The sequence below is a fragment of the Lithobates pipiens genome, unplaced genomic scaffold, assembly GCF_037356315.1.
Source record: "Lithobates pipiens isolate NorthernLeopardFrog02 unplaced genomic scaffold, aLitPip1_a1.2 Scaffold_10, whole genome shotgun sequence".
Taxonomy (NCBI): domain Eukaryota; kingdom Metazoa; phylum Chordata; class Amphibia; order Anura; family Ranidae; genus Lithobates; species Lithobates pipiens.
This window is the reverse complement of record NW_027507686.1, coordinates 70,277,867-70,395,247: the sequence shown is the minus strand read 5'-3', so window position 1 is coordinate 70,395,247 and position 117,381 is coordinate 70,277,867. Positions and strand designations below refer to the sequence as shown.

The 117,381-nt window shown below is 43.7% G+C and overlaps 1 protein-coding gene across 2 annotated transcripts; it reads left to right on the top strand.

Annotated features, from left to right (window-relative positions):
* Positions 1-59,958: 59,958 nt before the first annotated feature.
* Positions 59,959-95,775, top strand: STX5 (syntaxin 5). Of its 2 annotated transcripts, none has more exons than XM_077455834.1 (11): positions 59,959-60,107; positions 80,919-81,130; positions 86,467-86,537; positions 87,641-87,696; positions 88,691-88,761; positions 88,952-89,068; positions 91,177-91,233; positions 91,621-91,702; positions 92,586-92,686; positions 92,774-92,895; positions 94,670-95,775. In XM_077455834.1, exons 2-11 carry the CDS (start codon positions 80,933-80,935, stop codon positions 94,827-94,829), a joined length of 1,035 nt encoding a protein of 344 aa, XP_077311960.1. In that variant the 5' UTR covers positions 59,959-60,107; positions 80,919-80,932; the 3' UTR covers positions 94,830-95,775. The 2 variants fall into 2 exon arrangements, with proteins under 2 accessions (XP_077311960.1, XP_077311959.1); XM_077455833.1 differs by having other exon boundaries at positions 59,992-60,175.
* The last annotated feature ends 21,606 nt before the right edge of the window (positions 95,776-117,381 follow it).

The window sequence follows — 117,381 nt, the reverse complement described above, 5'->3', positions numbered from 1 at the left end:
GGGATGGGAGTGAATCGGATCTCTCCTTGTTTATGAGTGAGCTTAACGCCAACACCAGGGGTATACACCTCACTTATGAAGCCAGTCTTACTAAAATAAATTTTTTAGACCTTACTATCACTATTAAAGGAGAACGTTTTATTACATCAACTTTCTTTAAAACCACCGATAGGAACTCCTTTATACCTACTACTAGTTGCCATCATCCATCTTGGCTCAAATCAGTACCTAGAAGTCAGCTCTTAAGATTGAGACGTAACTGTACAGAACAGGATGTTTTTATACAACAGGCCCGCGTTCTCACTCAGAGGTTCATTGATAAAGGTTATCCACCTGAACCCTTGACACGTCTGATAGATGAGATTAGTCAAGTAGAAAGATCCGATTTACTAAAGGAACGAGAAGGAGACCGTCAAAACAATTTTCGTTACCCCTTCATCACCAATTATTCCTGCCAACACACTAGGATCAAACATATACTTAAAAAACATTGGCATGTACTTAGGAACGACTCGGTATTGGGAACCATTTTGCCTGACAGACCCCAAGTAGTTTATAGAGGCGTAACATCTTTGAGGGATAGGGTGGCCCCTAATGTTTTGGACCCACCCATGAATCGTCCGCATTTTTTCTCGAACCTTACTGGGTACTATCAATGCAGGAAGTGCACGGCATGTAGCTTAAATGGCTGTCGGTCTAGGAGAAGTACTACCTTTAGATCTACAGTCACATCTAGGTCTTATACCATAGAACCCTTTATTACCTGCTGTTCAGAGGCAGTGGTCTACATGCTGGAGTGCCCTTGTGGCCTCCAGTATGTAGGGCGGACCAAACGTGCTTTACATGTACGTTTGAACGAGCATATTGGGAATATTCGTAGAGGATATACCCAGCATTCGGTCTCCAAACACTACCTGCTGGCACACAATAGAGACCCTACCAACACAATATTTATGGGAATTGACAAGTTCAACCCCCATTGGAGGGGAACCCATTTGGTAAGAAGCATTTCCAAGCTCGAAATGATGTGGATACACAGATTAAAAAGTTATGTTCCTCATGGTCTTAATATTGAAGTAGACGTAAATGCGTTTATTGACAATTCTTGAATAGTATATGATTGGTTGGAATAATTTACATAGCTTAAGCTTCCTGTGGTAGTTGTTGCTTTTTCAACTGTAAACTTGGTGTGAGTTCCATGAGTCCCCAATGAGGTTTTTTGCCCTTATCATTTTTTGACATGCCATATCAGTGGTTTTACTACCATAAAAAGTTTCCAATTTCCACTGGTATATAATTCTTTCAATTAAGAACGTATTAGTATCTGGACATACGAGACAGTATATATCTTTACTACAGAAGCTGTCTTGTTTATCCGTTTGGATTGTTTGTGTTTAATATTGTTTTATTATTTTATTGGATACCTTTTGATAAATATATTTTTCAATTGGTATTTGAAAGAAATTTTTTTTAATTTCTTTTTATGTACTTCTATAACAATTTTGTATTTTTAATTTATGGTTCCTAAAAGAATCGGGAGGGTTATTATTATGGGTTTGCCTCTGCGTAATGGTAGGGCAAAAATCTTTACCCCTTTTTTTCTTATGTAAAATGGTGGACTGGGGGTTAATATGGGCATTCCAGTCCTCTTTCCCTCACCCAACATGGTGGATTGAGAGGACAGCATGGAGCTCAGACCGAGGCTGTCCGTTTAAGAATTTGTATATAGGCGGTGCGTCAGAACGCCGTCCCGCATCCCGTGAACACGTCCGTTCGTGACGAAACGCGCGTAGGGAGATAGGCGTTCTGACGTCTCCGCGTTCTACGCCCAACCAGGAAGTGCGGGCGGCACACGAGTCCGGCCGGCTCGTTTTTATATGATCGTTTTTTCTTTACGCATGTGAGTGTAAATCTTTTAAACTTTACTTTATTAAACCAAGTGGTTTTACGCTATGCGAGTGTCTTTGATTTTTTATATGATCCACGATACCTTCGTTCCCGGACTGGAGGCTTCGTATTGGAGATAGAGACAGCGTGGTGTCAGCAATCTACGACACCTTCGTTTCTTGATTGGAGGCTTCATATTGGAGATGGAGATGGTGGGATGCCTGTGACGGTTCACCCAGAAACCTCTGTGCTGTTGCCTTACTGATCTCACTAACACTGGGATCTAAAGCTCTGGTAAGCAGCCCCTCTTCTCACTGGTGGAGGATTGTTTTGAAAATTTTTTTGTTTTTATATACACGCATTTGTGGATATTTTTGCACCTTTATGTCAAGTTTGAAGAACCAATATTAATCTTGGGACTATATAAAAATATTTTTTTCATCACATATGAACTTTTTATGGTTTTTTGAATATTATTTTAGTTAATACTATTCGTTTAAATCTAGCACACATTATAACCCTTTTTTTGTGTCAATCTACATTAATTATTGTGGGGGTTTTCTTTGTAATATTCACATTAATGTCATTTTAGGTCTAGTATACATTTTATTCACTTTATGACGATACGTTAGTATTCATGTATACTATTCACTAATCACATTTTTCTGTCAATTTAATATTGTTTTTACGTTTATTGGTATAGGTTGATTAGGTTTTTTGGTGTTTGACTATTTTCTAGTTTCATTGTTTTTAGCGCAGCTCATTTTGTTCACCTATTTAGTTTGATATCGGAGTATTACGATTAGGGTTGCTGCTTATAGGTTGCTTTCTTTTGTTGCTTGAGTAGCGCGGTTTACCTTTTGTACCGTGTTTGTGATTCTTATACATTTACTGCAGCTACTCTATTTATGGATATTTTTGATTTTCGTGCCTCCAGAGTGGTAAACACAGAAGGGGTTTTTGAACCCTTTGCTGAAGGCGATGGGGATTTGGGTGGTCTCTTTACAAGGCTAAAAAACCTTATAGTATCTGAGATCCACACTCAATGGGACATTGCGTTTCTGGAAACATATATAAAATTACAGATGGTCCCACGCAGTTTAAGGTGGGAGGTTTGCCCCCAGAAAGGTGAAGTAGATCTGGATGGATGGTATAAATATTTTAATGAAGCTGGCGTTGCCTTTCTACGGTTCCTGGTGGAGAGGAAAAATTTGAAACTTAACCGTTTAGATATTGAGATCAAAAACTTAAAAGATAAAATATCGCCCTTCAAAAATAATGAGGAATATTTAGATAGATCCAAAGGTCTTCTCAAACTGTTGGAGAAAGAGGATAGGGAACAAAAACTAAAAAAGAAAAAGAAATATAACCGAGATATCTTGGACTATCAATCTCTGACTGTTTTTGAATGGCAAAAGAGATTATTGATAGAACAAATCGATGTCTCCGGTCCAGCTATGGATACTACCCCGGTGGTTATGTCCCAGGGTGGGATACCACCCCAAAATATACAAAACCAGACAGTACCATCTGCAAATTCTGTAAATTCCCGTTTCCGCTCCCCTGGTGAGGGAAAGAGAAACTACAGTCAAACGAGAGGTGGAAAGCGAGGACCCCCTCAGGGGCATGACAATAGAGGAAGGGGACGGGGTGGGCAACGTCAGAATGCCCCCCCTCTCCCCCACATATATGCCCAAGCCCCCTCTCCCTATTATGGTCAGGCTGCCCCCCCTCCAAACTGGGGACAGGAGAGACCGTTTGTACCTCCCCCTGGATGGATGGGAAACTTTGCTTCAAAACAGGGTTATTTTCCATCCCCTACTTATAGTCAATTACCCCTCCCTTCTCAATATCCAAAATCTAACCCATCAACTGCTTATAATAACAGTCAAGTGGTACATTATGATGTGGACTATCAATCTCAATTTAATATTCCTACACAAAACAGCTTTTTGCCTTTACAAGATTCGGGGTTTCCACCTATGGAGGGTATGACTAATCTGAGGCCTAACAATATGGGTCCCTATAATGACATTCAGGGAAGCTCTGGTAATGGCAACTTGGGTATGAACCCAAGCCACAGCAATTGGGGTTTTCCCAGGCCAAACCAAGGCATCAAAAGAGTGGTCGAGCTAAGAGAGGAACTAGAGGGGGGAGGCGTACTCAGCCCAAAAAGACCAAGAACATAACTGGTGCAGGTATTTTTAACCTTAGCTCGGCCACTCTTAGTAATTGTGAACTGAGTGTCCTGGATAAGGGCCTCAAGTTTGCCCCAGCCAAAAACATGAACAAGTTTCAAACATACATGGATATTCATAGGTATGTTAGAAAACTCAATATTCAAAGATATGTAGCTTCAAATCCTACCAACTTTCTTAGAAATACCTCTGGCGACTATTGTCACTCGGGGCTTTCTAATCCATCACTTTTCAACCCACCTGGGCATTTGTGTCCCTCTTTAAAAGTCTTTCGCGATCTGGCCCTCAAAGACCTTGAAGAATTGCGTATAAAAAAAGTTAGAAATAAAGAGGTGATTGATGCTGGCATTGAATCCCTTTGCAACAATAAAAATGTGGTCATCCGCCCAGCGGACAAAGGGGGGGGCATAGTCATCCTTAATAAGGATGACTATATAGGCGAGATGAATCGGATTTTGGGAGATAGGGCTACTTACATCTCCCTACCCTCTAATCCAAATGTACAATACAAAAGAACTTTGGAGTCCCTTGTTGCCGAGGGATTCGATCAGGGAATCTTAAATAAGAAAGAAAAGGCCTTTCTTGTCCCAAAAACTCCTAGAATCCCTGTAATCTACTACCTACCTAAGGTCCATAAGAGTCTAACCTGCCCCCCGGGACGACCCATTATTAGTGGGATCGATTCCATCACTTCCCGGGTGGGCAGGTATATAGATTTCTTTTTACAACCTCTAGTGCGTCGAATGCCATCATTTATTAAAGACACTAGGCATATAATTAACCTTCTCGAGGGATACCATCCTAAACCAGGGACTCTGCTGGTGACTGCAGATGTTGCGTCACTTTATACAAGCATACCCCAAAATATGGGCCTAGAGGCCGTTTCAGATTCCCTAGAAAGGTTTTCTGACCTCCCCTCAGAACAAATAATCTTTATTATGAAACTTTTAGACTATGCGGCTACGCATAACTTTTTTTGGTTTGGAGGGGATTTTTTTCGCCAGATTAAAGGGGTCGCAATGGGGGCCAAATATGCCCCTAGTTTGGCGAATTTGTTTATGGGGAAATGGGAGGAGGATGTCGTCTATGCCCGTGTCAGGCCACAGCTGACCTTTTGGGCCAGGTACATAGACGACATCCTCCTCCTATGGGATGGGAGTGAATCGGATCTCTCCTTGTTTATGAGTGAGCTTAACGCCAACACCAGGGGTATACACCTCACTTATGAAGCCAGTCTTACTAAAATAAATTTTTTAGACCTTACTATCACTATTAAAGGAGAACGTTTTATTACATCAACTTTCTTTAAAACCACCGATAGGAACTCCTTTATACCTACTACTAGTTGCCATCATCCATCTTGGCTCAAATCAGTACCTAGAAGTCAGCTCTTAAGATTGAGACGTAACTGTACAGAACAGGATGTTTTTATACAACAGGCCCGCGTTCTCACTCAGAGGTTCATTGATAAAGGTTATCCACCTGAACCCTTGACACGTCTGATAGATGAGATTAGTCAAGTAGAAAGATCCGATTTACTAAAGGAACGAGAAGGAGACCGTCAAAACAATTTTCGTTACCCCTTCATCACCAATTATTCCTGCCAACACACTAGGATCAAACATATACTTAAAAAACATTGGCATGTACTTAGGAACGACTCGGTATTGGGAACCATTTTGCCTGACAGACCCCAAGTAGTTTATAGAGGCGTAACATCTTTGAGGGATAGGGTGGCCCCTAATGTTTTGGACCCACCCATGAATCGTCCGCATTTTTTCTCGAACCTTACTGGGTACTATCAATGCAGGAAGTGCACGGCATGTAGCTTAAATGGCTGTCGGTCTAGGAGAAGTACTACCTTTAGATCTACGGTCACATCTAGGTCTTATACCATAGAACCCTTTATTACCTGCTGTTCAGAGGCAGTGGTCTACATGCTGAAGTGCCCTTGTGGCCTCCAGTATGTAGGGCGGACCAAACGTGCTTTACATGTACGTTTGAACGAGCATATTGGGAATATTCGTAGAGGATATACCCAGCATTCGGTCTCCAAACACTACCTGCTGGCACACAATAGAGACCCTACCAACACAATATTTATGGGAATTGACAAGTTCAACCCCCATTGGAGGGGAACCCATTTGGTAAGAAGCATTTCCAAGCTCGAAATGATGTGGATACACAGATTAAAAAGTTATGTTCCTCATGGTCTTAATATTGAAGTAGACGTAAATGCGTTTATTGACAATTCTTGAATAGTATATGATTGGTTGGAATAATTTACATAGCTTAAGCTTCCTGTGGTAGTTGTTGCTTTTTCAACTGTAAACTTGGTGTGAGTTCCATGAGTCCCCAATGAGGTTTTTTGCCCTTATCATTTTTTGACATGCCATATCAGTGGTTTTACTACCATAAAAAGTTTCCAATTTCCACTGGTATATAATTCTTTCAATTAAGAACGTATTAGTATCTGGACATACGAGACAGTATATATCTTTACTACAGAAGCTGTCTTGTTTATCCGTTTGGATTGTTTGTGTTTAATATTGTTTTATTATTTTATTGGATACCTTTTGATAAATATATTTTTCAATTGGTATTTGAAAGAAATTTTTTTTAATTTCTTTTTATGTACTTCTATAACAATTTTGTATTTTTAATTTATGGTTCCTAAAAGAATCGGGAGGGTTATTATTATGGGTTTGCCTCTGCGTAATGGTAGGGCAAAAATCTTTACCCCTTTTTTTCTTATGTAAAATGGTGGACTGGGGGTTAATATGGGCATTCCAGTCCTCTTTCCCTCACCCAACATGGTGGATTGAGAGGACAGCATGGAGCTCAGACCGAGGCTGTCCGTTTAAGAATTTGTATATAGGCGGTGCGTCAGAACGCCGTCCCGCATCCCGTGAACACGTCCGTTCGTGACGAAACGCGCGTAGGGAGATAGGCGTTCTGACGTCTCCGCGTTCTACGCCCAACCAGGAAGTGCGGGCGGCACACGAGTCCGGCCGGCTCGTTTTTATATGATCGTTTTTTCTTTACGCATGTGAGTGTAAATCTTTTAAACTTTACTTTATTAAACCAAGTGGTTTTACGCTATGCGAGTGTCTTTGATTTTTTATATGATCCACGATACCTTCGTTCCCGGACTGGAGGCTTCGTATTGGAGATAGAGACAGCGTGGTGTCAGCAATCTACGACACCTTCGTTTCTTGATTGGAGGCTTCATATTGGAGATGGAGATGGTGGGATGCCTGTGACGGTTCACCCAGAAACCTCTGTGCTGTTGCCTTACTGATCTCACTAACACTGGGATCTAAAGCTCTGGTAAGCAGCCCCTCTTCTCACTGGTGGAGGATTGTTTTGAAAAATTTTTTGTTTTTATATACACGCATTTGTGGATATTTTTGCACCTTTATGTCAAGTTTGAAGAACCAATATTAATCTTGGGACTATATAAAAATATTTTTTTCATCACATATGAACTTTTTATGGTTTTTTGAATATTATTTTAGTTAATACTATTCGTTTAAATCTAGCACACATTATAACCCTTTTTTTGTGTCAATCTACATTAATTATTGTGGGGGTTTTCTTTGTAATATTCACATTAATGTCATTTTAGGTCTAGTATACATTTTATTCACTTTATGACGATACGTTAGTATTCATGTATACTATTCACTAATCACATTTTTCTGTCAATTTAATATTGTTTTTACGTTTATTGGTATAGGTTGATTAGGTTTTTTGGTGTTTGACTATTTTCTAGTTTCATTGTTTTTAGCGCAGCTCATTTTGTTCACCTATTTAGTCACCAACAAGCGGTTAGTTTCTTGTTGTTCTGTGCGTGCTTGTAACAGCTGTTTAATTAGTTCCTCCAATCTCTTAACAGTTTACTGGTACTAGTGAATTCAAAAATAATTTCTTTCTCATACATCACGGGACACAGAGACTCAGTAATTGCTGATGGGTTATAGGGTATCACTAGGTGATTGGACACTGGCACACCCTAGACAGGAAGTTCAATCCCCCATATAACCCCTCCCCCTACTGGAGGTCACAAGTAAACATGTGCTATGCTGAGCTCCGCTGGAATATCCTTACTGGGGCCAGCTATGCAACCGGATCCATTCAAAGTGTCTTTTCCGGACCATTTTTGTGGTACCGCTACCTTTTGTTGCTTTGCACTATGGGTAGAAGAGGTACAAGTACCCCTTCAGGCTCTGAGGGCTCCCCTCTGCAGCACCTCCCCCCCCTGCAGGACCCGGGGAGGCTGGCCAGGGAGAGCCATCATGGTCAGGGGCTGCAGCTGCTTCTGGCACTTCAGCCCCTGTATACATTACACAGCTTTTTTTCCAACCATAAATGGTTTAGAGGAAAGATTACTGGCCTTAATCGCATCTTCACTCAGTGGAAGAAAACGCACTATGCCCCTCTCTATCACCCAGGACCCTCAGAGTGAGGAACTCTGAGATGAAGGAGAGGAATCCGAGGCCGAGCAGAGGGTACCCCACAAGGACCTAATGGCTTGGATAGATACAAGTGGTTCTCAACTTCCTAGCTGTGAAGCAGAGACACCCCTAAAGGCTATAGTCGATACTATACTTGATCTTAGCCAAAAAGCTGAGAAGTCTTCATTCCGGGGGTAGAGAACTGGCAGGCGGACTACTTGAGCCGCCAGCAGTTAGTCCCAGGGGAATGGTCTCTTCACCCAGACGTCTTTTTGGCCATATGCCAGAGATGGGGGGTTCCAGATGTAGATCTCTTTGCGTCCAGGTTCAACAAGATCGACTACTTTGTGTCAAGAATGAGGGATCCTCCTGCCTGCGGGACAGATGCGTTGGTAACTCCGTGGCATCAATTCTCTCTGATTTATGCACTTCCGTCCAGACCTGCTATCCCAGGGATCAGTATTCCATCCTACCTTACAAACGCTAACTTTAGCGGTTTGGCTATTAAAACCCACATTCTGAAGAATCGTGGGCTTTCGGGCCCTGTGATATCTCTATGATTTATCACAGAGAGTCTGGAAAGCATATGTCTCCTGGTGTGAATCCAGGGGTTGGCACCCCAGAAAATATGTCATAACCAGAATCCTCGAATTTCTGCAAAATGGGTTAGAGATGAAACTGGCCTTGAGTACCATCAAAGACCAAATCTCGGCCTTATCAGTTCTGTTTCAACGTCCACTTGCTTCGCATTCTTTGGTCTGAAGCTTTATACAAGGGGTAACGCGCCTTTATCCTCCAGTTAGGGCGCCTCTGAACCCCTGGGATTTGAATTTGGTTCTGTCAGCTTTACAGAAGTAGCCTTTTGAACCGATACATCAAATTCCCTTAGTTCTGCTGACAAGGAAATTCATTTTCCTGACGCCTTAATGGCAGCACACACTGGGTTGTGACTCCGCCCCCACAACCTGACAGGATTGGATTAGCTATAAATTTGAAGGGGAGACCCCCCCCGCTGCATTCTCTTTTTTATCCTCACCTGACAGGTTGGACGGATGCATTTTCTCCTGTTACAGATGAATAAGCCTCTTACCGCCTCGCCCCAGCAGGTTCAAGCCTCTCCTGTTTGGAAGTCCCTCCTGCACAGTCTCTAAAGGAGCTTCTATGGAGGGAGTCCCCCGCTCTCGTGGTCTCAAGGGGCATCTAATTTGCATGTAACAAGCTTTAAAGAAGCTTTTATTTTGCAGTGGACTTCCCTTCCTTGCTTTCCCACTTTACTTTCCTATATTTATGCAGTAAATTTTCCTTGTGTCAAAATAAGTACCTTTTTTCTCTCCTCTATCAGCGGAGGGAACAGGGATTGCTGGTACCTGTTATCCCTCATGACTGCCGTTCTTTCCGCCGCTCTGCACATGTGCAGAGCTAAGATTTTCTCCCCTATGCTTTTAGTCGAGTTTCCCTCTTCCAAGATGGCGCGGGGATACTCGAGACACTTCCGCGCATGCGCGGAGCGTCGTTTAGCGGCGATATGGCGCCATTTTTTAAGAACACAGTATCTCTGTGTAAATTCAAGAATATGGTGTATTGCTGGCCACAGCTGGAGAGGACTGCTCTGCATCCCTGATTTGAGTATTCCACCCAAGGTAAGTCCCTGTGGGGTTTCTTTTTATATATTCTCCTGCTTTTTCTTTTTTTATTATTAATATTTAATGAATTAAAATATAATTAAAATAATTATAAAATAATAATAAATATATATTTATATGTCCATATATATGGTGTATTGCTGGCAATTAAAGAGGAAGTAAACCCTGATGGGTTTACTTCCTCTTTTTTTCCCTGCAAAGGTAAAGCATAATGGACTACTATGCATCGCATAGTAGCTCATTATGTGTCACTTACCTGACACAGGAGCCAGCGAAGTCGCCGCTGATCCCTGTAGTCCGCCGCATCCATCTTGCTGGTGGCGTCTCGCAGCTCCGACCAATGACAGCGGCGAAGCCGCGATGACGTCACTCCCGCGCATGCGCACGGGAGTCGCGTCTCGCAGCTCCGCCGCTGCCATACGGCGAAGCCGCGATGACGTCACTCCCGCGCATGCGCACGGGAGTCGACAAATTAGGCAAATCCATTCTTGGATTTGCCGCATTTAGTGCGCCTGCGCGCCGCTGTCTACGGCGCATGCGCCGTAGACAGCGGTGCCCATTTTCGGGCAAATATCTCCTAAACCATATAGGTTTAGGGGATATTGCTTGGACCTACAGGTAAGCCTTAATCTAGGCTTACCTGTAGGTCAAAGTGGTTTGAAGGGGTTTACTTCCTCTTTAAATGTTAGAAATTTTTAGTAGGAGGCATAGCAATCGCTTCCTACTTATTCATTCCTTTTTACATTTCTAGACTGTCCTGTATTTTTTTCCTCATGGAGTCCACTGCCCACGCAGACCACCATCAGCAAGTTAGGTAAGAGGTTATGCCGGTAAGGTAAGTATTGAAGGGGAGATGAAAAAAGAGTGTCAGATGCTTAGTGCTGCCTTTTTCTCTTTCGGCAGCCCGGCTGAATCAAGAACCGCAAGTTCTAGACATGGGAGAAGATCTAGCCATACATCGAGTAGAAAATCTCGCAGAAGCCACTCAAGATCCCCTTCACGTCATCGAAGGCATAGCCATTCACGACATAGCCACTCACACCATAGCCAGTCAGGACGCAGGAGGTCTCCTTCCTCGCACCATCAAAGCTACCATGCCCGCCCTGCAGCAAACGCTTGCTGGGTATGCGGTGCTCCGGCTTTGCCAGATAAGCTTGCATGTCGTTCCTGTTTCACTGAGGCCACTAGAGAGAAGGAAGCAGATGCAAGAATGGCTACGGACCTCATTAGAGAGTCTGTACGAGAATCATTACTGGAGTCAGCAACACCAGCTTTGGATAGAGCAGCATCTTCTGCGGAACCTCATCTCACCCAAGCATCGGAGTCTTCCTCTGAGGGTGAGGGTCAGGAAATGTCAGCGGGCTTCGACTTTTCTCTTGTGGAACCCTTTGCAAAATCTGTCAAAGAGGCAATTGGCTGGCAGGAGGACGCAAAAAATCCCCCAAAGGTGCGGAAATATTTTCCAAATTTGAAAAGGGAAACATTTCCTTTCATTGAGGAACTCGAGGATCTCATCAAGGATGAATGGGAGAGATCAGATAAAAGGGCTAGCCTTTCCAATAGACTGGCAAAAATGTATCCCTTAAAGGAAACAAAAGTGAAATCCTTAATAAATCCTTAATAAATGCTCCCATCGTTGACTCTTCATTAATGCGTCTTGCCCGTCACGTGACATTACCGATCAAGGATGCGGTCTCTTTCCGGGATGTTCTTGAGCGAAAGATGGATTTAGAATTGAAAAAAGCCTATTCCACAGCTGGGGGAGCCTGTAGGCCAGGGATTACCACAGCGGCAGTGACCAGAGCCATCTCGGGATGGACATCCAGAGTAGAGAAGGACCTTCAGGATGGCGTCGAGATGGGGAAAATAATATCTTCTCTGCAGGACATTTCGTGGCAGAAGCCTCGGTAGATATTATAAGATCTTCTGCCAGATCAATGCTGGCTTCAGTAATGGCAAGAAGAGCTCTGTGGCTAAAACCATGGATAGCAGACGCAGCTTCCAAAACTAATTGGTGCAGGATTCCGTATGATGGTTCAAACCTGTTCGGTGCCAAATTAGATTCGGCCATCTCCAAGGTGTCAGGAGGGAAATCAGGTCTGATTCCTTCCGATAGAAGACCCAGAGCACAGAGAGGTCCAGCCTTCAAACGTAATCTGCCAGACAAATACCGGGAATCCAGATCCTACCGTCCGGGTAGGGAATTTAGAAGGGACTGGAAGAACATAAAACCTTCCTTTTTTTTCCAAGGCTACCCCGACTGGGGATCAGCAAAAGTCATTTAAAAAATTTGCACGCCCACCTAGCTCAGGTGGGCACCAGGCTAAGAAGCTTCTTCAAAATTTGGGTGAACCACATAAAGGACTTATGGACATTATCCACAATCAGATTCGGTCACAGATGAAAATTCAAAAACAGTTTTCCACCAAATCACTTCCGGACAACCAGACTTCTGTCTTCGCCATCCAAAAGGACTCTATTAGTAAAATACATAACAGAGCTGAAACAGAAGGGAGCAATTCTAGAGGTCCCTTCACACCAAGGAAGGAAGGGGTTCTATTCCCCTCTGTTTTTGGTGAAAAAGAAGACAAGTGACTTGCGACCCCGTCTTGGACCTCAAGAGACTCAACAGAGGCATCAAAGTGGAATCCTTCAAAATGGTCCGTTCTCCTAGCAATAAATCTAGACGATTAGATGCTTTCTATAGATTTGTCGGACGCTTATCTTCATGTGCCAGTTCACCCGGTTTTTCAAACGTTTCTGCGATTCGCCATAAAACAGCATCATTTCCAGTTGCGGTGTCTTCCGTTCGGCATCTCCTCGGCTCCCAGGACATTTACCAAAGTTCTGTTGCCACTAGTGGCTTTTCTCAGGGAGAAAGGTTTACGAGTTCACCATTACCTGGAAAGATATCCTGCTGTTAGCAGAGGATCAGGAATCTCTGATTCTCCACCGGGAGATTCTCCTTGCGACACTTCAGAAGTTTGAGTGGATAATCAACTGGAGGAAGAGCAGTTTACAACCTACACAGAAAATGGTCTTTCTGGGGGCAGATCTAGACACCAGGTTGAACAGGATACAGCTTCCGCAGGAGAAGGTCAAGCTTCTAATACGGAAAATGCAGAGACTGTTGTCAACAAATCAGTTGCCAGCCAGAGCCTGCCTAAGTGTGCTGGGGTCCATGTCAGTAACCATACCTATGGTACAGTGGTCGCAGTGGCACATGAGAACTCTCCAGAACTAATTTCTCAGGCAGTGGGATGGAGTATCGATGCATCAGATCATCTTTATCTCCAGATCGGTGAAGCAGTCGATATGGTGGTGGACACACCGCAGCAATCTCGGGAGATACAGACCAATAGTCCCTCCGGATCCAGAAATAGTCACTTCAGATGCCTGCCAGACGGGTTGGGGAGCCCATTTTCAGGATCAGGCAGCCCGGGGCAGTGGCATTTTCAGGCGTTAGGCCTTGTCTCGAACATTCTGGAGCTCAGAGCCGCTTTCCACGCCTTGAGAGCTTTTGCACCACTCCTGAGAGGCAAGAATGTGGTTATCCGCATGGACAACAAAGTGGCAGTGTCCTATATTCAGAAGCAAGGAGGTACCAGGAGTGTCACTTTGATGGAGGAGGTTCGGCCCATTTTAGAGTGGGCCCAGATTCATCTTTCGAGTTTAAAAGCGGTGTATGTTCCAGCAATGCAAAACATATTAGCTGACTACCTAAGTCGAGAAACTTTATCCAACAATGAGTGGTCCCTGAACCCTCTAACCTTCTCTCTTCTGATGGAAGCCTGGGGGATGCTAGAGATAGACCTACAGCCACTTCAGCAAATACCAAATGCCTCAGGTTCCTATCAAGGGGATCGTTCCCATCGGCAGAGGGGGTGGATTGTCTGAGTCACCCATGGAACTTCAGGCTGGGATATATTTTTCCTCCAACCCTGTTAATTGCAAGGTTTCTGTCCAGACTCCGGAGATCCTCAGCGACGGTAATCGCAATTATTCCACTATGGCCATGGAGGCCGTGGTTCACGACACTTCTACAACTCAGCCTACAACCTCCTATTCCTCTTCGGGTAACTCCGGATCTTTTGTCCCAAGGTCAGTTCCTGCATCCAGCACCAGAGAAGTTGCACCTGATGGCCTGGAGATTGAGAGGGCTAGGCTAAGAGCCCAGGGTTGCTCTCAAGAGGTTATATTAACTCTGATGCAAGCCAGGAAAGTTACGACTAATACCATTTATTCTAGAGTTTGGGAAAGATTCTGCTCCATGGCTCAACAGAAGGGATGGAATAGCATTTCTCAGGAGCCTGCTCATATTCTGGAATTTCTCCAATCAGGGGTCAACAAGGGCCTGAGTCTTAAGTACCCTCAAAGTTCAAGTGTCTGCCCTGTCAGCCAAAACGGATATGAAGTGGGCTTTCCATCCTTTAGTAATCCAGTTCTTGAGGGCCTATCTGAAGATCAAACCTCCCAGTCTTTCCATCGTGGGATTTATCAGTAGTTCTCCACGCTCTATCTTCCCCTCCGTTTAATCCATTTGAAACAATCTCTCTATGGGACTTGACTTTGAAGCTAACTTTCCTTATTGCAATTACATCAGCAAAAAGGGTATCAGAAATCCAAGCATTGATGATCTCGGAACCTCATTTAGTTCTCTTTCCCGACAGAGTGGTTCTAAGACCCTCGGAGCAGTTTATACCCAAAGTGGCCACTTCATTCCACTACAACCAGGACATCATTCTTCCCTCCTTCTCTAACAATCAGGGAGATCCACACCCTCTAGATGTGAGGTCAACCATCATTAATTATCTATCTGCTACTACCTCGTTTAGAAGGACAGATTCTCTCTTAGTCATCCCTCACGGATCCAAACGCAGGCAAGCAGCTTCCTCGCGTACCATCGCATTCTGGCTGGTCAGAATCATTAAGAAAGCTTATTCCTCCCAGCGCCTGGCAATTTCTGAGGGCATCAGGGCTCATTCAACAAGGGCAGTGGCTACCTCCTGGGCAGTGTATTGCAGAGTGTCTCCAGAGACAATATGCAGAGCAGCGTCTTGGTCCTCCAGGCATACCTTTATTTCCCATTACAAGGTGGACTCAGCTCACTTGTCCATGACTGACTTCGGGAGATCCATCATTAGAGAAAATTCTTCCTCATTATAAGGAATTAAAGTTTATTTTTACTTGCACCCACCCAACTGGCGCGTTATTTCCCAGTGTGTGCTGCCATGAAGGCTTCTGGAAAACGGAAAATTGCATACTCACCTTCCGTAATTTTCCTTTCTTGACACATCTTCATGGCAGCACACAGTTCCCTCCCTGTCTCTTTGTGATGATATATACAGAGAATGCAGCGGGGGGGGGGGGTCTCCCCTTCAAATTTATAGCTAATCCAATCCTGTCAGGTTGTGGGGGCGGAGTCACAACCCAGTGTGTGCTGCCATGTAGATGCGTCAGGAAAGGAAAATTACGGAAGGTGAGTATACAATTTTCAGTTTTTCTGGTGGCCATTTCTTCTGCCAGAATTATCGGCCCTCTCTTGTAAAGAACCGTATCTGATAATGCACAAGGATAGAGTGGTGTTACGCTCTCATCCTAGTTTTCTACCGAAGGTGGTCTCAGGTTTTCATCTAAACCAAGATATTGTTCTGCCTTTCTTTTTTCCAAATCCCTGCTCTATAGAAGAGAAGTCACTACATTCTTTGGATGTAGTGAGAGCAGTCAAAGCCTATCTGGATGCGACTGCTCAGGTTGGCAAAACTGATGTTTTGTTCATATTGCCAGAGGGTCCTAAGAGAGGACAGGCAGCGTCGAAATCTACCATTGCTAAATGGATTCGACAAATAATTGTTCAAGCTTATGGTTTGAAACAAAGGATTCTGCCTTTTTCAAATCAAGGTGCACTCCACTAGGGCTATTAGTGCTTCGTGGGCAGTGCATCACCAGGCCTCCATGGCTCAAATCTGCAAGTCCGCAACCTGGTCATCAGTTCATACATTCACCAATTTTTATCAGGTGGATGTGAGAAGGCATGAGGATATCACCTTTGGGCGTAGTGTGCTGCAGGCAGCGGTACAGGGTATTTAGGTCTGATTACACCCTATGTTGTGTGGTTCCCCTCCCCTCAGCATTGCTCTGGAACATCCCATCAGTAATTACTGAGTCTGTGTCCCACGATGTACGAGAAAGAAAATAGGATTTTTATAACAGCTTACCTGTAAAATCCTTTTCTTTTGAGGTACATTATGGGACACAGATGTCCCTCCCCTCTTCTAATACACTTATATTGCTTTGCTATAAAACTGAGGTACCTCCAGTAGGGGGAGGGGTTATATGGGGGATTGAACTTCCTGTCTAGGGTGTGCCAGTCTCCAATCACCTAGTGATACCCTATAACCCATCAGTAATTACTGAGTCTCTGTTTCCCGTGATGTACCTCAAAAGAAAAGGATTTTACAGGTAAGCTGTTGTAAAAATCCTATTTTTCTTAGCATACTGTCGCTTTAAGAGCTCTGGCTCTTTTTATTTTTTCAAAAATGTCGCTGCAAGAGGTACAATCTCTGGGTCTTGTCCCCACATTCTCCACCAATGTGTAGGGGATCAGACTCAATGCAGGGACAAACTTGCGGTTTCTTTAGGAAAACATTGTGTTTAATCCACAGGATTTTCCCAAACAGAAGAAAAGAGCATCTTGCCATCAATCAAACAAAAATAAACTTGTGCTCTTCCGAGCCTTACTGTGTCCCTAGTCTGACCAGTCCTTGGTTTTTAGTAAGTGTCCTTAGAAACGCAAATACTTGTATCCAAAGTCAGGGATAAGCAGCCATGCTTGTCATTGCCTCCTCACATAGAGAACACACACTCTATCACTGAGAGCTAGGACCAGCTGCCTTAATCAAGACCTGAAAACATTGAACTGCGGTCCACAGATTTGGGAGTCTGTCCCACCCAGAGCTCTAGCAGACTCCCAATAAAACTAGCCCCAGAATGGACTTTACCAATACAGGATAAAGAACAATCCTTCTTTACCCTGAAGTCTTTGCTGGTATTACCTTAGATTGCAAATCTAAGAATCAGTGGAGGAACATATATCTCATCGATCACTCTTCCTGTCATTTTACGGGACCCCGCTACAATATATATTTTCAATTTATTTTTTTACCAAAAAAGTGGAATTAACCTTGAAGTCTGGACTAGCCATTAAAAGCACTGCTTGCATTGTCTTCCCAACCATGATGGTAAAAAATACTGTATAATAGTTTTTCATACACAACTATGCAAGCTGTTTGGTTTTGCGGTTTCTGAAAATAGATCTATAATTAAGATTCACATTTAAAATGCAGCAGTAGGTTGTTGTTTTTTTACTTATGGCAAGCAAGAAGCATTCTTGCCAATGATGACTTAATGACTTATTGCCTTATGAGAATTTTTAATTATAGGCCCAATACCAGGAAACTCAAAACCAAATAAAGTGTTTCCTTACACAAATAAAGTAGCATTCTTAGTTGTTTATTGAAGATCTATTATATGGCATCTCTAGGAGAGTCATAGTACTCTAAAGATTCCTGGAAAAAGCATAATCTCTTTATTGTCAGTACATTCATCTGCAAACCATTTTGAGCCTCCTGCCTCTTTGTCAGATAATATAGTAATTAAAGCAGCGTTAAACACCCAAAAGCAAATATTTAATATATTGCAGCCTATTCATTTCTAGGTATGATGGATGTACTTTTTTAGGCTTTCTGTCCTTCAATTTCATCTGGTGATCCAGTTGCTTTTCACCAGAACAAGCTCTAATGCAAGTGTATCAGTTAGTGCTGAGACAAACCACTGACCGGGGTGCTTACAATGATCAGTTTTTATTAATTTATGTAAAAGCTTTATCCAATAAAAATAAAAAAAAGCTGTTGCTGTATCTATATTTGTTAGTGTATCTAAATCTGCTGGTGCATCTAACACCCCCCCCCCCCCACTAACAATGCTGCTGTTCAAAGGTTCCCCTCTGCTCATTCATCCAGAGTTGGGTTTAATATCACTTTAAGCTGAACAAACCACTCTATTAGAGCCTCTTCACACTGGGGTGTGGTCCGTGTTAGCTGTAAAGTTTTAGCTGCGCTTTACTGCTGTCATAGTGGCACTTTTCGGCCTTCCACGGGCAGAGGAAAGGGTTAAAACCACCCGCAAATTGCCACTGCCGAAGCACTTTGCAGGCACTTCAGCAGCACTGCCCATTGAGTTCAATGGCAGGAGCAGTGTATACACCGCTCCCGCACCACCCCAAAGATGCTGATTGCAGAACTTTTTTTCGGTCCTGCAAGCACTTCGTCCCAGTGTGAAAGCACTCAGGGAGGCTTGAGAGGTGCTTTTCAGGCACTTTACAAGTGTTATTTTAGAGCTAAAACATGTGTAAAGCGTCTTCAGGGGGTCTTAAAGTGGAAGTAAAGGCAAAACTTAACTAACTGTAAACCTACTCAGACCCACATTCTAAGCCTAATCAATCTAGCCACTGTGAAGAAAATATTGCTATACTTACCTATTTTGCAGCGGCTCCGGTTTGGTATCCAGGGGTTCTTCCTCTGTGCGCACAGCCGACAATGGCTAGGAAGTGACCTCACTTATAGACTTACTATGGGGCTTCTGTTGTCAGCTGCATCTCCTAAACACTGAAGTTGCCACTGACAGCTCAGCCTGGGGCTGCGGCAAGTTAGGTAAGTATAGTGATCTTTTCTTTACAGGACTAGATAGATTAGGCTTAGAATGTGGGTGGGAGTAGGTTTAGAATTAGTTAGGTTTTGCCTTTACTTTGCACTTTAAATGCATTTACAAGATGGAAGTCACCGAAACTGGATAGCACAGTCTCTTGCCAATACACATACTGTACATCAATGGATTCTAGTAACTGAGAAAATGCAACAAAATACAAAATGAAAAACATATAAAAAGCAGAAACACCTAGCCTGTGTACAAATTCTCTGAATCAAAAAATTATATTAAATCTGTATCTCTACATTAGTCACAAATAAAAAGTCACGTCATGTAACAAAAGATGTAAATCATACTCCCTATTTAACCCATCAAGATGCAGTGACTTAATCTTTTTATCCACCACAATTCCTGTTATTTCAATGTGAGAATGCAGTTGCCTCCTCTCTTTGAACTGGGTAATCATCCAAAATCATGAAAATAAGATCTGTCTCAGAAAAATGCCTTGAGAGAGGTAATACTGGATTCCTTTATGGTGTATGTTAATGAAGCGGAGATAGACAGCGATGGTGACTACCATGACTTGTCTCCACTGTGCAGCAGGTTAAATAAGCTGTGTTGAGGAGTGGAGATGCATGCTTCATATCCCAGCTCAGTGAGAACCTGCCAAGGATTTCTATACAAACAGCCAGTTTAATAAGGTGGCACCTCACTGACCATTTGTGTAATTTATCTTGTTGCCTGCTTCTACACTTCAAACGTGGCGACAGCAGAGAGAGGCGAGGTAAATGACTGCGATGTTTGGGGAGAAACCAGGACGATTATGTACAAAGCTTCTGTTTTCACAGCTCACTGCACTGACATCAGCTGGGTCGAATGTCAAGCACTTGATGCATTTTCCTTTCCATCATTCAGTATTGACTGCCTACAGTGGTTTTGGTCATATTTGACCATCTGTCCCTCATGGCAATGTTTTTGAGTACCTTAGGCCTTGCCTTGTACTCTGAGCTTATTTGCCTTACCATTACATGGTCACTGTGTCAGAAGCCAATTCATGGTGTGACTCTATGAAGTCTGGCTGTTCTTTGTTTTTGCTTTATGGATTTATAGGATGAGCTCCTAAATCCAACATCCAATGTGGATGGGGACTTGAGGAACACATGCAGGACTTGGAGCAAGGTAGCCTTTTCTTTGTGTATATACACTAATGCTGTGTACACACGATCAAACTATCCGCCCGTGTGTGGGCTCCGGCTGACTTTTTTTTACCCAAAAGTCCGGCGGACTTAGAAAGTAGTTTTGACTCAAAAACTGTCCACCGGATTCGCAGTCCGGCGGACAATATGGCCGTGTGTGTGCTAGTACTTTTGAAATGAACGGACTTTCCCGCACGGAGAAAAGTCAGTTCATTTTGAGCGCGGCTCCAGCTAGCAAAGGAAGTCAATGTTGCCACCATTGGCGGCTAGATTGACACATCGCTGGTCCGTCACCTGGTATGGACTTAAAGGGGAGCCCTACGCCGAAAAAACGGCGTGGGGGCCCCCCAGGTCCTTATCAGACCCTTATCCGAGCACGCTACCCGGCCGGTTAGGAAAGGGGGTGGGGACGAGTGAGCGCCCCCCCGATCCGTACCAGGCTGCGTGCCCTCAACATGGGGGGGTGCTTTGGGGAAGGGGGGCCCTGTCTTCTGTCGCTGCTGTCTTCGCCTCCTTCTGTTCTTCTCTTCTTGAGACGTTGACTCGACGTGTTCTCTGGCCGCAATGACAGGGACGCGGCGTGCGGCGACTTATATAGGGACATCGCCGGGTGATGTCCCCGCCCATTATGATGTCACAGTCCCAGAGGATACTGGGACTGTGACATCATAATGGTTGGGGAAATCACCCGGTGACCCTGCCCATTGTCCCTGTCATTACGGCCGACAATCAGAGACGAGTCAACATCTCAAGAAGAGAAAAACAGAAGGCGGCAAAGACAGCGGCGACAGAAGACCGGGCCACCGCCAGTAAAAGAGCTGGAAGAAGGAGCGGAGGCCCTGCAAGAAGAAGCGAAGAGGGGGACAAGACCCCCGAAGAGGGAGACTAGACCCCCGAAGTCGGAAGAAGACCCCTGGGCAGCTGCGACGAAGAACAAAGCCGGGCTCCTCCGCTAGTAAAAGAGCTAGCAGAAGATAGCGCAAGAGTCCGGTGAGAAGACCCCTGGAGCTGTGCAATAAATTATTTTTAACCCTTGTGTGTTGTGTTTTATTTACATTTTTTTCACAGGTGAATTGGTAGGGGTACATTGTACCCCATACTCCTTCACATAGGGCAGGGGGCCGGTATCCAGGGGCCCCCTTACTAAAGGGGGCTCCCGGATTCCAATAAGCCCCCCGCCCGCAGACCCTGACAACCAACGGCCAGGGTTGTTGGGAAGAGGCCCTTGTCCTCATCAACATGGGGACAAGGTGCTTTGGGGTGGGGGGGCCGCGCGGCCCCCCTTCCCCAAAGCACCCCCCCATGTTGAGGACACGCGGCCTGGTACGGCTCAGGAGGGGGGGGCGCTCGTTCGTCCACACCCCTTTCCTGACCGGCCGGGTTGCGTGCTTGGATAAGGGTCTTATATGGACCTTGGGGGGACCCCCACGCCGTTTTTTCGGCGTAGGGCTTCCCCTTTAAGTCCATACCAGGTGACAGGGCCAGCGACATGTCAATCTTGCTTCAGAAGGTGGCGACATTGACTTCCTTCGCTAGTCCCGGTTACCAGGAGCCACGTTCAAAATTATACCATATTGACAGCGCTAAAACAACAAAACAATCATTCTTAAGAGGGTAGAAGCCCCATGGTTTACAACAAAAACCACAGTAATGTCCTTAAAAAGTCCCACACATCTGAGGATGGGATTTTAGTTGAAACACCAAAATGATGGAAAACAGAAAGAAAAGTCCATCTCCAAGAAAAGACCACCAGTGCAGAAAGAGCTTGTTAGCCGGTGACACCCCTTATGGTAAAGCACTCACCAGAACCCAATGGGTTAACAGGCACCTCTTTATAAATAGTCTTTCACTGGTATTCCTCTGTACCCAATTCCTGTGTCCTCATAGATTTTTCGGATTTAATACTTCACTCCCAGCAGCAAGTTCACATATAGAAAACAGCAAAAAGAGGTTCCATAGTGCAAACTGCTTTATTCTTTAAAAAATTTGTGCGCATATACACCATACGTACATAATCAATAAAAATTCATTCACAGAGATGTAACCACTAGAACAACCGGATTTGTCTCACCGCGGCTCCGGGCGTCTTAGATCGAATGCAGGCTCGGCTTCCACGGCGGGTCCCGGGCAATCGTACAAATCGACCGCTCTGTAGTTACGAATAGCTGCTTGGTCACGCCCAGTTTGAAATGTTCTGTACGCCAACCAATGAATAAATTTAATGTCTATATTGAAGTACAGAAATACGTACGGAAGATCAATATTAAGAAATATATGCTTTCTAATAGCAGTATGATAACGAATAATAGGGATAATGGAATAATTGGCGTGAACAGCAATCTCCGGAATAAGTCATTATTTAATCCACCACTACCTTCCAACCACCAAGTGGAGGTGTTTAAACAATCAGTCCTTAGGGATTTAGATGCCCTTCCACTAAAGAAAAATCCTTGTCCTATATATATTAAAGAAGGGATTAAAGCCCTAGAGGAAAGAAAGGATATTATTGTCCGACCAGCAGATAAAGGGGGAGGTGTGGTACTGTTGGATAAGCAGTATTACCACACTCAGCTATGCGATATGTTGTCAGATCAAACAACATATACTCTACTAGATAGAGACCCTACGAAATCGTATCGTGAGGATTTGGGCAATTTGGTGGATTTTGGATATTATATGCGGGTCCTAACAAAAAAGGAACGGTTATTTTTGGTACCTAGTTATAATAGAATTCCCAATATTTACACGTTACCTAAGATCCATAAGAGTCAGACGGAACCCCCGGCTAGGCCAATCGTTAACGGAATAAAATCAGTGACTGCTAGGATTGGTCAATATTTAGACCATTTCTTGCAGATGAGTGTGGTCACTACACGTGCCTATTTAAAGGACACCACAAGCTTTTTAGGTTTGTTGCGTGGTGTGGAGTTTCCTGGAGACGCTGAAATCTTTTTAGTAACAGCAGATGTGTCGTCTCTCTATACGATTATACAGCACGAGGATGCCCTGTTGGCTCTCAATTGGGCATTCTCTCAGAGGGACGACCTGCCTTACATACAACAAAAGTTTTTGCGAATGGCTCTGGAATTTTGCCTGTCGCACAACTACTTTTGGTATGATGGTAAATTTTATAACCAAAAGAAAGGGGTAGCGATGGGTTCAAAATTTGCGCCGAGTTTGGCGAATTTATTTATGAGCCATTGGGAGGATATACGGATTTTTGCGAACCGGAGAAGGGAATTACTTTTCTATCATAGGTATATAGATGATATGTTTTTCATCTGGCAAGGCACGGAGGAATCTCTGAAGGACTTTTCTGATGGTTTGAACAACAATAATAACAATATAAAATTAGACTTCAGTTGGAATAAAAAGTCAATCCACTTTCTGGATGTAACTGTAATGAGAGAAATGACTAATTTGTCCACAAAAGTGTTTTTTAAGCCAACGGACAGAAATAGTTTTATTCCTATTCATAGTGGACATCATCCGCTTTGGCTACGTGGGATACCGAAAGGTCAGTTTCTTCGTGTTAGAAGAAATTGTACCTTTGATGATGATTATTTGACACAGGCATCTTTAGTCAGGGATAAATTTGTGGAAAAGGGTTACTCCTTTGACATGCTGGATCAGGAATTGCAACAGGTGCTACGTGTACCCCAGGAGCAATGTTTACAACGGAAAGAAAGGATAATGTGTAGTACTCATGAATGGGGTTTCATTAGCACCCTCCATGGCCAATACAAGGAGGTAGAGGGGATTATCCGAAAACACTGGGACATCCTCAAATTAGATAGGACGCTCAAGGGAGTAATTCCTGAGAACCCTAGATTTATTTACAGACGTAATTTCTCTTTTGGGGATAAAATTGTCAAAAAGGTTTTGGATCCACCCTCCAGGCCTCTTATGTTCTGGGATCGAGCTGGCTTTTTTGCCTGTCGAAGGTGCAAAGCCTGTAAATCTGTTCACAATCACATTCGGGGGATTGATCAATTCACCTCCACTGGTAATGGACAAAATTTTAAGATCGATCAATTTATCACATGTGTGACCACACATGTAGTATATGTACTTCAGTGCCCGTGTGGGCTGATGTATGTAGGACGAACAAAAAGGAAATTATGTACTAGGGTGGCAGAACATATTTACAATATTTCCATTGGCTATAAGGACCATAGTGTTTCCCTACATTTCAGACTTAAACACGACAGGGACCCAACAGGTCTTAAGTTTTGGGGTGTAGATAGGGTCTTTCCGAATTGGAAGGGCAGTAATTTAGTCCGGGAAATATCTAAACGTGAGACCGAGTGGCTGTTCCGTATGAACACTTTGAGTCCCTACGGTTTAAATATAGAGGTGGATGTTAACTGTTTCATTAGTGACTACTAAGTTTTTATTGCAGTACACTGGGGAAATATTGAGGAGGATTTGAGCTTAATATATTTTAGAACAGTTTCTGCATAACATATTTAGCCTTGTTTTATTAATATATTTTTTTATGTGAACACAGCATACATGTATACAAAAAAGAGTATAGGTCGGTTCTATTCTATTCTATTTTTTGGGACACCTACTTTTGCAGTCGAGTAGACCAAGAGGTCTGCATTTTCTAGCTTTGCTGTTACTCAACATTCGGGTTTTATTTTATCTTATCATTTTTTATTAATCTATCAGACAAGACTATTGATTAAGATAGTGTGGAGAATTATTTAATATTTTATTGAATGTAATGCATTTTGCTCTGCATACATATTGGTGGTATATATAGATTTGAGATATATGTGCCTTTTATCTCAATGCATTTTTCTAAGATGGATACCTGCAATATTGACAATATTTATTATTTTGGTATGATAATGGGTATTTTAGGTAATAATGATGTAAATTTATTATTATATTATTATTTTAGTATGATAATGGTGATTTCCTGGAATAATGAGATAACCTGCTCACTTAATGTATGCTGTTCGGTGATTTAATGAATTAATACTGTTCTCATGAGAAACGAAGGTTTGTGTGAACAAATTTTACCCACAGGGACGTACTCGTGAGAAACGAAAGTTTTTTTGCGAACAGTGTACATTTAGGCATGTTGTCATGGCGATGGCTTGCACGACGTGGCCTTTTCATTTCCGCATTGGGTGGGAGTGAGTGTGTCTAGGGGGCTGGACGTGGGAATGCCCATGAGCCACCTCTCCGCCCCTATTCATATTTAATCGGATTAGCTGCACTGCTTGGCCACGCCCACAGATGAAAAAATGGGCGTGACCAAGCAGCTATTCGTAACTACAGAGCGGTCGATTTGTACGATTGCCCGGGACCCGCCGTGGAAGCCGAGCCTGCATTCGATCTAAGACGCCCGGAGCCGCGGTGAGACAAATCCGGTTGTTCTAGTGGTTACATCTCTGTGAATGAATTTTTATTGATTATGTACGTATGGTGTATATGCGCACAAATTTTTTAAAGAATAAAGCAGTTTGCACTATGGAACCTCTTTTTGCTGTTTTCTATATGTGAACTTGCTGCTGGGAGTGAAGTATTAAATCCGAAAAATCTATGAGGACACAGGAATTGGGTACAGAGGAATACCAGTGAAAGACTATTTATAAAGAGGTGCCTGTTAACCCATTGGGTTCTGGTGAGTGCTTTACCATAAGGGGTGTCACCGGCTAACAAGCTCTTTCTGCACTGGTGGTCTTTTCTTGGAGATGGACTTTTCTTTCTGTTTTCCATCATTTTGGTGTTTCAACTAAAATCCCATCCTCAGATGTGTGGGACTTTTTAAGGACATTACTGTGGTTTTTGTTGTAAACCATGGGGCTTCTACCCTCTTAAGAATGATTGTTTTGTTGTTTTAGCGCTGTCAATATGGTATATATTGGACAATAGACTCACGAGGGCTATATACTATATAATTTTTATGATTTATCTTTTGTATGATAGCAGCTTGCAAATTATATCATCTTTTGTTTCTGTGTGCGCTGGGATCGGTGGGGAATATTCTTAGCAATTTTTGTTTAGATTGTTTGCCAGTGATATCAGTACACGTTCAAAATTAACGGACTTTCCTCCGTGTGTGGACAAGTCCGTTCATTTCAAAAGTACGGCGGATAGTCCAGCGGACTATGTCCGCTGGAAAAGTCCCGTTTGTGGGCAGGTCTGCTCATTCGGAAATTTGGTGGACTTTCCTGCGGTTTGTTAGCCAGACTAAGTCCACCGGATTGTCTGATTGTGTGTATGCAGCATAAGATAATTAATCTGGTGAAAGAAGGAGGATGCATATTAATTGTCTGAACTAATAAGAGACTAGCTTATTGGTGAAATGTATGGTTGTATGAACACACATATCGGGATTGTTTGGATATAAATATGGAGTAGGTGTGATCTTTAGAGCTGTATAATTTATAGATAGATTTTATATATACACGTAGAAGAAATGTATTCCTTAGAAGTCTTGCTTTTGGTTAGTCCATTTAGTATGGATACATTGCCAATGTGGGAGTCAGATATGCCACATTGGTCCTGTGCTGCATGTCTAAAGCCGCGTACACACGTGGCGGACTGTCTGGCCAACTTAGTCCGTCAGACAATCCGACGGACAGTCCGTCATACTTTCGAATGAACGGACTTGCCCACACACGGCACTTTTTGAGCGGACTAATACGGCGGACTAAGTCCGCCATACTATCCGCCCTACTTTTGAAATGAACGGACTCGCCCACACACGCGGAGGAAAGTCCGCTCATTTCGAGCGCGTCTCCAGGTAGGCGGGGCCCGCGAAGGAGACGTCGCTGACCCCGCCGCCTGGTATGGACTTAAAGGGGAACCCCAACGCCGAAAAAAATCGGCGTGGGGGTCCCCCCCAAGTCCACAACAGACCCTTGTCCGAGCACGCTACCCGGCCGGCCAGGAAAGGGGGGCGAGCGAGCGCCCCCCTCCTGAGCCGTACCAGGCCGCGTGCCCTCAACATGGGGGGGTGCCTTGGGGAAGGGGGGGGCCGCGCAGCCCCCCCACCCCAAAGCACCTTGTCCCCATGTTGATGAGGACAAGGGCCTCTTCCCGACAACCCTGGCCGTTGGTTGTCGGGGTCTGCGGGCGGGGGGCTTATCGGAATCCGGGAGTCCCCTTTAATAAGGGGGCCCCCGGATACCGGCCCCCCACCCTATGTGAATCAGTATGGGGTACAATGTACCCCTACCCATTCACCTGTGGAAAAAAGTAAAAAAAAACACAACACAGGGTTAAAATATTTTATTGCACAGCTCCGGGGGTCTTCCGTCTTCGGGGGTCTTCTCGCCGGACTCCTCCGCTATCTTCTTGTAGCTCTTTTGCTAGCGGAGGAGTCCCACTTTCTTCCTCTCCGCCGGCCTCTTCTCCTGACTTCGGGGGTCTTGTCCCCCTCTTCGGTTCTTCTGCCACCGCGCCTTCTTATAGCTCTTTTACAGGCGGTGGCCCGGTCTTCTGTCGCCGCCGCCTTCCGTTCTTCTTCTTCTCCTTCTCCAGGAGATGTTGCCTCGACGCTCTCTCCGGCCGGAATGCCAGGGACGCGCTCCGCTGCCACTTATATAGGGACAATGGGGCGGTGTCACATGGCTTTATGTCACATGGTGACCCCGCCCCCTTACGATGTCATAGTCCCCATGTGACATCAACCCATGTGACCAACCCATGTGACATAAAGCCATGTGACACCGCCCCATTGTCCCTATATAAGTGGCAGCGGAGCGCGTCCCTGGCATTCCGGCCGGAGAGAGCGTCGAGGCAACATCTCCTGGAGAAGAAGAAGAAGAAGAACAGAAGACCCCCGAAGACGGAAGACCCCCGGAGCTGTGCAATAAAATATTTTAACCCTGTGTTGTGTTTTTTTTGTACTTTTTTTCACAGGTGAATGGGTAGGGGTACATTGTACCCCATACTCATTCACATAGGGTGGGGGGCCGGTATCCGGGGGCCCCCTTATTAAAGGGGGCTCCCGGATTCCGATAAGCCCCCCGCCCGCAGACCCCGACAACCAACGGCCAGGGTTGTTGGGAAGAGGCCCTTGTCCTCATCAACATGGGGACAAGGTGCTTTGGGGTGGGGGGGGCGCGCGGCCCCCCCTTCCCCAAGGCACCCCCCCATGTTGAGGGCACATGGCCTGGTATGGCTCAGGAGGGGGGCGCTCGCTCGCCCCCCTTTCCTGGCCGGCCGGGTAGCGTGCTCGGACAAGGGTCTGTTGTGGACTTGGGGGGAACCCCCACGCCGATTTTTTTCGGCGTTGGGGTTCCCCTTTAAGTCCATACCAGGCGGCGGGGCCAGCGACGTCTCCATCGCGGGCCCCGCCTACCTGGATACCCGCTCGAAATGAGCGGACTTTTCTCCAGGCGGGAAAAGTCCGCTCATTTCAAAAGTACGGCGGACTGGCATACACACGGGCGGATTGTCCGCCGAAATGCGAGTCCAGCGGACAGTATTTCCAACATTCCGAAATACTTAGTCCGCCAGACTGCACGCTGAAAAAGTCAGCTGAAGCCCACAAACGAGCGGACTGTCCGCTGAAATGTGTTTCGGCGGACTAAGTAGGCCAGACAGTCCGCCCGTGTGTACGCGGCTTAAGCTGTAAATATTGGTAAAACTAACAAGAATTCCAACTGCAGCTGTTGGAATGTTTTAAAATGTTTGGCAATGTAGAGCTGAGAAACGGTATTAACACCAGCATTCCCCCACAGACAAAAACTTTGAAGTTTTAGCTCTGGTAGTAATTTTCCCATATGAGGAGGAGTCTTGCTGGGCTTTCAATGTAAAGAGCATGTTTAGATGTCTCCCAAACCTTCCCTATATATTGTACAGTGGTGTATTGTGAATGGATTTTAGTATAAAGGGAAGAATTCAGGGATATTGTAAGATTTCTAGGAATATCCTTGGAAGTCTTTTTGACATAGAGCTGGTTTAATTCATGCTAAGAATGTTGTAAACCTTTATTCCTGAGTGGAAGCCCCCTATATATTATATATGGATTGTTACTGCCAATTTCCTCTGAAAATGCTTGTTCCCTAAATGTTATAGTGACCTCTGGCTTTGACACTTTGAGTCACTGCCCTACATCAAGTATCTACAACCTGCAAGTGACTGTAAAGTCAGAGGTCCTTTTTAGCATTTTCAGAAGGAAGTTAGCAATGGCAGACTCCATGTCTCTCTCAGTAAAGCTTTGCTTTAAGTAACTAGCAGATTCTGAACTTCTGAGTTTGTGCTACTTTCTCTGGAATCACCAGGGGTCAATTCCTTGGAAAAAGTGTGGGAACTCACCCAAGATCCCCCCCCCCAAAAAAGAGAAAAATAAAAAGTGTATATATATATATATATATATATATATATATATATATATATACATACATACTCCATTTTTAACAAATAAAGTGCAGCATTTATTGTAAAGTGACAGTTTACGAGGACACCTTTTTAACCTGTATACTATACTAGCAAAAAAATCTCCACAATGTGTGATAATGATTCAATGCAGACTCACTGTGACCATCATTGCAGCCTCACTGTACCCATGAATGCAGACTCACTGTGCCCATTAATAATGCAGACTCACTGTGCCCATCATTGCAGCCTCACTGTGCGTTCCCATCAATGCGATCTCACTGTGCATTCCTATCAATGCAGGCTCACTGTGCGTTCCCATCAATGCAGACTCACTGTGCCCATCAATGCAGACTCACTGTGCCCGACATAGCAGACTTACTGTGCCCATGAATGCATCCTCACTGAGCCCATCATTGCAGCCTCACAAAAAAGCATGAACTACGTGTATCATCACAGGGTGATACTGTGGATACACAAGTAGCAGTGTGCCAACATCCCAATATAGTTTGGAAAGAATTAGAGTAGAAACATGGACTTTATAGGCACATGTGTATATTAGGTAAAAAGCTTTTAATAGGATAAAGTTAAAACCATTGTATACAAACACATTTAAGAAAAACATATAATTGAGTGACCTCAAGGACTCTCATACCACCTCTAATAAATATAAATATATATACATATATATAGCATGGTAGCATATTCACAGAAAAGATGTATGCATCATTTTACTCTAGCAAATAAATATTTGCATAGTTAAAAAGTTCTCACAAAATAATAACAAAATATAAAGATTCATAAATGAACACAGACGAAAAGGATTGCCCCATAGTTTCAAAGAAAAAATCTATAAAACAGAAAAAGGAACAGGGCAAAATGATAGCATACATATATGAACGCATATAACACCCAGAAAAGGTATACCCAGCAGCAGGCACATACTGGAGTCAAGCCTGCGGGTGTCATACACATGGCCATTGGTTTAACCACTTGGGTACCGCGCTATTGCCGAATGACGGCATTAGCGCGGACCTAGATTGCCGGGACTACGTCTATTGACGTCGTCCCGGTTACGAGCGGCCTGCGCGCCCCCTGAGGGGCGCGCGCGGCGCGCTCTGTGATCGGCGAGTCCGTGAGACTCGCCTGATCACCGATCCGTGTAAGGGGTCGATCCCGACCCCTTATCACGTGATCAGCTGTCAGCCAATGACAGCTGATCATGTGATAAAACGGAGCCGGTAATCGGCTAGTATTCCTCCTCGCGCTGACAGCGCGAGGAGAAAAAAAAAAAGCCGATCGCCGGTGGCCGTGTTCGGGACATCAGTCCCGATCACGGCCAGCAATTCAAGCGGACACCTGCCCCCTGCCAGTGCCCACCTGCCACCCGCAGTGCCATCCTGAAATAAAGTAAGTGCCCCCCTGTCAGTGCCACCCAGCAGTGCCCATAGTGCCCACAGTGCCACCCAGCAGTGCCCACAGTGCCACCCACAGTGCCACCCAGCAGTGCCACCCACAGTGCCACCCAAAATCTGCCTCAAATGTGCTGCACCCCAGTGCCGCCCATCAGTGCCCAGCAGTGCCGCCCATAAGTGCCCAGCAGTGCCGCCCATCAGTGCCCAGCAGTGCCACCTATCAGAGCCACCTATCAGTGCCACCTATCAGTGCCCATCAGTCCCATCTATCTGTGGTACCTATCAGTGCCCATCCGTGCCACCCATCCGTGCCACTTATCCGTGCCACCCATCCGTGCCATCTTATCTGTGCCCATCTTTGCCCATCAGTGCCGCCTTATCTGTGCCCATCGGTGCCGCCTTATCTGTGCCTATTAGTGCCGCCTTAACTATGCCTATCAGTGCCCACCAGTGCAGCCCATCAGTGCCCACCAATGCAGCCCATCAGTGCCCACCAATGCAGCCCATCAGTGCCCACCAATGCAGCCTATCAGTGCCGCCTAATCAGCGCACTTCAATGAAGGAGAAAAATGACCCGTTTGCAAAATTTTATAACAAACTATTAAAACATGATTTTTTTTTTTTTTTTTTTTTGCATCTTTTTTTGTTTGTTTAGCAAAAAATAAAACTCCGAGCTGTAACTAAATACCACCAAAAGAAAGCTCTATTTGTGGGAAAAAAATGATAAAAATTTCATTTGGGTACAGTGTTGTATGACCGCGTAATTGTCACTCAAAGTGCATCAGCGCTGAAAGCTGAAAATTGGTCTGGGACTGAGGGGGGTTTAAGTGCCCAGTAAGCAAGTGGTTAAAAATGTTCAAAACAAATGACATAAACAGATATTAAAGGATGGCTTACCATAGGCTAAGTGCAGGCGTGTAATCAAAACCAGTTATGGCTAATAAATGTCACCACCAGAGGGAGGTGATAGACACACAACAGTAGATTCCTATCTACACCGGCAGAATGAGTGAACTGACATATATATATATATATATGTGTATGTATTAAAGATGGATGGTATGAGAGTCCTTGGGGTCACTCAGTTATATGTTTTTTATTGTGTTTGTAAAAATGGTTTTAACTTTATCCTATTAAGAGCTTTATTTTTTTTTACCTAATATACATGTGTGCCTATAAAGTCCATGTTTCTACTTTAATTCTTTCCAAATCATTGCAGCCTCACCGTGCCCATCATTGCAGCCTCACTTTGTCCATCATTGCAGCCTCACTGTGCCCATCATTGCAGACTCACTGTGCCCATTAATGCAGCCTCACTGTGCCCTTCATTGCAGCCTCACTGTGCCCATCAATACAGCCTCACGGTGTCCATCATTTCAGCCTCACTGTGCCCATCATTGCAACCTCACTGTGCCCATCAATGCAGCCTAACTGTGCCCATAATTGCAGCCTTATTGTGCCCATAATTGCAGCCTTATTGTGCCCATCAATGCAGCCTCACTCTGCCCATCAATGCAGCCTCACCATCCCCATCATTGCCGCCTCACTGTGCCTATCATTGCCGCCTCACTGTGCCCATCAATGCAGACTCACTGTGCCTATCATTGCAGACTCACTGTACCCATCAATGAATTCTCATTGTGCCCATCAATGCTGCCTCACTATGCCCATCATTACAGCCTCACTGTGCCCATTAATGCATCCTCACTGTGCCCATCATTGCAGCCTCACTACGCCTATCAATGCAGCCTCACTGTGCCCATCAATGCAGCCTCATTGTGCCCATCAATGCAGCTTCTCCGTGTCCATCATTGCAGCCTCACCATGCTCATCAATGTAGGCTCACCGTGCCCATCATTGCAGCCTCACTATGCCTATAATTGCAGCCTCACCGTGCCCATCAATGCAGGCTTACCGTGCCCATCATTGCAGCCTCACCGTGTCCATCATTGCACCCTCGCCATGCCCCCTGTTCAACAGATCCCCAGCTCATTAGTACCCCTGTCCAGCAGATCCCCAGCTTACTAGTACCCTCGTTCAGAAGTTCCCTTGCTCTGTAGTACTCCTATTTCTGCTGATGCCCTACTCTGTAGTATCTCCAGCATTGCTGATCCACTTCTCAGTAGTAACCTCCAGCTCTGCTGATCTCCTACTCAGTTGTAAGCCCCAGCTCTTCTGATCCTTCTCTCTATCTGGTCCCCACTTACCTCCCGCTATATTGCTCCCATTCTGCGCACATGTGACATTGCTAGTTTCTCCTACTCAGGTCCCCCACCTCTGCTGATCCCCTGCTATTTAGTCCTCTCTCTCCATTCCCTGCTCAACTTCCACTATAGCTTTCCCATGTTACACACAATGTGTGCTGTCTGCTCCACTCCAGACCTTGTTCATCTTCCTGTTGCTCTTCGCTGCACACCAGATGTGGCGTCTCCACCAGACACTTCCAGAATATATACACATGAACTGGAAATGACTACTGGCAATGTCTTTCCGGTTAGCTTGTTGATTTCCCAGTGCATCCTGGGATATCTCATATCTGCAATACCTCCAAAACAAAGCAAAGCTTAAGTGGAATAAAAGCCTCTCAAAAGCTGCAGGTGCTGCTAGTGAACTTTGTCATAGGTGTCTATGGAGGCTTTGGAGACACTTTGAAGCACCAAGAAAGTGACAGGGGGTATTTGAAGCAAAGCAGAGGCAATGTGTAAACCAGACTGTAAGCTAGCCATTTTATTTAGTGACAGGAGCTTTGATTGGCATGCAAAGCACTTTGAAATAATGTGTCCAATGCCACATTTTTAAGCAAGTATAAACAAGCCCTTAGGGTACAAATTCATGCCCAGTACAGCTACACTGCTAGAATACCCTTGTGACCTAATCATAATCTTCTCTAATGCTCAAGACTAGTAGTAGTCACGCCTTGTTGCCTTCCTACCCATCCCTTTCTGTTAGCTTTAATTGCACTAAATTCCTCTATTAAACCCTTGCTTAGATGGCTGCACATTGTGCATACACGACAAGTTATTTATGGTTATTTAGGGTTACCTTCTCATCCCTTTTATACCTGGCACCTATGAATTACACAGGTTCTGTAGATGACTATAACCGATAAGACACTAAGGGCCGGTTCACACAGCGGGCGAGGCGACACGACTCGCCTCGCTCCCGCAAGTCGCCCCCGTTCTGTACAATGGAACCGTTCTGAGAGGAGCGACTCGAGTCGCTCCGACTCAGAAAAAAGGTTCCTGTACTACTTCTGGGCGACTTCGGGGGCGACTTGCATTGACTTCTATACAGAAGTCCTCTGCAAGTCGCCGCTGAGGTCCCCGCAGGTCGCGGCGAGGCAAGTCGGAGACGCCTCGCCGCGCCTGCAGTGTGAACCGGCCCTTAAGGTACTGATTTTAAGTATCCCCAAACATTGATCATATTTTTTTCAGATTTTAGAGTGACTCAGTGGCATAATATTGTCACACTCTAGGGCATGTCAGCTACATGATAACCCCATTATTAAGGATTCATGATTTAATTGTGTAACCTTACCCCCAATTTTTACATACACAAATATTACACATGCTCCTAAACTATTTTTTTTCTTTGTTTTTACTGTTCACCAGGTGGGCACACTTGCAAGCCTTCTGATAAAGCAGTGACAAAGTACAAAGTGTAGTAACCTATAGGAAATGTGCAAAGAGTAGATACTAAAAACAGGAATGCATTATCCTTGACTATTATAGCTTACTATGTTGTTTTGGTCTATTGAAAAAGTGTTGAAATGTTCTATAGAATTAAGCATCATCTATTATCACTTGACTTTGTATAATATCTGTGGATTATGCTCAGCACCAGTGAGTGGTGTGTGTTGAACACTGGGTGGTGTGTAGGGACAGGTGGCATGTAATTAAATGCATGCTGAGCAAGCAACTCTTCTTAATCTGGTTTATTGTTAGATCACTCTGATAATAACCATTGTATGTGTACATTTATTTATAGAGCTGGATTCTTGCCTGACCAAAGATTTCTGTTAAACTAGAGCCTTCAAGATGACTTAGTAATAATTATATAAGTGTGCTTGCTCTTTGAATGTACAAAAAAAGCAAACAAAAGAAAAAAAAATTTTGTCTGTTTTTTTTTTTCTTCTCCTGCATATTTCTAGTTTAGCATCAATCTGTTTCTGAATATGCCCTTGTAACCCCACCCCGATCACAGCAGAACACCATACCTGGGAAATCTTTATCCCCATCCCTGGCTTATACATGGAAAGTTTCTGAGCATCCCATCCCTGACTTAGCAACACACCGTATCCAAAAAGGTTTGGTGCATCCTATCCATGGCTCAGCAACACACTGTACATGGAAAGTGTCTGAGCACCCTATCCCTGACTCAGCAACACATTGTACCTAAAAAGTTTTGGTGCATCCTATCCATGGCTCAGCAACACACTGTACATGGAGAGTGTCTGTGCACCCCTATCCCTGAATCAGGCACACACCATACCTAAAATGTTTTAGTGCCTCCTATCCATAGCTCAGCAACACACTGTACCTAAAAAAGTATCACTGGAACATTTCTATGTATCCCTAGTGGCTCAGCAGCACTTTACACCTGTACGTTAATCCCTGGCTCAGAAGCATATTGTACCTGTAAAATCTCTATGTACCCTCATCCCTGGATCAGACGCACATTGTACACATAAAATCTCTATGTGCCCCTGTCCCTGGCTCAGCAGCACACTGTACCTGTAAAATCTCTATGTACCCCCATCCCTGGCCCAGCAACACACCACAACAGTAAAATCTCTATGTATCCCCATCCCTAGCTCCGCAGCACATTACATCTGTGAAATCTCCATGGTAACTTCTTATATAATTGTAGTGCTACCTCCAGAGGAGCTGCTGAACTATTTTTATGATTTCTCTGCACGCCTAAAGATGACATACCTCGCTCACACAGCACTTACCAACACACCTTGAGGTATTTCAAAGAATTTATTAAGCTAAGCATAGTCTAAAAGAAGAGAAGATTCCTCTTTATACTTGTCCTTGAGTCGATGGCCATTGCTCTTAGGGCAGACCCTAACATTAATGGCATACCTTATGCAGGAGAATGCTACAAGTTGAACATGTTTGCAAACAATGCCCTCCTGACCCTTACCAACCCTATTGTCTCCTTGCCCAACCTTCAGGCCCTATTGGCCTGCTTTGCCGCTATCTCCAGAATCCAGTTTAGCCCACTCAAAACCGCTGCCCTAAACATCACTCTCCTGTAATCCCTGGCCTCACATCTCTAATCCTTCTTCCAGTATTGCTGGGCTAGCTCCTCCTTGGACTATTTAGGTATCAAATTGACTCAATTTTACACTTTCCTTTTCTCCGCCAACTTCTATCCCTTTTTGCACACTATCACTGCTCTTATGGCATCATGACAATTTCCCACCTTATCTTGGATTGGCTGCATACAGGCAATCAAGAGGACCATCCTTCCGAAGATTTTATATTTCTTTTGGTTCCTGCCTTTACGCGTTTCTGCATTCTACTTATGACTCCTCCAGAACAGACTCCTCCTTCATTTGGGGATACAAGCGTCCCAAGGTTTCCTGCTCCACTCTGTATGCTCATAGACTGCGAGGCGGGCTGGGTGTTCCAAATATTACAAAATATTACCATGCAGCCCAAATTTCACAACTTATCATGCTCCATGCAGTGTCTGACATCTCTCTATGAGTTCGCTTAGAAGTGCCTAACTGTGCACCGGTCCCAATCTGTGCCTTGCTCTGGCTACTCCCCAGACTGTGTCCCCCTTCTGTTAGCCCCCTCATGGCGCATAGCCTGAAACTTTGTGACTCAATACGATACTCCAGCAAGCTCATGTCTCCGTTCCTTCCACTACTCCCTCTCTTGAATAACCTCATGTTCCCACCAGGCCTTGAACAGCCACGTGTATTTTCATGGTGGCCTGTCCATGGGTACTCACGGGTTCATCATTTTCTTAGTTCCCACACTTTCCCCACATGGTCCTCGATTCAAGAGACCAACAAAGCTCCTTCAGTCATCTATCTTTAACTGGTACTGGTACTCCCGTACTCCTGGTATCATATACCAGGCTCTACATTATACACAGGGCTCTGTACATCATATACCAGGCTCTATGTTATACACAGGGCTCTGCACATCATATACCAGGCTCTACATTATACACAGGGCTCTGTACATCAAATACCAGGCTCTACATGATACACCGGGCTCTAATGGCACATCAATCTGTCTCACAGCCAAGCCACACTCATCGTTCACCAGAGAAAAAAAAACAGGAAACACAAAAAAAAGGTGCTCAGGAAACAGCAATAGGCAGAGGTCACCACAGACAATGAAGTACATATATACCACACATTGCCTCTACTTATTGCAAACTTAGAATACATACAGTTGTGTTTTAAAATGTGAATACGCAAAAAAAAGACTGCATCAGCGATTTGCCGGCGGTATGGCGGCACTGATCCATTGTTTTAAATGGGCAGGAGCGGTGGAGGAGCGGTGTATTCACCACTCCTCCACCTCTGCAAAGAAGCTGCTGGCAGGACTTTTTGTGACACCCTGCCAGCGCAGCGCTCCAGTGTGAAAGCACTCAAGCTTTCCCACTGGATTTGCAGCGGAGGCTTTTTTCAGGCGCTATGCAGGCGCTGTTTTCTGAAAAATGCCTCCAGTGCGAAAGGGGTCTTAGGGGTGCATTTATAGAAGGAAAAATAAATGCAGAGATATTCATCCTTTGAAATTGCATGTGCACTTTATTCTGTGTGAAAAGGAGGCAAAAACAAACGTTACTGAACTATTTTCCCTCCAGGTTGAATGCAAATATTCTTACCGAACAGAGTGAATCTGGAAAATACTGCATGATGGCCACAAGGTGGAGTTGAGGATCATAGTAAATTTTGTTTTTTTTCCCCTATGATCATAGTGGCCATAATCTGATATTCTTCAGATTCACTATTCTGTGTGTAGCGCCGGCTCCTAAAGAGCACGCGCTATATATTTTGAAAGTTAATGTTACACCTGAACTGCAGTTTGGATATAATTGTTCCAAATTTGGACCTCAGCATCAGTCTGACTGGACTATAGGGTGTTCGGCCTGGCCATAGGGGGCACTGTGTCTTCTGGCAGGCATGGAACCACAGTCTGGTTGGGTGCTTTTAAGGTTACTTTCTCTTGGAGCCCGCCCAGTGGGAGTGTCACACGTGGTTCGGGGTTCTGGTCCAGAAGTATGTTCTGACTCTATGGTCCTGGTCCTCCTGACCAGCCCCCAGGAAGGCTATGGTCTGGGGTGTGGATCCACCTGACTTTATGTCTTGGGGCTGGCTAGCCCGAGGCAAGGAAACTAAAGAAAGGATTCCGAGGTGGCCCGGTGCCGTCTCCGGTCGTGGAGAGGCCCAGCAACTTTGTAGCTATCCAGGGGAGGACTCTTCAGAAGAAGACCATGTACGGGTTGGCTTCTTAGCAAGAGCCTGGTGAGGTTGAGGGACCTAAGTGAATCCAATCTCGTGGTTATCGCCGAACCAGCTGAAAGATACTGGTACCACACGAATGTTCTACAAATTCTAGTTTCCTACATGTTCTACAATGTCTGTGGTAGAGACTTACTCCCACATGTTTTACAACAACGTCTGTGGCAGAGACTTGTTCCTGAGTTAACCAATTCCCACCCGGCCAATGCACATATACGGCCGGGTGGGAGCCGTCTTCTTCTGATAGGACGTTCAGGAACATCCTTCAGAAGGAGCGGGATCGCGCGCGCGCGTGCCCGCTCAGCGGCGCAATCCCGATGTGCTTGTGTCACCCGGACATGGCGCATCTCAGATCGGCAGGAGGGCTCTGTGATTGGCCCTCCTGATCACATGACGGCCGTGTCCAATCACGGCCGTCATGTGATGTAAACAAACAGCCGGTTGCTAGGCAATTGGCTCCTCCTCTCCTCACACAGAAGTCATAGCTGAGGAGAGGAGAGCAGATCGCTGCAGCCGGCTGATGATCAGTGAGTATGAGCTGTTTTTTACAGCTTTTTACTCACTGATCATCAGTCTAGTGTACACACAACACACCACACAGTATAAACACAATGTCCCCACACATGTCCCCAAAACACACATGTCCCCAAAACATACATGTCCCCAAATAATAAAAACACATGTCCCTTATAATAAAAACATGTCCCCCACATATGTCCCACTAAAATCACATGTCCCAATGATTATCTGCACACATATGTACGTGATCACCTGCACACATATGTACATGATCATTTGCGTACATATGTCCGTGATCACACAAACCAATTATTATACACTTAACGGAATTTTTATTACCAAAAACATGTAGCAGAATACATTTTGGCTTCAATTTATGACAAAATTTGATTTTATTGGATTTCTTTTAAAATAGAAAAAAGAAAAAATTTTTTTTCCAAATTTCCGCTTTTTTTGCGCTTATATCGCACAAAATAAAAAACGGAGTCGTGAATAAATAACACCAAAATAAAGCTCTATTTGTGCGAACAAAATGATAAAAATGTCATTTGGGTACAGTGTAGCATGACCGCGCAATTGTCGCTGAAAGCGCTAGAGCGATGAAAGCTAAAAATTGGGCTGGGAAGGAAGGGGGCGAAAGTGCCCAGTATTGAAGTGGTTAAGCACCAGCCCATCCCCGATCTGTGGGATTTTCCTCTCCATCGACCCCCCCCGATAGATGTGACCGGCTGTGTCCAATCACAGCCGGTCACATGTACTATGCCATTACAGTGCTAGGGCGCGTGCAGAGCGCCGATCAGGGATGTGGCTTGTCACCCTGACACAGCCCAACCCCGATCGCAGTAAAGAGCCAATGACATTGGCTCTTTACCACGTGACCGGCTGTGTCCAATCACAGCCGGTCACAGAATGTAAACAAACCGCGGTAACGAGATGTTACCAGGTTCTCCTCCTCACACACTGATCGTGTGTGAGGAGGAGATTGCCGTAACATCTCGTTACCGCTCAGTGTACACCAACACACACTGATTACCTCCCCAATAAAGAGGACCTGTCACCACCCATCAAAGTACCTGTCACCACCCATCAAAGTACCTGTCACCACCCATCACAGCCCATCTGAGTACCTGTCCCAGCCCATCTGAGTACCCGAGTACCTGAGTATCTGTCAGCCCATCTGTGTACCCTAGTACCTGTCCCAGCCCATCTGAGTACCCGAGTACCTGTCCAAGCCCATCTGAGTACCCGAGTACCTGTCAGCCCATCTGAGTACCCGAGTACCTGAGTACCTGTCAGCCCATCTGAGTACCCCAGTACCTGAGTACCTGTCAGCCCATCTGAGTACCCGAGTACCTGTCAGCCCATCTGAGTACCCGAGTACCTGTCAGCCCATCTGAGTACCCGAGTACCTGAGTACCTGTCAGCCCATCTGAGTACCCGAGTACCTGTCAGCCCATCTGTGTACCTGAGTACCCGAGTACCTGTCACAGCCCATCTGAGTACCCGAGTACCTGTCACAGCCCATCTGAGTACCCGAGTACCTGTCACAGCCCATCTGAGTACCCAAGTACCTGTCACAGCCCATCTGAGTACCCGAGTACCTGTCACAGTCCATCAGAGTACCTGAGCACCTATCAGCCCATCTGAGTACCCGAGTACCTGTCTGAAGTAACTGATCAATTCAATCTATTATTATTATTATCAGTTATGTATTCCTTTGTCTAGTCCCTATAGTTCAGCTAAGCCTCAAATACGCCAAGCACATGCTATCGTTAATATCACATAACTACCACCCTTGGCTATGAAATCAATACACGGTCTAAGATCAATCAAATCTCATTTATTTCCCAAGGAAATAAGAAAGCTTACATAAGGTATCAATAAAGGTTACAAGAATACATAGCATACAATCAGAATACAATATAAGCAATACTTATCAGACCTTCGCAGCTAAGCCTCATGATGGAAGTGAGAGACCGAGCTCAGGTTGCAACCCTTTTTGTTAAACATACCTCAGCCATACCACACACTACTGCCAGTCCCATTTGGTTTGGACCAATCAGTGTTCACATGACAGCCCTCCTAATATTACTGACTACCCTGCCATACTTGGCTTCTGTGGCCAGTATTGCAGTTGATGTGCCCTGGGCCGTCTTCGTCATCAATCTCTTTGAAGCTTTGTGTACACCAGGTGGGCTGAAGATAACTCCTTTGCTATGCAGATTCTGCCACATTCCTCTACACATTCTAAACATGTGGGACTGTAAACATCAATATGGCTGAGTTCAGTTGTACCAACAGATGTGTAGAACTTTAGATATATAACGTTACTTCTTGTTCACTTCCAACACTGTCCCAGCCCATCTGAGTACCCAAGTATCTGTCACAGCCCGTCTGAGTACCTGTCACAGCCCATCTGAGTACCTGTAACAGTTCATCTGAGTACCCGAGTACCTGTCACAGTTCATCTGAGTACCCGAGTACCTGTCACAGTTCATCTGAGTACCCGAATGCCTGTCACTAGCCCGTCGGAGTACCCAAGTACCTGTCACCAGCCCATCGGACTACCCGAGTACCTGTCACCAGCCCATCGGAGTACCCAAGTACCTGTCACCAGCCCGTCGGAGTACCCGAGTACCTGTCACCAACCCGTCGGAGTACCCGAGTACCTGTCACCAGCCCGTCGGAGTACCCGAGTACCTATCACCAGCCCGTCGGAGTACCCAAGTACCTGTCACCAGCCCGTCGGAGTACCCGAGTACCTGTCACCAGCCCGTCGGAGTAAGAGTACCTGTCACCAGCCCGTCAGAGTATCCGAGTACCTATTTGCAGCCCATGCCTCATAGAATACACATTGGGGTGTTTGCTTTCCAAAATGTGGGTAATTTCATTGTCCTGGTGCTCCAGGACCTTCAAAAGTGTGATAGGTAGGAACGAAATGAGATGTGTAATTTATGCTCCTAGAACGCCTGAAGGTACCACTTCCATGTTGGACCTCTGTATATGGCCAGGCTGTGTAAAAGTGTCACACATGTGGTATCGCAATACTCAGGAGTAGCAGAATGTGTTTTGGGGTGTAATTTTTGCTATATACATGCTATGAGTTAGAAATATCTTATAAATGGACAAATTTGTGTAAAAAAAAAAAACGATTTTAATTTTCTTTTCACGTTTTCTGAAGACTTGTGTAAAAAAATTAACTGCTCAAAAGATTCATAATGCTTCATAGAATATACTTTGGGGTGTTTGTTTTCCAAAATGGGGTCATTTTGTGGGTAATTCCATTGTCCTGGTGCTCCAGGGCCTTCACAAATGTAATAGGTCGTTAGGAAATTAGAGGTGTCATTTATGCTCCTAGAACACCTGACGGCGCTCCCTGCATGTTGGGCCTTTGTATGTGGACACGCTGTGTAAAAGTGACACACACATGTGGTATCGCCATACTCAGGATGAGTAGCAGAATGCATTTTGGGGTGTAATTTTTTCTATGTACATGCTTTGAGTTAGAAATATCTTATAAACTGACCACTTTGTGTAAAAAAAAATATGTTTTCATTTTCTTTCCACGTTTTCCGAAGACTTGTGGAAAAAAATTACCTGTTCAAAAGACTCATTATGCCTCATAGAATATACGTTGGGGTGTTTGCTTTCCAAAATGGGGTAATTTTGTGGGTAATTCTACTGTCCTGGTGCTCCAGGGCCTTCACAAATGTAATAGGTGGTTAGGAAATTAGAGGTGCCATTTATGCTCCTAGAACCCCTTACTGTGCTCCCTGCATTTTGGACTTCTCTGTGTGGCCAGCCTGTGTAAAAGTCCCACACATGTGGTATCGCCATACTCGGGAAGAGTTGCAGAATGTATTTTGGGGTGTAATTGGAAGTATGCATATGCTGTGTATGAGAAATAACTTGTTATTATGACAATTTTGTAAAAAAAAAAATAAAAATAAAAAAACATTCTTCTTTTCCCAAGAATTGTGGGAAAAAATTACAACTTCAAAAAACTCACCATGCCTCTTACTAAATACCTTTGACTGTCTACTTTTCAAAAAGGGGTCATTTGGGGGGTATTTGTACTTCCCTGACATTTTAGAGCCTCAAGAAATGAGATAGGCTGTCAGTGCATCAGGTGTGATCAGATGTGATCAATTTTCAATGATTTGCACCATAGCTTGTAGACTCTATAACTTTAAGGCCGGGTTCACACCGCTGCGATGCGGGAACGCCGCGAATCCGCGGCGTTTTCCCGCATCGCATTACTCCCGCCGGCAGTTCACACTGCCCTATGCAGACTGCTGGGAGTGTCAATGTTATGTTAATGACACCCCCAGATCCGTCCGCATATCGCAGTGCGATCTGCCGACTCGCACAGGAATCGGATCGCATGGTGTGAACCCCCATGCGATCCGATTCTGTTGCGGACCAAAAAAAGGGTCCCGTGCGAGTTTGCTGCGGGAGCGATGCGAATTCAGCCATACTATCTGTATGGCTGAACTCGCATCGCTACGGAGATCGGATGTGATTTGCGGTGCGAATCACATCCGGATCTCCCCCCGCAGCAGTGTGAACCCAGCCTCAAAGAGACTAAATAATATCCACTAATTTGGTTTATTTTTACCAGAGAAATTTTGCTCTTTTTTCACTTATGCTGCAAAAAATAAAAAACCCTGTGGTGATTAAATACCACCAAAAGAAAGTACAGTGTTGCATGACTGAGTAACTGGCATTCAAAGTGTGAGAGCGCTGAAAGCTAAAAATTGGTCTGGTAAGGAAGCTGTATAAATGCCCTGTATTGAAGTGGTTAAAAATCCCCATAGGAGGCTCTTTAAAATATTTTACTGGTTACATATTTTGGGTTACAGAGGAGGTCTAGGGCTAGAATTATTGCTCTCACTTAAACGTTTGCGGTGATACCTCGCATGTGTGGTTTTAACACCATTTTCATATGTAGGCGGGGCTTACGTATGCGTTCGCTTCTGCATGCGAGCACACGGGGACAGGGGTGCTTTAATTTTTTATTGTTGATTTTACTTTTCATTTTTTAGTTTGGTATTTAAAAAAATAATAATAATTTGATCACTTTTATTCCTATTACATGGAATGTAAACATCCCTTGTAATAGGAATATGGCATGATCAGTCCTCTTTGCAGTGAGATATGGGGTCAATAAGACCCCACATCTCACCTCTAGGCTGGGAAACCTGAAATAAAAAATAAAAACAAAATTATCTCGGCATCCCAGCAGGGGCGGCACCATTTTTTTTTTTAATGCAGAGGCTGGGCATGACATACATAGAGACTCCAGCGACCATCTGGTCCACCGGAAATCTCTATGGTCGCCATCCAGGGCCAGCGGATCCTGTCCCCGACTCACCAATGGAAGCGGTGAGTCGGTAGAAGCACCAGAGGGAGGGTGGCGTCCCCTCTCGCTACCCGTAAGAACGATCAAGCAGTGGAACAGCCACTATGATTGTTCTTATGGTGTAGGGAATCGCCAGCTGAAAAAGCCAATATTTGAATGATGCCTGTAGCTGCAGGAATTATTCAGATATACCCGCAAAAAATCAAGGACATCATATGACGTACCTTGGGTGGGAAAAGGTTAATGTGGATCCACCTACTAAGTAGTCTATCTTGAAGTGGTACAACAATTTCATTGAAAAGGGAAGCATCTGTGATCGGTCTCCGAGCAAGTTGTTGATCTCATCAGATAAGCCTTTTTGCATAGCCCCAAGAAGTCAATGCACAGAGCTATCTGAGAGTTGCATGTCCTGCAATGCACAGTAAGTAAGATTTTACACGAACGCTTGCGGTTTCACTCTTACAAGCTGAAATTGGTCCATAAGTTACACATAGAAGACAATGAAACGTGACTTGAAATTTGCATGAATCTCCAGACGTCGATAGAAAATTATGATCACCCGCTGTCAAAGATCATCTTCAGTGATGAGGCAACCTTCCACCCTTGAAAATTTCAACAGGCACAACTGATACCACATGAAAGATGATGATTTGGCGCAAATGTAGCCACCAATGTGTAAGAATATTCAAATAAAGTTACATTCTATATCTGTTGGAAATCAAGGAGTGTGTTTGTGCTCACCCTGTATAAAGACAGTCCTAACTTGTTATAACAGTCTTAGCCCCTGTACACGCGGTCGGAGATTTCGACAACCAAATCCGTCGGATTTTGTCCGTCGGATTTTGTCCATCGGATCTTGTCCGAAACTGTTGCATACACACGGTTGGACTAAGTTGTCGAAAAATCCGATCATTCAGAACATGATGACGTAATTTCGTTACGATGGGACTACGTTCAGGCTAGTAGCCAATAGCTTTGATGTAGGAATTTGATCTGAGCATGCTTGGCACTTGGTCCGATCAAAATTCTCTACACATGATCGGAGTATGTCCGATCGAACCAGTTGGTCGGGAAATATTTCCAACATGTTGGAAAATTGGGTCCGATGGAATTAGTCCGATGCATACCACACACAGTCGGATTATCTGACAACACGGTCCGATAGGACACATTCCGACGGATTCTCCGACTGTGTGTACAAGGGCTTAGTTTTATCCCACTGTCCAGTGGTTTATTAGAAAAAAGTTGACCGGCAAAGTTGGGGCCCTTGAACGCACAAACATTGCAAGCAGATAACATATGAACAATGTTAGTCTCTTACCAGACACCCCCCCCCCCCCCCTTCTCCTCATCTGGATCTCGAGACACATCCTCTGGCTCAGTTCAAGTCCTCAGACAGGAAAAGAGTTACTGTGATTTCCCTTTTTCAATCCTGCTGAGAAAGTCAATTGTTTTCCTTTTTTTTTTTACAAACCGTGGGAGTGCTCTCTTTAGTACAGTCTGGTTACACCCTCCCATAGAGAAATGTTTCCATTCTCAGAAGTGAGGTCCTGTGCGGTGAGCAGTCTCTTTGCTTCTCTCAGATCCCACCTATTTGTGGTCAGCTATGGCAAATGTCTGTTTAGTCAGCAGCTCAGTCTTCTTCCAATACTCCTGTTACCCCTTTTGACTGCCCCCTCCTTTGACCTCAGCGACCTCCAGACACACTCCCTATGCTTTCTTTCATCAGCCAATCCCCTACCTCCAAGATCGATCCAGACCCAGTCAAGATGGCTCCGCTCTGCACTAGAGACACTCCATTGATTTAACAGTTTTCAAAAAAGATTTGCTTGTGCTCTCAACCTGTCAAACCATCAAATGGCTGGAGTCACAATTAAACACATGCACAACACCATGGCAGTTGTAGATAAAATAGAAGCTAAGGTAGTAGCTTCCTTGGCTGAAAAAAGGTTCTGCTTTAACTCTAAACTGGTAATCTGTAAAGGTAGTGTAGTTTGTTTCCATCTCACAGACGTGCATAATTTTAATTTCCAATGTTTTTATTAAAGTTTTCGTAATAAGAAAAGGGTACAGAAATACAGCAGGTCATCAACTGGTAACAATTTTAAATAAGTGCAGAGAGATACAGGGGCAATAACAATACCTGAGTTCGATTTAGGGAGCTGTGGCTGAAGTCCATCAAAACATAAGCTAACAGATATGGAAGGTCTATCATTGCCATTGTTGCACCATTTACAGCCCTTGACCAAAAGTATGGAATCTCTTTCACCACTCTTGAAAAATGTTTATTCAATTGTTTAATTGCGTAGAAAAAAAATAGTTACAGACATCCCTCATAACTATTTTCATTTAACATTCCAACCCTCTGGCTTTAAGAAACAGTTAAAAAAGAAAGAAAATTGTAGTCAGTTGCAACTGTTTTTGCAGATCAAGCAGAAAAATATGGAATCGCTCAATTCTGAGAAAAATATTATGGAACTTGCACTTTAGTACTTTGCAGTTACTAAAACAAACATCTACATCGGATTAGATCCTGAAAAACTATGTAATCATCACCAAACATTCTTTCAATTGATGGAATAAGAAAAGTGTCCAAAATCTCAATATAAACTGGGGCATTTATTGAAGATTACAAGAGTTTTTTCCAGGGGTTGTAGTACCAATTAGGACTCCAGAGAGAAGTTCAAATATAGTACAGAACCCTAAGCAGCCATTTGTTAACTGAGAAGATCCCCCAAATATTCAGGAAGACAAAGAAAAGAGAGGAAAAGGGGGAGAAAAGAAAGATAGTAGTAGCAAGCACGCCCACTGATCCTGGTAGATGTGTTTTCTAGGTTAGCAAGTTGCATCCATCACAAATTTGATCCAAGGGTCAGATGTTTTTTCAAACAAAAGCATCTTATTTTGTAATAGTGCCAAAAGACGTTCATTGATCATGATCCAAGACACCTTAAGCCTTTAGCAATTCAAACTGGATTGTAGGGGATTTCCACAACCTATCTATGGCAATTCTTACAGCTACAAAGACAAATGCTATCAGGTTGACTTGACACTGGTAAGAGAGTAAATAAAAGTATAGGTGTGAATCCAAAATCTTTTGACTTTTGGACATTTCCACCATAGGTGAAAAGCTATATCCTCCTCACCACAACCTCTGAGGCGTGTACAACCACTTCAATCCGGATGATTTTATCCTCTGTACAACCGGGCCATTTTTTGCTATTCAGCACTGCACTACTTTAACTGGTAATTGCGCGGTCATGCAATGCTGTACTGAAACACAATTTATATGATTTTTTTCACACAAATAGAGCTCTCTTTCGGTGGTATTTGATCACCATTGGGTTTTTTTTTGTGATATAAATGAAAAAAGACTGACACTTTTTATTTATGCTATAAACCATATCCAATACAAAAAAAAATAAAAAATTCTTCATAAATTTTGTCCAAAATGTATTCTGCTACATGTTTTTGATAAAAAAAAATCCCAATAAATGTATATTGATTGGTTTGCATGCAAGTTATAGCTACAAACTGTGATATATATACTTGAATTTTTTTTTTTTATATACTACTAATTAGCGGTGATCGACTTATAATGGGACTGTGATAGTGTGGCGCTGGGGGGAACTAACTGCCACTGACATCACCGGTGACATTAAAGTGTTACTAAACCCAGGACCCTGCATTCACTATATCTGGTCGTCCACAGTACACAGAACATGGAAATGCAATAGTTTTATTAAATATAAACTGCTAAATACCCTTTCTCATCAGCAGTATATAACAGTCTTGTGGTTATCAGTGTCCAGTAGAGTACTGATTAAAGCTTATAGGAGGAGTTTTCATTCTCTTCTAACTGTGCTATGAGCTGCAGGACTCCTGACCCTCTGTTTGGACAGTGCTGATTGGCCCTGTGCTGATCACATGTACTCTCCCAAGAAAACAAAAACTCTCTAGCAATATACACCAAACTGAGCATGTGCAGCATGCCACCAAGGCTCTGTACTATCAGAAGATGGATTGGGGACAGTGGAAGAAGGAGAGGCTCAGGGAAGACAGGATCAAAAAGCCTTTTTACACAGTGCTGAGGATTGGGTTAGGTTCCACAGTGAGTATAACAAGCATGCTTTACTGCATCTACAGACTGATGTTATTGTTGTGGGTTTAATAACAATTTAATACAGTGATCAGTGCTAATACTATACACTGTCACTGTACTAATAAAACTGGTTGGGAAGGGTTTAACATCTTAAACGATTAAGGGGTTAAATATGTGCCTACGTATAATGTGTGTAAAGTGTGCTGCCTTTACTAATTAATCCCTAAATTTCTCATCCCTGCTCTGCAGGGATGAGAAACAGAGATATTAATCCCTGTGTACAGAGCCCTGTGTTGAATGTCAACACAGAGTTCTGGGCTGTGAATTTACACAGCTGATCAGCAGGTCCCAGCTGTGAATCATTGGTTAGGACTTGCTGACAGATTTCTGTTGTGTCCGCAGTAAATTGCAAGCAGGCGGGCAGGTGCTTAGTGGTTAAATCTTGGCATGTTTGGTATCTATTCACTTGACACAACATTATTAGAGATAACCAGAAACACTTTGGCCGAAAATGGTGTTTTCAGCATTTTGCCGACAGAGATAAAGAAAATGCACACAATTTTACTGTGCTTATGGTGTGTTTTTCATAGGTCATGTGACTCAAAAACCACATCAAAAATGTGACACATGTGGGTTATTGATGCATTCTTGCTATGTTTTCAATGCATTTCTACTGGGAGGAGTGTTTTTTTTTTTAACTGACCAAAAATGCAGCAAGAAAACTGAAAATTTCCTATCCAATACTTACCGTAATTTTCCTTTCCTGATGGACTTCATGACAGCATAAGTTTGGGTAGCCCCGCCCTTGCTCCTACCCCATAGGACCCAACTTCCATAAACTTTCAGGCTGAGCCAAAGGCCGTGTTTTGTAACTAGCCTACTCATGAAACTGGGAGGGAATTCCTGCTGCCATAGAGTCCATCAGGAAAGGAAAACTACAGTAAAAATTTGATTGGGATTTTTCTGTTTTCCTGACAGACTTCCATGGCAGCATACATAGTTACATAGTAGGGAACTAACCAGCCCAAAAGACAAGGGTGGGATGCTGAAAAAAAAGTAGGATTTCAATCATAGCACTTAGCCAACAGAATCCCCATGGATAGATATGTACAGTATGAGGACGATACCTACACCCCACAATGAGCCAGAACAGCCTTAAAGGAAGAGAAGTCACCCCCCCCTGCAAATATTCTAGGTGCCTTTTTACAGGGAGCCCACAAAGCATACACACACCTGGTTGAGTGTTTGGTAACTGCTTCTGTAGCAACCAAGCCCCAAGCTCAATAAGCCTAATGGCTAGCTGGAATGACCCATTCAGCAATGATCCTGGATGATATCTCTATCCTGCTGGTTCTACTAGAGAGTGTTACAAATAGTTCCTAAAGCTCTGAGCAAAGCTGTAGCTTGAGAGCATGCTCAAGGTATCCCAATATCCATGGCATGGAACCAGTTATCCTATGTTGTTCTGCATATGGAAGGAACAAAACGTTGTTCTCATATGATGCCAAAGCGACCTCAGATTGCAACACAGTATGGATATAAACACTACCCATACTAGGCAGGATGCCTACAGGGAACCCTCTTGGCACAAGGCCCAGATCCCAGCAAACCTCCTGACTGAAGAAAAAAAGAGCCCTTAATGACTGAGCCTTTACTCAAAACTAGACTGAAAGAGATCCCATCTGGAGCAGCAAGCTGCCAAAGGGTCCTAATGGCCTTGATTCTGGCAAAGCTTCCTGCTGAGAGTGTAGCCCTTAGAGAGATGGACATAATGGCTCAATCCATACTCCAACTGGATTGGATGAGTTCCCACCTAGAGCTGTAACCAAAGGATCCTTCCTAGCCTAAAGCTTTCATCTTGGAAAACTTTCTGGCTTATAGCCTTTAATGTCTTAATAGCTCAGCTTTTACCCAAGCTGGACTGAAAAGTGATCTCATCTGGAGATGGCAAGGAAGTCCACAGCAAGTAGTAAATCTCACCTAGAGAGTCTTGGCTCTCCTTCGAGTCTCAGATGCACCACCCCAAAGTATTGGATGAGTAAGGGATAGTCCACCCAAGAGACATTGGATATGACAAGGACTGCAGAGATCTGCCCTCTGAGAGCTTAGGATCAGTCAAAGACCAGAATGTACCTGACCAGAGGAATGATGCAAAATAAAACAAAGCAGTCCAAATTGAACAAGCTTTATTCAAATCCTTTTTTAGGACTTATAGATATTAGCTTAGAGAAACAACAGCCAAGCCTGATCAGTATCGTCCTCCCAGGATGAGAAACTGGAAGAGATGAACAAGGATGGAGCATTGCACTCTGCGATAGAAGATCTCAGAAAGAGAAAGGACTTCAATCTGATAACCCGGTATCAAGAGCAGGAACCAAGGCCTGTTTGGCCAATTGGAATTACTGCAATGATTACCACGGTCTTTAGCAACAGACCCCAAAAAACTGTATATGGATCGGACTGGAGGGAGAGCATATGGCTTGTGAGACCTTTCCTGATCTGTCACAGCGTCCACACCAAGGGCAGGGCTTGGCCCAAGCCCTAGGGAAAAGCTTTTCAGACTGTAATAGTAAGGAGATGCTAGCAGATCTAACTCTGAAATCTTGCCCAGAGATAAAATCCACTTTGAATAACCTGGATGTAGGAACCACTTGTTGCAAAATTGGGCTACAGAAAATAGATTACTCCCAGAAGTTCTGAATGTAGGTTGATGGGGAAATTTTACTCCCCCAGATTACAGTCATCTCTACCTCTTCTCGGTGGACAGGACCTGGAGGTTCTGACCTGCCCTCTGATGTAGGACACCACTGTGTTGTTGTTCAGTCTCGTTGAAGACCAAAAAGTCTGCTGTCAGGTGATGAAAGGAAACAGGAGCATAAAAGAGCTGGCCAGAACATTGGCAACAACTACTTCCCAGCAGGGAAGTTTATTTGGCACAGGTGAAGCGAGAAAAAACAGGATTAAACAGCATCATTGACTAGCCAGCCAATCTCTTGAGGGGTTATGAGAACTCCCTCTGTATTCTTGACAGGGATCCCTGTCTAGAGAAGGTCGAGATTCCAACCAGCATACATGTATGCTGCATAATGTCTTGACCCATGTAGAGACAGAGGTATGTCAAAAAGACAGCTCTGGAAGTTATAAATAGGCATCCCTCTGAGCAACAATAGTACTCATCTTAAAATCACATCTACTGGAATTAGATTTGCCATCTCTACTCCTAGAGATGGCAAGGTTGATGTTGGCTATCAGAACGTGTCCATCGTTGCTGGAGCAAAGGATTCCTCCTGGCATAGACAGAGGCTTGAAGGTGATTGAATGTTCAGCGTTACCTGAAGTGCTTGTCCTAATGTTCCAACCGCCTGAGACGCTGTACCCTCCTAGACTGTTTAGACTCTCGCAATGCAGACAAGATTGCCCCACTAAAAGAATTATTCCCAGCTCTTGCTATCAAATAACGCTAACCCTTGAAGGGGACAGTCTAAACTCTCTCAATGCAGATCATATTGTCCCACTTGTCAGGATTATTCTTTAGGACAGAATTAATATTCGGCATCCCAACTTCCATTGTATTGGAAGAGAGACAGTGGTTATGGAAGAGTTACAGGCTGCAACTCCAGACAGATATACCCCCTAAGGACAAGACCACAACAAAGTTTCTACCAGAAGATGCTACACCCCCCAAGGATACACAAAATCATCATGATTGAGTATGCCCCTGAAGGACACAGCATCCTCCAATGGCAACTCCATGCATATAGCTAAGCTCATGAAAGCCATGGCAACCAAATATTGTAGGTAACTCATTATGCTGGAAAACCTCTTCCTCATAAGTGCCTAATCTGACATCCTGCAGTGTGAGTAGAAGTTTCCTAGTTGGGGATTGAACTGAGAAACCCAGTGCTGCAAGATGCTGACCACTAAGACATTCTGCTGCTCTGTTATTCTGTTCAAATTGCACCCCTCTTCTAGAATGAGCTTCTAGCTTAAACATCATAGGGAAAAAAAAGCAACACACTTTTTTGGAAGTGATAAGAATACTTCCATTGCAGGTACCTCTACAGGATCTTACATATAGGCTTCCTAACAGCCTTACAAAGAGGAGGTACAGAAACTTGAGGGTTAAATTTGCTAGTTGTCTGGACCTACAAGGAAAAAGCTTGTCAGAGTAGAGAAACCTTGCACAGGGAGAGTTGTAACATGCTCCTTTAGAGTGTTTTGACTACCTGTGACAACCTGTTGGTAGCCGTCATCGTCCTCCGAGGATGCCTGAACAAAGCAGGAAATTCACACAGGGTTTTGCCTGCCAAAGCATGAGCAGCAAAGGCCCATATTACGGTGTGTATAATACATGCAGATTTGTAGAGGCTTACTAGCAAGTGTCCATTAGTTAGCTTCCCATACACCAGATTTGGCGGCCTGCAGAAGGGCTGTCAATCCAGGAACAGTACCAGAAAGGAAGACACTGCCCCCCTCCAGCTATAACCTGCGTAGAGTAGTCACAGTATAGAGGGATTAGACTATGGCTGCACAAGCACCCGTTGCAGTAAGAAATAAATCCCCACATGTCTAAGTGAGAACTCCACATTGTTAAGAAAAAATAAATATTATAACATGTACAATTGTAACGTAGTAATTTATTAAATAACCTTCCCAATTCAAACTGCAGCTGCTGAAGTTTCCTAAGCTGTCCAAAAAGACAATGTGACGATTGTTTGTTTGCTAGGTGAGAAAAAAAAACCCTAAAGGGGTTAACTACTGCTAAAGGAATACTGGCACTGTAGCGTCTTACCTCAGAGCACCACTACAACAGGTGATTCATTAAACAGAGCCTACAACACTGAAAGAAAAACCTTGCTTAAACAGATATCTGTTCAGGACAGAAAAAAGGCAAAGGTTGGCAACTGCACCAAACTTTGATAAAATGCTGAAAAGCGCATCAGAGCATAGTCATCTCCATATGTTTTAATTTTGGTTATTTTTTTAACATAAGTGGAGCTCCCCAACAGCCCGCATAGCATATGGTCCCTTCTGCTGACCTCAAGCCAAACATACTCATGTATCTTGAACCTCTTCCACAGGGCCATCAATGCATCCATGGGGCAACCTGGAAACCAGAGGCAGGAAAAGCAGCTGCAACAACCATGCTGGGTACGCCTAATGGTCACCCGCTGATAGCCTTCCATCCATTCGTATTCTGGTGCATGTATGCACATTGCCTTTCCATGGAGAAAATTGTACTAGCAGACTTTCTGATTATGAACCTGGCATATGTTCTCTTTTTGCCTCCTCCTTTCTGGGGGTGTTCCATTGCCCTCTCACTGGTTCTCATTGTGACTCTGCTGGCTTGGGGAGCAGTTTTGGTTTCATGGACCTCTGAATGGACTTTGCTGTATGTTTTTATTTCTGTGGCTAATATGCTTGTTCTCCATCAACTTCTGACAACATAAATAGCATGTCCTATCTATATATACACCCCTGAAGAAAGAAGGGATTCTGAAACATGTTGGATTTAGTCCATGAACTTCTGTCATGGTATAAAGATCACGGCAGTCCTAGACCTATGAGTTTTACATCTTCTTTGCCATGTTATTCTTATAAACGTTGATCAGCTACCATTCTTAAAGAAACAAACTAAAACTTGCGCTAAGGAGAATGCTCAAAGTGAAAAATCAATAATCATTTAAAGTGAAAAAAAAATCAATAATTAGGTCCGCTGCTGCTGTTTGCAAAGGTATAAACCTTAAAAATGGATGACAAAGTAGAAAAACTGTGCAAGCGGAATAAAGTACTTATAAATAAAGTGCTTAACTTATACAGTAGTGATCATATAATATATATATATATGTTAATATATATATTAACATATCAAAATTAGATATAATTTTAAGTGCTGGGTGCTGTCAGTAGGTGAAAACAGGATCAGGATAAGGCAATGATCCCCTCTGGTAACCCCACTCACCAGTTGCTGGACCCTCAGATTTTCAGTCCAGGGATCAGACAAAGCTTTGGTAAAATAGAGATGATGTACAAAGATTCCATCCACAGAGTTTTTCAGAGTATTCCAATGGAGTGCATATACCGAGATAAAGAAAAATAAATAACCATGTGAAGTACCGCTAATGTAAACACAGCTGCACTATTAACATGAGTCACTCACGAGACATAGGTGTAATACAGGCATCAGCGTATTTCCGGGTCCACACATGCAGAGTGTGTTCCACGGCAACCGGAAGCAGCGTCACTGGTTCTCAACACCGGAAATACGTTGAAGCGTTTCGCCCCTCCCCCAGGGCGTCACCAAGGTTACCAGAGGAGATCATTGCCTTAAAGGATCCTGTTTTCACCTACTGAGAGCACCCAGCACTTTATATTATATCTCATTTTGATATGTTAATATATATATGATCACTACTGTATAAGTTAAAGGGGTTGTAAAGGTAAACGTTTTTTTCACCATAATGCATTCTATGCATTAAGGTGAAAAAACATCTGACAATGCCGGAGCTCGAAAATGTCCCTCGCCCCCGACGTCCTCTTCGCCGATTGGCTAGAGTGGATAGATTGAAAGCAGCGCACCCAGACATAACGCGGTGCGCCGGGGGCGGGGCCGAGTGATACAGCGAGCGGCTACACTATGTGAGGGAGCTCGCATGAAGTTGTGGAGCCCTTGCGGGAGGGAGCCGAGACAGCCACCGAGGGACCCCAGAAGAGCAGCTTCGGGGCCACTCTGTGCAAAACGAACTGCACAGTGGAGGTAAGTATAACATGTTTGTTATTTTTAAAAAAATGCCTTTAGTGATCCTTTAAGCACTTTATCTATTTATAAGTACTTTATTCCGCTAGTTTTTCTACTTTGTCATCCTGTGTCCATCCAAGTCCATCCTGTGTGTGTGTGCTTTTATGTCAATATTACATTGTATATCCCTGTATGTTGTGTTCGTTTAGGTGCCTATCTAATAGTTTTTTTTAATTATCTATGCTTCCTGCTGAAACCACTGCTTGTGGAAGAGAATTCCACATTCTTACCACTCTTACCGTAAAAACCCTCTACTCAGTTTCCGGTTGAATCGCTTTTCCTCTAATTTTAGTGAATGGCAACAACTCTTTTTAAATGGCCTTTCCCTGAAAAGTTTTATCCCTATTGTGGGGTCACCAGTACGGTATTTGTACATTGAAATCATATCCCCTCTCAAGCGTCTCTTCTCCAGAGAGAATAAGTTCAGCGCTTGTAATCTTTCCTCATAACTAAGATCCTCCAGTCTGTTTATTAGCTTTGTTGTCCTTCTTTGTACGCTCTCCATTTCCAGCACATCCTTCCTGAGGACTGGAGCCCAGAATTGCATACTAGAGGTGCGGTCAGACCAGAGTCTTGTAGAGTGGGAGAATTATAATTTTATCTCTGGAGTTAATTCCCTTTTTAATGCATGCAAATATTCTATTGGCTTTGATAGTTACATAGTTAATATATATATATATATATATATATATATATATATATATATATAGATTTATGTGATGTTTAATAAACTTCTATATTTTTATATTATTTTTTCTAATTGTTGATTCTACACACTGTGATTGATACATCAATCAATAGGGCCATTAAAGTCTCATTAAGGGGGAATTCTTTCCACTTGTACCCACTGATACCTGGGCATCTGACCAGTGAAAACACCTGCCAAATTGCTGGCCCCCCCACTTCTCCAGCCATCGACCCTCTGCATATGTGTGCCATAACACCACCACACTGATAGCTGGTGACCACTCGAGCCATCCTTCTGGATACTTCTGGATACCTCAGGACACGCCTGACATCCGCACAGCTGTCCCACACAAGACCTGGCCGCCAATACTTTCAAAAGGTATCAAAACTTCATACAAAATGGTCCTATGAGTGAGCAGAAAAAATGAACATGGCCTCTGGTCTCAGCCTGGAAAATTATGGAAGTGGGGTCCTATGGGGTAGAAGCGAGGACAGGGCTACCCAAATGTATGCTGCCATGGAAGTCTGTCAGGAAAGATTTTATGGAATGCAACAGACCAGTGTGAAGACATACGTACAATTTAAAGGGATGCATTTTTCTTGAGCTTTTCTGGCACTAAAGATGCTAATAATAGCTGACAATAAATTCATATTCATTTAAATTCTTGATATTAAAGAGGAAGTAAACCCTGATGGGTTTACTTCCTCTTTTTTCCCCTGCAAAGGTAAAGCATAATGGACTACTATGCATCGCATAGTAGCTCATTATGTGTCACTTACCTGACACAGGAGCCAGCGAAGTCGCCGCTGATCCCTGTAGTCCGCCGCATCCATGTTGCTGGTGGTGTCTCGCAGCTCCGACAAAACACAGCGGCGAAGCCGCGATGACGTCACTCCCGCGCATGCGCACGGGAGTCGCGTCTCGCAGCTCCGCCGCTGCCACTCGGCGAAGCCGCGATGACGTCACTCCCGCGCATGCGCACGGGAGTCGACAAATTAGGCAAATCCATTCATGGATTTGCCGCATTTAGTGCGCCTGCGCGCCGCTGTCTACGGCGCATGCGCCGTAGACAGCGGTGCCCATTTTCGGGCAAATATCTCCTAAACCATATAGGTTTAGGAGATATTGCTTGGACCTACAGGTAAGCCTTAATCTAGGCTTACCTGTAGGTCCAAGTTGTTTGGAAGGGTTTACTTCCTCTTTAATTAAGAAGTTGAATATAATACAATTATATATAAAAAAAATATATATATATTTTTTTTTTTTTTAACTGTAATTTTCGGCTTTCGGCCAAGTGCATCCTGAATTTTCGGTTAAGGTACCAAAATTTCCATTCGGTGCACCTCTAAACATTATGATTTATATATTTAAAAAAAAAGTTATTATATTGTGTTTGTGTGTACTAGAATGAATTTAAGTGTATTTCTTCCTGAAAATTTACGTTTGTTAATCAGCTGTACAAATATTGTGTGACATAAAAAACTGCCACAGCCACTATTTTATTCTGCAATACCTTTGCTTTCAGAAAATATATAATGTTTGTTGGATTATAAGTTATTTTCTAGCAAAAAAAAAAAACATATTTTTTTTTTTCATTTTTATCAGAAAATGTATGTTTATTGTATGAACCAATAGATACATATAAACAATTGTACAGGCATCAAGTAAGGCACAAAATACAAAAAAAATAAAATACAGTACAAAGCAGAAACATACAAATAAATATTACAATAAGTAGTAACCCTCAACAGAGTGATACATATTTATGTAAGTGCTATGAATATATAAGAGGCAAACATGCCCAAAGTGCCTTAAAGTGGATGTAAACCCACCACTCACCCAGTATAAACTAATGGCACAGTATTATTGTATATACACACGCAAGCCTCCTGCATGTATCCCACCCCCTTCAGCATTGTTGGGTGGCAGTGTTGCCAACTGTCAGTATTTTTACTGGCAGCCAGTGAAAAACAAGCAATTTTCTCCTGCCAGTAAAAGTAAGTTTGCCAGTAAAACATATAGCTTTGACTCTCAGCTTGATCTGGAGCCAGCTGAGACCATCCGAGTGCCTGCTACAGTGTGATCGGGTGGCTCTGGCGGAGGCGATACCGGAGCATGTTGTGTGATGTTATGGTGCAATGGAGCCAAGCAGAGTGGCCTGAGCCTCACTGTGGGTCTGCGTTACACAGGAGCAAGGCAGGCTTTGATTAGGACTGTCATTGCTGTTTGGACTGGAGGGACCAATGTGACTCAGGAGGTGATGTGTTGTTTCAGTGAGGTCTCATCATCGTCATCATCTGTGCTGCTGTACACTGCTGTCGGGGTAACTGTGAGAGTAAATTTTATGTGTGTGCCGCCCATTCTAATTTCTTGCCCTCCCGAGTCCTGTTCCTGAGTTACTTAATGACTATATTGAAAATAAAATAAGAATTATGATTTTTGACTTATTATCTACCTTAAATCACATTGCTAATTGCATATTATATTTGTTTGTAGCCTAAATACTGTAATTTGCACTTAAAACTGTATTTTTTGTTTTGGAAATGCCAGTAAAAACTTTGCTGTGCCAGTAAATTTCAATCTGGTAGGTTGGCAACACTGGTGGGTGGGTCTCTTTGCTGGATCTCAGTGGGCAGAGTTGTAATGTCACAGGACTTCCCGCCCACCTGTACACTCTCCTACTCTTTCTGCTGGCTCTGGGAGCGGACTACACCATGGAACTCCTCCTCAGTCACACTGATCTGTTGATTTTGAGAATCACGCCCCATGATAAGTAACATCCAATCAAAACACAGGAAAGGCACCAAATGATATCGGCATGCTCAGTCATGCTGAGGTGTGGAGCAGCCAATCCAGAGAGAGCTGGATAAGAAAAAAGGAGAGATGTGAAGCTGGAATTGTAACACTCTATCTTCTCTCATGCTCGTTCATGAGATAAAGAAATCAGATGTCAGTCACAGTACTGGGGGATGACGCAACACAAACTTATCTGTGTGTTGTTTTTTTTATCTTACTAAAAATTTTAAAAAAAAGACAAGAGGTTTGCTCAGGGCTTTGTGGCAAGACTGGCCACAGGTGGCTTGACATCCTCTACTGTACCAGGTAGAAGTCTTCATGAAAATTTTTTCCACTTCAGCCCCGGAAGGTTTATCACCTTCATGACCAGACCATTTTTTGTGATACGGCATTGTGTTAATTTAACTGACAATTGTGCGGCCATGCAACGCTGTACCCAAATAAAATGTATGTCCTTTTTATCCCACAAATAGAGCTTTCTTTTGGTGGTATTAGATCACTTCTGTGGTTTTTATTTTTTGCACTAGAAACAAAAAAAGACTGACAAATAAAACATTATTTTTTACTTTCTGCTATAAAACCTATCCAGTCTTCTCTGTATCGTTCCGATTTTAGTATACGCTAAAGTAAACTTGGCACAAGAGGAATATGGAAATTTCAATTGCTCATCTAAAAATGCAAGCTGACTGGCTGTTATGGTCACTCGCTGCCTTCAATACCCTGATCTTCAGTAGGTATGAGGGCATAAAAAATCATGCATACCTCCCAACTTTTTAAAATGGGAATGAGGGATGCCTATTAGCAAAAGTATGCAGGCATAGGATACACCCCCTGCCGCGCCCTCTTAAAGAACTGTACAAAAAAAGTTTAGTTAAACCCACAAGTACTTTGTTTCCCACTACTATTCCTTTATATTGGCTTTGGGAATTTACAAATACAGCAATTTAGAAATTGGATGAAAGGTTTAGTGCTGGGAAACATTTTTTGATATTTAAACAGTGCATTTTATACACAACTTTGTAGATCAGACCAAAATGAGGGAGAAATGAGGAGGGACATTGTTCTAAATCAGGGACAGTCCCTCAAAATCAGGGACAGTTCGGAGCTGTGAATCATGTTCAGGGTCAGTAGTTCAAAGTACTGAGAAAGAGTATCGCCGTGTCAGCCTGCCACTGATCAGTGAGTACTCACTAATGGCAGCCTCCATGTAGAAGATTATCTGCCATAAAAATTATAGATAATAATAAAAACTTCATTGTAAGACGCTCCACCGGTCTTTAGTAAACAGACCTGATTTTCTCATCACCTCAGTTTGTCTCTGCCCACTTCCGAGTTGTCATACGAGCGCCTCAACAACACGTCATCACCATGCGCCGCCAGCCGCTTAGGAGCCAGTGACGCGTGAGTACGTGGCGCTGACGTCAGCGAAACCCCCGGCACGGACGAGGATTGCAAAGGCGGCCGGTGAAGCAGGAGGGATTTGTGACAGATCAGAAAGGACAGTAAGTGTCGGTAATGGAAGACCGGGCTGGTTACTTGTGGCGAGGAGCGCGTACCCCGTATGGACATGGTGTGTGGTCTCTGAGGAAACGGAGGGGTCGTTGTTATACAGGCTGGTGACGTCATTACCTGGAGTGGGCAGAGACACTTCGGAGGGCTTTGTGTTATGATGTCAGCAGTGGTCACTCCACACGAATGACTGCAGTGCTCCTACTTGTTGTTGTGCTATTAGTAACCCCCCTCCCTCCCCCAACCACAGTGTATATCATCAGCTTCATTCTAGGAATGTCTAGGAGGAATGTCCCCTCACCTCCCCCACATACCCTGCCTGTCATTGTGGAGAACAGCCTGGCAGTGCCCATTACAAGCGGTTACCGGCCTCATAGTGACCACATGGAATGTTTGTACTCTCTGTGAAACTGGGGTCACCAGCAGGAGGAAGGTGTCCTGGTTCCTCTACTATACAGATCTTTAGTTATCATTAGAGAGGTCACCAGCAGGTGGAAGGTGGTCCTGGTTTCGCTATACAGACCTTTAGTTATCAATAGAGGGGTCACTGGAAGGTGTCCTGGTTCCTCTATACAGATCTTTAGTTATCATTAGAGGGGTCACCAGCAGGTGGAAGGTGTCCTGGTTCCTCTATACAGATTTTTAATTATCAGTATGGATCTTTAGGATGGCTTCCCACTGCCTTGTTTCTCTTTGGCCGTAGCGCTGTGTATTTGCACTTTGCCACTATAGACTTCTATGCGGTCTCACAGTTTTGGTGCGTTTTTGGGAAATCGCAGCAAAGGCACAGAATGCAGGACCGTTGACGTACTTTCAAACGCACCGAACTGTTGGACCGGATAGAACTCTGTGGTGAACGCAGTTAAACTGCACCAAAACTGGCAGTACACAGCGCCGCATGTGGCCAGAGCACAGCGGGCAGTGTGAAGACACCCTTAGACCTTATTTAGAACAGTGGTCATCAACCCTGTCCTCAGGGCCCACTAACAGGCCAGGTTTGCAAGATAACTGAAATACATGACAGGTGATATCATTTGCTGCTCAGTGATTGCAGTATTCTAGTCTGCATCTCCCCAAGGTAATAGTCCGCCGGACAATTCGATCGTGTCTGGGCTCCAGTGGACTCTTTCATCGTATAGTCCGGCGGACTTAGAAAGTAGTTTTGACGCAAAATTTGTCCGCCGGACTTGGCTTTCAGCGGACAATCCGTTCGTTAGTGTGCTAGTCCGGCGGACTAAGAATGACGCATGCTCAGAAGCAAGTATGAGAAGGAAGCTACTGGCTATTGAACTTCCCTTTTCTAGTCACGTCGTATGTGCTGTACGTCATCGCGTTAGAAATCGCCGACTTTCGGAGTGTCCGTGTGTGGCCAAGTCCGTTCGTTAGAAAGTCTGGTGGATTGTTTGCCGGACAAAGTCTGACGGACAATTTGATGGTGTGTACGCGGCATAAGAGAGCAAAGATGCTGCTGATCTGTCAGCATGCTAGACCCCAACTCTGTCACATGAGAGGAGATCACATGATCCCTCATATCTGGAAGCAGCATTGCCAGCTGAAGCCGTGAAAGGAGCAGTTGTAGAGAACTAGCGAGTTATCAGGGGGTTGGTGTTTTATACACCTTGCCTATTTAGTTTATAAGTGGTCCCTTTACACGGGCATCATTTGTCACATCTTTTGCTAAGAAAAAACTGATGAATACTGATTTAGGTTGCTTCAGTTTACACATCTGTCGTCAGTCCCGTTTTTCATAAATTTTTATTTTTTTTGAAGAAACTAATCTTAGGTGGCAAAAGTATAAACCAAAAAAAGGTTTCTAGTCCAAAAAGGGCTTACATCTGTTCAGACATCTAAATGGAAAACGACGCAGCCTTGTTCCTTTACAAACAAGGGAACAGACCTGAACGGACACAGATATAGGCAGATGTAAACAGATGATCAATCATTGGAATGAATTGCTGTACTTTTCCATCTGAAAACAGACAAGCGGAACACCCTTGTGGAAGGACATTTATTCTTTTTGCTTCTGTGCCCTGACCAACCTAATATACTCTCCACCTCCACGGTTATTTAATATTGTTATACAGGATTTATATAGCGCCAACAGTTTGCGCAGAACTTTACAACATGAAGGCAGAGTACAGGTACAATACAAATCAATACTTAAAGCGGAGTTCCACCCAAAAGTGGAACTTTCGCTCATTTGTTTACCCCCCCCCCCCCCTTTCTGGTGCCACAACTGGCACCTTTCAGAGGGGAGGGGGGACAGTATACCTGTCTTCGACAATTTTCTGATCGTGTGTACGGGGCTTTAGGATGGGCGGGTGCCACATAATGGCTTGACACTTTAGAGCTCACCTAGACACACTAGTAACTGTACTGTGATCATTGGAGGCTTGTTTTAAATGTAACTATTTTGGGAAGCAAATCATTGAGTTTAGTTACACTTTAAAGAGGTTGTAAACTTTATAAGGCTTACCTGTAGGTACTGTGATTATCTCCTAAACTTGCACAGTTTAGGAGATATTTTCTGTATCCGCATGCGCTAACGTCACCGACGCATGCGCACTGAAGAAACGTCTCCCTCTTGCCGCTTCTTCAGTAGCTGTGCTGTTACCGGTAGCTCCAGACATCATTGCGGCTGCTGCCAATCACAGCACCGGAGCCCGCGAACCCGGAAATAACTCCGGGAGACATGTCACCGGGCACAGCGGTATACGAGGACGGCTGCAACAGCTTCGTTCTAGGGTATTTTCATAATGAGCTAGTATGCATACTAACTCATTATGCCTTTGTCTTGCAGGTTGTTTTTTTTTTTTGTTCTGAAAGTTTACAACTACTTTAGTAAAAAGGGGCTTTGTGTTAGGGATTTTTTTTATTACAGAAATCGGTTGCAGAGGAGTTAGATCTACTTTACAGGGGATAAAGATAAATAAGGCTAAAATGTTTTTTTTTGCTTGTTTTTCAATGGGGAGATTTTCTTTTGCTTTCAGTCTTGAGAATGAAACAAGCGATAAAAAGAACTGCCTGGTAAATTAGGGAAATATCCTCTTAGGCAGTTTCTGGAACTTGTGTCCACATAGGAAGATTTCCCCACTATCTCTGTTCTGGTGACAACTCAAAACTTTTATTTTCTGCCTTTCAGTGTCTTGAACAATGGTCAATAGAAAAAATAGAGGGTGAAGTCGCCAGTGGGGACACAGACAGCAATAAAAAAACAGATGGGGGTTCTCTAACCCTTCCCTTCTTTATACAAATTTTTGAAAAATGTGGTTTGAATACACTTTTTAATGAGCAACAATCTCTGAGGGAATATTGTCAGAGATTCCTTTGTGTAGAGTAGAACAGTGTTGTGTGGTGCATACAGTTGTTGCACTGGAATATGATATTTGAGCAGCAACATAAAATTCACAAGTGGACTACGTATGCTGTTGATGAAGGCACAACATATGTATTACTCTACCATTGGCATCGTGAGGGGCCACAAGTGACAGTGCCCTGCCAAATGAATGTATTTCCATGCAGTTACTGCTGACATAGTGGAAGTCATGGTAGTTCTCTTTTTTTTCTTTTTTTTTGGGGGGAGGATACTGTTGACTGCTCTGTTCTGTATTTTGGGAGTCGGTGTTCCCCTTATTGGAATTTTATAATGCTGCTTAACTTGCCATTCTCCTTTATAAACCTTGATGACCTCATGTGTTTTGGCTGTGAAATGATGGTATATGGCTGCATCTTCAGTATCACTGTATCATTCTATCCCCTGCTAGAAAATGTATTGGGGTGAATCAGCCAGTCAGGTTTTTATCAGTTATGACATGTCAGATTAGCAACATTCAAATCTATATTCAGTCTGCTAGATTTACACACTACACAGCTGCTAGCTTTTGTTAAACCAGTGGGGTTAATTTACTGAAAGAACAGAGGCTGTTCATTTAGCAAAGTGAAGGATGATAAAAACCTGAATCGCCAGTAGCTTGCAGGAAAAAAACTAAGAATTTGGGTTTTTGGCTAGTACCTGTTTGGTTGATTTGAAGTGAGCACAGTTTCATCTTATTTATTACACGACAAGTAGAGGCGCAAAAGATCAGAAAATAATATACTCCAGAGGGCTGTCTGTATAAAGTTATATTGGACAATAATATGAATGAGAACTTTTAGTTCTCAAGTCCCGTGAAAGTGTCTTTCGTTCTTTGAGTGGGACTTTGGAATGCAGGGCTGCCACCACAGGGAGCTGAAACCAGGCTCCTAGACTGTTGCAGGAAAAAAGAAGAAGGGGGTGCCTCTGGGTGTAGATTTTTAAAAGGCAATTTATTCACAGGTAAAACAAACAGATGATGCACTCACATTTTCCAAGGCATAAAAAGGCATGTAGAATACAAGGGGGGCGTTTTTTTATCTGATTCGTCCGTCACATAGGATCCGGTCCGTGGGTGTCATGTTGTCCTCTCCTGGCGTTACCACGAGTTTGTTGTTAAAAAATGGCGGCTTGGTGGACGCAGAGGATGTGTTTCCAAAGCGAGGCTTGGTTAGCGGTGACACGCGGGTCGCGGGGTTGTGACGTCACGGCGGGCGACGCGTTTCCTGAGCGTTCGGCTCGAGGTGGAGAGACGACCGCGCTCTTTCATCAGGCCAATCACAGCGCCCCCTTCTTCTTCTCATCTTATTTATTAGTTCAGTGTACAAATTAAAGCGGGTGTCGGTCGGGAGTTCCGCCGTGTTTTTTTTTTTTTTTTTTTTTTTTTTTTTTTTAAAGCCAGCAGCTACAGATACTGCAGCTGCTGACTTTTAAAATAATGACACTTACCCGCCCAGCACGCCCGCGATTTCGGCACCCGAAGCCGATCTCTCGATCGTCTCTCGGGTGCTGCCGCCACCATCTTGGGTATGGGAATCAGGAAGTGGAGCCTTTCGACTTCATTTCCCGGTTCCCTAATGCGCGTGCGCGAGTCGCGCTGCGCAATAAGGATGGTCCCCGCTGTCTCTGGGATCCGTGTGTTTCCCAGCAGGAAGCGGGGGACTTTCGGAAAGGGGCGTAGATTCTGCGGAAAGGGGCGTACCTTCTGCAGAATCTATGCTGGAAGTGGGTGCAGATACCTGTACTGTACAGGTACCTGCCCCCTCCCCCCTGAAAGGTGCCAATTGTGGCGCCGGAGGGGGGGAGGATTCCAATGAGCGGAAGGTCCACTTTAGGGTGGACCTCCGCTTTAAGCTGGCAAAGGAACATTCAGTCTTGTTTTTTGAAGGACACATACAGGCAAAATAAAAAATAAAAATAATCACAAACAGGACACTACCTGCCTGGAGTTTGCATGTTCTCCCTGTGCCTGTGTGGGTTTCCTTCCACATTCCAAAGACATGCAGGTAGGTTAATTGGCTCCTGTCTAAACTGGCCCTAGTATGTGTATGTATGAATGTGAGTTAGGGTACTTGGATCACAACACAAGGCCTCCAGGCTTTGTCCTGTGGCTCTTGCACCCAGTTTTGCAGCTGGAACATGGCAGAACTCCATTCTGCCACTACCGGCTCTCCCCGCTGTCACTTGTAAACAAAATATCTTTCTGTATTTACATGGGACAGATTTGCTCTCGGGGGTTTCTGGAACTGACAGTCTGCACGCATGGCAGGGACAGATATCCAAAACCTGAAAGGGAACGATCTCCCCTGCGAGGCAGAGCCACCTGCACAGGGAGGTACTAGAGCTAGGCCAGGTAGGGGAGAGGGGTTTGGGGTAGCACACAGTGTATCTTGCACCCCTGAACTCTGCACTCTGTATGTAGCGCACTCCTGAACTCCACGCTGTGTACATAGATCACCCCATCTACAACCTGCCTTTTGAGGGAAACCATACTGCTGATGTGGCACACAATACAATTTAGTTTGACACCCCTGCCTTAGATTGTTAGTTCCTTGAGGGTAAGGAACTAATGCGAATGTACAATATACTGTATACAGTGCCTTGCAAAAGTATTCACCCCCTTCCCATTCTTTGTGTTTTGTTGCCTCACAACCCGGAAGTAACATAGATTGTTTGGGGATTTGCATCATTTAATTTACAGAACATGCCCACAACTTTGAAGATGGTTTTTTGTTTTTTGTTTGTGAAGCAACAAATAGGACAAAATAACAGAAAAAGTCAATGTGCATAACTATTTGCGCAACTAAAGTCAATACTTTGTAGAGCCACCTTTTGCAGCTGTCACAGCTCCAAGTCACTTTAGATAACTCTCTATGAGCTTGCCACATCTTACCACTGGGATTTTTGCCCATTCCTCCGTACAAAACTGCTCAGCTCCTTCGAGTTGGATGGTTTGCACTTGTGAACAGCAATATTTAAAAGGTAAATAACAGCGCAGCGCTAAGAATATATACAGAAACAAAATAACAGATTGCTCATAGCATAAAATGTTAAAGTCCCCTTTGGTATAAAAGTTGACAGATAAGATCTCCTTAGTGGTGATAAGGGTGTTCATAGACATTCATGTGATATCTCCTAATCAGTGATTCCTCCACCAGCTAGCCAAACCGCTCACCTCAAATCACTGTACCCCTAAGTGAACGGGTCACCCTGTTCGGATCGGCACACCCCGCGATCTGCGGTGCGCTCCGCGGCCTCGTGTTCAGGAAAGGCTTCGGCCTAGCTCCGGAGCAGCGGCCATCTTTGTACACCTGGCGGCTGTTTACAATGTGATCACTTGTAAACAAACCCGGTTCCTCTCTCCCCTCTGTGTACTGATCTGTACAGTGGAGGGGAGAGATCGGATAGAAGCAGCGCTGTGGGCTGGATCTGTAGTGCCCACAGCGCTGCTCTGTGACAATTGCAGTCACAGCCATCCCTCCATACGCTGCCAATGCTCTGCCAATGCTCTGCCAATGCCCTGCCATACTCTGCAATACTCATTGATACCCAGGCATGCCCAGCCATACTCTGCGATGCATACTACCTCATTATGCCTCTGTCTTGCAGGTTGTGTTTTCTTCCCTGCAGTCTTTCTTTCCTCACTGGCTCAGACGGCAGCAGGAGCCATTCACTTCTGCTGTTAATCACACCCTGTGTGAAGTGAGTTGAGGGGTGGGGCTGAGCCTGGCTGTGTCCATAGATACAGGCAGTGTGGCTTACAATCGTGCCACATTAGGAAGTGGCTTTCTATGGTGGCACACCGAGGGTAGGAGGTGGCAGAAGCACTGACGGGGGACAGCACTGGAGCAGTGGTTAGGCTAAGTAGTACATCCTTTTTAGCCCCCACTCAAAAACAATAAATAGCCTGCACCGTTTTTTTGGTTTTTTTCCATCTCCGATTTGGGCTTTAACACTTGCTGTTCTAGAGAAACAAGACATAAATACAGGAAATTGGTCCTTTTTATCTTAGGACAGTGACTGTTAATGGCAGAATCATTTTAGATGAGGATAAAACGAATGTAGTTGCCAAATCTAAGGACTGGTAATCGGCAATACATTAACCACTTTCAGACCGGACCATTTTGCTGGTAAATGACCAGAGGTCTTTTTACACTTTGGCACTGCGCTGCTTTAACTGGTAATTGCGCGGTCATGCAATGTTGTACCCAAACAAAATTTGCGTCCTTTTCTTCCCACAAATAGAGCTTTCTTTTGATGGTATTTGATTGCCTCTGCGATTTTTATTTTTTGCGATATAAACGTAAAAAGACCGCAAATTTTGAAAAAAAATGATATTTTCTACTTTTTGTTATTAGAAAAATCCAATAAACTCAATTTTAGTCATACATTTAGGCCAAAATGTATTCAGCCACATGTCTTTGGTAAAAAAAAAGTCAATAATTGTATATTTATTGGTTTGCGCAAAAGTTGTCACATCTACAAACTAAGGTACGTTTTCTGGAATTTACGCAGCTTTTAGTTTACGACTGCCTATCTCATTTCTTGAGGTGCTAAAATGGCAGGGCAGTACAAAACCCCCCCAAATGACCCCATTTTGGAAAGTAGACCCCCTAAGGAAATTGATAAGAGGCATGTTGAGCCCATTGAATATTTTATTTTTTTGCCTCAAGCGATTGAATAATGACAAAAAAAAAATTTTTTTTTTTTTTTTACACAAAGTTGTCACTAAATGATATATTGCTCACACATGCTATGGGCGTATGTGAAATGACACCCCAAAATAAATTCTGCTGCTTCTCCTGAGTACGGGGATACCACATATGTGGGACTTTTTGGGAGCCTAGCCGCGTACGGGGCCCCGAAAACCAAGCACCGCCTTCAGGCTTTCTAAGGGCGTACATTTTTGAGTTCACTTCTCACTACCTATTACAGTTTTGAAGGCCATAAAATGCCAAGATGGCACAAAACCCCCACAAATGACCCCATTTTAGAAAGTAGACACCCCAAGCTATTTGCTGAGAGGCATGTTGAGTTCATGGAATATTTTATATTTTGCCACAAGTTGCGGGAAAATTACAAACTTTTTTTTTTTTTCACAAAGTTGTCACTAAATGATATATTGCTCACACATGCCATGGGCATATGTGAAATGACACCCCAAAATAAATTCTGCTGCTTCTCCTGAGTACGGGGATACCACATATGTGGGACTTTTTGGGAGCCTAGCCGCGTACGGGGCCCCGAAAACCAAGCACCGCCTTCAGGCTTTCTAAGGGCGTAAATTTTTGAGTTCACTTCTCACTACCTATTACAGTTTTGAAGGCCATAAAATGCCAAGATGGCACAAAACTCCCACAAATGACCCCATTTTAGAAAGTAGACACCCCAAGCTATTTGCTGAGAGGCATGTTGAGTCCATGGAATATTTTATATTTTGCCACAAGTTGCGGGAAAATTACAAACTTTTTTTTTTTTTTTTTTTTTTTCACAAAGTTGTCACTAAATGATATATTGCTCACGCATGCCATGGGCATATGTGAAATGACACCCCAAAATAAATTCTGCTGCTTCTCCTGAGTACGGGGATACCACATATGTGGGACTTTTTGGGAGCCTAGCCGCGTACGGGGCCCCGAAAACCAAGCACCGCCTTCAGGCTTTCTAAGGGCGTTACAGTTTTGAAGGCCATAAAATGCCAAGATGGCACAAACCCCCCCCCAAATGACCCCATTTTGGAAAGTAGACACCCCTAAATTTAGGGGTACACTAGTGAGACTAGGTAATAAATGGCGGGTGCCCTGAAACTATAAAAAAATAACTAACCAACCAGCGTCACCTGTAACAGTTATATGGTGATCACTGGTGAAAGGGTTAACTAGGGGGCAATCAGGGGGCTTTATGCGGTAGTATATGGGGGTCCCTGGCGCTATAAAAAGCTGCGGCGAACCTAAATACCTACCTGCCTAACTAGCGTCACCTGTGACACTAATACAGCGATCAGAAAAACGATCGCTTATTAGGCTGGGTTCACACTGGAGCGATGCGGGAACGCCACGAATGCGCGGCGGGTTCCCGCATCGCATGCCTCCCGGCGGCAGTTCACACTGCCCTATGCGAACTGCTGGGAGTGTCAGTGAAATGTTACTGACACCCCCAGATCAGTTCGCATATCGCAGTGCGATCTGCAAACTCGGATCGCATGGTGTGAACACCCATGCGATCCGATTCTGCTGCGGGCCAAAAAAAGGGTCCCGTGCGAATTTGCGGCGGGTGCGGCGGGTGTGGCGAATGGCTGAACTCGAATCGCACAGAGATCGGATGTGATTTGCACTGCAGTGCGGTGCGAATCACATTCGTTCTCATAAACCGCTGCAATGTGAACCCAGCCTTAGTGACACTGGCGACGGGGGGTGATCACGGGGTTAAACCTTTATTGGGGGGGTTAGGGGGGTACATTAGAACTAAAGGGGGCTAACTCTAACTGCCCTAACAGTTATTACAGTCACAAATGACACCAATGCAAAAAAAAAAAAAAAAAAAAAAAATGACATTGGTGTCACTGTGACTGGGGGGCAGGGGTAATTGGGGGGGTGATCGGGGGGTAAAGGGGGGGTGTGAGTGTGCCTGGCATGTTCTACTGTGTGTGTAGAGTGTTGGTGCAACTTACTGATCCGCTCTCCTCCGTGTCGGAACGAAAAATACCGACACGGAGGAGAGAATACATCACTTCCTCTCCTGTGTTTACATTACAGGAGAGGAAGTGATGTCACCGGGGATTTCTATTCGTCGGGAGCGATCGCGAGGGGGTGGCCATGAATGAATGGCCGTCCCCTCGTCCGGGATCGCTCCCGAACGAATACCGACCGCCGCAGGCACCGGGCGGGGGCCCGATCGGGCCCCCGACCCGCGGGAGGCAAGGGACGTACATGTATGTCCTTATGCCTGCCCGTGCCATTGTACCGACGTACATCGGCGTGCGGCGGTCGGCAACTGGTTAAATGTTTGTTTTCGATGCTTTTTAGTTACTGTATACATATGTATTACCAAGGAACCCAATATTTAGTGGTTATAATTTCAAACGTCTGTTCAAAAGGCCAGTTTCTTAAAGCGATTGTATAGTCAAATTTTTGACTTTATCCTACAAGTAAGCCTATAATAAGGCTTACCTGTAGGTAAAAAGAATGTCTCCTAAACCTGTACGGTTTAGGAGATATTCCCCTCGCAATGAGCCGCTGACTTCAGCGGCATGTGCGCACAGGGGATTCTCAGCTGAAAGTCTGGCAGACGCCGGACCTTGCCAGGAAGAAAACTCCCATGCGGGTATGACGAAATCGTGGCTCCAGCCACTCACAGCGCCGGAGCCACGATACCCGAAAGGCATGCGGAGGGAATATGTCAGCTCCCTCGGCGTGGACCGAGTGAGATGCCGGCGCCTCTTTCTAAGGTATTTCATAATGAGCTGGTATGCGGTGCATACTATCTCATTATGACTTTTCCTTTGCAGATGTAAAAAAAAAAAAAAAAAAAAAAAAGTCAGCGGGTTTACTCCTGCTTTAGTTGTCAAACACTTTTCTAACTTGAAATTGAAACCCCAATCTTTTTCCCAATGTGCTCTACCAGAAACTGAACATTACTCCCTCCACAATATAAAATAAATGAAAAAATAACATTTGAATGTTCAGTATCGAGTGGAGCACATTGGAGCTTTCTTTGCTCCTTCAGATGGAAGTAAAGCAGTGGTGTCGCTATTGATTAAAAAAAAAACTGCATATTTCGGATGGAGCACATTGGAATTTTTAAAATGTAACCATTTTTGTCGTTTTATTGCCTTATTTGAGTAGAATTATAACATTTTAAAGTGGAGCACATCTGAAACCATTGCTCCATGGACGCTATTTTTTTCCTGTTACTTTGTGTAATTCATATCGTATTTGTAAGCACTTTATGGCTTTGAGCATTTTTTCCTTAGAATTAATACATGAAGACAGTTCATTGTTATTAAGCATACTTATTAGCAATTCATGAAAAGTTTCACATTATTTGGTTTACGTTCACCCAGTGCTGTGTGTATATCTCTATCTCACAATAGTGAGTGCACCCCTCAATATTTTAGTATACCTTTTTCCTGTGACGATACTGAAGACATTACTTTGCTACAATGTAAAGTGGTGAGTGTACAGCTTGTAGAACGGTGTTAATTTGATGTTCCCTCAAAATAACTCAACACAGCCATTAATGTATAAATTGCTGGCAACAAAAGTGAGTATACCCCTAAGTCCAAATTCAGCCCAAAATGTCTATATTTCTCAAGTCATCTTCCAGGACGGCACACCTGAGAGATGAGAGGCTCCTCCCTACAGGAAACACAATCAATCGACAGCTGTTTTAAGTCCCCACCCTTCCCCTTGATCCTCAGTTTTTTGATTGTGTTTCTCCCTACACAGCGAAACTGTTTGTTTTTTTCCAAATGACGCGAAGCCTGGGGCTGGTGGTCTCCCCCTGGGAGCCGGACCACAAGCCTGGGAAGCCTCTGGGTCTGGTAGGATATTCTTGTCCTTCCTGGGGGGTTCCCCTATCTTTTCCTCAGGGCGGGCAGCAGAAATTGGAAGAGCCCCCCTGAGAGCTGAAGGACCCTGGGTACAGTGGTGTACCCAGAACTTCAGGGGCCATTATCCTGTCTCCCCCTCCTTACCTGTACAGGTGGCTGTTCAGACGGGGGTGCTGGCCATCGGTTCTTTCCAGGGGGCTTGTCCCCGACTCCTGGGTCCCCGGTAGCTCGCGTGGGCTGCCGGAGAGGGCGTGGCAACAAGCACCTGCGTCATTTTCAAACTTCGGGAAAATGGCAGCGGCGTTCTTACCCAGGAGGGAAGGCTGAGAGTCAGTAGGAGCAGGCGCCCACATCCTCCTTTCTCTAGAGCGAGGAGGCACCAGTTTACTACGGTGGATGTCTGCCTTAACCACCTCAGATATGAAGATGGGAATGAGGAATGGAAGGCATTGCCCCCCCCCCCCATGTATATAGACTGACTGGTACAGTGCAGGACACAGCCTAACCTGGCACCTCCCTATGGGGACAGCAGTTGGGGGGGGGGGAGCACTTTGGCGGCTATCCTCCTTGCGTGTGGACCATAAGGATGGAAAAGCAAGCCCGCTGGCTGTGGCAAAAAGAGGAAGACGACAACGGTGAGTACTTTACTTTCCTTTTGCCATGGGAATTTAGCTGCAAAATCCCCAATTCCAGCCAGAGGGTTTCTAGGCATTTGAGATCTCACCTGGGGTCTGGATTCAAATAGCCCTTAAGCTTCTGCTAAAAACACCAGCTGCAGCCCCTCTTACATCAGAGAAGCTGTATGGTGGACAGGTGGTGCAGAGGAACGAGTGTGCCTAAACCACCTCAGATGAGAAAGAGGTAGGTAGGCCATTGCTCCCCCTTCCCCGTGTATAATATACTGACTGGTGCAGTGCAGAACCTGGGGTCGGGATACAAATAGCGCAGACGCCACTGCTAAAACCACCAGCCACAGCTCCCTCTTACAGCAGAGACACTGTGGTTATCGCAGCAGTAGGTTGCCAGCCTCTCCCTACATGCCCAGTTGTGGTACATTTAGTAGGGATGAATATAGCATACAGAGGGGACCTGGTAGATACAAAGTTACTTACAGGCCAGGTATACCACTGAACAGGTTATTAATTGGGCAGTGGTTGGTGGATTCAGAAGCTCCCCTGGTCAGCAGGTGCACTAGGTTACCGGCCCTATTAGCCCAGCTGCTAGGAATCTGAAGTTGCTTCACAATGTTTAAAAGCTGACCTAAAATTCAAGGATGGGCAGAGACCAAGCTACTGTGTGGCACAGTAGGGGTTCCCTTGTCACAGATCCTCCTTTTGGAGGTTGCCTGCTATAGTTAACTTTCATAAGCTCCAACCTCCCACTCCACCTTTACACTGTGTTTATATTATAGTGTAGGAGGTAAGAAGAAACTTTTTTTATTGGTTTGGGCTACAATCCACTCAGTGGCAGATCTAAAGGCGATTCACCATAGATCGCTCCCTACATCCTTTTAATTGAGGATTTTCTGTGCAAACCTATGCAAGAGCTACATAATTGATTGTTTGAAGCCTGCAAATAGCTATTTACCTCCCAGGCTAAACTGGTAACCACCTCTTCTAGAGAGGTCTTAAATTAGTCTCTAGGGCTGGGCTCATTAAGACTTTAGTTGCTAATCAGCACCACCTGGATATGTGCTGGCTAGCGTTTGCTCAGTCTATGGAGGTAAGGTAGGACAACAACAACTACTACTAATAGTAGGGTGTCCAACCATTTTAGGATCTGTTCCTTCTCTGGTGGTGAAGGTTTAGTATCTACAGCCCAGGCTATGCCTATGAAATAAATTGCCTGTTGGTTATTTCATAAAGGGATAGACCATGACTCCTCATTGGCTGCACACCAGTAGACCTCAGTAGTGAAGGTTTGTGCTTGCTGGGATGTTTTTGTGGCACAGCAGAAATACACATTGAGATTTGTGACATCTCTGCTTAATAAGGGCTATATTGCTGTACATCAGAAGTGCACTGCACTGAAGCTTGTTTTCTGTCCTTTATATACTAAAGGTACTGCTTTGTTTGGCTACAGATCAGAAAAATACAACAGTGAAGGTGGTCTGTACTTTCTGGTTTTGTGTTGCACAGCAGAAATGCACATCGTTGAGTCAGGTGACATCTCTGCTCAATGGTTATATTGCTGCACATCAGACATACACAAGATTGAGGTCTGTCTGTGGGGCTTTGTGTCCTGTTTTACTGCCTTGTTGGTTACTTATCAGAAAGGCAGCAGTGAAGTCTGATGGTCCTGATTTGCGTGGCGCTGTGCTGATTCAGACAGTGCTATTAACAGCAATGGCTGCCGAGTTTAAACATGCGATTTGACATGTTGAGTCGCATGACAAATCATTTCAATATGGATGTGCTATCTCTATTCATAGTGTTTTATTGTTGCACATCAGATTTATACAGCATTAAGGTCTGTGAGGTTTTTGTGTCCTGTATTACTGCCTTATCAGAAAGGCAGCAGTGAAAATTGATGGTTCGAATTTGTTGGGCTACATAGTAGAAATACAAATTGAACCCCTGCCAGGTGTAGTACATATACTGCCTTTGGTAATCCATGTAGCACCACAAAGTGGTGTTGTGCTGATTTTAGCCATGCGATTTGACATGTTGAGTCGCAAGGCCAAATCGCTTCAATATGGATGTGCTATCTCTATTCAGAATTGTTATATTGTTGCACATCAGACATATACAAGATTGAAGGTTGTCTGTCCTTTTATGTCTTGCATATACTGCCTTATTGGCTGCATATCAGAAAGGACACAGCAGTGAAGGTTGCTTGTCTTTTTCTGATTTTGTTTTTGCTGCTCAGCTGAGAGACACATTGAGGATGGTGGCCTCTCTGCTCAGTATTGGTATATTACTACACATCAGACATACACAAAGATTGAATGTTTGTGTCCTGTATGTCCTATATTTACTGCCTTATCGTTTGTATATCAGGCACAGCAGTGAGCAGTGTTTCTCATGGATCTACCTTTCTGCATCTTAGGGATACACAGCAGGGGTTTGTTGGCTGCAATCCTCCAGGGAGTCACAGCATTGGGGACCCCTTACTTGTTCGACCTGAAAATTGCTATTTGTTTTTTTTTTCCCTGCGACCTGTGTAATCTTGAGGTCTGTGGATCCAGGAATCAGGGACTGCTGGTGTCGCACAGACACAAATGGTACCCATTGGAAGCCATAGTATATGACTTCTCATGCGTCTTGCAGTCCCAAGTCGCAGGTTGGGTCGCACGGGTGTGGGAACCCTAAAATTATCTGTCCCTTCTGATTGAGGTTTTGCTACACAGCAGGAATACTCATCATGACGTTATTGTTTTATTTTGCAGCAGACCAGAAAGATTGCAGCTGTAAAGGTTGTCTGTCTTTTTCCTCAGTTTCTGCTTTTATGTTGTTGCACAGCAGAAATACTCAAGATTGAAGCTTGTTGGTGCTTTCTGTTTCAGAAAAACACAATGCTGCAGGTTGCTTGTGTCCTTTCTCAGTGTTGGTTCTATCTGAACTACACTACAGAAGTGCATGACAGAAAGGAATGTCTTGTGTTCCATATTTTTTCCCTGTGGCATAGCAGAAATGCACAACACGGGAGTTGGTGTTCATATTAATCTTATAACTGTGGTGGTTTGTCAGAAATACACAACATAGAAGTTTGGGTCTTTCTGTCTTTATAGCCTTGTTTTGCTGTACATAGGTAAAGCACAACAGTAAAGGGGGTTCCTGTCCTTTCCGTATTTATATATCAGTTATGACCTAGCTAGCTGCACTAAAGAAATACGCAGCATTTAGGGTTTGCTTGAGTCTTAATGTTTTTACGTCTTGGCAGCACATCAGAAAACCAGACTATGAGGACTGTTTGTCAACATTGAGGTTCAGATTTGGGTCTCTTCCCATATTTGATATATTGGTTTAGATAGTCACACTCAGGCACACAACATTGTTGTCTATGCTTGTGTCCTTTCTGTCTAAATCTATTGTGCCGTGCCCACAATCTATGATCATTTTATTTGTGATATTAATAATGCATGTATCACCTTTTTGTATTTCAGCCTTCTTTTCCATGGAGGGGCCAGGAGTTCGGGCTGCAGCTGCCACATGTCAGAAAACCTTGACCACTTGCATTCAGGGATGCCAGAACCATTTCCTAGGGTTGAAGCCCTGTAGGGTTATGGGACACTGGAGGAAGGGGATAATGAATCCCCCTTTTAGTAAGAACTTGGAGAGCTCTGTTCAGAGGAGTATTAGGGCCTGAGGATGAAGTATAAAGATGTATACCCGATCGAATAGGTTTCGGCTTGGTGCATGGCCTTCATTTTGCCCTTTTAGCAAAACTAGACATAGCAATATGGGTAGTCTACTCCTGCTAGGGACTTTAATCTCCTGAAGAAGGCTCTCGGGCGTAAGTAAGGACATAGATTGGGCGTGCCTTAAACCCAGGGTTCAAGCTTCTGTTAATCTATTTCCCTTAAGTAGGCTTCCCTTTAGTCTTTTGCTGACATAAAGATAAAAAGGAAGCAGTTTTATTTCCCTCAACAGGATAGTGTTAAGACAGGCCCTCTTATTGATTAATGTAGTGTCCTTGTCTTACACAGGTCTCTTATTTATCTTTTTAGTGGTTCTAAGTAGCACCTACAGGCATAATAGGCCATGGTTGTTAGATGTGTGAGATAGGCAACATTGCTAACCTACAAGTTTAACATGTTTTCTGATTCCATTTTTAAGAGCCCATTTCACCTAGATACTGCATCTGAAGCGGAAAAGGCAGGAACATCTGTGGAGCAGACCTGCAGATCAGCCGCATGATCCAGCTAAGATGCCTTCATCAAGCATATGAGCGTATGGAGTGGAGGTAAAGCTCACTGCAGAGCCAATGTTCGCCAAGAGGGTTTTGCAGTGGCCCCACCCTAAGGTAGGCCTGAGGTACTTGTTTATCCTCTCAGGTGTGCCGTCCTGGAAGATGACTTGAGAAAAGTACCAGTTACTTACCGGTAACTGTCTTTCTGGGAAATCTTCCAGGACGGCAGGCCTACTTCCCGCCCGTTGGAGGAGGGAAAATTCTAGAACACTAGAAGGTGAGTACCTATGAGGAATGATTTCCCTTGTGAACCTGGTTCAGGAGTTACTTCTCTACAAACTGAGGATCAAGGGGAAGGGTGGGGACTTAAAACAGCTGTCGATTGATTGTGTTTCCTGTAGGGAGGAGCCTCTCATCTCTCAGGTGTGCCGTCCTGGAAGATTTCCCAGAAAGACAGTTACCGGTAAGTAACTGGTACTTTTTCCAGCACTCCCTTAGCCCTCTTGGGCATGGAGTTCCCCAGAGCTTCACAGGTTGCAACTTGAGTCCTCTTCCACTCCTCCATGACCACATCACGGAGCTGGTGGATGTTAGAGACCTTGTGCTCCTCCACCATGCGTTTGAGGATGCCCCACGGGTGCTCGATGGGGTTTAGGTCTGGACACATGCTTGGCCAGTCCATTAACCCTCAGCTTCTTCAACAAGGCAGTGTCATTTTGGAGATGTTTGGGGTCATTATCATGTTGGAATACTGTCCTGCGGCCCAGTCTCCAAAGGGAGGGGATCATGCTCTGCTTCAGTATGTTACCATACATGTTGGCATTTATGGTTCCCTCAATGAACTGTAGCTCCCCAGTGCTGGCAGCACTCAGACCATGATGCTCCCACCACCATGCTTTACTGTAGGCAAGACACACTTGTCTTTGTACTCCTCACTTGGTTGCCACCACACACACTTTACACCATCTGAACCAAATACATTTATATTGGTCTCATTAGACCACAGGACATGGTTCCAGTAATCCATGTCCTTAGTCTGCTTGTCTTCAGCAAACTGTTTTGCATGTTTTCTTGTGCATCATGTTTGGAAGAGGCTTCTGGGATGACAACCATGGAAACCGATTTACCGGTTTGATGCAGTGTGCATCAAACCCCACCCCTTCAACCTCTACAGCAATGCTGGCGACACTCATATGTCTATTTCCCCCTGGATATCACGCTGAGCATGTGCACTTAACTTCTTTGGTCAACCATGGTGAGGCCTATTCTGAGTGGAACCTGTCCTGTTAAACCACTGTATGGTCTTGGCCACCATGCTGAAGCTCATTTTCAGGGTCCTGGCAAACTTTTTATAGCCTAGGCCATCTTTATGTAGAGCAACAATTTTTTTTTTTTTTTTAGATCCTCAGAGAGTTCTTTGCCATGAGGTGCCATATTGAACTTCCAGTGACTGGTGTGAGAGTGATAACACCAAATTTAACACACCTGCTCCCCATTCACACCTGAGACCTTGTAACACTTACGAGTCACATGACACCGGGGAGAGAAAATGGCTAATTGGGCCCAATTTGAACATTTTCACTTAGGGGTGTACTCACTGTTGCCAGCAATTTAGACATTAATGGCTCTGTGTTGAGTTATTTTGAAGGGGCAGCAAATTAACACTGTTATACAAGCTGTGCACTCACTACTTTACATTGTAGTAAAGTGTCATTTATTCAGTGTTGTCACATGAAAAGTTATAATATATTTACAAAAATGTGAGGGGTGTACTCACTGTGTGCGTGCGTGTGTCGCTGGTGCAGTTTCTTCAGGAGTTGCGTCGTGACAGGTGGCTCCCACGTGCATGCGTGGGAGGGACTTCATCGTGGCTATGGCCAATCACAGCTCTGGAGCAGCGAACCCGGATGTAACTCCGGTGGAAGATGTCCACGCTGTACTTGGAGGGCCGATGACGATCCAGGCCATTGTTCTAAGGTAAGTATTTCATAATGAGCTAGTATGTGATGCATATTAGCTCATAATGCCTTTGTCTTGCAGGTTTTTTTTTTCCCCGCCCAAGTGACATCCTTGACTTTGCGGGGGTATATCTGAATGATGCCTGCAGCTACAGACATCAGTCAGATATCATCTTTTAGTTCCGGCGATTCCCTACACCATAAGAATGATCATAGCGGCTGTTCCATCGATTGATCAATCTTACGGGCGGCGAGAGGGAATGCCCTGACTCCCGCCACCCTCCAGTGCTTTTACCGATGGTTCGTTGCAGACAGGATCCACCGGCCCTAGATGGTGATCATAGAGATTTCCGGCAGACCAGATGGTCACTGGAGTCTATGATCGGCCAGGCGCAATGTTATGACGTCACACCTGGACTCTGCATTCAAACGAATGGTGGCTCCTCGGCTGGGAAGCTGAGATCGTTAATTTTGAAAAAAAAAATGTTTTGATTTCAGGCTTCCCAGCCTAGAGGTGAGATGTGGGGTCTTATTGACCCCATATCTCACTGTAAAGAAGACCGATCATGTCATATTCCTATTACAAGGGATGTTTACATTCCTTGTAATAGGAATAAAAGTGATCAAAATTTTTATTTTATTTTTTTAAGTGTCAAACTAAAAAAATAAAAATAACAATAATTTTGTAATTTTTTTTTATTTTTTTTTTAAAGTGCCCGTGTGCTCGCACACAGAAGCAAACGTATACACGTGAAATGGTGTTCAAACCACACGTGAGGTATCACCGCAAATGTTGGAGCGAGAGCAGTAATTCTAGACCTCCTCTGTAAATTAAAACATCTAACCAGTAAAACATATTAAAGCGTCCCCTATGGGGATTGTTACGTACCAAAGTTTGGCGCCATTCCACGAGCGTGTGCAATTTATAAGTGTGACGTGTTGGGTATCTATTTACTCATCAAAAGAATTGGGCTAACTTTAATGTTTAAAAAAAAAAAAAAAAATTATTTTTTAAACAGTTGTCCCAAAAAAGTGTTCAAAAATTGCTGCTCAAATACCGTGCGAGATAAAGTTGCAATGACCACCACTGTATTCTCTGGGGTCTTCGCTAAAAAAAAAAAAAAAAAAAAATATATATATATATATATATATATATATATATATAATGTTTTTTGGGGTTTTATGTAGTTTTCTAGCAAAAAAATAATTAATTTTACATGTAGGAGAGAAATGTCAGAATTGGTCTGGATAGGAAGTGGTTAAAAAGTTGCTGATTACATGCAGCTGTAGATGTGACCTTTCCCATTGTTTTAAGGCAGGGATCTCAAACTCGCGGCCCTCCAGCTGTTGCGAAACTACATGTCCCATGAGGCATTGCAAGACTGAGTGTTACAAGCATGATTCCCACAGGCAGAGGCCCCCAATAAATATATGTTATACTTGCCTGCTTTGTGGAATGGCATTGTACTGTAGCAGTCTCCTACCCCCACTTCATAAAGACATGGATGAGCGAGTTTGGGGTGGAGAAACTTGACTGGCCTACAGAGTCCTGACCTCAACCCAATAGAACACCTTTGATATGAATTAGATGTGCAATGTATAGAAAATGTCTGCGATGTTTGAGACGTACACCTGGTTCAATACTGATGTTGTTATTTAATGAACTTATAATTTCATCTTGAAAAAATAAGATCTTTATTGAAACAAGTGCATATAAAGCAACATAACAAATCACAAAAAGAAAACTATGCATGACATGCGTGTCTTGGACATCTGGGTAAGGAGATTTCAGACCATTTGAAGTTATTAGAAAATAAAGGGGGGCGAGTAATATAAACGTACATTAAATGTGTGCATGGCATGTGTAGAGCAAGTTACATTGAGGACATTCAAATACATGTTAATGATGGGTGGGCAGGTGCCTGTCCATAAACCATTAATCGTTTATTCCTTTCACTTTAGAGAAGGTCGATTTTAAAAAGTGTCTTGGGTAATGTAGCCCAGATTCTGCGTTAGGGGGGGAATTAATATATGCATACATTACACTTCAACTTTAGATTGTTTGCATGGATTATTTTGGTTTATCTTTCAGCTGGCCCAGGACTCATGAACACTCGTAAACGCCACGGCTCCCGCAACACTGATAACGGAGTTTACGTGGGACCCCCTCAGACTCAAGTCCTGCCCTCCACTACAACTCAAGTTTTCTCTCCACCTTTACTTCCTCCTCCAACTGACGTGATGTCCTGCCGGGATCGCACTGCTGAGTTCATATCTGCTTGCAAGTCCCTGCGTGGACGCCAGGTTAGCATAATAAAATGTGTAAAACACAGAAAAAAAATATTTCCCATAAAGTATTATATTTCTCTTTCCTTAATGGGCACAGAAATGTAGAAATTCTGGGACATTTGGGTTACATGCTGCTGCCTACAGAAGTTTTAGACAAAGCCCCCCAGCCCCCGTGTATACCCTTTGCGTTGTGCTTCAGTTTTTTGATGGTGTCCTTTTATGCATGATGGTGCTTTTCTAGACATTTGCACATGTTAATTAGAACCAGAGTGCTTTTTGGGTCCAGAGCCATGGTATATTCTTTAGTTTGACCCTGTTTTTTAACCACTACAGATCCGCGCTATTGCCAAATGACGGCATTAGCGCGGACCTACATTTCCGGGACTACGTCTATTGACGTCGTCCCGGATACGAGCGGCCTGCGCGCCCCCTGAGGGGCGCGCGCGGCGCGCTCTGTGATCGGCGAGTCCGTGAGACTCGCCTGATCACCGATCCGTGCAAGGGGTCGATCCCGACCCCTTATCACGTGATCAGCTGTCAGCCAATGACAGCTGATCATGTGATAGAACGGAGCCGGTAATCGGCTATTATTCCTCCTCGCGCTGACAGCGCGAGGAGAGAAAAAAAAAGCCGATCACCGGCGGCCGTGATCGGGACATCAGTCCCGATCACGGCCAGCAATACAGCTGACCACCTGCCCCCTGCCAGTGCCCACCTGCCCACCGCCGTGCCATCCTGAATAAAAGTAAGTGCCCCCCATCAGTGCCTACAGTGCCACCTACAGTGCCACCCACAATGCCACCCACAGTGCCATCCAGCAGTGCCACCAACAGTGCCACCCACAGTGCCCACAATGTGCCTCAAAGGTGCTGCGACCCAGTGCCGCCCATCAGTGCCCAGCAGTGCCGCCCATCAGTGCCCATCAGTCCCATCTATCAGTGGTACCTATCAGTGCCCATCCGTGCCACCCATCCGTGCCACTTATCCGTGCCACCCATCCATGCCATCTTATCTGTGCCCATCTTTGCCCATCAGTGCCGCCTTATCTGTGCCCATCGGTGCCGCCTTAACTATGCCTATCAGTGCCCACCAGTGCAGCCCATCAGTGCCCACCAGTGCAGCCCATCAGTGCCCACCAGTGCAGCCCATCAGTGCCCACCAGTGCAGCCCATCAGTGCCGCCTAATCAGCGCACTTCAATGAAGGAGAAAAATGACCCGTTTGCAAAATTTTATAACAAACTATTAAAACATGATTTATTTTTTTATTTATTTTTTTGCATCTTTTTTTGTTTGTTTAGCAAAAAATAAAACTCCGAGCTGTAACTAAATACCACCAAAAGAAAGCTCTATTTGTGGGAAAAAAATGATAAAAATTTCATTTGGGTACAGTGTTGTATGCCCGCGCAATTGTCATTCAAAGTGCATCAGCGCTGAAAGCTGAAAATTGGTCTGGGACTGAGGGGGGTTTAAGTGCCCAGTAAGCAAGTGGTTAAGGCTCACTTAGTGAAAAAGGTTAATTGAGCTGCTGCAGCAGCTACACCATTGTGTGAAGGGGTACACAGCACACTCACTCCAATCGGCTCTCAGTTCTTCTCACTGAGCTCTGGAGAGTGAAACTTCAGCCCTCCGTCCCCTTTTTTCTGAACGCTCAGGCAGCTCTGTAGATTCTAGACTTTTAACGGATTTATGGGAAGAGAGGGCTGCAGACAAGCATGTACAACTTACGCAGGAGGATTTGTTTTATCTCTCTCTGTGTATCATCTCAGGCCAGTCACTTTACTGGGTATACAGAGAGGGGAAAAAAATATTTGATCCCCTGCTGATTTTGTATGTTTGCTCACTGACAAATGATCAGTCTATCTGTAATTTTAATGGTAGATTTATTTTAACAGTGAGAAACAGAATAACAACAAAAATATCCAGAAAAATGCATTTAAAAAAAGTTATAAATTGATTTGCATTTTAATGAGTGAAATTATTTGACCACTTTCGAAAAACATGACTTAGTACTTGGTGGCAAAACCCTTGTTGGCAATCACAGGGGTCAGATGTTTCTTGTAGATGGCCACCGGGTTTGCACACATCTCAAGAGGGATTTTGTCCCGCTCCTCTTTGTAGATCCTCTCCAAGTCATTTAAGGTTTTGAGGCTGACATTTGGTAACTCGAACCTTCAGCTCCCTCCACATATTTTCTATGGAATTAAGGTCTGGAGACTGGCTAGGCCACTCCAAGGAGGTTCTCGCCCAAGATTTGACAGTGCATGGCCCCGTCCATCTTCCCTTTTTTGATGCGGTGAAGTTGTCCCGTTCCCTTGGCAGAAAAACCACCCCAAAGCATAACGTTTCGACCTCCATGTTTGATGGTGTTCCAAACACGGCAAGTTGAGTTGATGCCAAAGAGTTTGATTTTTGGTTTCATCTGACCAACAACACTTTCACCCAGTTCTCCTCTGAAACATTCAGATGTTCATTAGCAAACTTCAGACAGGCCTGTACTTGTGCTTTCTTAAGCAAGGGGACCCTGCGGCCGGTGCAGGATTTCAGTCCTTCACGGCGTAGTGTGTTATTAATTGTTTTCTTGGTGACTAGGGTCCCAGCTGCTTTGAGATCATTGACAAGATTCCACTGTGTAGCTCTGAGCTGATTCCTCACTGTTCTCATGATCACTGAAACTCAACGAGGTAAGATCTTGCATGGAGCCCCAGACTGAGGGAGATTGACAGTTATTTTGTGTTTCACCCATTTGCAAATATCGCACCAACTGTTGTCACCCTCTCATTAAGCTGCTTAGTGATGGTCTTGTAGCCCATTCCAGCCTTGTGTAGGTCTACAATCTTGTCCCTGATATCCTTGGACAGCTCTTTGGTCTTGGCCATGGTGGAGAGATTGGAATCTGATTGCTTCTGTGGACAGGTGTCTTTTATACAGGTAACAAGCTGAGATTAGGAGTCCTCCCTTTAAGAGAGTACTACTAATCTCAGCTCGTTACTTGTGTAGAAGACACCTGGGAGACAAATCTTGCTGATTGATAGGGGATCAAATACTTATTTCACTCTTTAACCACTTGCCGACCGGCTCATGCCGATATACGTCGCCAGAATGACATGGCTGGGCAAAACAACATATGGGCATGTCGTTCCCTTTAAGAGCTGCTGGAGGCCCGATGCGCGAGCCCGGTGGGCACAAGAGCTAGCGTGTCTGTGAACACACAAATCCCTGTTCTGTCAGTTGAGAGGAGACATATTGTTCCTACTAAGTAGGAACAATGACATGTCTCCTATCCCCGTACAATTAGAACACATCTAGGGAACACACATTTAACCCCTTGATCGCCCCCTAGTATTAACCCCTTCCCTACCAGTGACACTTATACAGTAATCCGGTGCATTTTTATAGCTCTGATCACTGTATAAATGTCAATGATCCCAGAAATGTGTCAAAAGTGTCCGATCTGTCTGCCACAATGACGCAGTACTGCTAAAAATTGCAGATCACCGCCATTACTAGTAAAATATATATATATATATATATATATATATATATATATATATATATATATATATATATATATATATATATATATATATATATATATATATATATATATATATATATATATATTATATATATATATATATATATATATATATATATATATATATATATATATATTATATATATTATATATATATATATATATATATTATTCTAAACTGATAAAGAATTTTTTTTTTTTTTTTTTTTTTTTTTCAGAAACATTTTTGGGGAACTTTTATTATAGCAAAAGTAAAAAAATAAATATATAATTTTTAATTGTCACTCTTATTTTGTTTTATAGCGCAAAAAATAAAATGTGCAGAGGTGATAAAATACCAACAAAAGAAAGCTCTATTTGTGGGGAAAAAAGGACGCAAATTTTATTTGGGTACAGCATTGCATGACTGCACAATTGTCAGTTAACCGTTTCCCGACCAGCGCACGCCGATGTACGTCGGCAGAATGGCACGGGCAGGCATATTGGCGTACAGGTATGTCCAATCTCTAATGCCACCCTGCTATCACGAGCGCGCCACCAGCGGCGAGCTCGCGTGCTGGTCGGGACCCCAATGAGTCCGGTTGCGGGTCCCGCGATCGTCTCACGGGGCGGCTGAAAGGGGAGATGCCATTGTAAATAGCATCTCACCGTTCTGCCTAGCAACTCGTGACGCTGATCTCTGCTCCATGTGATTGGAGCAGAGATCAGTGTTCACTAAATGAAAGCCCAGCCCCCAACAGTTAGTAGCACACCCCTAGGAACACTTAACCCCTACACTGCCACCCACTGGTTAACCCCTTCACTGCCAGTGTCATTTACACAGGAATCACTGCATTTATATAGCAGTGATTGCTGTATAAATGACAATGGTCCCAAAAATGTGTCAAAAATGTCCGATGTGTCCTCCATAATGTCGCAGTCACAATAAAGATCGCTGCCATTACTAGTAAAAAAAAATAATAATAATAAAAATGCCATAAAACTATCCCCTATTTTGTAAACGCTATAACTTTTGCGCAAACCAATCAATAATCGCTTATTGCGATTTATTTCTTTATTTTTTAACCAAAAATATGTAGAAGAATACGTATCAGCCTAAACTAAGGGAAAAAAATGTTTTTTATATATTTTTGGGGGATATTTATTATAACAAAAAGTAAAAAAAAAGCGTTTTTTTTTTTTCAAAATTATCGCTCTATTTTTGTTTTATAGCGCAAAAAATAAAAACCGCAGGGGTGATCAATTACCACCAAAAGAAAGCTCTATTTGTGGGGAAAAAAATACATAAATTTTGTTTGGCAGCCACGTCGCATGACTGCGCAATTATCAGTTAAAGCAATGCAGTGCCGAATTGCAAAAAGTGGTCTGGTCTTTGACCAGCAATATGGTTCGGGGCTGAAATGGTTAAAGCGATGCAGTGCCAAATTGTAAAAAGTGCTCTGGTCAGGAAGGGGGTAAAATCTTCCAGGGCTGAAGTGGTTAAATTGCAAATTGATTAATACCTTTTTTGAAATGCATTTTTTTTCTGGATATTTTTGTTCTGTCTTTCAATGTTAAAATAAACCTACCATTAAAATTATAGACTGATTATTTCTTTGTCAATGGGCAAACGTACAAAATCAGCAAGGGGTCAAATACTTTTTTCCCCTCACTGTATGTGTTGGGGGTAATGTATTTAGTGCAAACAAAGGTTTGCTGGATGTGGCCAAATAGCTCACATTTGACAATAACTAATACATAGAAATACATTTAGGTAGATCAATGATTACCTGATAATGTAATTTTCACGCTGATGATCTGATTTATACTTTGCAGAATGGTGTTCAGCTGTCCAACCCTTCTCTCAATGCTGTGAAACAGAGAAGTGAATTTACTCAAATGGCCAAGTAAGAAACCTATTTTGCTCTATTTTTCTTTCTCTGCTCATAAGTGCCTCTTTAATACAAAGTCCCGCCTCCTATGATGGACAGAGCAGTCGTCCAATGGCAGCGCAGGCGACGGGACTTCCTATTACAGAGGCTGTCGTGCAAACAGGAAATTTACCTGTATGTATGGCGGCACTCGTCCTGCCTCCTCCCTGTCCCCTCCAAGGCAGCCAGCATGTATATCTTTTGTGGCGCTCTGGGATTCGTTGGGGGCCACAAAAGATATGCATGCCCAAATTACCAGGCGGGCCAATCGAAACCGGAACACGGGCCACACTTTGGACGTGCCTGGTGTAATGGATACATTTTTTACAGTAAAACCTTGGCTGTGAGCATAAGTGTATTTGCCATTGATAAAAGTAAGCGCTCTAAGTTTTTATAACAAGAATAACATGGAGTTCCACATCCAAAGAGCTTACATTCTATGGCATGACAGAAAAAGGCTGACCTACTAAAACTTGCAAACTTAGAACAAGTACATTTTTGTGATTATGTTGGCAGTCATTTTTAAGTTGAAAGTCTATAGAAGAGTTAGAGCAGCCATACATGGATTGAAATTCAGCCAGTTCAGCATGGACTGGCTGAATTGCAATCCATATATGGGCAAGCTGGTTGTACAGAAGTCGATTATATCGATCCTACGCCTGCCTCCTCCTCCTCCCTCCTCCTCCCTTCTTCTTCTCCTCCTCCCTTCTTCTTCTCCTCCTCCTCCCTTCTTCTCCTCCTCCTCCCTTCTTCTCCTCCTCCTCCCTTCTTCTCCTCCTCCTCCCTTCTTCTCCTCCTCCTCCCTTCTTCTCCTCCTCCTCCCTTCTTCTCCTCCTCCTCCCTTCTTCTCCTCCTCCTCCCTTCTTCTTCTCCTCCTCCCTTCTTCTCCTCCTCCTTCTCCTTCTTTTTTTTTTTTTTTTTTTACAATCGGTGCCGCTGGTTATAGCCGGCAGCACTGATCAGTGTATTCTGATGGTAGGGAAGTCTCCCCAACATCAGAACATAAAAGAGAAGCTATGGGTGGGGAAAAAATAATAATGTTCTAGCTTTTTTCAAATTGCACATTTTGTCTTTTACAGACGAATTGGAAGGGATCTTAGCAACACCTTCAGTAAGCTGGAAAAACTGACGATATGTAAGTCTAAAAAAGTTTTTGCGTATTTATGTACAGAGAAACAGCTTATTTGTGATGAGCTTTTTAAATACATGCCATTCATGTATATGTGGATGTCTTTACTCTTGAAAATGTTTAATTAGAAATGCAGAGTATAGTTGATACGTATGAGGTTAATTATCTTGCTGCCTTTGAAAAGGTAAAATGGAAATAAATACTTGAAGTTGTCGATACTTAAATTGTGTTTTATATAGTTTGGGCAACTAAGGCTTGGCCATACATTATACAATTTTCTTATTCAATTTTCCTTTTAGCTTTACCGAAACCATATGAGTTCAAACCTAAACACTTTCAATGTGTATGCCATCAGGCAGGCCTTTGTACTACATAGTTGAAGGTAAATCCTAAAGGAAAATGAATAAGAAAATAATATAGTGTATGGCCAGCCTTAACCTACATTTCTGATTTATTTATTTATTTTCCCTTTCACTGCTCAAAATAATAAAATATCCATCCGGATCTTCTGTCATGTGGTCTGTTAACATATATTTCTGGACTAGCAAAAAACATATTTAGATATATAAATTAGAATGGTTAACATAGACAAATATGTAATTATTCTGCTTTTAATGCTTTCCCTTCCACTATGATGCAGCAACATCAGCATGTAAACAAACTCCCAGCCGCTATTTTTTTTTTTTTTTTTCTGAAAATATAGATTTGACGAACAATAATGCAACTATTGTGTAACATAAGATGTAACCTCTAACATTTCATTCTTCAGGGCCTATGCTTTCAGAAAACATATAATGTGTTGGGGGGGGGTAGGTAATCTTAAATAATCTTCATGCCTAAAATTAGCATTTTATCGTGTGCAAAAATGTGAAAAATGGCTCCTGCAGCAAAAGGATTAAGGAATATGCACATACCATTTGATCATAAATATGTCTATTTTTGTGAACAACAAATGGTGCCAGATATATAGTTTCTTTTATTATTCTCTTATTCTCCTTAGTGGCTAAAAGGAAATCTCTGTTTGATGACAAAGCAGTGGAAATTGAGGAATTGACATACATTATTAAACAAGTAGGTGTCCATACATAGATTATGCCGATTCCTTACGCGCGTGTGTGTGTATGTGTATGTGTGTGTGTATATATATATATATATATATATATATATATATATATATATATATATATATATATTATATATTTATTATAATGTCTCTGTCTGTGTTTTTGTTTTTTTTATCTGTACCTTTTCAATTATGCAGGACATTGGAAGCCTGAATCAACAGATTGCTCAGTTACAGTCCTTTGTAAGAGCACGAGGCAATCAGAATGGGCGTCATGTTCAAACTCACTCAAATACTGTGGTGGTTTCTCTTCAGGTGAGGTGATCCCAAGTGTCTTATGATAGCAGTATTGCAGCAGAAGGACGAGTGGCAAAAATATTGGCGAAAAACAAGTGTGATGCTGAGACCATAGCAGATGCCAGATCCTAAACCTCTCTACTATAGCAGACCGATCCATGAAAGGCATGGATATTCAGTGCCGTCAGATCTGGCCATGCCTTTATTAACAAAGTGAATTTGAGATAATGCAGTGGTTTTTATGTCAAGACTGATGAGATTATTTTGTTCCAAAATGTCACGCTGTGACTGCCTGCTCACTTTTCCTACTGCATTGGTTATCTGTAGGTGTGCCAGTGCTGCCTGCTGTAAAAGAGGATGTTTGAGAGTTAATCCACACTTCAGCTTGTAATCATTGCCAATGCCTCTCTTGATCTCCTAATTTTTTATTTTTTTTGGTTAAAAAAGGGCACTGACAAGTTCAGCCATCCTGCAGTTTGACCTTTTTCTCACCATTAACTTGGGTGAAAATCCTGTCTAAAGCATTTGCATCTGAACACTTTTCGACGAATAAATTCAGCAAAAGAAGGATGTTTGCTTTGTATGAGAGGGTTTTTTTAATTTTTTTTATTAAAACCGTAGCCTACAAAGCACTGCACCCACAATTGAATGCAGGCTATGGGGGTGCTTAGGAACAGGTTACATGTTAATCCAAAATACAGGTGTAACATGTTTATAAAGGTTAATGTATTCTCTAAAGAACTAGATTTAATTGCTCACAGCTTGAAAACCAACTCTTTTTGTTCTGAAAAATGTATATTGGGTTGGTCTTGGGAAATATCTGGAAGTGGAGACAAGTATTTATGAGAATCCAAGACAAATGGTATGTTTAGCATAGTATTAAACATCCGTGGAATTAAAAATATATAAAGATTAAGACCAAAATCACTTTTGTGTTGCAGTAGTGCGAGCATTGTTTCATAGTTTGGTTGAATAAAGACACCAGTCCATCCAGTTCAACCTGAGTGAGTGTCTATAATTGTTCCTTTTCCCTGTACATTGCTATACCCACATCAGTCCCTATCCTCAAGGAGCCCACAATCCAAGGTCCCCATTCATATACTAGGGCCAATTTTGGACAGAAGCCAATTAACCTACCTGTATGTCTTTGGATTGTGGGAGGAAACCGGAGTACCCAGAGGAAACCCATGCAGGCACAGGGAGAACATGCAAACTCCAGACAGGTAGTGTTGTGGTTGGGATTTGAACCAGCGACCTTCTTACTGCTAGATGAGAGTGCTAACCACTACACCATTGTGCATGAGGATTATTTTTTTATTTTTTTGCAATTTAATTTTGAATAATACTCCAGAATATTAAGGCAACAAAGTTACTTTTTAGTGCATTGCAATACATGGAAATGTGTTGCATTACAAAGAGTCATGTGCAATTTGTGTTTTATAGAATGGGGTGCCGTAATTTGACGTATATATGTCAATGTTAAATTTCTACATTCTGGGAAAAGACTGAAAATCACTCTTAACATATTGGGTAGTGTATATTGGTGAATGGTGAAATGCTGGAAATAAGTGAATGCATACAAGGGAAAGAGTTTTATCTTCAGGCTGCTGCAGGTACAAACACATGACTAAAGTGATTTGTGAGTCCTCAGTCATGTTGGTCACCATGGAGGCAGACTTTTACTATACTGCATGGCTCCCACAGCAGTCTGGACCTCTGAGTACAAATGAAAACTGTGGAAAGCGTTGAAGTTCTGCTAAACTCTGTCAGTTTTCCCCCGCATTATGAGGATGGTGTAAAGCAGGGATATGCATTTAGCGGGCCTCCAGCTGTTGCAAAACTAAATCCCATCAGAATCTTACTATGCCTCATGGGACTTGTAGTTCTGCAACAGCTGGAGGTCCACTAATTGCATATCCATGGTGTAAAGAGTAGTGATGGAACATCACAACTGTAGAAAATATGTACTGTTCGCACAACACTGACCAAACATGGACAGCAATTCATGGCCTTAATTAATCGATGCACTGTGACAGCATTATATTCATAAGCCATCTTTCTATAGCTAATTTTCTTAGCCATGTTCTTGTTTTCAGAAGTTAATACCTTCACTTTTGTCTTTCTAGTCAAAGCTGGCATCCATGTCTAACGACTTCAAATCTGTACTAGAAGTAAGGACAGAGGTGAGTTTTTGAAATGAGTTGTACCAAATTAGAAAAAAGTCTGCCTCCATATGGAGCAGCTATCTGATTGTTTGTTTGGTTCTGCTTGATTGGCCCATTACTCAGCATGCACATTCACTTTTTGAATCATGAAAAATGTATCTTCTCATCACTGCAACGCTCTGAATAACACTCTGTGATCAATGTTATATTTTTTTTGTCAAATAAAAAATGTACCTTTTATGACCTAGGGGGGTCCCGCGCAGTACCAATTTCAGTAACCTGCGGCTCCCCAACACAGTTGAGTGGAAATGATTGTATTATGTACTTTTTACCCCAAGTTTTGTTCCCACAGCTACTTTTCTTTGAAATTCCAACTTTTAAACCTTTTTTTGTTTTCCTCTTTAGAATCTAAAGCATCAGCGAAGTCGCAGGGAGCAATTTTCTCAAAATCAGGTCTCCGCTCTACCCCTCCATCACAATAGCATGGGTATGTGTGCCATAGTGTATTTTTATTTGTCAATTGCCAAACGATACAACTCAACATTGTTCTTTGTAGTAACTTTTTTGGAAAGTCCAACAAGCATGTTCATTTCCCAAAGTAACCAGCAGTACTATTTATTGTTTTTTCACTTCTTGTCTACATTTCTTATAATTTAGCGCTGCCTTGCATTCTTAACCACTTTCCATCCGGCCTATAGCAGAATGAGGGCTGGTCAGTGGTTCTGTTATGCTGACTGGACATCTTATGACATCCAGCAGGATAACATGCTGGTGGGGCTGTGATCGCAGTTGATGTGTGTCAATTTGACACACTGCATCTCCGATCTGACGGAGGCTCCTTACCGCATGATCAGCTGTGATTAATCGCAGCTGATCATCACATGAACCAGGAAGTGTCGGTAAACCCCTTGTAGTATCGGTAATTCCTTGGTTTGCGTTGACATGGAGAGCCAATCGGTGGCTCTCCCTGTCGGGGGGGGGGGGGGGGGGGAGGTGTCTGTGCTGATAATCGGCACATTGATTGGAAGCTGATGGGGCGGGGGGGGGGTGCTAAAAATCAGTGCCCCATCAATAATGGCTATCCGTGCCCAGCAGTAACACCTGTCAGTACCTCATTATCAGTGCTGCCCATCACAGCTGCCTGTCAGTGCCCATCAATACCACCTCATCAGTGCCCGTCAGTGAAGGCAAAAACTAAATTTTATAACTGAAACAAAGAAAAAACTTTTTGTGTTTTAGCAAAAAATAAAAACCCCAGTGGTGATTAAATACCACCAAAAGACAGCTCTATTTGTGGGAAGAAAATGATCAAAATGTGGGTGCAGTTGTCATTCAAAGTGCAGTTAAGTATTGCTTGTATCTTACTGCAGGTCCGTCTGTCCTCCTACAAGATGACTCTCGCAGACATGGGGATGTGACAATAGACATGGATTCAAAAGTCAGTCAACAATTGCAGCTAATAGATGAGCAGGTAAGAGCAGTGGACATTGTTTTAAAAAGGGAGTGGTTTACAGATCCATAAACTTCACAAGTACAACTTTGCCAATTCTTTCTTCAGGATTCCTATATTCAGAGTCGAGCAGACACTATGCAGAATATAGAGTCCACCATAGTCGAACTAGGTTCCATCTTCCAACAGCTGGCTCACATGGTAAAGGAGCAGGAAGAAACTATACAAAGGTGAGTAACTGATCCATCCACTGATTTATCCAGTGAAAATAGCAAATATATATTATATAATACACAAGTTACATTGTGATTGAATGTTATTATAATTTTTTTTTTCTTGACGCGTATCATGCTATGTTCAAAATAAAATTTTCCCAAAAAAAAAAAAATTACCTTTTTTCTATTTGCTGCATCATTTTCTGTAAAATACGATATGGCAACTTCAGGCATTCAGGTGGTGTCCAGAACACCCCCTGGAAATGTAATTGCCAACTTGTGTGATTGGCTTGCCAATTTACCTAAAAGTATGCACTAAGAGATAGATATATAATTTTAGCACTGATCTGATCACTGTAATAATGTCACTGGTCCCCAAAAAGTGTCACTCGGGGTCAGATTTGTCCGCCGCAATGTCACAGTCCCGCTAAAAAATTATAGATGGCCGCCATTACCAGTAAAAACAATAAAAGTCCATAAATCTATCCCCTATTTTGTAGCTAATCAATATTAAGTTTTTGTTTTTACCCCAAAAAAGTAGAAGAATACATATTGGCCTAAACCATGGGTGTCCAACCTGCAGCCCTCCAGCTGTTGCAGAACATCAGGACCCATGAGACATTGCAAGGCTGACAGTTGCAAGCATGACACCCAAAGGCAGAGGCTTGATGGAACTTGGCACCCAAAGGTATGCTGGGAGTTTTAGTTCTGCAGCAGCTGGAGGGCCGGCCATAGGTTGGGCACCCATGGCCTAAACTGATGAATAAGTGTGTGTGTATGTATATATGTATATATATGTGTATATATGTGTATATATATATATATATAAACTTCTGGGACTGAAGTGGTTTAAAACCCTACAAGTCATTATAAAAATCACTCTTGTTCACATTCACTTTGCACATGGAAACAGTCAACCAGCTATTTCTTTTGAATAACAAAAGATAGGAATTTGCGAGGAAAATTTGTTAAAATACCTGCAATGATCACCCAAAGGGGAATGAAAGTGAAGTAAAGTAAGGCCGCGTACACATGCGGGGACTGTTCGCTCAACTTTGTCCGTCAAACAGTTTCAGCAAACAGTCCACTCAAAATTAGCATGGACGGACTTGCCCACACACGACGAACGAACAGTTTGCTGAAACCGTGCGCGATGACGTGAACGGAAAATACGACGTCCTATACACTGCATTACAACTTTCGGCGTGTAAATCCTTTCTGAGCATGCGCGGAACTTAGTTTGACGAACAAGCCTACACACGAGGGGACTGTTCGCTGAAACCAAGTTTCAGCGGACAGTTTTTCGGAATTTCCGAAAAACTTTGTTCAGCAGACTGTTCGCTGAAACTGTCCGCTGAAAGCCCACACACGGGCGGACTGTCCGCCGAAACACTGTTCAGCGGACAAAGTTGGGCGAACAGTCCCCGCGTGTGTACGCGGCCTTACTCTTTAAATCCTTTTTACAGCTGTTACATAGTAGGTGAGGTTGAAAAAAGACACAAGTCCAAACCATGTGTATGATTATATGTCAGTATTACATTGTATATCCCAGTATGTTGCGGTCGTTCAGGTGCTTATCGAATAGTTTTTTTTGAAACTCAATGCTTTCCGCTGAGACCACTTCCTATGGAAGGGAATTCCACATCCTTGCTGCCCTTACAGTAAAGAACCCTCTATGTAGTTTAAGGTTATACCTCTTTTCTTCTAATTTTGAGTGGCCACATGTTTTGTTAAACTTCCTTCCACGTAAAAGTTTTATCCCTAATATATTTTCTTTTTGTTTCAACAGAATTGATGGGAATATAGAAGATACACAGCTGAATGTGGAAGCAGCCCACTCTGAAATCCTGAAATATTTTCAGTCCGTCACATCAAACCGCTGGCTCATGATCAAGATTTTTCTTATACTTATCGTTTTCTTCATCATATTTGTAGTCTTCCTGGCTTGAGGCAACCCCTAGAAAATCTGTATGATGGTCCACACACACTCCATGCTACCTCCAGACAGCTCGGTCCTATGAAACCACAGGAAAATTGCAGTGCTGTCATTTTGTATGCATGTGGATCGTGGCTTTTGTGTGAGGGACATAAATTGTGTGTGGCACTTCCCTTATTTTTTTTTTTTTTTTAAATAAAGAGGCAGGCCTTCTATGGTACCAGCACTGCTGTTTGGTGCCATAGATAGGTTACCCTTGAAATCTAAAGTGCACATATTTGATGGTATAATGAAAGAATATTCAGTGGATGACTGTGTGTGTATGTGTAAATAATATATAACTAACTATATATAGATTTTAGGCCTTGTAAATATATATGCCTGCACACACAGTCATAAGTGAATGAGGATGTGAAAGTGGTGTGTGAGTGTTTGTATATTGCTTATGAATGGTGGAACGGTTAACACATGTATACAGATGCTATGTTATATGCCAATGTATGTGAAGTGAATGAATGAGAAGGGTGTGGCTACGATTGTATGAAAGTTGAGTTGACGTTTCTTGAGGTGTCTTACTGGAACTCCCTAAAATTAACCCAAGGCATGTGAAAGGATCAACCAGCCTCCTTATCCACCATATACAGACTTCTCTTTCTTATTTTAATCTTTTGTAGCCTTTTTTTTTTTTTTTTTTTTTTTCTTTTTTGCTTTTAAATTATTATTCCTTAGCATTAAAAAAAACTGCTTATACGCAGTTTTGCCCTCTCAAAGGGGAAGGTCCCGTGTAGATGGATTAAATGACCCGGGAGAGGCGGTTTTATTTTTTAACACATTCCAGAACTCAACCATGGAGGACTCTTAACCCCTCTCTCCCCAAATGCCTTAGGATAAAGACTGTGACCTTCATATGATGTACACATTGTATATAATACAGATGAGTAATACACATTTCAGCTGAACTATTTGAGTTTGCCTTGTTTATTGTACAGATGCAGGTAAAAAAAAAAGTGCACCTTTTGATAAAAAGCTTGCAGTTTCTCGTTTCCTAGTTTATCTAGTAGCAGCAGGTTTTAGTCCTGGAAATCCATTTATTTTCATGTAGGACAGATGTTCCTTGTAATTTGTTTGAGAAAACAGAGGGATGCAGTTAAATAATATGTAAAACCAACATTTCCTATTGTATGAAAATGTAATCTTGTTCTTTTGTATTTCCTTTGTGTGAAATCTCTGGTGTTCCTGCCAGTCCCTCTGCTTTCCTATCAAAATCGGACCACACGTGGCAGGAGAGCACACCATGGTCAGTTCTTTAGCTGTGCTGAGAGCTCAGCCTGCTCTCCTTCAACACTTTATTTTTTATTTTTTTCCTATCATTTACACACATGGCTTTTCAGGTCTATTTTAAACTGAATGGGTTGTTTTTATAAGGTGATCAATATATATGGTGCCTTTAAAAAGTATTCATATCCCTTGACATTTTCCACGTTTTGTCATGTTGCAACAAAATGTTTTATTTTATTGAGATTTTATGCGATAGACCAACACAAACTGGAAGGAAAATGATAAATGGTTTTCCAAATAAATATCTGAAAAGTGTGGTGTGCATTTGTATTCTGCCCCCATTACCCTGATACCCCGAATTAAAATCTATTGGAAGCAATTGCCTTCAGAAGTCATCTAATTAATAAATAAAGTCCACTTGTCTGCAGTTTGGTCTCTGCATAAGTTCAGCCTTTCTGTGAAGCCCTCAAAGGTTTGTTGGAGAACCTTTAGTGACCATGCAGCATCATGAAGGCCAAGGAACACACCAGACAGGTCAGGGATAAAGGTGTGGAGAAGTTTAAAGCAGGGTTAGATTATAAAAAAAAAAAAAATCCCAAGCTTTGAACACCTCATGGAGCACTGTTCAATCCATCATCTGAAAATGGAAAGAGTATGGCACAATTGCAAACCTACCCATATATGGCCGTCCACCAAAACTGACAGGCCGGGCAAGGAGAGCATTAATTACAGAAGTAGCCAAGGGGCCCATGGTTACTCTGGAGGAGCTGCATAGATCCACAGCTCCGCTGGGGGATTCTGTCATTAGGATAACTCGCATGAAGAGACTTTCAAGAAAGAATCTAATCTATTAAAATCTAGATTACTATAATAAGGCATGCCAGAAAGAAAGACACAAACTGTTTGGTAAGAAAACTAACAGTTAGACCCTGTGAGGATAGTTACTACATACGCAAACCATCAGATGGTAAAAAAAAAAAAGATGGTAGGCAGACACTGGCATTCCCTCTTCTGCTGATCCTATGTTGAGGCAATATATCAATGGCTATCCTCAGATCACATATGAAAAATGTCAATCTCTAAAGGATCAATTGGTTCATAGCCATTTTCAGGAACCCTCAAGGACCAATGAACAAAGTAGGGGTAGGGTAGGCAGAGATCCACAGCTAAGGTGGGAGAATCTGTCCACAGGACAACAGGTCATGCACTTGACAAATCTGGCCTTTATGGAAGAGTGGCCAGAAGAAATTTTGTTAGCAGTTTGTGAGAAGCCATGGGCTGGACATAGCATACATGTGGAAGAAGGTGCATCTTGTCAGGTGAGACCAAAATTTAACTTTTGGGCCTAAAAGCAAAACGCTATGTGTGGCGGAAAACTAACACTGCACACCCCACTGAACACATCATCCCCACTTAGAAACATGGTGGCAGCATCAGGTTGTGGGGATGCTTTTTTTTTTTTTTCAGCAGGGACAGAGAAGATGGTCAGAGTTGATGGGAAGATGAATGGAAACAAATAGGGCAATAGTAGAAGAAAACCTGTTAAAGTCTGCAAAAGGTTTGAGACTGGGCCGGAGGTTCACCTTCCAGTAGGACAACGACCCTAAACATACAGCCAGATCTATGATGGAATGGTTTAGATCAAAGCATATTCATGTCTTAGAATGGCCCATTCAAGGTCCAGACCTAAATCCAATTAAGAATCTGTGACAAGAAGCTCTCCATCCAATCTGACAGAGCTTGTGTTTTTTGCAAAGAAGCAAAAATTGTACTCTCCTAGATATGCAAAACTGGTAGAGACGTACCCAAAAAGACTTGCATTGACTTATATTAACTTGACTTGTATTGACTGGGAGGCTGAACACAAATACACGCCACACTTTTCACATTTATTTGTCAAAACTTTGAAAACCATTTATCGATTTCCTTCCACTTCACAATTATGTGTCACTTTGTGTTGGTCTATCACATAAAATCCCAATAAAATACATTTACATTTTTGGTAGTAACATGACAAAAGGTGGGAAATTTCAAGGGGTATGAAAGTGGTTGTAAACCCTTTACAACCACTTTAACCTATAGGTAAGCCTACATTAACCGTTTCCCGACTGGCGCACGCCGTTGTACGTTGGCAAAATGGCACGGGCAGGCATATTGGCGTACAGGTATGTCCAATCTTTAATGCTGCCCTGCCATCGCGAGCGTGTCACCGGCGGCGCGCTTGCGTGCCAGTCGGGACCCTCGTGAGTCCGGTCGCGGGTCCCGCAGACATGATAGCCACGGGCATACCCGCGATCGTCTCACGGGGCGGCTGAATGGAGAAATGCCGTTGTAAACAGCATTTCCCCATTCTGCCTAGCAACTAGTGATGCTGATCTCTGCTCCATGTGATTGGAGCAGAGATCAGTGTTCACTAAATGAAAGCCCAGCCCCCAACAGTTAGTAACACACACCTAGGAACACTTAACCCCTACACTGCCACCCACTGGTTAACCGCTTCACTGCCAGTGTCATTTACACAGGAATCACTGCATTTGTATAGCAGTGATTGCTGTATAAATGACAATGGTCCCAAAAATGTCCGATGTGTCCACCATAAAGTCGTAGTCACAATAAAAATCGCTGATTGCCGCCATTACTAGTCAAAAAAAAATTATTAATAAAAATTCCATAAAACTATCCCCTATTTTGTAAACGCTATAACTTTTGCGCAAACCAATCAATAATCGCTTATTACGATTTTTTTTTTTACCAAAAATATGTAGAAGAATACGTATTGGCCTAAACTGAGGGAAAAAATGTTTTTTTTATATATTTTTGGGGGATATTTATTATAACAAAAAGTAAAAAATGTGTTTTTTTTCAAAATTGTCGCTCTATTTTTGTTTATAGCGCAAAAAATTAAAGCAGGGGTGATCAAATACCACCAAAAGAAAGCTCTATCTGTGGGAAAAAAAGGACGTCCATTTTGTTTAGGAGCCACGTCGCATGACCGCGCAATTGTCAGTTAAATCGACGCAGTGCCGAATCGCAAAAAGTGGGTCTGGTCTTTTGCCCAGCAAAATGGTCCGGGGCTGAAGTGGTTAATCAAGGGGTTTGACATCTGCCTCCTCCGGTGCAGTCTCTTCTACCACCATGGGATCTGCTCTTGGTGCATTTGGTTCTACTAGAGCCTCCCTTTGAAAATATTTGGGAGGTTCCTCTGCTTGCTCTATCCCAGAAGGTGGCTTTTTTGGTTGCCTTCACCTCTTTACCTTACGCTGGATGTGTTTGGCAGTCACAGGGTCTTTTCAGGGATCAGAGTCACTGTTTGTGATCACGGATGGGACAATAAAGGGGCTGTCTGCTTCTTCTGCGACCTTTCTAGATGGATCAGACAGATGATGACTCTGGCCTATTCTATCAGGGGTTGGGTTCCTCCTTTCCCTGTTATGGATCATTCTACTTGGCTGGTTACTGCCTCCTGGGTGATCCATCATCAGGCATGCAAGGCGGCCACTTGGTCGTCGGTGTACACTTTCACAAAATTCTACAACGGGGATGTGTTGGCATCTGAGGATGCTTCCTTTGGCTGCAATGTGTTGAGGGCTGCTGTTTAGGGGGTCTAATATCTCTTGGAGGTGTATTGTTCAGGTTGGGCTCCTGTTACTTGGTTGGCTCTTGTGTTGGCCTTGGGATTTTTTTGTTGTCTCACCCCTCATGTTTGGCACTGCTTTGGGACGTCCCTATGTTCTGAATAATGGAGCGCTGTGTCTGTCAATGAATGAAAGAAAATGGGACTTACCGTAAAATCCATTTCTCTGAGTTCATTGACAGACAGCTCCCACCCCTCTAAGGAGTTTTGATGCTTCAGACATTTCTTGTTACTAAACTGAAGACCTATAGCAGAGAGGGGCGAGTATATCACCTAGGACTGCCCATAGGCGTAGCCACCTCCTTTTGTTTCTGCCTAGTGTCCTAAACCTGTAGGAGGTGATATAACCCTATGGTTCTGAATAATGGAGCACTGTGTCTGTCAATGAACTCGGAGAAGTGGATTTTACGGTAAGTCAAAAATCCAATTTTTAGTGGCAGACTGGAGTATAATGCTATTAAAGGGGTTGTAAAGGCAGAAGGTTTTTTTATCTTAAAGCATTGAGATGAAAAAGCCTTCTGTGTGCAACAGTCCCCCTTGTACTTACCTGAGCCCCATCTTGCTCCATCAATATTGCACGAGAGACTCTGCTGCTCGGGACTCTCCCTCCTCATTGGCTGAGACAACAGCAAAACACCATTGGCTCCCACTGCTGTCTATCAAAGTCAGTGAGCCAATGAGGGAAGAGAGAGGGTGTCGCTGGGCTTGGCCGCAGCTCCGTGTCTGGGCTTCGGTGCCCCCATAGCAAGCTGCTTGTGCAAGCTGCATAACCACTGCACAGTGCATGTAAGTATAACAGCATGTCAAAAGGCCCTTTCACACCTATTTTTCAGTGTTGATGCTACTTTACTGCTTTGCAGTGTTCTGACATGCGTTGGTCTAAAAAACAAATGTCTTATTATATATATTCAGGGCTCTTTTTCCTCAGAGAAAAGGTGAAGGAACTAGCCCCTTCTCCTAAATCATACTTGTCTCCGTCTCTACCTGCCCCGGGACTGCCCCATTAAAATATTCAGCAAAGAGACATCCCCAAATATTCAGCAAAGATACAGCCACAAATATCTAGCAAAGAGATGGCTCAATCCAGCAAAGAGACATCCCCAAATATCCAACAATGAGATGGCCCAATCCATCAAAGAGACATCACAATATTAAACAAAGACACATCACCAAATACTCATAAAAAGATGGCCCAATCCAGCAAAGAGACAGCCCAATCCAGCAAAGAGAAAGGCTTAGCATAGGTCCACATCCAAGCAGCATTACCAGACAGTGCACAAACGTTCTATTCAGCAGCATTGTCAATTAAGTTTACCAGAAAATGTCTACAAAATTGTTTCCAGGCAGTTTCCACATTTTTCACTGAGCACAGTCAGTCAGATGATATCCCTCCATTTTCTGCTCTCAGGCTGCAGCAGAACTGAGCTGTATTGCCTTATGCTTATGTAGCGTACTACTCCCTTGGGAGCTTCAAAGTGTGTTCTTTACCTTTGTGTTAACTTGTTTTGTTCCTTCCATGCAAGAATTCACAAGCAGCAGACAGTCTTTTAAAATATTATGAAGCTTTATTGCCCAAACTTAAGTGATGCTCCAATGAAATAGAGGATATGAGTTGCCTCCAATAATCTGGTTCCTAGTTCTGATGCTCTGTAATTACCTTTGATGAACCGACCAGCACCCCTCTGAAAGATGCTTTGGGTTATGGATATTAAAAGTCCCAGGCCTCAATGCCTACCTTGACTCCTGCAATCTACCCAGTGTCCGTTCTGGAAAGTCTCCTTGATGGATAAGTACCGCTGGGTTGCACTCCCTTGCTCTCTCTCCTATTGACAGTCCATGATTGCCACAGAAGGTCGATCCCAGTTTCCTCCATCCGGTTTTCATCTACTTCCTCCTCCACATGGTCCGGTACATCCCAGGCTGGGACGCCTGGTTTTCTCCTCCAGATTACATGGCAACTGTGTGGGTTATCCAGCACTGAGGTCTCTGAACCCTCAGGCCTTCAAACCTGCTCCTGCTATCCAGCACTGGGGTCTCGGAACCCCCAGTCCTTCAAGCCTGCTCCCACTGCACACTACATCTCTCCTGCTTTGGCTCCTCCTCCTCCCAGAAGCATGTGACCTCCAGCTTATATGCGAGTCCTGCCAACACAAATTAATGATTGGTCCAGACTTCTCCATACAAGCTGCCTGCCGCTCCAGTCCCAAGTCCAGCCTCCCTTCCAGAACATTTCCACTGGAAGGTAAAGGGGATCTCTCTGAGCCAGAGTGTAGGTGGCCACACCCCCCTCTATTCTATCACTCCCACCTCCCAAAGACAAACAACCAGGCCTAAAAAGAGTAAGGCCCTGGCCAAATTTACCTATCACTATGTACAGAAAACCTATTTATCACCCACCAAAATGGATGGGCTCTACACTTACTTCACAGCCACCCTGCTTTCTACAAGCAGACCCAGAGAGAGTGCTTTGCTCCCACACTGTCTCTGGCAGAGGTTCTGGAACAATGCTCCACCGTAAAAAAGGCCCTGTATATAATTATATTCATACGTTGTATGGCATCCTCCTGAGTAGGGGTTGATAGATAAAGTTTTTTTCTGGGCTGATACCGATTTTTCCGCCGCCTTTAAGACTGATAGCCAATATCAGGTGCCGATATTCTGTAAATTTAAAGTGAAAAACAACACAATTTCTACTCAAATCTGGTATAAACTGAACATGGTAATGTTTATTAACATTTTTAACATTAAGGGCTCTTTCTTTACACCATTCCTGCATTACAACTGATGGGAAAACCGCACAAATTTCACTTGCAGAAACATCCGATCTCATGCACGATTCAGTCAGTTTTTATGCAGGTTGACATCCGTTTTCAATGCGTGTCAATTATGTGCCCTATAGTCACACCAATGTTGATGTCATGTCAGGTTTTTTTCCTGTGCAGAAAACTGCATACACGTTCCACATTCCTGCACAAAAGAAAAATCTGCACGGTGCGGTGTGAACAGGCCACATAGAGAAGAGAGATAGAGAACAATTGTTTTTTGTGCCCTTGCAGAACGTGTGCAGAAAAACTGACGTCTCTGCACCATGGTGTGAACGAGGCCAAAACGTAAACAACTGGGACAAATAACGTGCTTGAAAAATAACTTATTAAATGGCTTCCCAAAACATAGAAAAATGGCATACCTATAAACTGCAGTGCACTACACTGATATAAAATTAAATTTCAAGTGCTTGTAAAGGCAGAAGTCTTTTTACCTTAATGCATTCTATGCATAATAATAATATGGCTACGGTTGTGGTCTTTTCAGCAGCATCTACTAGAAAATGGCCGCTATACCATGTTTTGACATAGAGCTATAAGAAAATGGCCCCTTCGTTTTATCCAGGTTTTTTACATTATTTTATATTTTCCCAAATTTTTTTTTTATCTATAATTCGTGTTATTTGAGCAGTACACATCAGCTTAATTTTATTTTTTAATCCATTATCTATGAGCCTCGAGTCAGACTATGTGTCTTTTTTCACACTCTCTGACATCCACTATATTGCAAGATCAGCCAGAAAATGGCTGCACTTTGTTTACTAACTATAGACCACAAGAAAATGGCCACGGTTGTGATCCGCTCACCAACTACTAGAAAATAGCCGTTATACTGTGGTTTTTCATTGAACTACAGGAAAATGGCCGCTCGTTAGGGTACAATATTAAACCTATTTAAAGACACTTCCAGTCTGGCTAGCAATTATTCCCTGATGAAGTCACGTGATATCGATGATACGCATCAGAATACATCGGAAGTGAAGTCAGGCCTTGAACTAGCTGCTCATTTTGTGTTTTATTTGTTTGTACCTGCTTTTATGTGAGTACCACATTTTGGCTGAGATTTAAATAAACTATTAGTGTTACATACTTCACTATTGGGATCCCCCATTCTCTCTTGTCATATGATTTGATGTGCTTATCTGGGGAGGATATCCATTACCATCTGATCTATATAAAGGAGATCTATCCCAGGGAGGAGCACCTACCAGGACACTACACTGCCATCTATAGGATACACCAAAGGTGACCAAACACAGTACCCCGGAGTACCACTGGCTAATATTACGCTGTAACCTTACAGCGGTAAGGTAAGGAGCCATTTCACTCCGAAACACCATTTATTCACAACATCACACTAACACTGTGCGTTAATTGGAAATCATCTTACTTTCCTGACACAAGCATGACAGTATACACGAATGAGATAGGCTCCGCCCCTCGTCCATTCAGGACTGGTTATACTATACATAAATGAGTCACCTCGCCCCGGGCAGCATTCTCTTTGTTCCTCAAATTCTCAACTGGTTATAGCAATGAATCAAAGAAAATGTTTATTTTTGCCCTCACCTTGCCGGGTTCATCTGGCCAAGCCGTACTGTTTCAGCCTCTTTCCTGTGACGAAGCCCCTCTGTTCGGTTGTAAAACTTCAATACGAGGGAGACCCCCCCTCAGGTCCAGATACTGGGGGGCTGGGTTACTAATCTCTGGATGCAGGTAAAACAGTTCTGCCTTGTGGTTGGGTTGGGACTGATTCAGTCTCTCCTCCCTGGTGAGTTGTGGCCCCACACACACATTTTTGTTAGTCTGGCTTTGGGTATGTTGGTTTACCTTGCATAGATGTTGGAATATTTTGGCAGGGCTGCCCCCTTCCAAGATGGCTCCTGGTCTGCTTCCTGTGGCTGGAATGCGCTTTCAGTCAGCAGGAATGGAGCCTCTCCAATCCCCCTTAGAGTCAGTCAGGGAGGGATGCTGCACAGAGCAGGTAAGCTTTCCATGGGCTGTCATGGTGTCTGAATCATTATGCTGTTAATATACAAGTTGCCAAAGTAGGTTAAACTGCTGTGTATAGTTCTCTGTTTCATTTGCTTCACAGGTTTTGTTTGTCTGTCTGTAGGACTACTAATGCATGAATTGATATACAGGTGTTTGCTGCAAATGCCTCAGCAATGCCTGGCTTTACAGATTTGGGATCACTGTGTCAATGCTCTAATGCTTGGAGTTACTGTTTTTAATCTTTACAGGGCAGTCACCTAGGGTAGGTGATCCTGCCAGGTATATTAACCCTTCATTGCACTGCTTATGACAGAGTGCTGCTTCAGTATGAATGCCACTGCTGTGCATTTGTGTTGCTGTTATGCATTTAAGGTCTGCTTTTGGGTGCAATGTGTTTAATGATTGCTATGCATTAACCTATTGTGTCTAAATGCCAGCGTGAAAAAAATCAGTGTTCTGCTTAAGCTACAGTGCTTTAACCACTTCAGATCCGCGCTATTGCCAAATGACGGCATTAGCGCGGACCTACATTTTCAGGACTACGTCTATTGACGTCGTCCTGGTTACGAGCGGCCTGCGCGCCCCCTGAGGGGCGCGCGCGGCGCGCTCTGTGATCGGCGAGTCCGTGAGACTCGCCTGATCACCGATCCGTGTAAGGGGTCGATCCCGACCCCTTATCACGTGATCAGCTGTCAGCCAATGACAGCTGATCATGTGATAGAACGGAGCCGGTAATCGGCTATTATTCCTCCTCGCGCTGACAGCGCGAGGAGAGAAAAAAAAAGCCGATCACCGGCGGCCGTGATCGGGACATCAGTCCCGATCACGGCCATCAATACAAGGGACCACCTGCCACCTGCCTGTGCCCACCTGCCTCCCGCAGTGCCATCCTGAAGTAAAATAAAAGAAAAAGTAAGTGCCCCCCGTCAGTGCCCCCTGTCAGTGCCCATAGTGCCCACAGTGCCACCCACAGTGCCACCCACAGTGCCACCCCACAGTGCCACCCACAGTGCCACCCAATCTGCCTCAAAGGTGCTGCACCCCAGTGCCGCCCATCAGTGCCCAGCAGTGCCGCCCATCAGTGCCCAGCAGTGCCGCCCATCAGTGCCCAGCAGTGCCACCTATCAGAGCCACCTATCAGTGCCACCTATCAGTGCCTATCAGTCCCATCTATCTGTGGTACCTATCAGTGCCCATCCGTGCCACCCATCCGTGCCACTTATCCGTGCCACCCATCCGTGCCATCTTATCTGTGCCCATCTTTGCCCATCAGTGCCGCCTTATCTGTGCCCATCGGTGCCGCCTTATCTGTGCCTATTAGTGCCGCCTTAACTATGCCTATCAGTGCCCACCAGTGCAGCCCATCAGTGCCCACCAATGCAGCCCATCAGTGCCCACCAATGCAGCCCATCAGTGCCCACCAATGCAGCCTATCAGTGCCGCCTAATCAGCGCACTTCAATGAAGGAGAAAAATGACCCGTTTGCAAAATTTTATAACAAACTATTAAAACATGATTTTTTTTTTTTTTTTTTTTGCATCTTTTTTTGTTTGTTTAGCAAAAAATAAAACTCCGAGCTGTAACTAAATACCACCAAAAGAAAGCTCTATTTGTGGGAAAAAAATGATAAAAATTTCATTTGGGTACAGTGTTGTATGACCGCGTAATTGTCACTCAAAGTGCATCAGCGCTGAAAGCTGAAAATTGGTCTGGGACTGAGGGGGGTTTAAGTGCCCAGTAAGCAAGTGGTTAAAGAGGAAACTCTCCCACTCGGATGCTTCTTTTCATTTAATCAATTATAATAAGTAATTATCAAACTATAGCTACTGTAATCCAGCCCAAATCGCATATTACTTACTGTTTAAAGAAACGTTAAAAAACTTATTTCAAGGGGTTAGGCAGCACCATTTTAAGTATTGTTTTCTGAGTCCACAGTGGAGTGTATTTCCGCCCTTACATTAAGCACTTCCTGTACTGTTAACCAAGCCTCCTTCTCAATCCAACGTTTCTATGGCAACCCTGCTTCCCTGTTCATAGCTGACTTGTTTTATTTAATAGTATTTACTTTTGCCGATTATCTAGTGTTTGCCTGTGTCAGTCTTATCAACTTCAGCTGATAAGGCTGCAGTAATGCTGTCCGATGCCCTGGTTTACACTGCATGTGATGTCACATGGTCACATGGGGTGTAGGAGAAAGCTCTGAGTGATTATGCAGTCTCATGGGATTTCAGTGGTGTGCCGTAGGAATTCCTAATAGATAGACATGTAAACAGAGTGTGCCATAAATCAGGGGAGATCTGGGCATGCTCAGTGACGTCATTCTAAATAAAAATAATTACAACAATACTAAGCAAGTAAGGAGATATCTACAAGAAGTGTTCATTAGGGTTTTTTATGCTGATTTACATGGGACAAAGTTGGGGGGGAGAGTTTACAACCACTTTAAGTAATCGGTTTATTACACTACTATCTATAATAGCTCCTGTCTAAGGGTTTAACCCTTGCTCACATCATATAGGTCCATTAGCTGCTTCAATGTCTGCAAATGGGTGTGTTTATGGTCAATGATATTGTATTAAGGCTATGTCCTAGCCAGTACTTCCAGGTATTTATTATGACCACAAACCTGCAGCTCATATCTTGAGCCATAAGCTTACCCAGAGACAAGGTCGAACTGGCCTACTGGGATGCCAGGAAATTTCCCAGTAGGCCGGCTGCCCTGGTGCCACTTTGAGCAGCGGCTGCAGTGCTCCTCTTGATCCTCCGACTCCTCCTCTTGTATGGCAAGGAGCTCGGTCTGTGTGTGTAAAGCGGCGCTCTAACAAGGTCCCGCCCCCTAGACGGGCTCATGTGATAGTCTTCTAGATGTAAAACAAATTGAATCAGTGTCACATGAGCAGGTCTAGGGGGGGCGGTACCTTGTTACAGCGCGACCTTGCACACAGACCCAGCTCTGTCTGTGCCATACATTGGCCACTGTGTGTGATCCAGGAAAAGGCGAGGCTGCAATTGGTAGGGACAGAGGCAGCAATGGTGGGCACACAGAGGCTGCATTGTTGGGCACAGTGAGGCTGCAATGATGGGCACCATAAAGCTGCATTTGATGGAGGCTGCAATGATGGGCACCATAAAGCTGCTTCTGATGGGCACCATAAAGTGAGGCTGCATTTGATGGGCACTGATGAGGCTGCATTGATCTCTTGTACCACATCTGCAGTCTCTGACCATTTTTAGTATGATGTCCTCAGTCTCTAACCATCTCCTGTACCATGCCCACAGCCTTGGACACCTACTAAATCATGTCTGCAGCCTCTGACATCTACTGTATCATGCTGGCAGCCTCTGACCATCTCTTGTATCATATCCGCAGCCTCTGATCATCTCTTGTATCCTGTCCTCAGTCTCTAGCCATCTCTTGTATCATGTCCTCAGTCTCTAGACATCACTTGTATCATGTCCTCAGTGTCTAGACATCACTTGTATCATGTTCTCAGTCTCTAGCCATCTCTTGTATCATGTTCTCAGTCTCTAGCCATCACTTGTATCATGTCCTCAGTCTCTAGCCATCTCTTGTATCATGTCCTTAGTCTCTAACCATCTCTTATACCATGTTCACAAACTCTGACCATCTCTTGTTTTATATCGTGTCTGCAGTCTCTGAGGGGGAGTCTGGAGAGGAGTTAAGAGTGGGAGTGCCACCAAGATGGGGGTCATGGGAGAAGTAAAACGTGTGGACTGTGGAGAGGAGACTATACGATAAAACCAGAGTCGCCAACCTGGAGCCATATTGGGGAGTGTGGTTAACTGACGTGCCCACCAATATACTATGCCATCTTGCATATCAGGCGTCAGTAAACACAAAGGCATGTTCACTCAAGTGCAAACTAACTGGGTGGATCTCAAGTCGCTAACGCTGTGGTACTAAGCTAATCAAACAGCTGAGTTTGTTTAAAGGGTACCTCCTGCCTCAAAAACAGCAGGCCAATGAGCATTTATCAGATTGCCCAGATGTCTTCATGCTAACAGAGGATGCAAGATCCCCTCTGTAAAGCCCAACTTTTACTGCAGAGGCAGTTAGCCAAGCCAAGTAATCTTCATCAGACTAGCCAGAAGTGCCAGTCTGCCAGCAGATGATGCAATAGCCTTCACAGAGGCATGGGAACAGCAATATTGATTTGGAAATGAAGATTTATACTACCATTAGGGAGTATGGTGTGTGTCCTGCGTTGGAGTTCACTTCAGTGGCCAAGGCTATTTGGTTCTCAGCAGATGAGTTGAAGGCAAACTTGGCCAGTAATACGTCTCTGTGGTGCTTGATCCATGAGTGAAACTGGAGTGACCAGCGAGGCAGTACAACTACTATGGAGGCAGCAGGCTGTTCCTCCTCCTATTCTGTGAGGGTAGTCAAGCCATATGGCTTAACTCACTGACTGCATATAGCTCTAGTCGAATGTAATGTGATTTAAGATGGATTCAGTGATGTCCAGATCAGGGACTAATCCCTTAGGCTAGTCACTTAGGCCCAGAACAAAGAGTGGTGTCAGGCCTGAGAAGAGCTAGAGAAGAGATTGGAAGATCCATAGTCGACTTTGATTGCCTAAGTCCAAGTCTGCTCCTCTCGAGGAGCAGCAAAGTTCCCTTTCACTCAAATGTGACCAGTAGTATACGGACTACTACTCGTCCATATACAGTTCCACCACTAGGGGGTGGCACCGTAGAATGGGTATACTATTTCGGGTTTACCTCCCTATATAATATAAATCTTATATACATTTTCACTATTTATCTCTCATGTATATGGATGATCTTCTTTGCTAATTATTAAAATGAATAGTTTTAGGAGAATAACTACAATGTGGTGATACTAATGGGTGCTCAAACATTGTATGCCACAGCCGAGATTTGGCTGTAGGTATATGACTCCTGGAGTACGCAGATACTGTTTTATATTTTAAATTTTAAACTTTATTTTCTCAAGTCATCTTCCAGGATGGCACACCTGAGAGATGAGAGGCTCCTCCTTACAGGAAACAATCAATCAACAGCTGTTTTAAGTCCCCACCCTTCCCGTTGATCCTCAGTTTTTGATTGTGTTTCTCCCTACACAGCGAAACTGTTTGTTTTTTTCCAAATGACCCGAAGCCTGGGGCTGGTGGTCTCCCCCTGGGAGCTGGACCACAAGCTTGGGAAGCCTCTGGGTCTGGTAGGATATTCTTATCCTTCCTGGGGGTTCCCCTATCTTTTCCTCAGGGGGACAGCAGAAAATGTGTGGGCTCCGGCAGACTTTTTTTCCCCAAAAGTCCGGCAGACTTAGAAAGATGTTTTGACTCAAAATTATCCAACGGACTTGGCAGTCGGCGAACAATGCGGCCGTCTATGCGCTAGTCCACCGGACTTTTGAAATGAACGGACTTGCCTGCACTCGGAGGAAAGTCCGTTCGTTTTGAACGTGGCTCCAGGTAGACAGAACTAGCGAAAGAAGTCAATGTCGCCGCCTTCACCTGGTATGGACTTAAAGGGGAAGCCCTATGCCGAAAAAACGGCGTGGGGTCCCCCCCAAGGTCCATATCAGACCCTTATCTGAGCACGCAGCCCGGCCGGTCAGGAAAGGGGATGGGGACGAGCGAGTGCCCCCCCTCCTGAGCTGTACCAGGCCACGTGCCCTCAACATGGGGGGTGCTTTGGGGAAGGGGGGACCCTGCGGCCCCCCCACCCCAAAGCAACTTGTCCCCATGTTGATGAGGACAAGGGCCTCTTCCCGACAACCCTGGCCGTTGGTTGTCGGGGTCTGCGGGCGGGGGGCTTATCGGAATCTGGGTACCCCCTTTAATAAGGGGGCCCCCGGATACCGGCCCCCCCACCCTATGTGAATGAGAACCTCCGCTTCAAAGTCCGGAGGTTTGTCCGCCGGACTAAGTCCACCAGATAGTCAGATCGTGTGCATAAGACTCATTAGTCACTCTGTTGGTCCTGACCAGCAGTCAGTTGTGAATGAGTGTGAGATTTGCCAGCATTCTGGTTGCAACAGTCTTTTTACTTTCTCAACTACCTTTTGGTGAATATTCACTGCCATTTCGGTTTCTTAATACTTTTAATTCTTCGGGGTGTACCTTTCCTCAACTATGGACATAAACTGCTTAAATCCAGAGTCAGATACCATTGTAAATTGCTGGTTATCAGTAACCATCATATCTGTAATTGCTCTGTCCAGCAGTTGGGATCTTCAATCTGAATTTAGCTACTTTTTTTTTTTAAACATATCTTTTATTGTTGTCTGGGATAGTTTTGTTTTATTTTGTGAATCAGTTTGTTTTCTCTGTGCTGCACTATATACTTCAACATGATGAATTCTTAGAAGGCTCAAAGATTTGACGTATTTTTTGTTTTTTGCAGTTGCTGATCCCATGCTCACATTTTTTTTGTACATGTGTTGCACACTGCTGCTTTTCCTGGGGATGGTTGAGACAAAAAATAGTCCCAGACCTCACGTTTACTTTTTCTCTCTGCATCCATCTGCATTGAAATTTGAAAGAGAGATTACAGATAAGGGTTAAAACTGGTTAGCATGGAGCACCCTGCTGTGGGTGGCTGGCTGGCTGGCTCTCTGCTGTGGGTGGGTGGCTGGCTGGCTCCCTGCTGTTCTTCAGGGGTCTTGTCCCCCTCTTCGGTTCTTCTTGCCTCTGTTTTCTTCTCTCAGCTCTTTTACTGGCGGTGGCCCGGTCTTCTGGCGCCGCCGCCTCTTCTTCCGACTTTGGGGGGTCTTGTCCCCCTCTTCGGGGTCTTGTCCCCCTCTGGCTCTCTGCTGTGGGTGGGTGGCTGGCTGGCTCCCTGCTGTTCTATATTGGCATTGAGAACACTGCTGTGGGTGGGTGGCTGGCTGGCATGGTGCACTCTGCTGTGGGTGGGTGGCCTGGCTCCCTGCTGTGGGTGTGTGGCTGGCTGGCACCCTGCTGTGGGTGGCTGGCTGGCACCCTGGCCCTGCTGTGGCAGGCTGGCTGATGTGTCCTCTCTGGTCCAGTTCCACCATTCCACACACTGTCCAAGGTGAGGGAGGCGACGGCCTTTGCCCTATCTGAGTAGAAAAAAAGCCAGGATTCAGAACGTCCAGAGGCGCACGGCGCAACATACATAATGATGTTGTGTACATGTGCCATGCACCGCTGCGCACTGCAGCGCACCTTCTGAGTCCTGTCTTCTTCTACCCGGGCTGATGATGGTGACAGTAGTAGTGGGCCCCAAAATCGCTAATATCTGTAAGTTTCTGACTGATATAGATTATTTGAAAATTTGCGAATATCAGCCATAATAACCTGCCACTCCGATAATCAGTTGACCCCTACTCCTGAGACCTGGAATCAAAAAGAGAGATAAAGTACTGTGCAAAGGCAGCTGTAAGGTAAGAGAAAGTAAGAATGCTTTCCAAATATAGATTTTAAAATCATTTATTTTGATTAATTCACAAAATGCAAAGTGAGCGAACAGAAGAAAAATCGTATTCCAGTAAATATTTGGTGTGACTACCCTTTGACGTCAAACCAGCATCAATTCTTACACTTGTACAAAATCAGGGAGTCAGATATATGATTAACCAATTATTCCATCAAAGAGGTGCTAATAAGCACCAATTTCATAAGTAGGTCACTGAAACAGACACAGCAGTGTAGGAGGCTTAAATTGAGTGAGGAACCGCCAAACTCTGCTCCTAAGGTGAGGTTGTGGAAGACATTTTCATATCACAGATAAAACACCATACCAAGACTGAGCACAGCAACAAGACACAAGGTAGTTATATTGCATCAGCAAGGTCTCTCTCAAGCAAAGATTTCAAAGCAGACTGGGGTGGTGTTCAAGCTCTTTTGAAGAAACACAAGAAACTGGCAACGTTGAGGACCATAGACGCAGTGGTCGGCCAAGGAAACTTAATGCAGCAGATGAAAGACACATCATGCTTTCTTCCCTTCAATATTGTAAGATGTTCAGATGTGCCATCAGCACAGAACTGGTGGAACCCAGGTACACCCATCTATCATCTGTCTGAAGTGGTTTTTATACCTCCGATTTGGAAACAAGGCTAAGTGTTTCAACTATGCATGAAAACAAAGGAACTGGGGTGAGAAAAAATGGCAATAGGTGCTCTGGACTGATAAGTCAAAATCTGAAATATTTGGTTGTAGCAGGAGGCAGTTTGTTCGCCGAAGGGCTGTAGAGCAGTACAATAATAAGTGTCTGCAGGCAACAGTGAAACATGGTGGAGGTTCCTTGTAAGTGTGGGGCTGCATTTCTGCAATTGGAGTTGGTGACTTGTTGAGGATCAATGGTGTCCTCAATGCTGAGAAATACAGACAGATACTAACCCTTCATCCATACCAACAGGGAGGAATGTGATTGGCCCCCAATTTATTTTGCAACTGGACAACGACCACAAACATACAGCCAATGTCATTAAGAACTATCTTTAGCGTAAAGTAACAGTAACAATATATAGAATACACAACATATATGGGAGAGCTTTGCTAAAACTGGTTCGCACAGAATTTGGTACAACTGTGCATAGTAGCCAATCAGCTTCTGACTTTAGCACGTTCAATTAATCTTTGACAGTAAAACCTAGAAGTTGATTGGTTAATATGCACAGCTGCACCAAATTCTGTGTGCCCCAGTTTTAGTAAATCTCTCCCATATATGTTGTATATACTGTATACAACATATACTAATACATTACCATTTAGATGTTGCCAGGTTGTGTTAATGCTTGCAGTTTATTAGTGGATAGAGAGCCAGAGAAGACAAAAGTCTTTTAGGTACCTAGGAGCCAAAAGCCTCTATATTGGCATTTTGCTCACGTCTGATATTGCTCCCTATAGCTAATTGATTATTGCAAACTTCAAATAACACAAATGTTTATCCTCTTGTATTGATCTAAAGTTCCTGCTTTATCGTCCATTGGAAAACCTGTGCACATTCTTGTCTTTCCTGCCTTACTATGTCAAACGTGGTTATGGAACCCTGCGGTTTGTAGTCCTGCGGTTATTGGAAAGCACTATTATTATTTTTTTCTATAAGGCTTATGAAATACTCGTGCGTGGCAAAATCCTGGAACTTTTGTGTTTCAGATGGCAATCATCTGCACATCCTGGAACTTTGTTTTTTCCTGTTTCTTAAGTCTGTCTGTAGGCAAGTGTGAGGTAGTAAAATAGAAGCAAGATATGTTTTTTGTTATTATGGGCCTCTTAACATGCTTAACATTGCTACAGCATTTATTAATTGTCATCTACATATTTTCCTGAACATGAAGGCTTAGATCTACAGTACTGAACTGTTTGGTCATCCCTTCACTCTCTATTCTTGTCAGCGCAATACATGCCAGCACATTTATTCACGTGTATGTAAACTCTAACAATCAGTTATTCTCTCCCTTTTGGTCTTTTAAAGAATTTCAAGGATGGCATTTTATAGATAGTTACATTCAGGGCTTTTTTTCTGTGGGAATGCGAAGGGGCGCAGTTCCGTCACCGCAACTCCCAACAATCACAACTAGCTTTCAAAGCCCATGCCGAGCAGCTGCCTTGCTGCGTTGTGAATACAAAAGATCCCCCTGCTTGGCATGGGTGCCATTCACAGAATAATGTATGTGACATTTTGTCAAAAAATGCAAAGCATTCCTGATTATATAAGCTTGAGAGGATTGAAGGTGGCGAAATCTGAATTAAAACAGTGTTATAGATTTCTAACACACTCCCTTTCCTAGAGTGACAACACTGCTCAGTACAGTTGTCACCCTAGGACAGGAAGTGTGGTAATGGCAGGTTAAAATAAAGGGAAAATGGTATGGGAAAAAAAAACAAATGCAGCCACTACATCTAAGGACCTGTAAGCTGTAATACTATCAGCTTTTCACCCTCATATCCATTAGTTTCAGTAGGTCACAAGTCTCTAAGGGGAATTCATTTCTGAGGTGTTCCAGGTATATGTGGCTTTGCACACAATTTACTTGTGTTCCTGTATCTATTTTGGATGTAAAAGGAGTTTTGTTAGCCCGTATATATAATGTAACATTTGCTTCATCTGCGGACTGATGTGTTTTCTGTACTGATGCAAGAAATATTTTGGGGTGCAGTCTGAGTCTGATCCTGCATTGTCATCATTGTCCTCTATGGTGTATACAGGATGTGTTTTTGACCTTCTGGTTTGTGAAGACAGTTTAGAAACCCTGGCAAAATGTCCTAATTTCTTGCATATCTGCCCCCTTGCCGGACAGACACTATTTTTATGGTGCACATTTCAACAATATCCACACGCTGCTTGTGTGTTACTTGTTCCAGTGCCATAAGTGCCTTTTATTCACCATGTGTGCTCTTTCTTGCCCATATCTGCTGCTGTGATTTTCTATAGCATTAATTTGGAGCTGTGTTCCTTCTAGTACCTGCATGTCCTTTCCTGACATTTCATATGCTCTGGTGTAGTGGCCATAACCCTTTGCGGGGCGGCCTTGACTTAATGGGCTTACCGGTTACCTTCTCTCGGCCTGCTCCTCCGTGTCTAGGGGTTCTCAGGGTTGATACCCAACGAGTTGTACACTGACGCAGATGAAGTCCTTTCAAAAAGGTTTATTTTGCAGTAGAACTTTCACAAACACAGTCTCTTAGGGAACAGAGGGTACGGGTAAAGAACTCAGACACCTTGAACTGCAGGTTTAGCAAAGTCTGAGAGTAGCCACTCGCAGCTGGGTACTTCAAGGCTGAACAGATCTCTAGCCAGAGATCATGGCAGTCAGCACATTGACTCAAAACTTGAACAATCAACTGAGGGTATACAGGAACCTTTTTCCAACCGTACCTGGAACGTTTCCCGCTTCCTTTATGGTACTGGAAAAATGTGAATTCGTCAATGTCCTTCCCAACTCAGTAACCAGGCACTTCTCAGGATGCCACTTGCTGGCCCTCCTCCAAAGAGTCCTCCCCCGGTCACTTCCACAAGCTGTGGTGTCCCTCCAAGACGAGAGCACACCCAAACGCTTTGAATCTTCCCTCAGTTACTGCTCCTTGGAACAGCCGGCTCCGAGACTCGGGAACAGACGGATCGCTACCCCAGACCAGACAGGTCTATCAGGGGCCACTAACAGGAACATGTTGCGGGATGTCGAACACCCCGTGACCGGGACCCCTCACGGGGCTACCCCGGTCCTGGAACCAGAACAGACCCCACGGGTCTCACAAACAACTCCGGAACCCTGAACACGTGGCCCACCCCTGTTTAAGTACCCCCTCCCAGACTCCTCAGTGAGCCCCGGCACTCCTGCTGATTGGCTCCGAGAGGGCCAATACCCAAACATCCAACCAGACTTGGTTCTGGCCTGTCATGCGCACCTCACCGTTCACATGACCAGGTTCATGGCCAGACTGGTGTTAGGCCTACCTACAAAAATTAACCCTCAGAACCTTTATTGTCCTGAGGCCAAAAACTAAATTTACAATGTGTATGACATTTGATCCCAAATGTCATCCGCTACACTGGCAATCCTTATGGCTTTCTCAAGATTTAAGTCTTCTTCATGCAACAGCTTTTCTTGAATATCCTTAAACTTACTGCCCATCAGAATACGGTCTTTTATCATATCTCCGGCATCATAGAAACCACAGTCTTTGGCAAGCAAGGGCAGCTGTGTTACCCATTCATCTACAGACTCAGCTCCACACTGGTTCCTCTCATAATTCCTTTGCACTGTGGAGTTTCTCCTTGGGTTGCAGTATGCTTCAAACTTTGCAAACAGTACCTCTGTTTTCTTTTTGTCCTCTGCAGTGATCTCCCCACTTGCTTGCCAGAGTCGGCACACATCGCATCCTTTTTGTCCCAGATGTATCAGAAAGTTATATTCTGACTTTTGATGCGATTACTATATGTATATTCTTTTTCAATAGAAGGCTTGTACCTCAAATGGACAGCATCCCCTGAAGAAGCCCAGAATATGGGTGAAACATGTTGGGAATTCCATTCAAAAGTTTAAACAAACTTTAAAATTTTTTTACTCTGTCTTTAAATACAACTTTTTCTATTATGTTTTCGAGATCACTGTACCACATTTTGCACCTTAAAAATCCCACAAAACTCTCCTATACCTATTCATTTAAGGGATGTGGTGTTAATAAAAGTGATTTCCCATAGTTATAAAATCCATTTCCTACTATTGGGTGTTTTATCACACCATTTCTAACCACAGACTCAAAATTTCCACTCAGTTTTTTCTCATATTGATCCCCTTTTTTTAGGGGGGTATTTCCTCTCTCTATATAACTACATAGATGGTTGTATATATATATATATATATATATATATATATATATATAGTGATTCTCTATTGTATTTATTCTTAAAGTATCTATACATTTTTGTTTTTTCTTACTTTGCTAAAATTAATATGTTCTGCATTATTTAAAAGTAATGTTTTTTTCGTAATTCAAAAATATAGGATTTTATCATGGCCACATTCTGTGTGGAGGACAGGGAGGGTTTTATGACCAAAATACACCTTCCCCAGAGTTCAGTGGTGGTAAAGGAAGCTAATTTCGTCAAATCTTTTGTTAAACTTCAAAGATCACTAGAAAAGAAAGTTAGAATTTTCTGGCATAAGAGATATTTTGAAAAATACATTGAAAACAAAATCATCCCTTGGGATTAAGAATCCAAATTTTCCCAAATTTGAAGAAAATAGAAGGAAACATTAACGAATAGATGGGAATCAAATCTAAAATTGTGCTCCTTGGAGATGATATCTCTATTGTGTCATCAATATGAGACCAAACTCAATGAGGTGGACGATCAAATTGGTAAATGGT

Excerpts from the sequence above, each read along its gene's own strand:
- STX5 (XM_077455833.1), top strand. The coding sequence starts at position 60,121 with ATGGAAGACCGGGCTGGTTACTTGTGGCGAGGAGCGCGTACCCCGTAT. Across the intron at positions 87,697-88,690 it reads GCTGGAAAAACTGACGATAT|TGGCTAAAAGGAAATCTCTG; the intron begins GTAAGTCTAAAA and ends TATTCTCCTTAG. Across the intron at positions 91,703-92,585 it reads CCTCCATCACAATAGCATGG|GTCCGTCTGTCCTCCTACAA; the intron begins GTATGTGTGCCA and ends ATCTTACTGCAG.